Below are 108,028 nucleotides of genomic sequence, written 5' to 3'. Positions count from 1 at the left end.
GTTGAAAGTGAGTGGGGGAGGCTAGAGTATTTAAGATAAGGTAGAGCGTAGCACAAATTGGCGGATGCTCAGGGGGTAGGGGCATTTAATTACGGTCAGGTGAGCATATTTTAATACCTTATTTATGACACTAGCAGGTCACTAATTGGAGTATGGTCCAAGGGGCGGAGCCCCCGGAAGCGCAGGGGTTTTAGGAATTAAAATTACGGTCAGATGAGCATCCAGGGGCCAGCCTTAGGGCACAAGGTGGGATCCAGGGGGCAGAGCCCCCGGAAGCTCAAGGGTATGGGCATTTAATTACAGTCACATGAGCATACTTTCTTTTCTATTTCTTTCTATTTAATTATCTTTAATATACTTTTTCAAAAGTGTGGGGGGGGGGGGGCTGGAGCCCCCAAGCCCGCCGTTCCACAGGACCTGACAAGTATTGTTTCCCTGATCCGTATATAGGACAAGGCCCTGGGGCAGTTAGCCATAATCCGATATTTGGGTCGTTTTCCGGGTCAGAACTAGCCCTTACTATCATTCCAGGATTTTGTTTCAGAACCTGAGACAAAGTTACCCAATCCCTTTAAGTTTCAAAAAGTAGACTTCATTGACCTGTACAAAGGCTTAGGAACCGGGGGGCTCAAATATCACTGAGCCCCGCAAAAATGTTTGCGGGGCTTATAGATATCATTAAGCCCCCCAATTTGTCGGTGGGGCTTAGATATCATTGAGTCCTTAGGGGTTAAGATACCATTGAGCCCCCAATATTTAAGTGGTGCTCAGATATCATTGAGCCGCCCCCGATACTTATTGCGGGGCTCGGATATCATTAACCCCCCCCCCCCCTCCTCCCCAATCATTATATTCTAGGCATGAAACTCATGTATACCTATAATCTACAGGCTTACCATTCAAATATAAACATTTTATAAATATTTATTTGGGGAGGAGGGGGGGCTCAGACATCGGATCTCGCATATCATTGACCCCCAAAAATATATTTGGTGGATCTCAGATATCATTGAGCCGCCCCCGATACTTATTGCGGGACTCTGATATCATTGAGCGCCCGCCCCCATATTTTAATGGGGCTCAGATATCTTTGAGCCACCCCCCCCCCCCCCCCCCCCATATGTTGGTGGGCTCAGATATTACCCAATTGTTTTTTGTGGGGCTCGGATAACATCACGGAGCCCCCCGATATTTGTGTGGGGCTCGGATAACATCACGGAGCCCCCCGATATTTTGTGAGAGGCTCGGATATCATTGAGCCCCCCCCCCCCCCCATATTTTGGCCTGGCTCGGTTATCATTATCATTATAGATTGGTGCACATCATTATGCTCGATCATCCTCTCCTATCTGTTTGTTTTCATTCCTCTTTTAGTCATCCTTTATTTACTACCTATGATAATTTATTTGATAAATACCTATATATGTAAAATAAACCCTGGAGGTTTTAAGTCCAGGGCAGTTCAACACACGCAATCATGAAATAAGGATGTCTTCATCGAAGTGTCTCTGTAGGTTTAGAACCACGCCCTGTGCCTACCCGCTCAGGCCACTCTACATTCAGGGGCGTCGCTAAAGGGGGGGGGGTGTGGGGTTGAAGTCGGTGGGATTTTTGTTATGTCGGTCGGCCAGCAATTTTTTTCCCCTTCGAACTGTGACTTTTTATCGGACAAAGAAACATTTTTGAAAATTCAGACAATGATTTAGAGTCGGTACAATAAATCGTCTTCTTTTTCTAATATTTTAATGAAACGTTGAAGCTCCCGCATTTCGCGCGAGAGGGGGAGAAACTAAATTCAGACAATTAGGGTTAAGAGTAGAGAACGGTACACAACAAATCGTCTTCTTTCTATAATAACTTAATGAAATGTCTAAGCTTCCGCGCTGCGCGTGGGATGGGGAAACTGAATTCAGACAAGGATTAAGAGTCGAGAACGGTACAACAAATCGTCTTCTTTTCATAATAATTTAATGAAACGTCTAAGTTACCGCGCTTCGCGCGGGAGGCCTTTCACCCATCCCCTCCCCCACGCGCGCTCTTTAAGTGATTCGCTTGCTCAATACCGCCCCTCCCTAAAATAAGATCCTAGCTACGCACCTGCGTTTAAATATATAGCTATGATGCTAACTAAGTTGACGAAATAATTTGTATATTTATGTCGTCGACGAAAATGACCATTTGCGCATAACAATTTAGCCTTCGCATGATCATTTTTGCGCTTCTTGCTGCCAGCAAGATAGTTTCCTTCTGCATTTAATTTTGTTGCTGTTATGAGTTCATATTAATATTTTTGTTATCAAACAGGAATAAATAAATGAATATATAAATACATTTTGTACAATACGATTTGTACGATAGTTGTACAATGATGATAGAAGAACCAATGAAAATCGCAACTGATCTTCCCTAATTCTTTTCCCCCTTTTCTTTTCTTCCTCTTTCCCTTCCCTTACATCTCTCTCTCTCTCTCTCATTTAAGTTTGGTGAGGGAGGCAGGGACCTTTCGCCCCCTCCCCCGATCCACATGATGTCGGTGGGATTAATTGCAACTGATCTCTTTTTACCCTTTTCTTTTCTTCTTCCTCTTTTGTGTTCCATTTTAGCTCTCCTCTTTCTCTTTCCCTTCTTTCTCTCTTTTTTTTTTTTTTTTGGCGGGGAGGGGGGGGGGTGGTCGGGGGGGGGGGCAGAGGCAAAGGCCTTTCTCCGCGATCCACATCTTGTGTGCATGAAAATTGCAACTGATATCCCTTCTTTTCTTTTCTTCTTTTGGTTCTTTCCCTTTCCTTCCTTCTCTCTTGTTTTGCGGGGGGGGGGAGGCAACAGCATGGGCGGCAAGGCCCTTTCGACCCCCCGATCTCCTTCTTTTCCCCTTTTTCCTTTCTTCTTCCTTTCCTCTTCTCTCTTCTTTCCCTTTCCCTTCTTTTCTCTCCTTCTCTCTCTCTTTCTCTCTCTTTTTGTTTGCTGAGGGGCCAGGGGAGGGTAGGCGAAGGCCTTTCGCCCCCGATCCACACCGCGTTGGTGGGGAAAAAACACAATTGATCTCCCGTACCTTTCTTTTCTTTCCCTTTTCCTTCTATTCATTTCTCTCTCTTTTAAGTTTGCTGTAGAAGGGGGAGGCAAGGGCCATTTGCCGCCCCCCCCCCCGATCCCCAACTTGTTCGGGGGAAAACTGCATCTGATATCCCCCTTTTTTCTTTCCTTCCTTTTATCTCCTCTTTTCCCTTTTTTCTTTACCTTCTCTTCCTTCTCTCTTTCTTTTTGCTGGGGGGGGGGGGGGGGCAACAGCCTGGGAGGCAAAGGCCTTTCGCCCCCCCCCCCCCGATCACCTTCTTTTCCCCTTTCTTTTCTTCTTCCTCTTCTTCCTTTCCCTTACTCTCCGCTTTACCTTTTCTCTCTCTCTCTCTTCATTTTTTGTTGGCGGTTGGGGGTCAAGGCCCTCTCGCCCCCCCCCCCCCCACCCCCTGGATCCGCGCCGGGAAGACCTGTAGTGTCATCCATAGCTAGCTGGCAAAGCTGAATATGGGTTATCCAGTCGTTTCATTCATTGAGTATAATTATACTTGTATTGACTATGTATACGTGTGGACTAGAGTACGGACAGGTGCGGCAGGCGGACTATTGGTGCGAGACCTCTTCAGCACAGATTGTCCGTCAGACATTTGAGGCGTGCACGGAATGTCCGACACGGACATTCTGCGCGGATAAAATCCGCACCGATCGTCCGCTCTCGATCGATCTCTAATAGTCGGACGATCGGTGCGGGTTACATTCTACGCGGTCCAACCGGTCACACCGCACAGTGGGCCAGGGAGGAACCAAAGTGCGCCAAAACTAAGTTTGGGTGATTTTTTTTTTCCAATTTTTTTCTTGCCCAGTTGAAAGGTAATACATAGAGGAATACCTCAGTGAAATATTTAATTCCGTTATGCACAATAAGGGTATAAATTTACTACTTCAAACAGCAAAATCCTACATATTCACAGTTTTAGTGCAAAAGTGACTTATTTTATAAATCTTTCAATTCAACATGAATTTTTTAAGTTATTGATATGAAATTGCTCTCACATATTCCTGATAGTTCATTTCGTTGAATGAATGGGTTAAAATTAATAGAAACACAATCTTCATGATATATTATAGGGTAATTCACTGAAAAATGGACTAATTATCCATGTTTTTTATAAATCCAGAAGAAATGTTTAGATCTCCGCAGTGTACCGCTTAAATTTTAATACCACCATTTTCTCTGATGTCTAAGCTTTAAGTTGATACCAAATTTGGCTGCCCGATCTTGCCCGTTGTTATGTTAGAGCCGATTTCCCTTGCCACATTGCCCCGAAAAATGTGGGTTTTGGGGGTCCGCGGCTGAATCATGAAGGATTCGTGGTCATAAATCACGGCGCGAGGGGGCGCGTGACACTTATTCTGACACCGCGGACCGAAATAAACACATTTTCGGGGCAATGTTGCAAGGAAAACGGCTCTAACATAATAACGGGCAGAATCGGGCAGCCAAATCTGGTATCAACTTAAAGCTTAGACATCAGAGAAAATGTTGGTAATCAAATTTTAGCGAAAATCCCTGGAAATCCAAACATTTCCTCTGGATTTATAAAAATAAATTCCCAAACATGAGTTTTGGCGCACTTTGGTTCCTCCCTGGCCCACTGTGCACCGGCTGCGTCTTATTTTTTCGTACCACGGCGAGCCCGGATTCCTGTTTTATCATGAATATTCATTACGCAGGGTCGGGGAAAGTCTCGATTCTCTTGAATATTCATATATGTTCGAGGCATGCGCAGCATCGAAAATAGTGTGTAACACGTACGTTGGATTAATGGCATGCCTATAATATGACATAGAAAAGCAATGTCATGGTCATTTAGATAATACAGTCATAAATGCTGTGTTTAATTACTAGTAAATGCCAAAATGTCAGTAGACAAGATATATAGCATATATTTCAAGTAAGAGTCTTTGATAGGCAATTTGTGAGTAGCCTAGCCCTACTTTTCTGAGGTCAAGTTGAATCTAGTTCTTTTTATGAATGGGAAAATAATCAGTTCTAGGTTTGCTTTTTAAATATTACAAGCAGAGGTTGCATTATGGTATTGAATATGTGATACAGTATTATAAACTGTATAAAATAAATAACAAGAATAGGCCTACATACAGACATTTATCAAAAATAAAATACTTGTGTAATGCACTTAAATTATTTCTATTATCGCTCATTTAACTGCATAAGGAAGAAAAGGAAGAAAGAAAAATGGGATTAGAAAGAAGAATAAAAAAGTTAAAAAGTAAAATATATATAAATAATAAATGAATGGAAGAAATAAAGAATACGGAATAGATACCAAGGAAGAAAGAAATAAATTGCAAGAAAATTGAAATGAAAAGAAGACAAAGGAAAAAGGGAAAGGAGCAAGATAATATTGATACCATATCTTCAATCTTTTTTCTTTTACCTGCCTCTTGTTTTTGTTTAGGCCTAGCTACCATTTTTTCCTTTCCTTTCTCTTTATCTCTTAAAAGTTCTCTTTGGTTTCTTTCTTACATTGTTCTATCCTTACTCATATACTGTGCAGAAATGATTTCCTCCTATGGCGTATTTCATCTAGATTATATGTTTGTCACCAGCTGACAAAATAGTGAGGGAAGGGGGGGGGGGGGGGGGGGGACTCGATGATAATTCATCATTTGAAGGTTTACAATGTGATGTCCATGAGTTATATGCACCCACTGAAGAAAATCCATGTATAGGGTTGCTGCAGGAACCCCAGCACCCACAGATCCCATGCATGATGAGACAAACTCGAGAGAAAACTACACATTCAAAGATCAAAGTCACCCTCTCAACACCCAGTATTCTTTCAACCGTTCTGGAATTCGATTAAACGTCCCACGCACAAACCGAGCACGCTTCCGCCAATCCTTCGTACCAAACTCTATCCACATGTTCAACCAATTCGTTAAGAGATAATAATAATAATAATTATAATAATAATAATAATAATAATAATAATAATAATAATAATATTAATAATAATAACAATAGCAATAATGATTATAATTATTTAAATTTATAAACTGTTATCATAAAGCTATTTCAAAGATATTTTTAATCATCTAATCAAGTTTAACAATTTTGGATGGCTTAAACAATTTTGTATTATTTATGTGAAATGACGAGATCTTTTCTGTTCTGAAATTGCTTGCTTAATTGTTCATATGTTCATATTATTGTACTCTGTTTCTCGTATCATTGTAATGCTGGTGGAAAGCATATTTCCACATTGTGGACGAATAAACTCAAATCAATCAATCAATCAATCAATTCTTTCACATACATTAAAAAAAAAAATTAAATCCAAGATCGGTTGAACTCTTTTTGACCCCTCCCCAGGACGTCGATCAACTACATGTATATGCCCCCCCCCCCAAAAAAAAAACCCATCAAACTCTGGCTACGGCCCTGGCGATAATTACCCACTATTCAAATCTGACAGCTGCCCCTTTTTCTTCAACAAATGCCCCTTTTACTTCATAATAAGTGCCACTGTTCCATTTTCATAAGTGCCCCTTGTGATACCTGATAAAAGCGCTTTTATTTTTTTACTTTGACACGCGTCCCCTTACACTTTCTAACAAGTGCCCTTTTACCTTTTGATATGTGCCCCTTTCCCTGTTTAATAGGAGCCCCAACCCTTTCTCATAAATGCCCCTTTGACACATGCCCCCTTTTCCTTTTTTTATAATTCCCCTTTTCTCTCTTTCTCTGTCTTTCGAAAACTATCTTCTGCAAGGTTTGTTCTCTTGACTGAGCAACCTGTTGCAATTCCTTTCTGTCTCACTTTCAGTCGTACTTGTTGCCACTCATTTGCATTCACTCGTTATCAACTACCATCAACCATTCCATATTCACTCCATTACTGTCCACATTTCAATTTCATTCTCTTCACTCTCCCTTTTTGCAGCCTTTCCAGGAGCTTTGCTAGAAGTAGAATATTTTTAATGTAGAGGCCAGAGAAACCGGAAAGTATGTTAATCATTTTATTCAAATATCTAACTTGAAAAAGGGAAAGTGAAACATTGTTTAATTACATTATATTGACATAATTTTGTTTGAGAAATTTGAATTTAACACTGGAAATTGTTAATTGGCATGCCAGCCCCCCCCCACCCCCCCCCCCCCCAAAAAAAAAACACACAACACAAAAGTGGTACTAGGGTTTTTGTTAGGAGGCCCATGTCCTGTATAATTTTTATTTTTAAGAATAGTTTTCTCTTTTTTATTAATTTGACATTGGCATACCGTAAATTTCACCAGGAACCCCCCCCCCCCCCCCATTAACAATCGACACTGCCATTACTTCTACCAACAGTAATGCTATAATTCAAAATTTCACTTTCTAAATCCTTCTAATATAAACATATAATCATATTTGTACACTTTTGCAACCTGTTACATGGACCATGTAGTAACAGCACCTGGAAGAGGATAGCAAGCCCCCCCCCCCCCCCCCCACTCCCTGTTTTCTTAAGTTGGGAAGCATCGAAACATGATTCTATTAAAGCTAGCAGTTTGGATACGAAAGGCAATGAGGATTAGCAGTTTCCATATTTAATGCATTTAGAGTGTTGTCTTTCAAACCTTCTTACATACAATACTTGAAGTAGCAATAATTTCATAATCTACAAAACTTCCCACACAGAAGTCCATAGAGGTAAATGAATTTTAACATGTATAATTATAATCAAAATATATCATTGATTAATTCAATCTTTAATATACACTGATAGACCTTTATCACTCAAATTTGAAGGAGAATCTTTCTGCCCAGTCCTCAGTTTCATCCTATAAGATGGTAGTTGACATTGTTAGAATTTTAACGTTTATTCGTTGAGGATTATTTATCTTTAATTATTTGAAAGTCGACAAGAGGATAAACTTCATTACCTTTATTGAATGTAGTATTCTACAAACATATAATACAAATAACAAATAGATATCATGTAAATATTCCAGTGTAAACCCATCTCTATTGTCCTCTTTCATTATATGAGGGTGGCAACTTTAAGACGTAGTCTCGTGTAGATATCTTCTGCATTCATCACTAAAGTTGTAGCCTAGTTTCCAGAAAAAAAATATAACCCAAGTCTGTTGAATGGAAAAATGAAATAAGATATAAAAAAAATCAACAATGACTAATAACATACACCCTGATACCTGCTCAGAAAAAGGAAGGACTGGAATTCACTTGGGGTTCTAGTGGGCAAACCTAAACTATTTTTTGTACAAGACTAGTTTAAATACTGACCACATCTTAGATTATTATTGATGATGTTATTAAGGACAATAGGCCTGCTGGAGCTCGGATCAGACAAGGTATGAAATAAGTTATACAATGTAAGACAACTCGTGCTCATACCGGTAATTGAATAATACTTGTTTAAGTATGGGACAAAAAATAACCAAACAACTTTGACCAGAGAATGTACTGGAAATAATGCTATTGAAACATACGTAATGTAGACTTATATTTCATCTATATTGACATTTAATTTTTAATTTAAATTACAATTGTGATATTCAGTCAATTATTCTTTTACAAGTCAACTGACAATGAAAAATATCTGTTTCAGATCTATAATTTTCTCCATGACATTTGTTCCACAAAAATTTGTTGGGGGACCTTCATGTATATTAGCACACTTGCTCGTATGAAGTGTAGTAGGCCCGCATCTCTAGATATGATCCAGTCAACATCTGTTCTTTGATCCTCTCCCGAGTTTGCAAACCAGAATGCCTTCACCATCCGCTGTAGAGAAGCATCATCCTACATGAGAGAAAACAAAGTAGGTACTTCAATTAAAAACTGATACTGATGGATACATATCAACCATATAAATACATCCAATAAACAGACTTTTATCAATCTTATTTTGTGTTCTTCTTTATCTTCATTGCTCAAGAAGTGAAAGGACCCCTTACAAAAACAAATGAGGGGTCCTGTGTATACCCTACATGTAGTGCTTACGATGTGCATTTGATATGGCTCTTCTAAACACAGGACCTCCTGTAAATAAGGACAAATTTTCCTTTGTAAACAAAGAAAGAAAAGACATCAATATTTGTATACTAGGTGCAGAACTAGAATAAAATATACCCTCCACTATATATGCTTGCAATGTCAACTTAGTTCCATTTCCTTTTGAGTGAATTAATAAGTGGTCGTTTAATATTTGTGTGCTTAATAACCTGATAACTGTACCTGCATGGGACTTTCTGCTTCATCTTGCAAATATAAGAGATGTTGTAATGTCCTCCTTCCAGCTCTTCAGTTTCAATCTTTTGGAACAAAAAGAAGAAAAAAATCAATACGACAATCAAGGCATCCCTTTCTACTTAACGAAATAAAATAGATCTAGCATAATACAAATTAATAGCTATTTTTTATGTCATGGTTGGCCTTAATTTTAATATGGTGTGGAATCAACATTCCTATTTAATGAACCACAGTACAAAGTAAAACTAAATGGAAGATTTAACTTGTGCATCAAACAGTGGTTTCTATGGCCTATGAACACGAAGTAGTACTAAGTAGAATTAGTTTATTATAACAAGAAGAGGTGGACTACATACCACAGTGCCCTCCCATTTTTTCAAGTACCCTAAAAGTGCCCCTTTTTGCATGGGAAAAGTGCCACTTTTTACATAGGAAAGTGCCCCTTTTACTTTGACAAGCACCCCTTCCCCTCCTAGTCAGTATCTTTTCATCTCTTATAAATGCCCCTTTTATTTTGACACGTCCTCCTTTTCCTTCCTATATAATGCCTTTTTTCCTTATAAGCACCCTTACCCCTTATCATATTGATTACCACTTTTCGTCTTTGATAAGTGCCCCGTTTATTTTTTTCTTTTTAGTAAGAGCCACTTCCCCTTCTCATTACCCTTTTAACAATGATATGTACCCAATTTCCTTTCTTATAAAGAACCTATCCCTTTTTCATAAATGCCCCTTTTCACTGCTTATAAATGCCCCCTATCAAAATCTGATGGGTGCCTCTTTTCCGGCGTCGATAAATGCCCATGTCCTTATCATCCCTGGTGCATGCCTCTTTGTTTAGGTGTAAGAAGTGCCCCATTTTCACCTCTGATAATTAGCCTTTGTACTTTGACACATGCTCCTTTTCTTTTCTGATAAGTGTCTTAACCCTTTCGATAAGTGTCCCCTTTTCCTCTCATCATTAAACGTGTCCCTAATTTCGAGCAACTAAAAGCAATTTCCCACAAAGCTCGCTCGCTACGCTCGCCCATAGTTATAGATGTTATAATTATGTAACTTATCAAAGATCTATTCAGTCTTCCGTTATGAGATTGTGCTTATAACCCCATCAGGATTGGGTTTTCCTCTTTATAAGATGTAATTTTTCGCACTGCGACCTCACAAATCTTAAAATTTTTCCTCGCTCGCAAATGAATTTTTAGACCATCACACCCAACTGCAAAGTATGATACTTAAGCAATATCTTATATGCTGTATGAAGAGAAACAAATATTGAAATCATCCCTGATAATGTAATCACAAAATAGGGGTATATACCAATGTCAAAAAAATTGTATATTTTCCCTCTGAAGGTGCCCTTTTTGCAAGTGCCCTTTTTGTTGGTGCCCCCCCCCCCCCACTTTGGAAGTTGCTCCGCCGCCTCTGCATATAAGTAAACATAATTGTTGACTACCCTAGGGGTCTTCTCTTATACAACGTCCAAAAAAATAGATTTATCAAATGAACTGCACACTTTGGAGAAGAAAAACATCTTTAATAGCTCTAGACTCTAGATCTAGATCTAGAAAAGTTATGACAACTTGACAAGCACACTGGACACACACAACATCTAAACATTAAATAAATGAATCCTATTCCTAGGTCTAGTTTGTTTGTTTTTGAATATTTTTATTAATAAGTTCCAGGCCTACGTCTAAATGAAATATGGTTTGGAGCCGTTTGATTATCCATGGTCACACAATTTTGGTCTAAAAGTTGACACGCACCAATGATGCAACTGAGCGAACGGATGGCACTTATTATATAGAGTCTAGCCAACATAGATCTAGTCCACATCTACTAAAGATATAAACAAGAATTACCCTCTTGGATTATTAAAGAAATCATACTTCATAGATTATTTTAAGGTGTAAAGTTTAATCTAGATTTAAATTCGATGGATGATTGGTGAATAAGATTCACGATGACGATCAAATTTGGAAAAAACCTGATTAGAAAGTTTTATCTTGATGCAGATGAGCACCGAAATTCCCCGGGGTGGGCCTGCCGGAACCCCGGGGCTCTAAAGGGTGACATGACGGCAAACTGCAGTCAAACTACTTCACGACGATGAAAATCAAAGTGCAATTTCAAGAGAGATATTTTCCTAGCCTTTTCCCCGAAAATCTGTTGAGAACAGTCTCAAAATGTAAAGAAATTACAGTAGATCACGAATTACAGCTTTTTCAAATTAATGACTAAATTCTCTTAATCTACTGATATTTCAATCAATTACTCACCCATATGCATTCTCCGTGAACTAAATCTTCTCACTTTGTGCGAGTATAGCGCACGTCGTGCATGCATAGCGCATGGCCTATGGGTCTGCGACAGGTCTGCGACCTCAACACACAGTTCCCACCTCGGTTATATGAATATTCAAGAGAATCGAGACTTTCCCCGACCCTGCGTAATGAATATTCATGATAAAACAGGAATCCGGGCTCGCCGTGGTACGAAAAAATAAGACGCGCACCGGCTGCAGGTTGTGCGTATTATAACTAACACGAAAAAGCCAACATCGGCATTGGCTGGAATAAAACGTATAATGCGCCATCTCGTTTTTTCAACAGCTGGTTAAAATTATCGAATATTAATTGTGGTGCACCACAAAATAATATGAGAAATGGTCATAATATTTCAGCCATCTCTGAACCGATTTTGATCGAACAAAAATTATTTTGTCATTTAAATCGTATGTTCTTTCAAATTTGACGCTCAGTTTTTCATTGTCTCACAAAATATTATTTTGTTTAGCGCCCTCTGCAATAAAACTCAACTATCCCTTTAACACATAATGTCGTCGGAGCATTGTCCGCATCATCCCCATTCCGGACAGACCTAAAGTTAGAAGGACAACTTAATAATGTTCTACCTCTTTTCAGAACTGTGATTCAGTGATTATAATTTATTCGGCACTTTCATTTATCAAACACATCCGTTCATTGAGCCAGTTAAACAAAATAATGATAATAATAATAATACTGCTCTTCCCGCGGGCCGCGCATATTTTTTTTACACAACTGTTTAGCCATTTTCGCGAAAAAAATCCAAGAAGTGCTCTGGTGAAAGAGTCTAGGTCGTCAGCGCACTATTATGTGCAAGCACGTACACCCAGCTATTATAGGGAAGGGAAGATGATAGAAAGGGGAAAACAAGGATAGTGGAGAGGACATGGAGAAGGAAAAACAAGGAAATACATAAGGAAAGAGAAGAGGATAAGTCAAAGGAAGAACATAGAAATACATAATTGAAGAACTAAGAGGATCATAGATCTAGACTAAGGAAAAACAGGAAAATACATAAAGAAGGAGAAAGGGAATCTATCAGATTAAAACAAAGAAATAGATGACGAAGGAGAAAAGGATATAGATTGAATGAGAAACAAAGAAATACATAAAACAAAAGAGAAGAGGTTAGAATAAAGGAGAACAAAAGAAATACATAACGAAGGAGAACTGGGGGTATAGTGAAGGAAAAACAAAGAAATATATAACGAAGGAGAAAAGGAAAAGATTGAAGAGAAAAAAAAATAAATACATGACAAAAGAGAAGAGGATAGATTAAAGGAGAAAATAGAAATACATAATGAAAGAGAAGAGAGGATAGATTTAACCCCAAACAAATAACGAGTATGTACACATGTACAGCTCCAGCAATCCAACAAAACTGCCAATTAGACTCTGTCTCTAGTCGTTTGCACAGTATATTTGACTCAAGTGGCTAAACAGTAAGTTGTGTAAAAAAAATATGCGCCCGCGGGCCCTGTAATTATTATTTCCCCCAGCATGAGCATTGTCAGGTACCCACTAATTCACATCAGCTCGAGATAGCCAAATATCCCGCTATTTTAACTATTCCGATCGCAAGTTATCCAGTTATTCTTCAGTTGCGTCCTCATCAGCCCGAAGTTGCAATTAGCGGGATATTTGGTCGAGATCATCATCCCAAGATATCTTGGACTAGTTTGCAAAATATCCCGCTATTTGTCCGGTGCATCTTCACCAGCCCAAAGACTCGTACTATAATTATGCGCGAACGCTGAGCAAAAATTAATATCTCGAACTAATTTCTCGAGCTCGAGTTTCGAGTTTCGAGGTCGAGTCTCGAGCTGATGAAGACGCGATTTGTAACTTCGGGATTATTTCCCAAATCATAAATAGCGGGCTATTTGGCAATTTTGGCAATCTCGAGCTGATGATGACATACCTTTTGTCAAGGTACGTACCGAGCGAGGAACGAACCAGGGATATATTAGGGACTTTTAGATTCTGCACGACGAGAACGTGGACTGCCCTTTTAAGGCAATGTGACGTCACTGCCAGTGCCTTATTGGACGTCACATTGCCTTAAAAGGGCAGTCCACGTTCTCGTCGTGAATCTAAAAGTCCCTATTTCATCTCTCAATGCATAACAATAAATATATTATAGAAGACTTTTGATTTCAGCTGTTCGCTGCCGAGGAAGAATAGGTCAAACTTAATTAGCCCCACCCCCCCCCCTTCTCTCTCTCTTCTCTCTCATTCTCCGCTTTTCTCTACATGTCGGTCTCTTTCTCTCTCTCTCTCTCTCTCTCTCTCTCTCTCTTTCTCTCTCTCTCTCTCTCTCTCTCTTTCTCTCTCTCTCTCTCTCTCTCTCTGTCTCTCACCCTCTTTATCTCTCTCTCTCTCTCTCTCTCTCTATCTCTCTCTCTCTCTCTGTTCCTCCTCTCTGGCGGCATCTCACTCTCTCTTTCCCATCTCTGTTTCTCCCCTCTGTATATTATATTGATAGTAGTCCAAATAAATGTTTATATTGAAAAACATTGAAACAGTACTTTATTAGAAATTATTACATAAGCTTCAAATTGTAACCATAAGTTATTAAATATAATTATAATGCAATAATCAGTTAATAAGAGACGTAAGGTCCTTACTCTTTTCTTGGCAGATAATGATGTAAATATAATTGAGTAGTCCTACTAAACTTCCGTATGAAGGTAATCATTACATGAGCAACCTAGATAAATTTTAGAAATCAATATTGTTGTAAAAGGTGATCTGATCTGGCCAAACACTACCAAAGTTGGGCATCAAATTGCCAAAAGTTGGTCGGACGCATAATGCCCTCAATAATTATTTTTACCTACACGATAAGAACTTCTATCGAGAAATCAACCTACAAGAACAAAGAAGTAGTGACGCAAGAATGATGGATAAAGTATTATCTACAATTGAAAATTACATAGGCCTAGTTCAACTCCAGCAAGTTTAATATCAATCAAATTTAATTAATTCTTCATTGATCACGATGATCGTGCATGTAAAGCTATTACCAACGAATAAACAATGAACAATATTGTATGATTATATTCATAATAACAGTATTTATATGAAAAGGAGAATGGAGTTAAACGGGGAGAATGGAGGCGGAGTGGGGGCATGGGGAGGGAGAGAGATTAGGAGAGCAGACAAATTTAGTATTATAATAAAGACTATATGGAGAAAAAAAGGCTCTTGAGAGAGAGAACAGAAGATAAATTAATGATCAAAGACTGTGTGAAAAATATTAGACAGATAGAAAGAGAGAGAGAGGGGGGAGAAAGAGAAAGGGAGTGTGCATAACACATGCGTTAATGTTCTCACATTCTGGTTGGTCCGATGTCTATGTTCCATCATCGGACTCACCTCGGCTAAGATCTCCGCAAGTTAAAAATTTATAAGGAAAGTTGAGTTCTGTTGCAGAGGGCGCTACACAAAATATTTTTTTTTGTGAGATAATGAAAAACTGAGTTACAAATTTGAAAGAACATAATATTTCAGTGACAAAATCATCTTTGTTTGATCAAAATCGGTTCAGAGACGGCTGAAATATCCATAAATATAACGATTTCGTACCACCACAAATATTAGATAGGGTCTATTTTGAAAAATTTGAAAAAACCGTTGAAAAAACGAAATAACGGCTTTTACGTTGTATTTCAGCCAATACCGATGTTAGCTTTTTTGTTGGCATTTTCGTGTTGCTTATATTACGCGCAACCAGCCGGCCCATGTATTTTTATTTTTGATTAAATAAATTAACTTAATTTAGATAATTAATGGTCACCATGTTTTTTTTTAACGTGGAGCTGAATTAGTATGAACGTATTGGCTAAATTCACACATTTTGGGGTCTAAAATTACCCGTTCATAGCAAGGAGGTTCTAAAAGGGCACTAGAAATATCATAGATAAGAATAAGAGCAATAACCATGCACTTTGAAGGCATTTGTGGTCTGAAAACAGAACTCAACTATCCCTTTAAAAGAAGTCGTCAAAAATTCTTGCAACGTCTTTCACACTTTTCGGGCGATAATAACCGAACAGTTCGAAATCCGCGCGGTAAGAATCACAAACAGCTTGGAATGTTTCTTCGCTCAGTTGCTGGTAGTATGATGTAACCAATGTTTCGTTATTGCTCACTGTATGGCGGTCGGTATACTCCGATCGAAACCTCATGTTATCGCCGATACCCACGACGCGCTTGAAGTAATCGATATCATCGTCTGACGTTTCTAATTTAACGATGATGTCATAATTATGCTCACATGGTCGGCTGCGGATGTGCTGCGGAGTCCAATGTGGATCATCACTGCCTGTACCGGGTGACACGATGAAGTCCGCGAATTCAGAGAAAGTCACGTGCTTCGTTCGAGACGCGCGCGCATCGCCCTTTCGGGAATCAATAATCATCTTCGGAATGTCCTTGCGATATCTATCGACGTGCTCGATGAATTTATCGCGATAGCCTGAGAGGAATCGGATAAGCGGATGGCGAACCGTGACAATCTTCACGTAATGTGCGAGTCGATACTTGACTTCCGGAGGTCTTTTTGTCAGAGTTGATAGCGCTTTATCCGGCGTGTAGTGAGCTTTCTGTATCTGGGGTGGAAAGTTTATGACCTTGCCCTGACTGTCCGCTAATGCCTTCAAGAATTTCCTCCAGTTCCCTGAGCCACTCTTTAAAAGAATAGAAAAGAATGAGAAAATCGTTATAATGCATACAATAGTCTAAAATAAAGGCGATCCGACATTTCGATCCCACGACAATTACCCCAAGATTGATTTCGCGTAATACAGGTACATGGTTATGATTAGAATAATTTTGTTGGGTTAGGTTTAGGGTTAATTGGAACCAGAGTAATTGAAGTTAATAATTCGGTTAAGGTAGGGGGCCTATAGCAAATCCCCCCCTCCCCCCCCCCCAACTCCGAGAACGGACGGACCCCATGCGTGTTACTAAAATGTCCGTCAAAGGGGTACTTTTCGTGCGACAAAGTCCGGCCAGAAAATTGTTTTTAAAAAAGGGGTGTATTAACTTTTCACCCGGAGATTTCTTTAAAAAGGGGGTCGTTTTTCGTTTTTTTCTCTCATCTCTTTGGACTCCATAGAAATTATTCCGGGGGTACATTGAGCATTTTTCATGATTTAGGGGGGTCTCCAAGGCAGGAAAAGTCCGCGAAAAGCCCGCGAAAGGGGGGTTCGGAAATGTTGGCAGTCCTCAGATAGGGGGTGCTTTCAAAAAGAGGGAACAAGCATATGCGTACCCTAAATAACACTGAGTGGGGGGGGGGGGGGGGGGGAGGAAATTGACGTCAAGCGGTTGTTGCAGGAGCACGTGTCGTATATCCAAAATAAATGACGCAGGTCTCTGTTAAAGGTAATACAAAGTTTTGGTATGGGGTCATGAATCGGGTTCAAATGAACATATTGGAAGCATGCGATCATATACAATGTGCAGTGATCGTTGTCGCGGTTGAAATCGAGTCTAAAGTGATGAAATTGTAAATAATAAGCTTTTTGTGTTTTATAGCTCCCTCCCAAGGTCAAAATATTAATTAAGCCAAGAAACAATTTTTCTTGACTAAAATCGACCGATTAGCAATTCCCGTTTGGAAATTAATGTATATATCACAACTAAATATTCTGAGATTTTCATGGTCGCAGCTATCATTGTACGGCCGTAGGCGCTATTTGAAATTTATAAAAATTTACTGGGAGCACCGGTAAATTTTTATATTCAATTTTTCTCGAAAGCAAAAGTGTTTTAGGGGCAAAATTTTCTAGTGCTTGTAATACATCCACAGGGGCATCCAAATATATCAAAATTGTAAAGAATAACTATCCACCCAATTTTCAAAATTTCCCAAAACTTTGTGATACCTTTAACTGTTTTTGCATTTGGGGCTTACGGGACCATGCCGCAACCCCCCCAAAAAAATAATAATAATTTAAAAAAAATAAAAATCTGTTCCTTCTTTCACTATAATACTCTTAGAGCTTCAGTGGTAGAATGATCCTGTATAACTGATGTAAACGGGTAATATGCCTAAAGTTCGAAGACAACTTTTATCTGACTACCATGAATAATAATAATAGTAATAATAATAATAATAATATTATGTTTTTTATATAGCGCTCAATACATCGACCCCCCCCCCCCCACCACCAATGCAGAGCCATCTATTTATAGGCCAACCCGGAGTTTGGCCAATGTGGTTTTAGTTTGTAACAAGTGACGTAAAATATATTTATTTGTTTTGTGGCAGCTCAAAAATGCAGTATTTGCCATAATTGTGCCTCACTGGAACTGGCCGGTTTGGCCGAACAATCCTAATTCCATGGCTTCTGCCCGACGTTGCCAGAAGGAACCGACCGACACCAAGACAACGACATATGCCGGTCTCAGGAATGTTGCGAGCCCCTAATTTCTTAATGCATTTAGGGGGCAAACCATTGTACACAAAACCACTGCCGTAACGAGCAAAATCTTTATTGAGGGCTTTGCAGAAAGAATGAAGAAACAAAAAAGTGAGAAAAAACCAGGAAAATCATGTAATTTCAGCAACATTTGTAAATCACTGGTATCGAATTAGAAATAAACCACGTTTGAATTTTATTTGAGGGGGGACCAACAAAAAGGGCACCTGCAAAGGGAAATCTCAAAGCGAAAATATACAATTTTTTTCAGGCATTGGTATATACCCCTAGATTGTGATTATATTATTACAATATTAGGGATGATTTCAATATTTGTTTCTCTTTATACATCATATAAGATATTACTTAAGCATCATACTTTGCAGTTGGGTATGCTGATTTGAAAATAAGAAAGGAAAGGGGGCACATGTGAAGATATAAGGTGCGCTTATCCGAGTTAAAAAGGGTAGTTATTAAAAGGGGAAGGGGCACTTCTTACAAAGGAAAAGGGCACTCGTCAAACAAAAGGGGTGCCTCTCAGATTTGAATAGGGCAATTATCAGAGGTGAAAGGGGTGCTTATCAAAAGTTAAGAAAAGGGGCGTTTCGCGTATCTGAATGGATCAATGTTACTAGAGATTATAAAGGGCACTTATGAGAATGGAAAATGGAAACCTGTCGAAGGAAAAGGGTACGTGTCAAAAACAAAGAGCACTTATCAGAGGTGGAAAGGGGAGGGGGCACTTTTACAAATTAGGGGCACTTGTCAAAGTAAAAAGGGCACTTTTCAATGTAAAAGGGACAATTTTCCTATGTAAAAAGGGGCCCTTTTGGGGTACCTGGAAAAGTGGGGGCACTGTGCCCCCCTCCCCCCACCCCGGGAGCACCGCCTTTGTTGAGTGCGTACACGTGACCAGGCATTTATTTTGCCTACTAATTTTAATAATGACCGGTCATTAGTAAATAGCAACATCATGTTATAAAACATAATTTTATAAACCAAATAAGACATCATCTTATAAAAACAAATCATACACATCATTTTATTCAGGCACTAGTAAAATTACCCACACTCGGCACCTTACAAACAGTCCAAACACCCTCGGCTATCGCCTCGGACGTGTTTGGCTGTTCCAAAGGTGTCTTGTGTGGGTAATTCTTACTATAACCACCACATATTGACCAAATCTAAAACAAAAATTAACATGCTGAAATTTAGTTTTTTTAAAAACGCATCAATATTATTAATCATGTATTCCTTTTCTTATTTTCTTACCTTGTAAATGACCGATGCTACAAACTTATACTTGTCGTTCCAAAAGAGAGTGTCGAGGTTTCCTTTGTGAGCGATGACGTCACTCATATCTTTCGGGTTCTCGAGATTGAGTTTGCGCAAGCCCATACGAGCGCATGCCGTGTGGAGGTGGTCTTGTCTGTCAATCATCTTCTCTTTGATTTTTAACATGGAGGGGTCAAGGTTCAACTGCTCCATTTTATTCATCTATAACCAAATTAGGAGAGAGTATGAGTGGGGAGAGAGAGAGCAAGGGAGAGAGAAAGAGATAGAGAGAGAGAGAGAGGGAGAGGGGAAGGGAGAGGGAGATAGATATGGAGAGAGAGAGAGAGAGAGAGAGAGGGGGGCATTAAAAACAATCGATTGGGTGAAGTATGACTGGGTGTACAAAAGCATTAATTACAAAAGCATATTTCCCTTTGAGAGTGGCCCGTTAGTTTGCAGCTAGGCAGGAACGTTTTGTTTACGTATCTGCAAGAAAGATCCAGTAGCACATGTCTGAAATATTTTCTCCTGGCGGCATCGAAGGTGGTACAAAGGAAATGAGCTAGATATGACTCCATCTCTTAAAACTCCTTGGTTTGGCTAAGATCGTTTACAAAATGTACAATATTAGGTTTTAGCCTATAAATGCAGCGTTACCAAAATCATGGTAATGATAATACTTATTGGAAGTGCGATATGGACGTGTATAAGATGATGAAGCGGATCCTAATCGAATGATGGTTGAGAGCGTACACATGACCAGGCATTTATTTTGCCTAACACGTAATTTTACTAATGACCGGTAAAATTTGTTATAAACATATAAAACAGATAATACACATCATTTTGTTCGGGCGTTAGTAAATTTACCCACACTCGGTACCTTCGAAACAGTCCAAACACCTTCGGCTACCGCCTCAGGCGTGTTAGACTGTTCCACAGGTACCTTGTGTGGGTAATTCTTACTAATGCCCTCACTGCTGTGTATTATGTATAATAATAAATGTAAATGCATGAACAGACAGATAAAATTATACCTGATCTCCATTCATTACATTATCGGCGCCAATGACTCCGCCATCGAACGCATCACCATCGACACCATCGACATCCTGAAGAACATCTCCGTCTTCTTCATCCTCGCCGACGTCACTCTCGTTTCCATCGACATCACCATCATCGTCGTCGTAGGAGGCGGCTTCTTTGACGGAGACGTCGTTGCGGTGGGCGACGTCGCCGTTGATCCGGGATGCAACCTGTTTGACCACGCCGGGGAGGTCTACGGGACGCAGCTTTCGGAGCGACGATGAGAACCCTTGGGCCTCTTTGCCGTTTACTAACAAGAAGGAGAAACGAAAGCGTCGTCGGTTGAAAGCCAGAATGGCGTTATCTTTACCTGAAATACTTTTAATTATTGGATATACAAAAAGTTTACAACAACAACAACAATGCAACTCCTGACGTCAACTCCTGACGACGGATAGTCAACCTGTTCGAAACCGTCGAGCCACTCATCCTCTCCAAGCGCTATAGTTCTCCTTAGAACTATAAGCTAAGAAAGATAACAAACAGTCCTTTTCAGGACTACACACCCCCAAGAAAGATTACCGAGTCAGAGTCCTTTTCAGAACTCCTCAACCCTCTCTCTCTCTCTCTCTCTCTCTCTCACTCTCATAATTATGGTGCACCCGCAAGCCTACTGTCTAACAACAATGCAATACCTAATTATTCATACAAAGATTCATGATACAACGATATAATATGTACAATGTACAACATAAAAAATACCGCGGCCCGTGAAGTTGAAATTATAATTTGCTACCTCTTTTCTTGAAATGATTATGAAAATATGATTTATAATAGATAAATTATGTGGCTTTTCTTTTTTTAGGACTTAATAGTTCAATCTACACGGCTCTTTAGATTGCTCAATGAACTTCTGAGAAGATATAAACTTATCTATCAAGAATAGATAATATTCTTACGATCCCTTCATGAAAAAGGGTACACACATATCCCAGTTATAATATGGACGACAGTACAGTTTACAACAAATACCATACAATAAACGATAACTTACATGATTTACAAGATTACATGAGAATACTTTCACTAAAGACATCAACTTACATATTATGTAAGTTGATTAAGATATATACACATTAATACACTTAACGCGTTTCATTCTTATTTCATACCTTTAACAGAAAAGGGAGAGCTCTTTCGTTATGTGTCTGTTATAATTTATTTATTTCTGATTATGTACATCATATATGTATATATATATATATATTTGTATTTGTAAGCGCTATGATACTTATTGTTTTTAGCGTTCCTAAATATTCGATATTATTATTATTATTATCATAAGTTTGGCCGCCCCTATATAATATTCATTTACTGACTCGGAGGCCGCCATTACGTTCAAGCTCTAGCTTAAGATGGCCGTCTCTTGCATTTTTCAATATTGAAATAATTTCAAGCTATCTATTTTTAAAGGTATAATCATTTGATTCATTGATATTTTGATAAAGGTTATACAAACAAACCTGCTTTAGTGACCACCTGTCTACAAAGACCACATTTTTTGTTTCCCTTGGAAATAGTTTCTCATTGAAACATGTACTTAAGGAACCTGTCTACAAAGACCACTTTTTGTGTTTCCCTTGGGCGGTCGCTATAGACAGGTTTGGCTGTATGTGTTTTTAACTTTTGTTAATAATATATAATGTACCTAGTTTGTATAAATTTGTTATTTACTTTTCATTATGCTGAAAATGCAAAAATAAAACCAAACAATCAATCAATACTTTGATATAGAAATAAATTACTTTTGTCGTTGATACTCTGGCCGATCAGGAGAACGGATAGGCACACGATGAGGGTAATGAGGAGGATGATGATGTTTTTGAAGTAACGTCGCAAAAGAGCCATTTTGGACCGGGCGCCTGGAATCTCACCTGTGTAAATCGAGATTTTGAAAGGGACGTATTATAATTATCATCATCGTCGTCTTCATTAGTGCCATCTCTATCATCTATCATTATCATCATCAGCATCATAATTATCTTCATCAATCCATTACTTCATCATAATTTCATCATCATTGTTTTATATATCTTCATCATCATCATCATCATCATCATCATCATCATCATCAACATTTTTGTCAAGATAATAATAATAATAGTAATAATAACAGTAATAATCATCATCATATTAAACTCAACAACTACACCATCATTATCATCATATTCGCCTCCTCATATTTGTCAATTATCGTCATCATCACATTAATTATCATCATTATCATCACTATCGCTATCATCATCATTGTCATCATAACCATCATTTTTATTTTCATATTCATCATAATTATTCATCATATTTTCATTTCTTTACATAGTCATCAACATCCTAATCATCCTCCTCCTTTTCTAGAAAGCTGACTAATTTATAGATCAAAATCATAGATCTATAGGCCCCGTCTTATAAAGAGTCGCAATTGATCCGAATCAATAGCAAGTTTACAGTCTTATGTTTCTTATGTACATACTTAGTTGCGATAAGTTGCGATTAACCGTAACTGTTAAAGACTGCACCTTGCTGTATTATAATGATATTAAACCGAGTTATATCAAATAAATCGCAAGTTAAAAGTTTCCTATAGTTGCGATTAATCGTAATTGTTTATATAATACGGCATCTTGCTGTATTATAATATTATATCAAACTGATTATATTAAAGCAATCGCAAGTTTACAGTCTCCTATACTTTATGAACATAGTTGCGATTGATATCAATCGCATATAAGTTACGCTTAATCGTAACTGTTTATCAGACTGCGCCTTGCTGTATTATATCAAACCGCTTAACTTCAAACTTTGTTGTATAATAATTTCATACCCACTGTGAATTTAATAATATATATACTTGCCTTTGTCGTGTTCCAACGTTATTCAGGGATCCGCAATGCAAGTCTTCATATTAAATCGAGATTCTTTTTTTACACTGTCCGTTCTTCCCGGCACTTCGATAAGATCTAGAGTTGACACGGTTTTAACCTTATTGCGATTTTAGCGGTTATATTGCTGAACTTTTCTTTGAAAAATAAAGATGTCTGCAGGACGAGGTTATGACAGTGTAATGGATTCTAAAAACCGGTGTGAAGACGTTCCCAGACGAAAAAGGCAAGATTTGATATAAACAGATAACGCTGACAAGTTACAGCCTTTCGAATGACTTCCATAAACGTTTATCTTTGTAGGGAGCATGTATGCTGTGATGTATACTGTGTTATAGCGTCCCGCGAAGTTTGTCTATAGTATACCTTTGCTTATCTGCCTATTGTTTGGGTTCCATCATAGCGATCAATGATCGATATGAAGCGATTGTCGATCTCTGAACCACGAGGTCCCGATCAGGCTTATAATAGAATAACTCCGAAGGAGATATTGATCTTTGTGTTCGAGAGGCTATACTTCTTCTTTTTTTTTTAATTCTCTGAACATAATAGAATACAGCGTTACTGATTATGCTTTGAACATAGAATATACGTAAAGAATTATACCACCAGAATATATCAACGTAGTGAATGAGAATGATTCGGGAATTGCAATTTGAATTATGGTTTCAAGGTTTCTTTATTGTTTCCACATGATATAACATAATCAGAAATGTATGCAATATATTCAAATTCAATAACATAATATAACCAAACATTTTACAAATGATTATACAATTATTATTTAAATAAATAATTTAAGATTGGCAAAGTGGTAAAACATAGTGGAGGAGTCTATTAAGCATGCCTTGCATTTTATAGACCCCTTGAGAATAAACAAAAAGCTACAAGTACTCTGTAATGTATACTGCTTAGGTAATCCTACACCCTCCCTCCCCATCCCCCACGCTACGTACAAAACAAAAAGGTTGTCTTTGATGCACAAAGCAATTTACAGATAATGGAAATATTAATGTCAACCTTTCTAGCAGAAAAGAGAGAGAGAGAGAGAGAGAGAGAGAGGGGAAGAGAGAAAGAAAGATAGAGAAAATGGAAGATGAAGCATGAAGGACGGGGAAATTATGATGATATTGTCATTAGCAGCAATAATATAATAATAATAATAATAATAATAATAATAATAATAATAATAATAATAATAATAATAACAATATAGAATAATGAATATTTCAACATAATGATCGTAATTTCAATATAGAATATACATCATGAATAACATCACTAGATATATCTACATCGTGTATGAGTATGGTTCGCGAATTGCAATTTAAATTAAACTAAACAATCAAAATTCTCTAAAAAATTCATCAATATTTAAATCAAATTTGTCAGTTTTGTTTGCAAGTATAATCAGTTGCCTTCCATTTTGTGTAACAATTCCTGACAATGGAAATGAGCAAAGTTCCCCAATACCAGGGTACTAAATGTGTCAAAAGTTTTTGGCAGTCATAAGGTTAAATTCTTTAGGCTATTTTACTCAATTCTTATTTTTAAAAGATGACCGTGATGGGCAAAACACTATTTAAATTGGCCATTAAATTGCCCCAAAGTTGGTCGGGACGTCATATCTTCATGTTGGGTTTTTGTGTGTAAAGACCCATAATTTTACAACTCTAATTTACATGGATACTGATCTAATTGCTTACTTAAAGAAAACAAAATCGTCCTCATTATGCTTCTTCTCTTTTCTTCTTCTCCTTTCCCTCTTCTTCTTTTTTTTCTTCATCTTTTCTCATTCTTCTTCTTCTTCCTTTTTTTCTTCATCTTTTTCTCATTCTTTTTCTTATTATTCTCCTGATCTGTCTCCATCTCCTCCTTCTCCTCCACTCATTCTTCTTGTGATCTGTCGCCTCCTCCTCCTCCACTTTTCTTCTTGTGATCTGTCGCCTCCTCCTCCTCCTCCTCCTCCACTTTTCTTCTTGTGATCTGTCGCCTCCTCCTCCTCCTGCTCCACTTTTCTTCTTGTGATCCGTCTCCATCTCCTCCCCCTCCTCCTCCACTTTTCTTCTTGTGATCTGTCGCCTCCTCCTCCTCCACTTTTCTTCTTGTGATCCGTCTCCTCCTCCTTCTCCTCCTCCTCCTCCTCCACTTTTCTTCTTGTGATCCGTCTCCTCCTCCTCCTCCTCCTCCTCCACTTTTCTTCTTGTGATCCGTCTCCTCCTCCACCTTTCTTCTTGTGATCCGTCTCCTCCTCCACTTTAATTCTTGTGATCTGTCTCCATCTCCTCTTCCTCCACTTTTTTTTCTTGTGATCCGTCTCCTCCTCCTCCTCCTCCACTTTTCTTCTTGTGATCCGTCTCCATCTCCTCTTCCTCCACTTTTTCTTCTTGTGATCCGTCTCCTCCTCGTCCTCCTCCTCCACTTTTCTTCTTGTGATCCGTCTCCTCCTCCACTTTTCTTCTTGTGATCTGTCTCCATCTCCTCTTCCTCCACTTTTTCTTCTTGTGATCCGTCTCCTCCTCCTCCTCCCCCTCCACTTTTCTTCTTGTGATCTGTCGCCTCCTCCTCCTCCTCCACTTTTCTTCTTGTGATCCGTCTCCTCCTCCACTTTTCTTCTTGTGATCCGTCTCCTCCTCCACTTTTCTTCTTGTGATCCGTCTCCTCCTCCACTTTTTTTCTTGTGATCCGTCTCCTCCTCCTCCTCCTCCTCCACTTTTCTTCTTGTGATCCGTCTCCATCTCCTCTTCCTCCACTTTTTCTTCTTGTGATCCGTCTCCTCCTCCTCCTCCTCCTCCTCCACTTTTCTTCTTGTGATCTGTCGCCTCCTCCTCCTCCTCCTCCTCCACTTTTCTTCTTGTGATCTGTCTCTATCTCCTCTTCCTCCACTTGTCATTTCTCTGATCCGCCTCCCTCTCCTCCTCCTTCACTTTTTCTTCTTGTGATCTGTCTCCTCCTCCTCCTCCTCCTCCTCCTCCTCCGTTATCATTCTTCTGATCCGGCCGTCTCCTATTTTTTTGTTCTTGTAATCTTCAACGGGACGAGCCTGTCGCGAAAGACGAATTAAAAAAGAAGAAAGGCAAATTAATACAAGTAGTTGCATCAAAGGACAAGACCTTAAAAGTGTTTTTGTTAAATGATCCAGCGTGTATTTCGTGGCATAACTGTCATCATTTCATCATCATCATCATCTTCATAATCGCCATCATCATTATTATCTTCGTCATCATCTTCATTATCGCCATCATCATTATTATTATCTTCGTCATCTTCGTTATCATCAACATCATCATCTTCTTCTTCAGCTTCATCACCACCTTCAACACAGTCCACCACCACCGTCACCACCATCAAAAGTCATCGTATATATCATTCTAATCATCATAACCGTAAATTATCCTCCTCTTCCTCCTTCTCATCTTTATTTGTCTTTCTAGTTGCTTCTGTTGACATTTTGCGTAGTTTTCTTCTTCTTCTTCTTCTTCCAGTTAAGTGCCGCTTCATGGTGATGAAGATAATCGCACTGGTTTTGTGTGTATATGTGGAGACTTTCACATGTCCTGTCATTCCACATATTAACTTGTTGTTCTTGTTGTGCAGGTGCATATATACATGTGTAAGTAAAAAAAAACATTCCCAGTCTTGTAGACATTACATCTGCATCCCACTCAAGAAGACCTTGAAGGCGTCAAGAGAGTGGTATTGGGCTGGGTCCTGTGGAAGGTTGTTCCAGTCCTTGCAGGTTCTTGGGAAGAAGGAAGAAGCATAGGTCTGACTACTGCAGTTGAATGGCCTAAAACGAGATCCATGTCCTCTTGTTATTGATGTCAGTTCAGTGAGAAAGGACTGCCAGGTAACGTCGACAAGGTTGAAACGGATGCGATACAGCATGGCAAGGCGGCTGTGAAGGCGTCTGGTGAGTAGCAATGGCCAATTCAGGTTTTCAAGCATAGCCGTTACACTGGAGGTTTGATTAAAGTCACCGGTGACGTAGCGAGCACACCTTCGTTGGACCATTTCAATCTTGTTGACATTCCGCTGTGTGTGTAGTTCCCATGCTGTTGCAGCATATTCCACCACTGGTCGGACGTATGTAAAGTATGTGGCCTGCTTGATCCGCCGTCTACAGTGTTTAAAGTTCCGTCGCAAGAAGCCTGTCACAGAATTAGCCTTCTTGACTGTAGTATCAACATGACTATTGAAGTTGAGCTTCTGATCGATGTTGATTCCAAGATACTTGGCGGAACTCACTAATTCCAGGTCGTGCCCGTGGATGTTATACAGGCCTAGGATTTGTTTCCTCTTGTTGGTGACTCTCAGAGTCTGGCACTTGGACGGGTGGAATTCCATCCGCCACTTTCTCTCCCATTCCTGCAGCCTGTCAAGATCTTCCTGAAGATTTGTACAATCTTGGACTGATCTGATGCGTCTATATAGCATGCAGTCATCAGCGAAGAGGCGTATGGTTGAGTGCTTGACACTGTCTGGTAGGTCATTGATGTATATGAGGAAAAGCAGCGGGCCGAGAGCACTACCTTGGGGCACTCCAGATGTAATCTTGGCCTCGTGACTACGCTGGCCCTCCAGTGTGACTTGTTGAGTGCGGCCACTAAGGAAGCTTTCGATCCATTTAAGAGTAGTGCCACGTATACCATAATAGTCAGCTTTGAGGAGGAGTCGTCGGTGAGAGACTTTGTCAAACGCTTTGGCAAAGTCTAACAAGACGCAGTCTATCTGCTCTCTATCATCCAGTCCTTTGGCAAGGTCATTGATGGCAAGGATGAGTTGTGTTTCACACGATCTTCGCTTCCTAAAACCATGTTGTGAGTCTGACAACAGGTTGTGATTGATCAGGTGATGTATGACAGCACAATGCACTATGTGTTCACATAGTTTTGATAAGATTGCTGTCAGTGAGATTGGTCTGTAGTTTGCTGGAGATGACTTACACCCTTTTTTGTGGATAGGAACAACATATGCTTTCTTCCAGTAAGAAGGAATTTCGCCTTGAAGTAGGGAGGCCTCAAAAAGCAAACTAATGGCAGGTGAAATCTGATCAGCTGTCACCTTGAGGAGTCTAGCAGAGATGCCGTCTGGCCCAGTAGCTTTATGTGGCTTCAGTTTCTTCAACAATTTCGCTACACCTGCTCGGCTAACTGATGTATCATCCATGGCTGGATAAGGACTGGGTCCCAGGTCTGGTAGAGCTGTGTCATCATCATCAGTGGTGAACACCGAGGCAAACTGCCTGTTCAGGATACTGGCTTTCTGCTTCGGGTCACAGTGAAGTATGTTGCCTTCCTTCAATGGTGCTACTCCCATGTGATCACAGCGCATGGTTCTCACAAGGGCTCCAAGACGCTTGTTGCAGCCTGGATCATTGTCAATCAAGTCAGCAAGGTACTTGTTGTAGGCTTGTCTACACAACTTTTGTGTGGTCGTCTTTATAGCGTTGTAGCGATGCCAAGCTTTGATTGTTGCTTTTGCATCACTACCACGCATGGATGAGATCCTCTTAGCCTTCCTATAGGCTCTGGCCTTCTTGCGACATATGCGTTTCGTGGCGGTGTTAAACCAACACTGGTTTGGCCGTGTCGAAGTCATCTTGGTTGGCACATGGTCCCTTAGAATTTTATCCAGGGCTTGTTGGATTTCAGCAAAGAGAGTTTCAACTGGAGATGTTGTGTCATGAGAAGCTACAAAGCAGTCTGCCCATGCTTTAGCATCTGTATGAATACCGTCAATGTCTGCCTTCTTCCAGAGGAATATCTCCCTACGGATAGGTTTATTCCTATACGCTCTGACAGACAAATCCATGAATACCACATCGTGGTCACCGAGTCCCGGCATAGGCTCACACTGCCCAACCAACGTTGGGCGATTTGTGATGATGACATCGAGTGTGTTAGATCCTCTTGTTGGGAAGTTGACAATCTGACTAAGTCCTACATCTGCCAGAGTCTGCAGGTATGTCTCACTTAGGGATTTCCTGTATTGATGGGATCTTATCTCTTCTGTCTCCCAGTCTATATCGGGCAAGTTCATGTCTCCTCCGATGCACAACGCTGTGCCAGGATTAGACATGCACAGTTCTCGTATGAACTGGTTCATATTGTCCATATAAGGTTGGTTGGTGTTTGGAGGTCGGTAAACAGCTCCAAAAATAACACTGTTGTTGTTGTTTCTGTTCACGATTTTTGCAGCAACCACTTCAGCTTCACTAGTCACCTGCACCTGATAGCTATCAAGGCTTGAGGAGATGGCGAGCAAAACTCCACCATACCCGTTATTACGATCTTTCCTATACACATTGTAGCCAGGCGGGAAGATTTCTCCTTCACTTATGCTCGGTTTGAGCCATGTTTCACAGCCCATGATTACATCTGGCTTAACTGCATCCACAAGGCACCAAAATTCCTCCCTCTTTGAAACTATGCTCTGGAAGTTAATAGTCAGAGTTTTGAAGCGTAGTTTACCTTGGGGAGACAGGCTCTTCGAAGGAGAGGACGAAGTCTGTGGTGGTCCGGGAGAAGCAGAACTTGAAGTTGAGTAGCTGCTGTCATGTGTTAAGCTTGATGACTCGCTGCTTCTGTTAGTGTCCGATGATCCGGACATTAGTAAAGTGTCAAATAGGTTGGATGAGAACTTAGGCAATCCACAGTTACAGCATTCCCATGGTGTATCACATCTTCCGAGAACAGCCAAGAAACTATTGCCAATGTTTACACAATCAGCATGGAACCAGGTGTCGCATGATTCACACAGTATACTTGCTTTGGCTCCTTTATAAGACGTGCATGCCTTGTGGCATTCACCACATGGAAACTTGGGTTTCCTAGGTCCGGGATTTATTTCCACATCACCACTCAGTAGCAATACTGATATCAGTATGAACACGCACACAAACATGGCTGCAGGGGTTGAGTTACCAGCCAATGCCATGGTGAGACTTAATATTAGAATCTCTACCCCCAATGCAGCACAAAAATGGCAATGTTGTGATGCGCCCGAGATTCATACCTATGGTGCACTAATAGTATCACACACCGACACTAGATTGAGTTACCAGCCAGTGGCATGGTGAGACTAAGCATACAAGATAATGTATTATGATATAAATACATACATACATGTACATGCATGCAGATTCAATGGCAAGCCATGGTATGACTCCAGTACAGCATGAATAGTAACAACTAGTGAACCAGCTTGAATATATATAGGTGGGCACAGTATGTGAAGTCAGTCCAAAAAGCCAAATCAAGTACCACGAAGTAGCTCAAAAATACAGGACAAAAACTACTCCATTCCATCCCAAGAGTATGCTCACAGATGAACTAGTCATGTATAGCATCAATATTCATGCAACAAATCCATTTATACCAGCAAAAAGATGTCAAACAAGATCAAATTTGACTGCACAAAAACAGGACCTGTGTACTGCTCCACACACACATGATCAAAATTGGGCTAGCAGGATATAATCATACTCATCTTCTTACTCTAATATTCCATTTCCGAGACTATAATAGTCAGATTGATCATAACAATTAGTTTTGCCTAAACTAAAGAGAAGGAATAATTTCTAACTTTCAGCATTTTTGCCGAAAAGTCTACTCTGCGAAAAATCAAGTCAACTGATAGAAGTTGAGCGCCAGCTTTAGTCAATAAACCGTAAAACCCTGGTTCACGATTCTAGATCTAGCTAGGTAAACACTGCATGCATGCAATATATGCAGCGCATATAACATAGAACTAGAAATTATCGTACGATTCAACTGGAGCCAACAAAATTGAATGAATGACTTGTTTGTGGACCGTGATAAACACGGTCAATTAAGAGAAATCAGCAAGTTTAGAAGCCGGTATCACATTGGAAGGGGATAATAACAGACTGTGAGTATTAACCATTCCACAGTAACTTTGAGAGTTGAGAAAATGTTGAAACTACACGAATAATGTCTCATTTATGGCTGAGAGCCTGAGAAAGAATTGTGAAAGTGTACGATACGGTATACGGTACCGTAAAGTCTGTGCGGTATCTTGACTTGTCAATTGTTGTGTGTGTTATTGACCTAATTGACTGTTGCACGCTGCAGAGTCATTTATTTGCTATCATGATCATGTTGACTGTAATTTGTAGTTTTCCGGCATTATCCTGAAATAGGAAACCGCCATTTTCTCTGCAGCTCGCAGAGTAGCGCTTCATTGTGTCAACTGTCACATGAAGTGACGTACACGCATTGGTTTCCTTCTCACGCATAGACTCTAGGGCTAGGCTACACATAGTCTAATTCACAAGCTTGTGCATGCAGACGAACGAGTGGTTTCCAAAAAAATGACGTAGCCAATACACAGTTAAGGCCGCCATTTTAATTTGCATGTAAACATGGCGTCATCAATGTTTTCAGATTGGCATGTTTGGCTAATGTTGCGTCACTGCCTGCGCTGCGCTCTCACATATCGACAGATGCACTTTGCATGCTGCATACAATAAAAGTTTGATCTACTTGCAATATTTACCAGTAGGGATGCTGGTCCGAGAAAGGATCGTCCTCATAAAGACAAATCGTGTCCTTAAGAGTAAGGATCGTCCACATTTTTGCGGCAACTTTTTTCTATAGCGCTTTGGGGGTTTCGGGTTCTCGATCCTCGCGGTAGCGAAGCGAAAAATGGAATCCATGTAATAAAATACCCCCAGTTCACCATCTTTTTTTAGGGGTTGTCCATCTTCCAGAGGATTTATCGCTCATAACGTGAAAGTCCCTGTACAAAGTCAATGTGAAATGCATCAAGAAAATCATAGTGGAATCCGTTTTTGTATCGCCAACGTGCGGATCCTTGTTTAACAGTTTATGCGGACGATCCTTGTTCTCGGACCAGCGCCCCTACTGTTTACTCGCAATTTAAAATGACGCCCATGTCTGTGCAAGCGCACTTTTGTATCCGCGAAAGGGTTTATCGTCCAAAAATCTGATTTTTAAGTCTCATCATTTAAGACATGCATGTACAGTGTACATGTACATGTAGGTCTAATAGTTTCTAGAAAAATGACAGTAACGTAAATAGGAGGAACATGAAGAAACCATAAATGTTCTGCACAGCTTTGATCCTTCATTACATTTAATTGCCATTTTTGTGTTTTCAGATTTCATTCATTTAAATTCCACTACATGTTTGTAAAAAGTAGATACTGCCATCATTAGGAACCAACAAATGGCGAATACACAGAAAAATCCATCTGCTCGGAGGAGCTTTTAAACATATTCTGCCTTTAATGCTCTCCTCCATGGCCAAGTAGTCTCAGTGTGCAGCGGAACATATCCCTGAATGAAATACTTGGGTCTAAAACCAGGGAGAGCCTCTCTCCTCATGAAGGCATGTACATATACATTTGGCATCTAGATCTAGAGCATGCACACGCATGACGAGTGCACACACTCAAGATGTTGTACATGGGGCCGTAGACGGGTGTTGCTATGGTACATACCGGTTAAAAAGCAGAGAAAATGAAATGAATATTACCATGCCAACTTTTTTTCTCAGGACTTTTCTTTTGTTCAAGCAGTGACAATATGCACTTCCATGATTTGAGTAAACGAATTCTAGGAAGAGAGTTCTGAAATTTGATTTTGTCTTTTAATGATAAAGATAAAGTTGAGTTCTCGTCATGCGATGCATTGTAAAAGAAATGGTGTGGAATCGATCAGAAAAAGTTAATCATGTAGCATTTGTATTGGTGTGAACTGCAAGGTTCTGGATATATCAAAATAATAAGAAATTTGGTCCAGTCTTGGTAAAGTAACACGCACTGTACGAAGAAAGATGCACATGGGACTACACAAACATGTGGCATCAAAATTGGGCCTCATTGTCAAGCTGTTACTTGTGATACAGTATTTAGAATATGGAGGCATTTGAAGAGCCATGCTTTACTTTGCAGGCAACTTTTTTCTCTAATGTTCTTCCACACCTGTAGTAACAATCAGTGAACAAAAATACATGGGGGCTCGGGGCGAAATAGCCCCCGAAAATCAGAAAAGAGCCCTGTAAATTTGCATAGAGTTCAATGCAAAACAAATTTTAGAATGTTATTTTCATGCAGGCAAGCTTGAAAAGTAGCACCCGAAAAAGAAATATTAATTTTTTCCCTGGACTATGATAACGCTTACAAATTATTTTCACTCTCCCCAGAACTCAACCTTCTCTTTAATTAAGTGTTTGCAAACCACAGTGATCAGTGAAAGTTTTTCCCTACTTTTCTCTTTAGTTTAAGTTCAACTATGGAATGTACATGTACATATCCGGAAAAAAAATGTCTTCTTTATAGGCTAAGGTCTTTACTATAAAAATAATATTTGAAATCATGTTAATGAAATTGGTTGAGTAAATGTTTGCAGAAGATTTGCATTGTTTTAATAATCTTCAGAAGAAAACTATTGCTTACATGTATCTACATTTATTTGGAAGCTATATTTCTACATTTTCATGTAAAAAGGTCTGTATTTGAAGTCTAGAAGCAGACCCTCTACATGACCTTTGCTTTTGACCTCAAAAAGCCTGACTGACTGGTCAGCATTGCTCCATCTTCTCCCTAAAAAAAAAACCATTCACCTCATGCTAGTCTGCAGCTGATGCAGGGACAGACTCTAATTTGACTCTTAACAACAATTCCTAAAGCCTTGCTTTAGCAGAACCTACATCATATGTAGCTCGGGAGACGTGAGTTGGTCAAGCAATGTCCCCAGTCAGCCCTCTGTCTTGGCCTACAGACTGATTCTGGTCGGACTCGAAACCGAGTCAGGGTCTTTTTAGATGGTGAAGTTAAAGGTCGGTCCCGAAATAATCGTATCTGATTGATACACGTTTGTAAAACCCTAATTACACCCATACATTACAGAGTCTATGGCTGTGACAAGAGCAGAGTAAGTCTAGAGTGGTCAAGTATGACATCATCCAAAATCCTTATTTTAGAGTTTCCAAATTTGAACTTAATTTTCCGACAGAGCATAAAAAATAATGTCCAAATGTCGAAAACCAATTGAATATGTTAAGTATTGGCTGAGATATCAATAGTGATCTGTCAGTTTATGACAGGTTCAGTGACCCAATCAAAATTTTATAACAAGTGTCTCTCCAAGTTCCTCGGTCTTGGGCCATCCATTTCAGCGTTTCATACCCTGTTGCTACACATTCTGTAATTACATCGTCTAGAAAGCCTTTACGAGGTCTTCCCTTCTTCTTTCCATGAATACGACCTTCTATGACTCGGAGCAGGACCTTCTATGACTCTGGCTGAGATATGACCATCCAAATAAATAGATTTGGATAGGAAATCACTGTTATTTTGCTCTGGTTGGTAATGTTATGAACCAGAGCAAAATAACAGTGATTTCCGTTACATGAACCAGAGCAAAATAACAGTGATTTCCTATTGAAATCTATTTATTCGGATAGTCATAGCTAATTCTTAACATATTCAATTGTTTTTTCGACATATGGGCATTATTCTTTATTATTATCAAATTGAGAAATTCTAAAAAATAAATTTTCATGATGTCACAGCTTGGGTACTCTAAAGAGGTCAGATGCACTATGCTGTCTGCCTAGTCTCAAAGTGCAGACACTGTTACGCACAACGATGGAAAAAGGTTTGCAACTACAAACTACACTCCACCTTCGTTTAGAAGTCCCGCTGGTTTCTTTGATGTCACAATGCCATATTTGGCTCTCTTGTGCTACCATAGAATCTAGAAATGGAAAACCTCAGAAAAGAGTCACTTTGACATTGAAAATTGTCACTTTATAATACACTTTGTTCTAAACAACTTGTGTAAAATGATGAGGGGCAGCAGAATTCAAGGAAGAGAAGGAGAGGGAAGTGGGAGCTGGAGAAGAGAGAAGAACAAGGAAGGGAAAGGAGGGGAAGAAGAAAGAGGAGAAGAAAGGGAAGGAAAATGTAGAGAAGTAGGAAGAAGCGAGGGAGGAAGACTGGAAGGAGGAGGAGGAGGAGGAAGAGGAGGAGAAGAAGAAGGAGGAGGAGAAGAAGAAGAAGGAGGAGGAAGAGGGGAGAAGGAGGAGGAAAAGAAGAAGGAGAAGAAGGAGGGGGAGAAGGAGGAGGAGAAGGAGAAGAAGGAGAAGGAGGAGGAGGAGAAGAAGAAGGAGGGGGAGAAGGAGGAGGAGGAGAAGAAGAAGGAGAAGGAGGAGAAGAAGGAGGAGGAGGAGGAGGAGGAAAAGGAAGAGGAAGAGGAGGAGTAGGAGGAAGACTGGAGGAGGAGGAGGAGGAGGAGAAGAGGAGGAGGAAGGAGGGGGGGGGGGGGGGGGGGGGGGGGGGAGGAGGATGAGGAGGAGTAGGAAGAAGCGAGGGAGGAAGTCTGGAAGGAAGAGGAGGAGAGAGAGAAAAAGACATGTACATGTAGAATGGTCGAGGAAGGTGGGGGAGGAAAGCATGATAGAAGTAACCATGGCAACAAGTAGGATAGAGCATCTGATGATGATGACTCGATGCTAATATTACTCATAGCGCACACTTTCTCTTACAATCAGCCTCTCTGTCTGTCTGTCTGTCTGTCTGTCTGTCCTTCTGTCTACTTCCAAGATGCAATCAATCTTTTCCAGCTCTGCATCTGTGGTTCACTTGGATCCTATTTTCTGTTTGTTGTTTATGTCAGATTATTTTGGTTGTAACTTGTATGACATGTGCCCTTGTGGTAATTCCTCATGGCTATATCTAGCAGAATTCTTAGCGTGAACCATAGACCAATGGACACGAAACCCTAAATCTTCCTTAAAACCTGATTGCAATGCTAATCCTAACCCTGACAAAATAATGCCTACATGTGTAGCAATAGCTCTGTTTTTTTAAACCCTAAAAGGGCCAGGGCAGAATCGACCCTGCCCCTACTTTGTTTGTACCAAATGTATTTCATTTCGAACAAAGTTTACCAAGGATACTGCATACATGTAGTGTCAAAACTCGCCTATTGTTTTGGACCTTTTAGCTTTCATGGAAATCACATCTAGACCCTCAAGGAACAAGAGTGAGGGTCTCTTCACTAGACTTTCTGAAAATGGGTAATTTTCCCTTCAATGTTTTTATGTGGCCTATAAACTTTAAATTCAGTGTACTGTCTGTATCAATATTGTCCTTTTAGAATCTAGATTCTAACTTCAATGGGATTATGACCTCCATTTCTTGACACACTTTTGTTCTCTTACATAAACACTTTGTTTATATTGAGGGTGTGTTGATCTGTGTTGGTTTTTCTAGGCCCTTTGTGCCTCATGAAATACATCGTAGGTTCAGTTTCGGAGGACAGTCTACCCTAAAAGAAGTAGTCAAGTACATGTGCATGTACCTATAAAATCATTTTTTATTCTTTATGTATTTAAGATTATACATGTACAGGTGTACTTGTACCGTAGGTACAGTAGAACCACACAAATAAAATTCAAACATGGAAGGGGTATGAACTGATGTAGAATGACACGAAGCATAAATTCCCTTTGGGCCGGACTCCCGCCTTATTAAGATTTGTTATCAATCACAACTATGCACATAAGAGATAGGAGACTGCAAACTTGCAATTAATTTGGATCAATCATAACTCTTCATAACACGGGGCCCATGGTGCAGTTTGATCCATATTTTAAAGCATATTTTGGTGCTAATTCAGTGCTCAAAGCTTACTGTTTGACAATTACAGTTGATAACATCTCAGTTATTTATATCCTTAACAAGTTTTGTAATTTTTTAAGTCTGTGAAAAACTGATTTGTCCTGATTTCTGTTTCTTGGGAATGCGACACACACTGTATACGTCATAAAGTATCTAACAAAGGCCTGATCATTCAACCAGTCCACCTTTCATTCTTTAGTTACGCCCTTAAAAACCAACTCATCAAATTTACGAGGGTTATGAATAATTTCATTGTCAATAACTGATGCACATGTCCTGATGTATGTAAATAAACCAGCATCCTGTTTTTTTCCATGTATTGAAGATTACTCTTTATGGACAATATGTGTCAAGTTCTATTTTTACATGTAGATCAATGACAAATAAACAATTAACTCAAGAGTGTATAGTACATTTAGTTTCATTTTTAATGGAACTAATATAGAAAGCAAATCAAATCAACATACATGTACATGTATGGGTTTACCTGTTATTAAGCCATGTGAATGAGGAAGGAAGAGAAGGAGGAAAAGAAGAAAGAAAGAAAGGGAGTGTGGGAGGGAGAGTGAGAGAGAGAGAGAGAGGGAGGAAGGAAGGAAGGGAGAGAGGGAGGAAGGTAGAGAGGGAGAGAGAGAGAGAGAGAGAGAGAGGAAGGAAGGGAGAGAGGGAGGAAGGTAGAGAGGGAGAGAGAGAGAGAGAGAGGAAGGAAGGAAGGGAGAGAGGGAGGAAGGTAGAGAGGGAGAGAGAGAGAGAGAGAGAGAGAGACAGACAGACAGAAAGAAAGAAAGAAGTAAAGAAAGAAAGAAAGAGAGGAAAAGAAGAGGAGGAGTTTTTGTATGGGTTTACCTGTTATTAAACCATGTGAATGAGGAAGGAAGAGAAGGAGGAAAAGAAGAAAGAAAGAAAGGGAGGGAACTCGGAAGGAGGGAGGGAAGGAGAGAGAGAGAGGGAGGAAGGAAGGGAGAGAGAGAGGGAGGAAGGTAGAGAGGGAGAGAGAGAGAGAGAGAGAGAGAAAGACAGACAGAAAGAAAGAAGTAAAGAAAGAAAGAAAGAAAGGAGAAGAAGAGGAGTAGGAGGAGGAGGAAGAGGAGAAAACTTACAGCTGTGATTATTTGCAAGTACCTGTACATTACACCACTTTAATTGGTGATAAAAAAAAACTACCATCCGACCAGTAATCTAATTAACCATCTCATTTAACCAATAATAGTATGAAAGTCAAAATAAAATTGTACCAAATTGAATTAAGTAGAAGACAAGATGACACCAGTAATTCAAATACATGAAGAGCTAAGTGTACACTGTTGGCAGGTCTCTTGTAGAGTTAGAGCACAGACTCTAATTTGACATTTAATACAATTACACTGTACAGTGTCTGCATACTGTTAACAACCCGTTATAAATTTGATGTTTTTGGGGGGTGTGTTTTCTGTAATAAACTCTAGAATGAAAGTTGGACTGGGTGAATTAGGGCCTTTGTTGAATACTAATATGATATAATCTTTAACATCATATTATCAAGAAACATAAATCGGAACTACATGTAATCATTATTTCACATACATGTACTTAGACAAAAAAATGAAAAATTCAGTAAGGGTATGAATAATTTAGTTCTTAACTGTGTAGAGTCCAGCTGCAATACAACCATGTCTACATTAGTTTTATAAAACTAATGTAGACATGGTTGTATTGCAGACCAAACAGCAATTCATCGGTTAATATTCAATATTCCACTACAGTATTATAATAACTGGCCGACCGGTGGGGAACTCTGGGAAAGCCTAAAAGTGTGGCATGCAAGCTGCCATATGTACATGTGTAGGCCTATACCCTTTGGCACCGAAGAATATGAACTGACATCATAATGTGGGCGATCGGCACATAATCGTTTGATATTCTACCACAGTATATAGGCCTGTTTTCATCAGCTCGAGTTTGCCAAATCACCTGCTATTTTCAGACTCGGAATATTATCCAAAGCTCGAAATTGCGTCTTGACCAGGCTCATAGGCTCATCACAAACTAGCTCGGATGGGCGCAAATTAGCCGGCTATTTCCCAAATAGCGGATATTATGGGAACAAGACCAAGATTTCTTGGGATATTTCTCGACTAAATATCCCTCTCATTGCAACTGCGGGCTGATGAAGACCCAAATTAACTGATTAATTTGCGATTGGGATAGTTAAAAAAATAGCGGGTTATTTTGCAAACTGGAGCTGATGAAGACGTAGGCGTTATGGTGACTGGCCAACCAGTGGGGAGTATGGGGAAAGCCTTACAATGTAATTCATGCAATGCATGCTGCCGTATTAAACATGCTCCAATTCTTCCCCATACGTTCTAGGTCGAGCATAAGACATGTTTTTCAAAGCAGTACCTAGTCACAGTATTGATTTTCTATACAGTGTGCCAAACTTTGCTCTAATTATTAGCATTGTGGTTATTGGTATTTTGGAGAGCTTCTGTATGTTTTGTGATGGGTTTTATTATGGGACATTGATCTATCATTTTCCTACAGTATATCCTGTTTTTGCATTTTTGTGCTTTATATCTTCACTAGCGTGTACTTGAAGAAGAAAAATTGAAGCATTTTCCTATACAGTTCCCTGTGACTAGTACGAGTATGAGCTTGTTTATGTGAATGTAATTGTACATGTAAACTGTACATTTGTATCTGATTTAGTTGTATCTTTAAATTGAATATTTGACGACAGTATTCAAGGGTTTGTTGTCAATTCACCATGTCTACTCGCTGGGAAGTATTCATACCTATCGGTATACGGTTATCGTGAGAGTATTGGCAATTTCTATCACACAGGCTTTCGTTATCCTACCAGGTTGCCTATTTCTCTTCTTGATATAGAGTGGCAAAAGTTTCGTTATTGCCTTGCCAAAGGACATAAGTCTTTGTGTCGGGATCGAACCCACGACCTTTGCATTTCAAATTCAGAATTTAAACTACTAGACTACAACTCCTCCACAAGTACAGGTCTCTATGCTATGTCCCCATTTCTCTCCTGGGTACTAAGTGGCAAAAGTAGATTATTGCCTTGCCTAAGGACATCAGTGCCATGTCAGGGATTGAACCCACGACCTGTGCATTTCAAATCCAGTGCTTAAACCACTAGACTACATGTACAACACCTCTACATGTACAGGTCCCTATGCTGTATGTCCCCATTTCTCTCCTGGGTACTGAGTTGTAAAAGTAGATTAATGCCTTGCCTAAGGACATCAGTGCCATGTCAGGGATTGAACCCACGACCTGTGCATTTCAAATCCAGTGCTTAAACCACTAGACTACATGTACAACACCTCTACATGTACAGGTCCCTATGCTGTATGTCCCCATTTCTCTCCTGGGTACTGAGTGGCAAAAGTAGATTAATGCCTTGCGTAAGGATATTAGTGCCATGTCGGGATCGAACCCAAAACCTTTGCATTTCAAATCCCTTGCTTAAAACTACTAAATTACAACACCTCCACATACATGTGCATGTGCATACAAAAATTACAGATACATACATGTACATTTACATGTACAGTGTAATCTTGTATGCCCTATAGCACTGTAGGCCAACTACTGTATATTATATTTCATTACTCATGCACTGTGCACTGTCATGTATGCATCGGCTATGTGTGTTATAAATAGGCTCTGTTTATTTTGGTATGACTGTGCTCAGGGTTGTCTATAGATTGACAAACCTACAGTGTAGCTAACAAAGAGATAGGGATTTCCCCCTTATGACACGCCCACTCTCTCAATGTCACACCCGATAAAGAACAATAGACTGTGGGTGTGAGAATCAATGGCTGCTCTAATTCTCTCTGTCTGGATACACAATTAAACTTAAGTGTTGTCATTAGGTCCCATTTACACAGCCTAAACACCTTTTTGAAAAATAATAGATTTTTTTTTGTACATCTACATGTATGTACAAATGTACACAGGGATTCTATCATTCTTTCTACCAATGCCTCAGAAGTATGTATGTTTTTAATCAATAAACCAGTCCAATCCTGCCAGCAGCTCTTAAACAAAAGTATACTTGGCATTTTAATACATCAATGTACACAATGATTCTGCCAAAACCTCAGAAGTATACATATTTTAGGCCTACTGTCTATTAAAAATTTTGTCTGTTCAGAACCAAAAAGACTTTAACACTATGTTAAAGGGAGTGTAGCTTGTCAAATACTGGTAAACGCCATCTACGTCTTCTTTTAAACAACTGCACATAGGGACACGAATGGACTGCAATTAAGGGTAGTCAGCGACTTTAATCTCAACATGGTCAGCGCTTCTCCTCATGTTTTGGTTTCGTGTATGTCGCACGCACATGAATGCTGCGGTCGCGTCCTTTGTACTGTACATGTAGTCATATTATAAGCGATTGGCCCCCGAGTCAGGCCACGGGAAAGACACATAGTCTTGTCAGGCTACACTCCCTTTAAAGTATATTAGTTAACGGCTTTCTGGCTCCAAATGGACGATTTGTTTGTAGAGCTTCCAAGCTAAGGCCCCCCATAATAAATGGATCTGTGGGTGAATTGTGTGGTACTGTACATCAGCAGATGGATGAATGTGAAAGCTTTTGATGAGTGACGGAGATTTATGGTGTACATACAGTGGCTTTCATATTTTGGGGTGTGTTCCAAGCTGAATTTATCATGGGGATTGGGGACATAACTCTACTAATAATCATGATGATGATTATGAATATAACAAGCAAATGCTGCATTAAACAAAGGAAAAAGGATTAGGTGAAGAAAACATATTTTTGTACTATTTTACAACCATAAGAATGTTAATGAATGAATGGGTCAAAACAAAATACATTGTTTGTACGATATTACAACCATTATACTTGTTCTCTTCATTTAGATAGTAAATATTACAATTGATTGATGTCCTTGATGGCGTAGCGTTTATTGAGGTAGATTTGAAATGGATTGTACATTACATGTACATTACAAGCATGTACAGTAATCAAGAGGCCTGTTTTTATCAGCTGGAGTTTGCCAAATAACCTGCAATCACCATCAGCCCGCAGTTGCAATGAGTGGGATATTTAGTCAAGAAAATATCCCAAGAAATCTTGGTCTTGTTCCACAAATATCCTGCTATTTGGGGAAATAGCAGGCTAATTTGCACCCGTCCGAGCTAGTTTGTGATGTGCGTATCAGTCTGGTGACCTGCAATCTTCTATCCCGATCGCAAATTATCCAGATACTTTGCGTTTCCATCAGCCCTAAGTTGCAATTAGCAGGATCTTTGGTCAAGAAAATTTCCCGAGAAATCTTGGTCTTGTTCTCAAAATATCCTATTTGGGAAATAGCAGGCTTATTTGCACCCGTCCAAGGCTGCGTTCATGCTTGATTTTGAAGGTAGAATGAGCGATCTGAAACGCTCATCGTAAACGCTCATCGTGATCGCAGTTCCACGGTGTACTGTTCATGCTAACTTCTCTGGCTCCTCAAGGCAATTCTCCATGTGTGGCCCTAATTGGTCTTCCAGCTGGATTCGCAAACCTTCACTGTGCATGCTACGTAGACCACTAGAGGTCAGTGCGTTGACTCCATTTAAACGCGTTTACAAATTGTAAACGCATCTTTTTGTGAGTTTACGATCGGCGATCGTGATCGCCGTTTTTCGGTGATTCTACAAAAGTGAGCTAAGACGCAACCGTGTTTTAAACTAAACGCGTAACAGATGCCTGATTCTGGCCAGAAAAAGTGAAGCATGAACACGCCCCAAGCCAGTTTGTGATGTGCGTATCGGTCTGGTGAAAAAGCAATTTCGAACTTCGGGATAATATACTGAGTCTGAAAATAGCGGGTTTTTTGGCAAACTCGAGCTGATGAAGACAGGCTTATTATACCTGACAGGTTCCATTAAAGCCTTTTGAAGCAATCATTCATTTTCAAGGTTGCTTTGATGAATGATTTATAACTTTTCAGCCTTTGCAGTCTCCCAAATGTAATATGCATGACATTTTGGCAGTTCAGGGCTCTTACGATTTATGGCCTGTCATTTCTAGTTTTCTGGAAACGAGAATCTATGCTTCTCTGTTTTCTTAACACTCAAACCTGCTTTCAAAGCGACTACCTGTCTAGAAAGAAGACCTGTCTAGAAAGAAGACCTGTCTAGAAAGACCACATTTTTCATTTCCCTTTAAAAACTTTTCTCATTTAATCATTTGTCCTAAAAAATACAGTACTTTAAAGACCACCTGCCTATAAAGAGCACTTTTCTTGATTTCTTCCTTGAGCGGTCTTTATAAACAGGTTTTCACTATATCATACATGTATGTTTTCTTAGAGTTACAATCATTTATATTTTGGTTGTGTGAAGTGTATTCCTCTCACTAGCGAGAATGTACTGTACATGTATTTGAATGAAATGTTGAGCCTTTCAATTCATATGTATGTTTTTAGACGTGTTAGGAACAGGTGCGCTTCAATAGCGAAAAAAAAATGCATGTGACAGAAATAGAATATTATCTTTGCCTTTGTGTTGAGTTGCCATCTACTCATTGGGTGATCATTATTTGCTATCAAATAAAAACATTTACTGGTTTGTGTGCACTCTTTGGAAATTGGCGTCATTGTAAGTAGGTACTTGTACCGGATGCAATATCATTTTGTAACAATGATAAGGGTGATAAAAGATAAGGATAAAATGGGGCGTTCGCACTCGAGAAAATTAGTTCAAAAGATGTCCATGTTATAAAGAAAAATGGTGTACCTGTACAATCATGTAGAAGCGTAATAAAGAACCGTTGTTTATAGAGAGGAGTGTTCACACGTGTTAGAATATAATGTCAAAGAATGTCTAACTTGATTGTGAAACTAGTAGTTGGGAGGTCATTTAGACCATGTTTATTGTCAGAGCTACAATCATTTGCATTGCTTGAGGGTACAGTGTACATGTAATACTGTAAAAGTAGAAATATTTGTGGTACATTAATTTTTGCGGACTTCGCGCTAAGATCGGCAAGCGCGAATTTTAGAGCTGGCGAAAGTATAAGCATGACTTCTCATACATGTACGTATTTTGAACGGGCTGAATGGCTTGCAACGCGAATTCAAGAACCAGTGAATATGTTTTGAGGTGGCTCTACGCGAAAAATTAATCATGTGAAAATAACAGCGTTTGCAATATACCTGTAACTACTAACAGCTGGTGCGAGTCACATAGGTTTGCAGACAATATACATGTACATGTACGTGTATGTACAATGTACGCCTCTCCCTGTTTAATAAGGCTTGTTCAGATTCACATATGACGCGGTCAACCACCCCAAAAAATGGCCTCGTTTTGTTTTAAACGTTGAAAATGAATGGCAACTGCACACAACAAACGATTTGTGCATATTAACCGACCTCTGTGTTATATTAGATACCTTGATGTGTAGCCTATACTTTAACGTCATCATAAACAAAATAATGCCTTGGTTTATAACCGCCTCATATTTGAACAAGCTTTTAAGGGCACATAACAACTAATAACAGCTGCCGCCAGTTACATCGGTGTAATGTGCACACAGGTGATGGACCCCAATTCTTTGCCAGAGTTTTTAAAGGTAATACAAAGTTTTGGGAAATTTTGAAAATTGGGTAGATAGGGATTCTTTACAATTTTGATGGATGCCCCAGTGGATGTATTAGAAAATTTAGCCCCTAAAACACTTCTGCTTTCGAGAAAAATTGAATATAAAAATGTACAGGTGCTTCCTGTAAATTTTGATAAATTTCAAATAGCGCCTACGGCCGTACAATGGTAGCTGCGACCATGAAAATCTCAGAATGTAGTTTGATATATAATTTCCAAACAGGAATAGCTAATTGGTTCATTTTAGTCAAGAAATATTGTTTCATAGCTTAATTAATATCTTGACCTTGAGAGGGAGCTATACAACATAAAAAGTTTATGATTATTTCATAACTTTAGACTTGATTTCAGCCGCGTCAAGGATCATTGAATATATATTATTATGCTTCCAATATGTTCATTTGAACCAAATTCATGACCCCATATCAAAACTTTGTATTACCTTTATCATGGCTTAAACCTCCTTTTTTTTAAAAGGCATTCAGACTTTATAACATTCATTTATTACTGTACATGTAATATGTATTCAGCCAAGCTACATGTACATGTATGTGTCTTGTTTAAATAGTGATGATTTTTCCTTCAGTTGTCTGTTTACCGAAGCATGAGAACTTTGCTCAATGTTATTGTTCGTCCTTGCTCTTTGTAAGAGTAAAAGCGCTGGGGTTTTTGACTATTAAATACATTGGATTGCAGTGGTGTGAAATGGTACATGAACAGTGTATTTTCTCATTCAACCAAATGTGTGTTGGCAATGATGATTTCATGTCAGTCATCTGTTTACCGAAGCCAAAGAAACCCAAAGAACTTTGCCCAATATTATTGTTTGTTCTCTGTTTTGTGTGTGCTTAGGTTTTGTTTGACATGGAGACGTTGTTTGGTTTTAAGAGAGATTAATTAATCAGTGTAGCCTCTAAGGATTATTGATAAACTGACACATGTACAGTTGACAACTACACTATCCATACCCTTTACCACGTTTTGGAGCTTTATAAGTATGTCGAGTTGGAGTTGAGTTGAGTTTATTGGTTTCACATTACACATGCAGATTCAATACAGATAACAAACTAAACGTATGGGGAAAATGTGTTTGTCCCAATTATGTGTCTTGAGATTTGAGAATGTGACATACTGTACATCAGCACATGCACTTTATACATGTAGCTCACATCTTAAAGGTACTACATGTATGTCCCATTTGCAGGCCAAAAAATGAAAAAGTTAAATTCCAACTGCATTTGAAAGATAATACTAATTTAGAGCTTCCCTAAAAAAGGTGGGGCTTGAAAATGTCTTCAAGTGGGAAAATAACAACTATTCGTTGTCAAATTGACTTTAGGGCTATAGAGCTCAAAAGTAATAGTCTTGATTTTCAGATAATTGTACCGAATGGTCATACGTTTTATGTTGCGCAAAGATTCAATCAGTTTAATCTTGGCCATCACAAGAAGTGGGTTATTGATGTAGACAAATGCTCATGTACCCTTTACAACTCTTTTCATGTATGTTATTACCAAAGAAGAAAAAAAGCCAGTCAGTCACTCAATAGTGTCTGACAGTAGAGTCTAGCAAGTAAATGGGTTTCCTTGCATAATTTGAATATGAGGACACTGCTAACGTTTAAATTTCACAGATAGGACATACATGACATATTTATAATTCCTGCAAAGTTCTACAGAATTTGAGGTTGGCTGCAAAAGGGACATAGTACCTTTAAAGGCACACTGTCCTACTTGTAGCTACTAGCTCCCCCTATATAGAAAACTTCCCCAATCGGTGCCTGTTGGTCCCCCATGATCCTCTTTTTCTTATGTTAAATGAGAGCTGAGTTAATGAGATAGCCACCTGTCACAGTGACCTCGCTGGCTCGCTGGGTGGTCTAATCCCTTCTGGCTGAAGTAGTAAAGCCTGCCTTTAAAGTATTCAACAAAGGTATTAAAGGCACGGATTCAACCAGTACACTTTTCATTCTTGAGCTGTAAAAAATACAAAAAACATATATAAGCTTTAAAATCCTTAAAGGTAGTACAAAGTTTTGGTATGGGGTCATGAATTTGGTTCAAATGAACATAATGGAAGCATATGCGATCCTACAATATTCAGTGATCGTTATCGCAGTTGAAATCGAGTCTAAAGTTAGGAAATTGTAAATAATTAACTCTTTATGTTGTATAGCTCCCTCTCAAGGCCAAGATATTAATTAAGCTATAAAACAATGCTTCTTGACTAAAATCGACCGATTAGCTATTCCCGTCTGGAAATTTTATATCACAATTACATTTTCTGAGATTTTCATGGTCGCAGCAACTATTGTACGGCCGTAGGCGCTATTAGAAATTTAACAAAATTTACTGGGAGCACCGGTAAATATTTATATTCAAGTTTTCTCGAAAGCAGAAGCGTTTTAGGGACTAAATTTTCTAGTGCTTATAATTCATCCACAGGAGCATCCAAATATATCAAAATTGAAAAGAATCACTATCAACCCAATTTTCAAAATGTCCCAAAACTTTGTATTACCTTTAAATTGGCAACACAGAGAGATTTAAAAATCTTTGTTCTTCTATCAAAATTTGACATATTTTCATTTTTCGACTACCTGTACCTTGTTGTCTGTGTATGTCTCATAGAGATTTTACATTTTATTTTAACAATGTAGCAATAGAAGGAAAATGTTATTGTTGTCAATTTGAGGAACAGTATGTGATCAACTCATCCTCAGGCTTCAAAATAAATCCTGTCCTAAAGGGGTTAACTCTACATGTACAGTATGCAACAGTGCCCTTTGGTAAGGCATTAATCCTCATTACCAGGTCCCTCGGAGTGGACCTAAAGCCTCTGGTCCTCTGGTTGCTTACTATAACAAACATTTATGCTTTCTTAGCAGTGAGGTAAAATAACCACCACTAAACTAAAACTAACGCCTCATGGCTCTTTGCATTGGGGAGCACACTTCTGTACCTGGACCCCGTTTCACAAAGCCTTTTTCCAGGGCTGTCAACCCTCCCGCATTTGGAGGGAGTCTCACGCCACCACGCTCATTCTCCCGCCGCCCCAAAAGCTTGTAGCGGGAGACTCCCGCCACCACGCCTTCCTCCCGCTCTCCCTCCAACTATGTACATGTAGAATCTCCCGGTTTATGAAAAATCCTCCCGCCAAACCCACTAAAAAAAAAAATGTGCTCTTACCCCCCCCCCCCCCCCCCCCCCCCCCCCCCACTTATTCAGCAGCTGGCTGAGTCGTTGCGAATTTTTTCCCGCTTTTAAATTCAGCGGCTGGCTGGATTTGGCACTTCATATTTTCTCCAAAAAAAATCTCCCTCCAAGCAGTTTCCCAAATTTGACAGCCCTGCTTTTTCAATGACAAATGACAAAAATCAGTGACAAATCTGTTGATAACCAATCAGAAGCAACTATTTCAGTACATAACAGAAACTGTCATTTGTCGCTGATGACAAGTTTTGTGAAACGCCCCCCAGGTCCCTGTCTGTTCGCATTGTACTGTACGTGGGCAGTCATGAACATTAGTGCTATTATAAGGCCAGACAGTGACAGTACGTCTGTGTGAACCGTGTCCTTGTTGGGTGATTAGCGTGTTGTGGTGTCAAAATAGACCTAGACCGTTATGGTGCAATGCATTACGAGTAATGTTGTGAAGTTGTACTAGATATAAAATTCATTTTCGTTTTGTGGGGGAGGGGGATTGCTACGTCTGTGTATTTTTGCAAGCTTAATACTGCATGCTTCTTATGTACATCATGTATGCAGGGGGAAGAAAGGGATATGAATCCAGGTATATATAAAAATTAAATATTATTATTACATGTACACACATACATGTACATGTACATGTAGGAATAGGAGTGTAATTTACATGTACATTGTCTGTAGTTACAGGTACAGAGAATTATAATGTACATGGACCCACAGTGTATACACATATGTATGGTTGCAGCTGGTCATTCAAAGGCCTATGTGTACATGTATGTGTATTTACACGTACATGTACATCCTATGTTTCCTAATTGATGTATATACAAGAACATGTCCATTTCCAGCTTCATGGCTGCAAAATCGGATGATCAATAAATACACTATTAGTAGCCTACATACTATAGTAGATAATTTGATGACATTGACAACGAGAAAGAACCCTCAATTAATATTCATCTCTCTCTATTTCATCTCACAGATTTCATACTCATAGCATTGATTGACGCAGGGGTCAAGCAGAGGTCAAAGGTCATTCAATGAAGATGGCACAGACGCAGGAGTATGGAACGACATACACTCAGGACAAGGTCACCAAAGCTAAGGTCACGCTAGAAAGCTTCTACTCAAATCTCTGGATGCAGAAAGAAGAAAGACTAACAAGGTAATGTGTTTTTTATAATAAATATATATTGATATGATCATATATATAGTATAATAATGACAGAGAAAATTTAGACCCACTAGCACTCAAGAAAAAGTGAAAAAAGTGGCACTGCGCTAAACTAATGGTCTATAGCATCACTTTAAAGAGAACGTTGAGTTCTGGGAAGCGGTGAAAAATAATTTGTGAGCGTTATCTTTTTTTTTTTATACAAGTGTGGAATAACTTCAGATAAAAAATGTTCCCTGAAAAGCATGGCTCTTCAAATGTCTTAATATTCAAAATATGGCATGTAACATCATCAAAATCTGGACAAATTTGTATGCCACATGTCTGTGTAGTAACCCCATCTTTCTGTGTACAGTGCTCGTAACTTTACAGAGACTGGGCCAAATTTCTTATCATTTTGATGATTCCAGAACCGTGCAGTACACACCAATACTTATGTGCTAGATGATCAACCTTTTCTGATCGATTGCACAACGTTTCTTTCACAATGCAATCGCATGACTAGAACTCAACTTTATGTAAACGATAGAGTTGTAACAGATTTTTTCCCCCGAGAGGGTAGAAAGTGTGGAGGATAGTGTCTTGCAAGGAGGCTAGGTTTGGTGAAGTGCGGACGGATGTTGTGACAGCGGGGTTCTCATTATAGAGCTGGACCTGGCAGGAGGGCGTCAACAGTGTCCTAATTATATGGGACTAGACCAGACCAGGGGCAAAGCTGACGGACAGACTGCCTGACTGTGTACAAAGGGGCTCTCATTGCAGGAATAGACCAGGAAGGGAGTCTTCAACACTGTCCTAAATATGTGGGACTAGACCAGAGGACTCTTCTTCATGATAGACCACATATGTACATGTGTAGTCTATGATTATGAATTAAAGGTGTTTTCCTTACAGAAGTTGACCTGGGGGGTGTTTCACAAAGCCTTTTTTCAATGACAAATGACAAAAATCAGTGACAAATCTGCTGATAACCAATCAGAAGCAGGGATTTCAGTAGCTTATAACAAAAATTGTCATTTGTCACTGATGACAAGTTTTGTGAAACGCCCCCAGGAGACTCTTCTCCAAGATAGAATTCTTGGGTACCGTATTTGTCGGCGATAAGGCCGCACCCCCAACTTTGACATTTCAAAGAGGAAAAAAAAATTTATCATAATTTTCTTGTAGAACACTATTTTTTTTTACAAACTGATACCAAATTCATCAATATTCTTTTAAATTACTGGAAGTTTAGCTAAACAATGATCGCAGGCAGATTTGGTGTACGATATATACCCCTACCACAATGTATGGTGTTAAATGCGAAATTGCATAAAATGGATACAAAATGGCGACTTCTGCGTTTGCGGCAGCTCCGTATCGGTCCCTTCTCTTACTTTTGCAATGCATTGGCACAAACTTAGATCAAGATCTATCAGCAGATGTTGTTTAAGGAAGTTTATATTTGTCTTCATGTCAACAATGCAAGATAAAATTGTCAGTAAGATGTGTGGAAATGTCCTGTACCATAGTTATTGTAGTCCCATATGTACAAATTCGTGCTGTTTTTTCATGGTTTTGACTTGCAATTTTTTTTTTTTTTATTCTTTCGCCGCAAAGGCCGCACCCGACTTTTTGATATTTTCTCTTCCAAAAATATGCGGCCTTTACGCCGACAAGGTATACATGTGAAGAAATTTAGTAAAAATAAAATCCTCCCAAAATATTGGCTTACTGGGGTCTAGGCATACATTATTCACTGCCCCCAGTATAAGAGTTTCTCTGAGCGTGCTTAGGGACTGCATTTTTAAAGGGGCATGTTCCCTGTATTCCAGAGGGCGTTCAAAATACGTACGGGCTGGTGGACAGGCTATAGCTGCCTATTGACACCGACAGAATACGGCTCTTACGCAGATGGCATGTTTTGATAACTACACTGGTGGGAACGTGCCCCTTTAAGGAGGTTAATCAGATCATTTTGTCAGATGAAAGAAGTAGATCAGCACACACACGAATCATAAGGTATGGGAATCACACTCTAACCCAAGGGAAATCTAGTAGACAGTCAAGAAAATTGGACCTGATTTATGCATCCTCGCTGAGATGTTCCCCCCCCCCCCCATTTAGACTACCAAGGTTTGCTGTATACATGTACAAAAAACATGTACATTTAGTTAATATACAAAACGGTGTGTAATGTGTATAGCTGTCAGGATAAGCTGTTCATTAAGTCAAATTTTGTATATATGTAGTCTGAATGTCATGTGAAACAAAACGTAGACTGTACATGTATATGAAACAGATGTCTTTGCTACATTTCAATAAAAAACCATTAAGAATCAGGGTTCACTTCAATTATTAATTGTAATAATGTAATGATGTATAATAGGGAGAGACTTATTGTTAATGGACATTGATGTTTGACCACAAGTCAACTGACCTCTAAATCTTCCAAACAAATTTGATTCTGATAGCTGACAATGGTGATGTCGTGACACATGCGCAGTGCCTTAAAATAATGTCTCACGTAGCAGTCCACTATGTTGACGTGCAAATCTAAAAGTCCCTATTGTTATCCAGTCTCAGTCAGTATGCCCCTTTTGCCATACAACGATTCTTTTAATACACAACGTTTCTGTAAAGTGAATTTTATATTCACTTTGCTGTAGTGTGAACGGGCTAATAGGTGTACATGTGTAGGGCTTCTGAGATTCGATTCTTGTGAACTTCTTAAAATATCACGCACCTACCTCTCTCTCTCTCTCTCTCTCTCTCTCTCTCTCTTGAGCCTCATTTATTATTCAGTAGGACAGAGTTTGAAGAAAGTTTGCTGGTGATGATGGCTAGATGATGGATAATGGGGAGATTGATGAGTGAGGGAGGGAGAGAGTAAGAGAAGAGATGGGAAGAGAGAGAGACAGAGAGAGAGAGAGACAGAAAGAGAGAGAGACAGAGAGAAAGAGAGAGAGAGACAGAGGGGGGAAGAAAATCAGAGGGAGAATGAGATGTAGATGAAGAGAGAGAGAGAGAGAGAGAAAGAGAGAGAGAGAGAGACAGAGGGGGGAAGAGAATCAGAGGGAGAATGAGATGTAGATGAAGAGAGGGGAAGAAAGAGAGAGAGAGACAGACAGACAGAAAGAAAGAGAGAGAGACAGAGGGGGGGGGGGGAGAAGAGAATCAGAGGGAGAATGAGATGTAGAGAGAGAGAAAGAAAGAGATAATGAGTGACATAGGAATTCAGAAAGATAGAGAAGATTAATAGAGAAATGGGAGAGAAAGGGTGCACGGTTTTAATCTATAAATAGATGTTTGCATGAAGAGGAATGAATGATTGAATATAGATAAGTGGAATAGTGAGATTGCTCCTGTCAAAAAAAAAACATCTTGGTGCCCCCCCCCCTCTCTTTTTCCTTTTTTCTCTCTTTTTCGTTCTCTCTCTCAGTGTGTCCACACACAAAACAATTTATCCCGAAACTCTATAACGAAACGTCGTATAAAGAATCATCGTATAAATTTCAGAGTGTCCACACACAAGAAACGTTGTATAAATTCCAGGATGTCCACACACAGAAGAAAGTAATCCTGAAACTCTACAGCGAAATGTTGTATAGGTGCGCAGTTTGCTACAGCGGTCATGAAATGGAAGCGGAAATGAGAGGTCTGGTCTCCTTTCGCTCGAGGTCACGTTAAGCCCCGCCCAGTTAGTTACACTAGTTACACTCCCCCTGTCCACACACAACATTTTCCGTGATTAGGCATGATTAGGCGTGATTCTTTATTGAGTTTCAGTTCGAAACGATGCCCAAACCTGCGTTTCGTTAGACTAGTTTCGTTATACGACGTATCGTTAGTGAGCGTCCACACACACAATTTAATCGTAAAACTATCGCGAAACGGTATCACTATCGCAAAACGGTATAGCTATTCACGGAAAATGTTGTGTGTGGACAGGGGGTATTTCTATCTACTTCTCTCTCCCTCTCTCCATCTCTCTCCATCTCTCTCCATCTCTCTCCATCTCTCTCCATCTCTCTCTTGGTGGCCAGTACAAAGGGTCACCTTTCTGACATTTACCAAGCCCATAATACATCTCGCCCACGAGCCCGTGATTGAGTACTCCCACTCCCGTCCTTTGCACATGCAGATAGATGTCCAGCCATTTAGGGCACACTGGTGTCATGTGGACGTGTGTGGGGTGGGGAGGGGGGGGGGGAGGGGAGAGTACTAGTCCTCCTAGGTGAAAATGCGGTAACAGGCAAGACTGCTGAGTTTCGTTCAAGAGAGTGCAATCATTGTCAAAACTTTTTTGTTGCCTCCCCTCTCTCTTTTCCCCCATGTCCCCCTTTTTTCCTTCTTTTTCCTCTTCTCTCCTCTTCTCTCTCTCTTTATTTTTCTACTCTCTCTTTTTATGCCTCCGCCACCGAAGGTGGTGCCGGAGGCATCATGTTTTCGGGTTGTCCGTCCGTACGTCCGTCCGTACGTCCGTACGTCCGTCCGTACGTCCGTCCGTCCGTCCGTACGTCCGTCCGTCCGTCCCGTTTGACCGTTATCACAATATCTCAAGAACCATTTAAGATTTAAACTTAAAACTCAGGAATAGTATTTATCACCATAGGAAGACGATCTGATTAGATTTTGGAGTACGTAGGTCAAAGGTCACAGGTCACAGAGGTCAACTTATGAAATTCCTTGTATTGAGTTTGTTAGCGCGATATCTCAAGAACCATTTGAGATTTAAACTTCAAACTTAAGGATAGTATGTATCACCATAGGAAGACGATCTGATTAGATTTTGGAGCACGTATGTCAAAGGTCAAGGGTCACAGAGGTCAACTTATGAAATTCCATACATTGAGATTGTTATCATGATATCTCAAGAACCACTGGAGATTTAAACTTCAAACTTAGTGATAGTGTGTATCACTATAGGAAAACAATCTGATTAGATTTTGAAGCACGTATGTCAAAGGTCAAGGGTCACAGAGGTCAACTTATGAAATTCCATACATTGAGATTGTTATCATGATATCTCAAGAACCACTGGAGATTTAAACTTCAAACTTAGTGATAGTGTGTATCACTATAGGAAAACAATCTGATTAGATTTTGGAGCATGTAGGTCAAAGGTCAAGGGTCACAGAGGTCAACTTATGAAATTCCATACATTGAGATTGTTATCATAATATCTCAAGAACCACTAGAGATTTAAACTTCAAACTTAATGATAGTGTGTATCACCATAGGAAGACAATCTGATTAGATTTTGGAGCACGTAGGTCAAAGGTCAAGGGTCACAGAGGTCAACTTATGAAATTCCATACATTGAGATTGTTATCATGATATCTCAAGAACCACTGGAGATTTAAACTCCAAACTTGTTTAAATTGCTCTATTGCGGAGGCATCATTTTCGACTGCGCGCAGTCAAAATTCCATCTAGTTTTCTTCTTCTCTCTCTCTTTTTTTTTTTTCCCCCCTCTTTTTTCTTCTCTCCTCTGTTGTGCTTGTTTGTTGTTTGGTGTTTGGGACAAGTGCCTTTTGTACAAGCTTAAAGTGTTTATCCCACACAATTTCAATTTTGATGACAATTAACATCATTTTCCTTACACATATGAGAGTCAGATATAGTATGCTTCTACCGTTTTCAGAAAACAGTCCCGTGCAGTGCCTGTGAGGTAGGCTAAGGGTGACTGTCCAAAGAGAATTAGTGTTGACATGCATTGATATCCTCAAGGGAGATCCGGTATTAGCCGAAGGTGTAATGGTGTCTCTATTCATAATGTCAAGTGGACGTTAACATTTATAAAGTCATCTATTAATCTTTGCTGTGTGTATAAAATACAGTACAGGCTTCATATGTACAGTTAAAGATAATAATAATAGTGGGTTCTTGTATAGCGCTCATGTCGGTCAGATTTGACCCTCCTGGCGCTCCCGATTATTACCCTGGCTTTAGCACGGCTGCCATAAGCTTGAGTTCTAGGAATGATAGAAAATAAATTCTCACAGAATCCAACAAAACTTACACTGAATGTTTAAGATTACAAATAAGGAAATCAAGACAAGTAGGTCAGACACCATGACATTTTGAGCTTAACACAGGTTACTATGTGCAAATGAGAGTTTTGTTTTTTATTGCAGATGATTTCCTGCAAGTTCTTGTGAGTTTGTTTTTATTTTTCTGGTTCAAACAATCAATCTACTGGAGGATGCACTATCCAAAATGAATTATAGCCATGTTCTCTCGAAATGCAACTCCCATACCAGGGCCCCGTCTTACAAAGAGTTATGATCGATCCAAATCAATCGTAAGTCCTCCAATCAATCGCAAGTTTGCAGTCTCCTATCTCTTATGTACATAGTTACGATTGATATCAATCGCAAATAACTTACGATTGATATCAACTCTTTGTAAGACGGGGCCCAGAGCTCAAGATTAGCTTTAACAACTAGATTATTCACACCCCGTGTAAATTTTATGTTTTTTCTGTAACTCGAGAATGAAAGATGGACTGGTTGAGTACTTGTATTGTAGATGAAAGCTTTACTATGTCTCATTCTCAAAAAACATAAATTGGGCCAAATCAATTTTTCACATACATAACAAATTACAAAACTTGGCATGGTTTGAATAATTTAATTGTTAATTGTATGTCTGTACTGTAAGCCTTCATCTACATAACATGAACATGTAGTATGTGTAGAACACCTAAATTTTACATACTTCATCCTCTTTTTTAATGTGCGAGAAATTTCTCAGTTTGATTTGTACATGTACAGGACATGTATATGTATGTTTTCAATTTATGTGTAAAACTGTTAATGTAACTTTATTGTACATGTGTACATACATATCCAGTCCAATTCTTGCCCCATGGTTCATTTTCATTACTAATACTAAGGCTGTGCACAACAGTGTAATGAGGTACCTGAGTACACTCCTATGCTTACAAGCGAATACTCGAGTATTCGGACGCCTTTTTTTTTTTTTAATTTTAAATTTTTATTTATTTTTTTTTTTTTTTAAATTTTTTTTCTTGCCACCACCATACATACCACTGGAGCAGTATCCCAGTTCTGTCGCCGAAAACGCATGCAATTTTACTTTGAGTTGCAGTTGAAGGCGCCGATTTAATAATAATAATAACAGTGATCAATGCTGTTTTAAAAACCAAGGATGGCAGAATAATCCATTTTCCTCCAAGTCCAAGCAGAAATCCAGACATTTGGTCCCAGTTTCTGAGTGGTGAGTTTGACAGTGCTTGAGTTGGGAAACATTTTTACCGACGGCACCATGCAAGCGGCCGCCGCTCACCCAGGCACGGGTAAGCGTCGGCCTGGACATTTTTTTTTTTTTTTTTGCGGCCGAATATTCGGGTACGAGAAATCGTACCCGAGTAGTTGTCAACCGTGCGGGTACTCGAGCATTCGACTACCCTTCACAGCCTTAACTAATACAGTGCGTCCCAGAAAAAAACGAAACCGAGAATTATTAATGTTTTATCATAACTTAATCGCAATTATAATTAATAAATGACACATACTTATAAAGCTTAGATCCTCCTCTTTCTTTTGATGCAACTCATATGATGCATATTTCATGCATGAGTGATTATAAACAATTTGAAGAGAGGAAACCGAAAAGTTATTTGGCGGGCGGTATCTGAATTTCAAAGAGAAACTAATATTTCTAGAAAGTTTAATTTCTGCCCTTTCATATGACACCTCAATCAGGAAAAATGAGCCAGGACTAACAAAGTTCTGTTTGTTTAAAATAATGCTTGCATTTCCATAATTTGATTGAACGAGTTCATTTTCACTGGCTGCCTGCCATAGCAACAAACAGAGTTGACAAAAGACTTAACTCCGTTTCGTTGACAATCAGTCACGCATCAAGTCTTTCGTCTTCTTTATGCATGGCTGATTGTCAACGAAACAGAGTTTGTGTCATTTATTAATTATAATTGCGATTAAGTTATGATAAAACATTGATAATTCTCAGTTTCGTTTTTTCTGGGACGCACTGTATAACATACATTTTTCTTAACTGTCAATGTTTATTCCTTAGAGTTTATGAATCTTAGAGTACTGGTATACTTCCCTGTTTGACAGTTGAATGTAACCTCCTTCTCTCTCCTCTTCTTTTACAGACAAAAGAAATTAGAAGACGCAATAGCAGGACTACCAGAAGAAGATGTAAGTAGTGACAATAATAATATTCCACGTTATAGCGCTTAATACATCAACAACGTCTCTAAGCGCTTCACAGGTATATATTATTACCCCGGTCGTTCGGATTCAGGCTTTGCCGCACACGATGTATGCACGTTCTCCACTCCCTGGGGAGCATTCCAGCCAGGCGCCATTTTACTACCCATTTAACACCTGGGTAGAGAGTAGCAAATGTAAATTAAAGTCTTGCCAAAGGACATTAGTGCCAGGCTGGGATTAACAGTCTTGTACAGTCTGGCAACACCTCTACAGACTATTCAGTCTAGTTTCTTTTTTTGTTCTATTGCGTCAAGTTAATGAATAATAACATTAAACATTGAGAGCCCAAAGAGCTTTCATTTCTCTACTTGTGAATAAAATATACAGATAGTTCAGACTTGTCTGGCGATTACAGACTAGGTTTTTGTTTGTTATTTGAGGAGCATAGAATAAATCATTATAAAGATCATTAACAGTTTGAGAAATAAACCAATCTTGAGGTACAGCGCAGAATGACATCATCTCTTGAACTATGCAGATAATGCCTTTATACCTCAATCACATGAAAGAAACCTAAATCGGCTAAAGACCTAACAAAAAAAATGTCATTACCCGCTATGGCCAAAAGTCAGTCAGTCTGAAGTAACTTTGGAGATGGTTTGGCAGTGTGATTAAGGACTTTATTGCTAGGGTTATTACAAATGTATCTTATACATGTATACAGTACAACAATTTGAAATTACCATTATTGATTTCTTGAAATTTTTTGCAACAATGCCTTTTCCACTTCTAGATGTATATTTATGCCTCCGTTACGAAGTAGCCGGAGGCATTATGTTTTCGGGTTGTCCGTCCGTCCGTACGTCCGTACGTACGTACGTACGTACGTCTGTACGTACGTACGTCCCGTTCTCGTGATCGCGTTATCTGAAGAACTGGTTGATGGATTCCTGCCAAACTTTGGTCATGTACGTATCTTGTAGAGCCGATGAACTGATTAGATTTTGGGGTTACGAGGTCAAAGATCAAAGGTCACAGGGCTCATTATGTATGCAAAACAAGCTCGTGATCGCGTTATCTGAAGAACTGGTTGATGGATTCCTGCCAAACTTTGGTCATGTATGTATCTTGTAGAGCTGATGAACTGATTAGATTTTGGGGTCACGAGGTCAAAGGTCGAAGGTCACAGGGCTCATTATGTATGCAAAACGAGCTCGTGATCGCGTTATCTGAAGAACTGGTTGATGGATTCCTGCCAAACTTTGGTCATGTATGTATCTTGTAGAGCCGATGAACTGATTAGATTTTGGGGTCACGAGGTCAAAGGTCAAAGGTCACAGGGCTCATTATGTATGCAAAACGAGCTCGTGATCGCGTTATCTGAAGAACCGATTGATGGATTGCTGCCAAACTTAGGTCATGTATGTTACTTGCAAAGCCGAAAAACTGATTAGATTTTGAGGTCACAAGGTCAAAGATCAAAGGCCACAGGGCTCATTATGTATGCAAAATGAGCTTGTGATCGCGTTATCTGAAGAACCGATTGATGGATTGCTGCCAAACTTAGGTCATGTATGTTACTTGCAGAGCCGATGAACTGATTAGATGTAGGGGTCACAAGGTCAAAGGTCAAAGGCCACAGGGCACATTATGTATGCAAAAACAGCTCGTGATCGCGTTATCTCAAGAACCGATTGATGGATTCCTGCCAACTTAGGTCATGTATGTTTCTTGCAGAGCCAATGAACTGAGTAGATTCTTGGTTCATAAGGTCAAAGGTCATGGGCTCATTATGTATGCAAAAATAGCTTGTAATCACAATATTCTGAGAACCTGTTAATGGATTACAATTGAACTTGAATTCGAAAAATTTCTTCTGTTTTGGTTTGTAAAATTGCTCTATGACGGAGGCATCATTTTCGACTGCGCGCAGTCGAAGTTCCATCTAGTTTCTTTATGATCTTGATTTCAAGTTGTTCTTTACTTTTCTTGCTTTTTCTTCTCACAGAAACGGGAGAAGAGAACACAACATGCGCAGAAAGAAACAGAATTCCTCAGATTAAAGAGGTCACGGTTAGGCTGCGATGACTTTGAATCGATAAAGGTCATAGGTCGTGGTGCCTTCGGTGAAGTGAGGCTCGTCCAGAAGAAAGACACCGGTCACATCTATGCCATGAAGATCCTAAGAAAGTGTGACATGCATGAAAAAGAACAGGTTGGTAACCAGTCTACTCCTTGAATTGAAACCAGAAACTTTCAAGAATTATAAATGACAGGGATTTCCTCAGTAAGAATCTTAATTGAATTGCAAAAGTGAAGTGTGGTGTTAGTTATGATTCATCTTTTCTGTGGCATGACAGTTTTAAAAATCGTAACTACTTGTCACATTTGTTAATATTTCATGCATGTGAAAGTTTCTGTTTTTTTAGTAAAGGTAAATAGGCTTTGACAACACTTGCTCAGCAGTCACTTTCCTACTCTTAGTTCTAACTTCAACTAGGGACAAGGTATTATACCTAACCCTTATCCTAAACCTCAAATCCATTAGCAACTCGAACCCCATATCTTTGTCAAAGTAAAGGAAGGAGCAAATAGTGGATCACCAGCAAATGTAAACTCTTTGTGGCCCTGTATTTGACACACAAAATTATTGCAACACAGTATTTTTGATAATCAGAGTTTACCCTAGATCAAAGATTTATGCTTTTATATGAATTCATCAGGAAATCTTTTTGAAATGTTACTTCATAACTTGTTTCATTTCAGTTCATGGATGGTTGTTTATTAACAGAATCAAGATTTGCAGCAATAATGCAGAATTGCTCATGATTTCCAAATAAATACATTCAAAGGTATTTCATAATTTTGTGACTCTCTTCTTCTTCGTCCTGCAGGTTGCGCATGTACGAGCTGAGCGTGATATACTTGTAGAAGCAGATAATCCTTGGGTCGTCAAGATGTATTACTCCTTCCAAGATCCCTACAACTTATACCTCATAATGGAGTTTCTTCCAGGGGGTGAGTTAAGCAAGATGGTCAATTCTGCTTTTTTGTGTAGTATTCTTATACCCTCCTCATAACAGTTTCTTAGAGAGGGTGAACACTAAGATGGTTAACTCTGTTTAGGAAGTGTAGTATTCTCTGCCAAATATACCAAGTACCACTAATGGTATAGTATATACCAAGATGGTTAACTCTGCTTAGGAAGTAAAGTATACCCTGCCAAATATACCAACTACCACTATTGGTATAATATATACCAAGATGCTTAACTCGGTTTAGGAAGTGTAGTGTTCCTATACACTCCTCATAACAGAGTTTCTTCAAGGGGGTAAACACTGCGATAGTCAACTCTGTTTAAGAAGTGTAGTATATATACCCTGCCAAATATACCAAGTACCACTAATTGTATAGTATGTGAGAGGTTTCGGAGCTGGAATCTGATGGACTTGGAAGGTAAGTGATCCCTGAGTGTCAGGATCAAATCGATGACCATGCCTAGATTACAACATTTCTCCTTTGGATTGACATGGACTCACAGACTGAGAGAGGATATAGTGGGATCCTTTGCAGCATCACCTTTGAGCCTAGTAACATGAACTCAGATTTACTTCTGTTCAGTTTGAGGTTATTCTCTGTCACCCAGCTCTGCACATCTGCGCTACACTCTTCCAAGCGTTTGATAACTGAGATCAGATTATCTTCGGAAGGATGAAAGGAGAGAAAAGTTGTGTATCATCGGCATAGAAATGATGTCCGATATTGGGACTGTCGATGAGATTACCCAGTGGCTGAGTGTTACATTCTTCCAAGAGTTTGATAACTGAGATCAGATTATCTTCGGAAGGATGTAAGGAGAGAAAAAGTTGTGTATCATGGACATAGAATGATGTCCGAAATTGGACTGTCGATGAGATTACCCAGAGGCTGAGACCGCTGAGTAGAGACCGAGAATAGAAGAGGTCCACCCACAGAGCCTTGAGGGACTCCATGTGTGACAGGCTTTGGATCAGACTTACGGAAGGATGAAAGGAGAGAAAATGTTGTGTACCATTGGCATAAAAACGATGTCCGACATTGTGACTGTCGATAAGATTACCCAGTGGCTGAGTGTAGACCAAGAACAGAAGAGGTCCACCAACAGAGCCTTGAGGGAATCCATGTGTGACAGGCTTTGGATCAGATTTGACACCATTGATGTGCTGGGAGCAACCACTGAGTTAGAAGCTGAACCAGTCGAAGGCCAATGATCTGACTCCAAATGTGTTTAGTCGATCAATCAATGTAGAACGTTCCTGATAAGGAGGGAGACAATTTATCACTATTCCCTCTTACAATTTCTTTTGTGGCTGAGTGTAGACCGAGAACAGAAGAGGTCCACCCACAGAGCCTTGAGGGACTCAATGTGTGACAGGCTTTGGATCAGATTTGACACCATTGATGTGCTGGGAGCAACCACTGAGTTAGAAGCTGAACCAGTCGAAGGCCAATGATCTGACTCCAAATGTGTTTAGTCGATCAATCAATGTAGAACGTTCCTGATAAGGAGGGAGACAATTTATCACTATTCCCTCTTACAATTTCTTTTGTGGCTGAGTGTAGACCGAGAACAGAAGAGGTCCACCCACAGAGCCTTGAGGGACTCAATGTGTGACAGGCTTTGGATCAGACTTGACGCCATTGATGGAGATGCGCTGGGAGCGACCACTGAGGTAGTAGTTGAACCAGTCGATCTGACTCCAAATGTTTTTAGTCGATCAATCAATGTAGAATGTTACTGATAAAGATGGAGACAAAGAGGGAGCAATGTATCACTATTCCCCTCTTATAATTTCTTTTGTAGGCGACATGATGACGTTGCTAATGAAGAGAGAAACGTTATCAGAGGAAGTGACTCTATTCTACATAGCTGAAACAATAATGGCAATCAACTCTATTCATAAACTCAACTTTATCCATCGGGATATCAAACCAGATAACCTTCTTTTAGATGCAAGGGTAAGTACACTGAATGATAATAGGGACTTTTAGATTTGCACAACGACAACGTGGATTGCTACGATCGACGTCCTTTTAATGCGCTGCCTTGAACGGACGTCACATGTATCAGTCCTCGCAAATCTAAAAGTCCCTAATGATGATGATAATAATAATACAGTGTAAGTCAAAAAAAGTTTACACCTAGAAAATTGCTAATTGTTTTAAAAATTATCTATGAACAGTAAATTATTATACATTTTATGAAAGAGTGTTTTATCCCAAATCATTTGGTATCATTTTTGTGTGGTATGTGTTCACGCTTGGATGAACAGGAGGCATCGTTTGTGTGAGTGCAAAATTCAACTTGCGCCAAAGTAATAAATAATGAATAAATAAAACAACTGGGATTTAGGTATTCGGTCTTTGCACATCCAAAAAACATCCCTTACAAAATTAATCATGCCACACATATCGAATATCGAAAATCAAATATCAACGAACGTGTTGTGCGCGCGTGTGTGTGTCTGTGTGACTTTGCTTCTGCAAAAAGCATTATGCAATGCATTTCATTTGTTACATTCAATTCATTCTCTCTCTCCGCTAATCCAAACATAATACATACTGTAGGCATCACTTTGGCGCAAGTCGATTTTTGCATTCTCGCAAACAATGCCTCCTGTTCATCCAAGCGTGAACACATACCACACAAAAGTGATACCAAATGGTTTGGGATAACACACTCTTTCAAAAGATGTATAATAATTTACTGTTTTACAGTAGGCTTGTGGGTGCACCATGTGAGAGAGAGAAAGAGAAAGGATTGAGGAGTCCTGAAAAGGACTCTGACTCTGTAATCTTTCTTGGGGGTGTGTAGTCCTGAAAAGCACTGTATGACGACGGATAGTCAACCTGTTCGAAACGTCGAGCCACTCATCCTCTCCAAGCGCTTTAGTTCTCCTTAGAACTATAAACTAAGAAAGATCACAAACAGTCCTTTTCAGGACTACACACCCCCAAGAAAGATTACCAACTCAGAGTCCTTTTCAGGACTCCTTAATCCTCTCTCTCTCTCTCTCACATGGTACACCCGCAAGCCTACTTTATATCTACATCACCATGCAAGCCGATACTTACAAGCAGCATCTAATTTACTGTTCAAAGATGATTTTTAAAATGATTAGCAATTTTCTAGGTGTAAACTTTTTTTTGACCCACACGGTATATCTGGATTGCGTCAAGCATTTCATTTCTTTTGTCATTTTAAATTTGCAATTTTTGTTCACTTTCTTGTGTCATTGTATTTTACGTGGATCTCTTTTTGTTCCATCTGTTTGTAATTTGTACATGTTTTTAAAATATGTAAATTCAGTAACGATTCAATCGTAAAGGTTGCGAGTATTGAATATAATAAATCTTTAATCTTGAAATACTATCTCTAAGCACTTTACAGATATTGTTACCTCTATCATTGCATTCGTTTAACACACAAAGTGTGCAGCATTTCCACTCCCTGGGGAGTGTTCCTACCAATTGTGGTCTCCATGCGGGCGTATGCCAATTTCTATCACAAAGGTTTTGTTATCCTACAGGGTCCAATTTTTCTCCAGGGTGTATAGCGGCAAACGTACATCATTGCCTTGCGAGAGGATATTTTTTTTGTGTCAGGGGTCAAACCTTTGCATTTCAAGTCAACTGCTGAAACATCAACCTATTGTACCTAGAAGACTTAATGGGATCGTTTAACAATGTTAAATCTGAGATACAAGGTCCTACATGTTACCAGTGTCTGTGATACACTGTATAGTGTAATATTGAAGCCCTAAACAAATCGCGCTTCAAAATGATCAAGAAGTGCCTCAAAAAAGTAAAAAATCTTTGAGTGACTGCTTTTACCATACTCGTTTTCCCCAATAGACTGTAGTGTTATGAAAACCGTTCAGTGAACGGTTTTCAAAATTTGTAATTCCAATCATTAATATCTTGATAATCAGACAGGCGATCGGCTTGTAAAAGTCATGGAGTTCCTGACTGACCTAAAGGTTTATAATTATCATCGCAGCATGAGCTAAATCAAGGATTATTTTTAAAGGATCTAAGACAAAGTTACCGGATCCCTTTAACTTTTTCTATAAATGATGTTCATTTCTTGATTCTGTCAAATTCAGGGGCACATAAAACTCTCAGATTTTGGTCTTTGTACGGGTCTCAAGAAGTCACACAGAACAGAATTCTACAGAGATTTATCACAAGTCAGACCAAATGACTTTTGTAAGTATCTTTATTTTTACTCATCATTGTATGTGTAAAGATGGTGCAGGACAATGGTGAAAATGGCTGTCAAGTTGCCTTACTTCTGTGTCATAAGTATACACATCATGAATCTGAATACAGTTAACAAAAACGTTATTCAAGCCCCTTTTTTGTGTTGTTCATTACTCAAGAATGAAAGATGGAACGGCTGAATTGTTGAATACTTTCAAATTTAAGCTTTAATTTGCCACATTCTGAAGAAGCATAAATCAGGACTATTCAATTTTTCATATACTTGACAAATGACAAAATGTGGTAAGGGTCTGAATAATTTAGTTAACTGTATATTTCAATAACCCCAAATTCACTATCAGAGGAAATGGCTGCCATGAACAATGCTAAAAAATGTCATGATCAAAATATATCCAATCTCTTCTGAAATATATGAATTATATCTCTAAATAATATTCATTCAGGTCAGCAAAGTTTCCTGCAATGGAAATGGCCATTGTAAACTGTACAATAAGTTCCAAGGCCCAATAGTTTCTGAATAAACAGTATAAGGATAAGGATAAGGATGATGTTGTTATTCTAAACCGAATATAAATACCATCCTATAGTGAACATTGAGGAATAATGAAGAAAAAGTAACATTTAAAGTACCATTTTACTTGTATTTAGCAGATGATCATATTGTTGTCAAGTAATTTTTAGCTTGCACCCAGTAGATAAAGATCCCATGCTTGATCCTGTAATGGGAAAACCAGTCAGAAAATAATATTTGAACAAGCAGGATTTGAACCTGCAATCTACTGCTTGCCGGGCAGCGACTCTACCACCAGACCATCACTGGTTCATGGTACAGTCATGATGAACTAGAAACAAATACCTCGGCTCTTCTGACTCATTCTGACTTGTTAATATGTTCATCGATCTGCCATTATGACAATAGCTTTGTAAAAAGATACTTTACAAAAATTGGAACTTCTCACTGGAAATCTAATATTTAAAGGGATCGTTTAACAATGTTTAATTTGAGATACACGGCCCTACTTGTTACCAGTGTCTGTTATATGGTGTAATATTGTCGCTCTAAAAAAATTGCACTTCAAAATGATCAAGAAGTGCCTCAAAAAAGTAGAAATCTTGGAGTGACCGGTTTTACTATACTCGTTTTCCCCAATCAATTTTTTAAATTCCAATCATAAATATCTTGATAATCAGACAGGTGATCGGCTTGTAAAAGTCACAGGGTTCCTGACTGACCTAAAGGTTTATAATTATCATTGCAGCATGAGCTAAATCTAGAATTTTGTTTCAGAATCTGAGACAAAGTTACCGGATCCCTTTAAAGATGATGATATTCTGTAACTACCACTCTCTTATTACAGGGTCACCCATATGACTAGGAATAGTGACCCATTTTCTTCCTTTTGTTTTTTTCAGCTGCTACTACGTGTAAACCTATGGATTCCAAGAGGCTAGCAGAGAGTTGGAAGAGAAATAGAAGAGCACTGGTAAGCCACAAATCAATCTATCCCTCAGATAGGATGTTAATGCAGGTGTCATTTGTAAGACGCACCTTTTGACCCCCGGGGATGGTGCGTCATGGTTGTGTCATGTTCCCCAAAATCGCGACGCACAGTACCGTCATGGCCGCAAAATGTCCGTCACAATACTGACCCATATGTGCGTCATAGTAAGTCACTTTACCACGTTGCGTCATTTGGTGTGTCAATGGGACCGTCACTTTCTCCAAGCAGAAGTGTTTCTCAAATGTGCGTCATTGGCTAGTCATTTTCATGAAATGGTGTGTCATATGTTTGACTCAAATGTGCGTCGATGGAATGTAATGGTGTGTCACTTTCTGTGACGGAAGGTGTGTCATGGTATCAAAATGTACGACTCACATCGGTACAATGACGCACCATTCCCGGGGGTCAAGAGGTGCGTCTTACAAATGACAAGTGCATAAATGGAGGGTTTGTGTAGAGGAGAGCCACCACCTTTGCACGTTACGAACCCACTGCACTATTCGTATAAGAGAATTCATATGCTTTTCGCCTGCCAGAAACAAGGGACGCCAAATACTTAGTAATAATTAATTGGTCATTTAGCGTTTAAAAATAAGCAAGATCACTCGGTGGTAGAGCAGTGGTCTCGTTACCAGGAGGGCCTGGGTTCAAATCCAAGTGGATATGTTAGGTTTTAAGTCCCTCGGAGAGGACAGGAAAGCCGTTGGTCTCCGGTTGCTTACTTCCAAGGGTACACATGCTTTCTTAGCAGTCAGGTCAAAATAATAATCAAAACCAAACCAAATCTATATATCAGGGAAATACATAAAACTTAGGATCGGGTCTATGATATACAGTGGAATCTTGTTTTAACAAGGTCCTTGGGGCCATGAACATTACTGTGTTATATCAGGGTGAAAAAACAAAAGAATATAAAGAGCTAGGACCATCAAAATCACCTGGTTATAACAGATACCTCGTCATATCGGAGTTCTTTATAATGAGGTTCCACTGTATGCCTACGTATGTTGCACCCAAACCAAGTTCTGTCATCAATGGAATATAGTCACTTTTTCATTAAATATTGTTAGTTTTAGGAGTGCATGGTGATTTTCAGATATATAAATGTGGACGTATAATTCTTTCTTCCTCAAAGGCGTATTCAACCGTAGGCACACCCGACTACATCGCACCGGAGGTGTTCCTCCAGACGGGCTACTCCCACGTTTGTGATTGGTGGTCGCTAGGCGTGGTCATGTACGAGATGCTGATTGGTTACCCGCCGTTCTGCTCGGAGACGCCCCAAGAGACGTACAGGAAAGTCATGCATTGGAGAGAGACGCTGCAGTTCCCGGCCGAGATACCGATATCAAATGAAGCCAAAGGCATGATCCAAAGGTATCTATTGATTTGTTCATTCTTTACATCAATTTGTTTGATCATATATTATGTTATTTATTCATTTATTCCTTTATCCTGTATGGAATCATTCATATGTAAATACCTAGAAATGAACAACCAACAAAGCATTTTGTGATATAAACTGTGATGACCTCCGACCCCTCCACCTCTCTCCCCCTCTTTATCATCATCCCCCTTTCAATCATCCCCCTCTTTCTCCTCCCTCTTTCACTCTGTCTCATTCACTCTCTTTCTCTCTCTCTCTCCCTCCCTCCCTCTCCCTCTCCCCCTTCCTTTTCCTTTCACCCTCCAATCCTTATTCCCTTGCTCCCTCGCTCACTCTTTCTCTCTCTCTCCCCCTCTCCCGCTCTCTGTCCCTCTCTCCCCCTCTCTCTGGTTCTTTCCCTTTCTCTCTCTTCCCCTACATCATCCCTCGCAAGTTCTTTGCTCCCTCACTCTCACTCACTCCCTCTCTCTTTCTCTCTCTCTTTCTCTCTGTTTCTCTCTGTCTCTCCCTTTCTCCCTCTTCCCCTCCATCATCCCTCAAATGTTCTTTGCTCCCTCACTCTCACTCTCTCACTCACTCTCCCTCTCTCACTCTCTCTATCTAGGTTTTGTTGTGAAGCTGACAGGAGGGTCGGTAAGAACGGTGTGGACGAGATCAAGTCACATGCATTCTTTCACGGTGTTGATTGGGAGCACATTAGGGAGAGACCAGCTGCGATACCAACCAACATCAAGAGCTTCGAAGACACCTCAAACTTTGACGCCTTCCCTGAAATCGAACTCAAGCCAAGTATGTACATTTCTGTTTTAAAATCAGGAATTTTGTATGAAACTTGCAATCAGTTAATATTCACAAAGTGTTCATGTGCTTTCAGGTTTTTACAGTTCATCTTTTTATCCATTAGTTTTTTCTCTTAAAGGGAAAGTCCACATTGAAATTAAAGTTGGTTTCAATAGAAGTAGACAAATGTCAGGAACAGATCAGTGAAAGTTTGAGCATATTCTATTAAAGATAAGAAAATGAAAGTTATTGATTTTTAAAGTTGTGATCAATCAAACACAAATTGGCAAAAAAGTGAGAGGAACAGATCAGTGAAAGTTTGAGCAAATTTGATTGAAAATAAGGAAGTTATCTATTTTTAAAGTTGCAATCAATCAAACATGAATTGGTAACTTTGTGACGTATTTTGCAAGGATTAGGATTAGGATTAGTGTGTGTGGCCCAGTCTTTGTAAAGTTGGATTTGGCTAGAAGGATACTGACAGCGACCTAATCATTAAAGGAAAAGACCAGTTTTGGTCATGCGATTGCATTGTGAAGGAAACATTGTGAAGGAAACATTGTGGAATCAATCAGAAAAGGTTGATCATCTAGCATATATGTATTGGTGTGTACTGCAAGCTTCTGGAATTATCAAAATGATAAGAAATTTGGCCCAGTCTTTGTAAAGTTACCTGCACTGTACACAGAAAGATGTATATGGGACTACACGAACATGTGACGTAAAAATCTGTCCTGAATTTTATGTTACATGCCATTTTTATAATATTTACGCATTTGACGAGCCATGCTTTTCAGGGAACATTTTTTATCCGATGTTCTTCCACACTTCCATTATACGTTGATAACGCTCACAAATTATTTTTCACCTTTTCCCAGAAGTCAACCAATTCATGCAAGTCATTGTTTGTATATTTTGTTTTTATCTCTAACAGTTACACCACCACAAGCGACGGGTGAGCACATGAAAGACTGGGTATTCATCAACTACACCTTCAAGAGGTTTGAAGGGTTAACGCAACGAGGGATGGGTCAACGGCAGTCCACCAGCCTCATCAGGTGAAGAGAAGTTACCATGACAACACAAACACCTCCATCCCCTCGTCCCGGCTCAGCTGTCCTCCCATCTTTCTCTGCGCTTTTAAAGGCAGTCCACCAGCCTCATCAGGTGAAGAGAGGTTACCATGACAACACAAACACCTCCATCCCCTCGTCCCGGCTCAGCTGTCCTCCCATCTTTCTCTGCGCTTTTAAAGGCAGTCCACCAGCCTCATCAGGCGAAGAGAAGTTACCATGACAACACAAACACCCCCAACCCCTCGTCCTGGCTCAGCTGTCCTCCCATCTTTCTCCATGCTTTTAAAGGTCACGAGGTCACATGAAAGGTTTCTAATTCAAACCAATGTCTAAACCCTGGACTGAACTATGAGTATGCAAGCATACATCGCCCATTCATTAGACATAAGACCACGTGCATACCCCACATCAGCCTACCGCACACCACACGATCAGACTTGGATTAAATGTAATAAAGAATTTACAAAGGGTATATGATATGAACACTCAGACATGCATATTGTTCAGGATCTTGGTTCTGAACAATTCATTTATTTTGTGTGGAAGCTCCTTAGGAGAAGGAAAGTGAATTGAATTTGAATCATACTTTGATCTTCTACTCACTTTCCTTATTATTATTACAACCCTTTTCCTTGCTGCCAATGGCCTGTACATATACAGGCAGGCATTCATGTGGTCCCATATACTTCTTTTTGTGTTGTGATCATAGGCACCCTTTAACCATCCTTGTTAAAATGTACAAGTACATGTAAGGTGAAATTGTGGTGTAGTGTTTAATACACAAGACTTAAATATAACACTGCATTTACTGAATGGCATATTGATACTATAATTTGTCAAAATCTTTTTGGATGGATGGGTTGACGAGCTGAAACAACTAATCATTATATATCCAACTTTGGAAATGAACTCACAAATTATATTTAGAAATAACAGACATATATCTAAATTAGTATTCATTCGTGTAGCTTGGAAAAAGAATTTATTATTTTAGGCTGACTGTAAAATGAATGTGAAAGTTACAACATCCATTTTTCATGTAAAATTGACTGTTTTATCTCCCCCAGTGTGAATATATATATTCTTGTATATATATATATAATTATCTAGTTATGTAGTGGAGTGCCTTTTGTCTGTAAATATATTCGTCCACATTGTTTTATTTATGGAGTATACAACATTGCTTCTACGCTGACCTATGGTATGAACTAGGGTCAAAGTTCACAGGTCATAGGTCATAAGTGAATGCTGATGTGATATTATTTATTTTTTCAAATCACATAGTTTGCTAATTTACAATGAGCTAGCTTGCAGATGAAAATTATATCGTATGTTGACATTTGACCTGTGATTACTGCTTTGACCTTTGACCCATTGTTGCTATAGGATAATGACCTGGAGGTTGTACCCGAGATAAGCCCTTGCTTTCAAGTCTCGCTCTCCAGTGAAATAGGAATAGTGGGCCAAGGAATGGATTGAAAGAATTTCTGTGGTGTAGACAAGCAGTGGCGTAGCTGCAGGGAGGGGAGGGGGGTGGGGGGCACAGGGGGCTCATTGACAATACTGCCCTCTATGTTCTCTACAACATATTACATAATCTAGGGAGATTTTTAAAATTTATTTTCTTATTTTAAGCATCAACCTTTTACTCGTACATTGTATGTATCTTATTGTCAAATAATGTAGGCCTTCTTGTGAGAAATATAGAATTGTATTTTTTTCTCAATCTAGTGACCCTTTGGATATAGATTATGGACATTTTTTTTGTAAGTATGGAATGAGTTTTCATAAAAATTTACTTCCAGTGTATGCCAGATTCTTTTTTATCATGCATGTAAGCTGGAAAGCCCTTAGCAAACTTTGATATTAACTGAATATACCTGTAGTGAAACCTGTATATAGAGACCACACAAGGAAGACAAGAAAAGAGGTCTTCATAGGCACGTCTTCTTTATGTACAGTTCCCTTAGACATATCGTCCTTGTTTTCACGAAGTGACGGTAGTGAAGTAAATCGTAACGCAAAGTGAATGCAATTTTTTTTCACTACCGTCACTTCGTGAAAACAGCGACGATATGTTCCCATGAGAAACGCTGCTCAAGGGAAACAACAAATGTCTTTATAGACAGGTGGTCACTAAAGCAGGTTTGAGTGTTAGGTTTTACTGCTACACATTTCTACACAAAAGTGTCAAATATCATAACATGTCACAAAAGCTTGTGTAGAGAAGGGTGAAAAAGTTAAAAGCTGATTATTTTTTTTCTGCAATTAAATTGCCAATTTAATGTTTATGATATATAATTGTGTTTTCAAATCCCAAACATCTAAGTGACATTTGTTAGAGCAAGATAAATAGCCTTAATTTAAATTGTTTATTAAATATTCCTATTCTCTGCTCATACGTGCAGGATATTTTGAAGCCTATGAAATAAAATAATCAAACCAAACCACAAAATGTGGACTTGGTTAAAGATTTGTCAGTAATTATGACATACCGGTATACTTGTAGATCTCTGTTAAAGTAGTTATTTTGTCTAACTTTCTTTTAAATGTTCATAATTTCCGTGCAATAGCTTACTGGTTGCATATATTGCAATTGATGTATTTGACATCATACAACACAGTAACAAAAATTATGACACCGTAGTAATAAACACCATTGATAGCTGTGTAGGAATTGAAAAAAATATGTTTTCTTTAGATTAGTATATCTACAGCCTAGAGAGATTTGGACAAACGCGCAGTCACATTTGATTTACGTGGCAATTTAATTGCGCTAAATTAGGTCCATTTATGTGTTTTTGAATACCAAAGTCATACGTTGATTATGATTCTACCTGTAAATGTACCTGTAAATATTCAAGTGCAAGCAATAATAGGACTTCCTAACCATAATATAATAATACTTCATATTAATTATATGTAAGGTACATAATAGCAGAGGTTAGGTTAGCAAGGTTACAGTCGTGAGAATCATTTTTTTCTGGAGAATTCAAAGATATCTGTTTTCAGGGCCTCTCTTTAGTTGAAAATCTTGTGGTTTTGAAAGATATGGATTCTTAGAATTTAAAGCCAACTAAACTAAATGTTCATGATATACTTAGGTGGTGAAAATGATTTGCTTTTCTAATAAAGTGTAAATTTTAACACCAAAGGTGACATGATTCGATAACTCTTCATGTTTTCTATGTTATCTCTAAACAGTCGAGATGAACTGATTATCAGTAAAGAGTAGACCTAATACTCTGATTTTCCAGCGATAGGCCATTTTTGTAATTTAATCAAATTCAATGCACAAATCTTTGTTAATTACCTTGTTAAACATTATATCAATCAAGAAAGATTACTGAGAGTCCTTTTCGGCACTTTTCAATCCTCCCTCTCTCTCACATGGTGCATCCGCAAGCCTACTGTATATTATATCAATCACCATTCAATTGTATTTAAACTGTCAGAATGTGACTTGCATACATTAGTTTACGTAATGTTAGGTATGACAAGCCACAGAGTTTGTTCTACCTAGCAACAATTAATGCAAGTAATTTGTATTCTGAATATTGATATACAATTATTTGTAACATGTTAATGAAACAATTTGAAATGAGGCACTTAATCAAGATTTGTGCATCAAATTATAATTGCATTATGAAAATGGTCTATTGCTTAATAACTATAACTGAAATATTATTTGATTCATTAATTGGTCTTCTAATTTTAGCTCAAATTTGTTATCCAACAAGAGAATTGCTTCACAAAAGTGAGAAATGTTAACAGATGTCTAAAGTGAGTTGTTCACTTCAGCTCAGCTATTAAAAGATTGGAACCAATTATGGCACCTGAATATGGTTTGGAGTTTGTGACAACCATATAAATGCAAGATCATTTTTGTTCGCATTAAATGGTAGTAGCTTTACATTCATAATTCTTAATCTGTAACATGTTCCTACACCATAGTGTTAAACACCCTTTTTGTTATTGATGCCTTTCAATTTCAACAGTTTTGTCATGTATGAATCAAAAGTTTTTACGAAGACTGATGCGTGAGAAACGGTCATCTCTGCATGTGTGTTACCTTACATGGTTGCCTACCAGTATGTATGTCGGGTCGTACAGTTGAAACCACATTTAACACTGTAAAGTCTACCAGTTATATCAGTGTAAGGTGTTGATATTAAACACTTAAGTGTTAATATGTCATTTGTATCAATGTAAAGGTGTTAACATTAAACACTCAAGTGTTAATCAATTATACCATACTAACTTATCTACATATATCTACACTAAAGTGCTAGTGTTACACTTATAGCAATGTAAGAGATCCGTCACCCTACCATACCCTACCCCCGAGTGTATTATTTAACACCAGAGTGTACTCATAACCTTGAAGTGCTATAGAGAGTTCAGTGCTTGATATTCAGTGTTGCATTTCTGAGCCCATACAGAGAAGACAGATAGCATATTAAAGCAAGTGACCTAATGGAGAAACGGATGTGAATTGTATGATATGTATGTATAGCAGATACAATTATTTTTAAGAGTGGTTATTTCAAGAGAGGAGCAATGGTAATTAGTACAATCGTTCATTGACTGTTGGAAGCCGGAAGACCCTCAACTCTCAGTATATAGTAAATGTAGCCTTATATGACTTAATTCCCTTCTGGCGCTCTCAGCAGATGTTCTTTAGAATATTGTAAAGAAAATCATTCTTCTGGACATTTAAAGATGAATCTTGTTTGTTTCAGTTTACATTTTGCGGACATTTTGTTTCATCATGTTTGTTTTAAAGTTCTTTATCATTGAATTGGCCATCTGCTTAAATGCTTAGTCCCATGTCATACATTTCCTTGTCATTACTGGCCTACAGTCTTTATATTCTTCATGTGTGTTATTTGTAAAAAGATATACCATTCTTGGAGGGACAACATCATCATTTTTGTGTTCTTTACTTTACAGATGTAAGAGATGTTTTACGTAACATTGACATCATACTCAGAGAAAAAAATTATATTATTCACTTTCGTTGCGTGTATAAAATGTGTTCATTCGGAGAGTGGGACGCAGAAAGGCTCTTAAAGATATGTCTATCTGGACCATGTACAGAGTTAGATCCTTTCTTGCTCTCACTCAGGAATTGAAAGTTTCCTATGTATAGAGAAAGGCGAGAATGCTGTAGGAGTTGAACAGTCAAACATTCAGTCAAACCTGTATAGAAAGACCGTTCAAGACTGGGAGGCACAAAAGATGGCCTTTATAGGCAGGTGTTCTTTAAAGCCATACTAAACTGACAAACTTTCTCCCCTCGTTGATTAAGTTTCAAGTGTTAAGTATACTTAAGTGTTGATTGTAATAATAATAATAATAATGAATAATAAAACAGTGCTTATAAAGCACTTACCACTGAAGTATCTAAGCGCTATAACAAACAAAACATATTGATAAACAATTACATATTGAACAAAACAAAAAGGAAATGCAAATAAACCTACAAATTGCAATACATATGAAATATACATCAATGTAAACAGCGAAACTTAATCATCAAAAGCAATTTTGAATAAATGTGTCTTAAGACAAATTTTGAATTGGTTAACAGTTTTGGACATTTAAAGGTAGTTTGTTCTAGTGTCCCTCTATAAAGGGACACTAGTTTGTTCCAAAGTTAAGCGCCATCTCATGGTCAAATCGCCAACAGTGCGTAACCCAATACGGTAACTAATTCCCACTTTCCAGACAGGACTCCATACAAGACCTCTAGAGGGGATTTTGCGTTAGTGCTTGTAGTACAGTATGGCTTTAAGGCAGATTTATTTTAACACATGTTCAATGAGAAACATTGTTTCAAGGGGGGAAAAAATTGTTCTTTATAGACGAAAGGTCTTTCTATACAGGTTGTTGCTAAAGCTGGTTTCACTGTATATCATATAATATATGAAGATTACAAAAACATGATGATTACAGCATTTCTTTGAGCTTTTTAAAGATGATATATTGTTTCTTTATTTGAATTGACAGATTGTTGAAAAGCAGATATAGAGGATATTCTAGTGTATGCGGTAGGAGAGGAGAGAATTTAATTAAAACATGAAAATCAATAAACTGGGTTTGTCTTACTTGTGTTTGCTTGTGCTGTTCGTATTTTTGAAATATATTTTCACCACATTTTTTTGTAGAACGTAATTCATATCTTGGTCACTGTGTATGTGAATTGAATGTGTTGTCTATTGACTTGTGTCTGTTGTGACCCACTGTACTTGTGTGTCCAAACTAAAAACTTGACAACATCACATTGGTAGGAGGATGGAACTAACCTTAAAGGTAAAACCAGTTCTGGTCATGTGATTGCATTGTAAAAGAAACATTGTGGAATCGATCAGAAAAGGTTGATCTTCTAGCATTTAAGTATTGGTGTGTACTGCGAGGTTCTGGAATCATCAAAATGATTAGAAATTAAGCCCAGTCTTGGTAAAGTTACAATCGCTGTCCACAAAAAGATGTGGGACTACGCGACACGTGCGCGATATCTATCCGGTCCAGATAGATATAATAATTTACCAAATATATCAATTACTGGTAGTATGTGGTTTTCCGGCAAAATTTGTATCATCACGCATTAGTCAAAACATATTATTTCACATGCTTGGTAATTAGAGTTTCCATTTCATTTTTGAGAAGGGGGCGTTTCCAAAAACTGGTCTATATACCTTTAAAACAATTATTATGACACCAACAATACAAAATAAGGAACAAAAAGTTATCTCCATCTTTTCATTGAGATTAACTAAAAAGTATGATACCCTTGTCAAAACAAGTTTTACATACCGGTAGGCATATCGATGTTGAGCAGTATAACATTTATTTAGATTTACACAACAATAAGCTGGGTAACGAAATATTAAAAGTGAAAGGAAAGTGGTATCAATCAAAGCAACAATTTTGTTTGTTAAATATTCATATTTTAATTGAAAGTATATCGCTGTAATTTGTGTTCACTCATGATAAGAATGATAAGCCTCATGCAAGACACATGGAAGATAAAAGATCCTGATAGAGGTTTCAATTTATTTAACAGGAATTAGAGATGAAGAGAGAGGGAGAGAGAGAGAGAGAGAGAAAGCCAAGTACTCTGACAGAGGATAAAGAGAAGGATGGGAAAGGATAAATATCTTGAAGAGGTCAGTACAAGTATAAAAAGTTAACAAATTCAGAGTAAGAAAATTTAGAAAAATATATATACCCGGTAAATGTATTTATTAATAAAATTGTGTGGGCAACTCAACTCAGTGGACTCGCTGCCACACACTCACACAAATAAATAAAATGAGACAATTTGGTTGCCAAAGTTTCAGTTAGTGTGGCGAGCCATGGTTGCACTAGTTTCCCAAAATACAATTTTTTCAGGGGTCCCAAAATTTGGAATGACATACCGATAGATATTCGACTGAGCCCATCACTAAATAGTTTTAGAAGAAAATTTAAACTGTACTTATTAAGACAATACTCAATAGTGCAATAACCTTTATTCTTAATGTTCATCAGTGTTCATGAAAAGTGTGTGTGGTGTGTATGGGAGAGAGTGTATGTGTGAACGCAAATTATTTCCTTTTTTCTTCCTTTTATAACATATAACAAATTCAAATAATGTACTTCATTTTTTTAAATACAATTACTGGAGACAGACTTTTACATATAAGGCCCGGCCTTCCTGTAGTCTCCAAATACTTTCATTAATTTACATGTTTAGAATGTTTTCCCCTTGTTTCTCATGCCTTCTCTACTTGTGTTATTCTCATGTTATATATTGATACATGTATTATATTTCAACTTTTATATGTTTGGTTTCCTTTGTATATTTTTAATAAAAGTATTGAATAAAGTGACGAAAAAAAAAAAGTTTTGGAAGAGAAATTACCTTTATAAAAAATGAATGACTTTCCTCAAGTTCATCATATATGCATGATTCCGCCCTGGGAGAATAAGACTCGATCTGGCCCATAATATGTGGGCCCATATAGGAGTATAGGCCACAAAAGGCCACTAAATGAATGATAATAACAATGATGTGAAGTACATGGTGACTTATATACTTTAATTCGTCTAGGATATAGGCATATAATATTTGATTATGTGTATAAAGAAATAAAGCTATAGCTGCCCCCCCCCCCCCCCCCCCCCCCCGGTTTTGGCCCTTCAACTATTGTTATGATATAGGACAAGCTCCAGTGAACATACACGGCCATTTAAAAATGGCTATCTGTTCTCGATCGCCTATTGGCCAACACGCCCTTCATGCTTATCGCTCATTGGCCCATTTCAAGCCTATTCACCTAACGTGCGAAATTTGTATTCAGCTAGTGTTTTTGATTCTCCGCGAACGTTACTGCTGCGAAACGTGTTGCGAAGATCGTCGAAAAAGTGGTATGTTATTCCCTATTTTTCCTTTTTTGAAACGAATTTGTGGAAATATAGGTTTATTTATGGGTACGATGTGTCGTGAGATATAGATCTAGATGAATTTGAGGTTATGTTTTAGACAAACTTGTGATGGAGTTTAAGAATAAGAGAGAGATACGGGTGGACAGCGACCACGATTCCTGGCGTGTTTCCCCCGCTCTGCTCCCGTACCGTGTGTTGTGGAGATTCGTGTCTTATCTTGGTCACTGCTGACTGCATGTGAATTGAATCATGAATGTGTTGTCTGTTGACTGGCTTGTTGTGTGTCCAAACTAAAAACTTAACAACATCGCCTTGTTGGGAGGATACAACTTGTGAGTAGCTTGTTGTAATGATTTTTCTTTAGAATTTGTTCTAAAAACATGAAAAAACAGACTGAAGAGAACAGTGATGTGATGAGTGAGTGAACAGTAGGGGCGCTGGTCCGAGAATAAGGATCGTCTTCATAGTCTAAACGAGGATCGTCTTCTTTAACACTGACCGATGCGTCCTCAAAAATAAGGACCGTCTGCATTTTTTGCAGACCTTTCATATTTTTGATCGACGCATTGCCATTGGCGATGCAAAAAATGGATTCTGCAATGCTTTTCTTGATGCAATTTACATTGACTTTGTACAGAGACCTTCACATTATGAGCAATAAATCCTTGGGAAGACGGACAACCCATAAAAGTAGACGGACAACTAGGGTTATTTTCCCCCGGGGAATCCATTTTTGGCATCGCCAGCGGGCCGTTCTGTAACATGAAACCCCCAGAGCGCCGATGAAAAAAAACGTCCTCGAAAATGCAGACGACCCTTATTTTTGAGGTCACATTTTGTCTTCGTTTATGAGGATATCCTTGTTTATGAGGACGATCCTCATTCTCGGACCAGCGCCCCTACTGGTGAACTGTTTGAACTTTGATTGACTTTTTGAATTTGAGCATGTTCATGTTGAGTTTGAATTTGAAGTTTAGTTGGATGTTTGTTGAATTTGAACTGAAGTCAGAACTGTCAAGTCAAGACAGAACATAAGTTTTTACTCTTGACTTTCTTGTCTTGTCAATTATCATGCTTGATTCGATTCATGATTGTCTTGACTGAGCATGCTGAGTAACTCTTTCTTTTTGACTTTTTTGAATACCTTGAATACCAAAGCTTCTGGAAGAAAGCCGTCTCCAGCTGCCAAGCTTCCAGGTCTAACTTTGTTTTGGGCTCAGCTCAGAGTTCTCAGACAAATCTTGGCAAATGGATTTCATTGTAAAATATTGGTTGTGTACTTTGAATAGGTCTAGACTGAATTATTGAATTATCTGGCTGGGATTCCCTAGGGCTAGGGCCTGTACAAGTGGGGTGTCTGAACTTGAAGTTTGAATAATCTCATAAACTAGTAATACTGGTCCAATTGATCTGATTAATTTCTTTAATTGTTTTAAGTTCTAGATATTGTTGAAAATACTGTAAAATTTCATTTACCAAATTTTATGTCAATCCTTGCACTGCCACTGGTAGACAGAAAGTCTCTTATATCAATGGTTGTTCCGCTGAGATTACATCTGGCTCCTCTGACCGCCTCTATATAGGCCCTAGGGGATCTACACAGATCTAAACTGAACTCTGAAGTACGTCCTTTATGGGGACTGTGCGGAAAAATGGTTCGGTTCAGCCGGACCGTACCGCGATGAATGAGATATGCAACAAGTTTTTCACTCTTTACATGTACGTCTTTATAAATTATACTGTAGGACCTACATGTATCCACTTTGGCTGCAATATTACACTGAATCTTTTTTTTTTTAGCTAAAAAATATCCCATAGACCTGTACACCCAGACGCATCTACTGATCATGCTGACTGTCTGTTCATTCATATTTTAGATATCTACAAAGATGTACATGTACATAAGCAATTCCTTAAAGCAACTGTTTTCTGATTTCAGATGTTAAAAAAATGTAGCATCGATAAGAGCAATCTTAATCATTACACCTCTGTTTAGGCAGTTAAATGATTACTTCTAAATTTCTGTCATGACTCATGATAATTCAGATTTCTTTTAGCATTATCACTTTATTCCCTTTTCAAACTGACACATTTATTAAAGAATGAAACAATCATTTTTTACTTCTGTAGATGATCACTGATTTGCTGAGATATTCTTGAAGTCAAGAAAACTGTCATCAGGACTCGTCCAACTCAACAATGGATGATTCAGATGCGGGAAGGGGCACACCGGTGCTCCACTCAGACCCCTGGGTGCAGGCCCACACCCCGACGGTGGACCCCGCCCCGATCATGGACCGCAAGAAGCGGCGCTCGTGGTTCTGCGGGCCGTCCACGCCCGTCAAGGCGACCGCACCCGGCGATGCCAAGAAGAAGCTTCTCGAGGAGCGCAAGGAAGACGAGGAGGTTGCCACTCTGCAGATCACACACTTCACCAAGAAGGTGATGCTGTCCTTTGAGGATGTGAGACTCGGTAGCACCAAGGTCATGACGTTGAGGCTGGAAAACCCTCATGATTACCCGCAGGAAGTGGAGCTGGAAAAATTCCCGTTTCAAAAGGTATGACAAGCATGATGATTTTATTCCACTCCTCATGATGACAGGTCCCAACATTTTTTATTCTAACTGTCAAAAACCCTCCTTTACAAGTTCCAATAAGCCATAACTTTCTCAAGTTCAATACACCAGTTTACGGACATCAGCAATTTTGCAAGCCAGCTATCATACATAATATGCTCTGCTTTCTTTTGCAGGGTTTTTCGGTTGCCGAGACGGTGTGGGAGATTGAGGGCAACCAATCCCTGGACGTCCCTGTCTCGTGGACCCCCAGCGAAGAGAAGAATGTCCGAGAGCTGGTCACTTTCAAGAGCGAGGGGGCTTTCCGCCTTCAGCTGATCATTCTAGGGACTGTCAAGGTCCCCAAGAAAAAGGTGCGCAATAGAATTGTTTTTTAAATTATTTTTAGAAAAGGACTTTTTAAAGGAAAAATGAGGGAAATATGTTTTAAACTTTTGAATACAGGTATGATGTGAAGTGGCAATAAAAACATTAGTTGCAATCATTTCGCTTTTATTTTTTAGGATTAATACTATGGATTAATTTTAGGCAGAAAGATTATGGGAGTCCTTTCATTTGTAAATCTTTTCAGAATTTTATTACAGGTGCTACACTGTATGAATTTACTCCATTAGTTATATAGATGAATTTATCAATATGAATTAGGCCTAATATGAATAAAGAAACATACAGAAGAAAAATATGGCATTTAATTGTGTAGAATAAGATGTTTCTTTGATAGTGTTCTTATTAATTCCCAGTAAAAATGGCTTGTCTTTCCATTTTATTTTCAAGTAATTTATGCTCATAACATAGCTATATGTCCCATTTATCTTTGCAGAAGAATATTAATAGGAGGTCCACTTTCACTGCCCGTAAAGGCCAAGCTATCCAGTCCAGGCGAAGTGTGGCCGTCGCCGGAAACCCACGCCGGGAAACCTTTGTTCAAAAGAAGTCACCAAGATCCCAACCCTATCCTGATGTGGGGAAGGAGAACAGGATTCCTTCCGTCGGAAATAAGTTCGATACCCCAGGAACCAGGAAAGCTCGTGCCAGGTCCGTGGGGACAGTCCTGGAGAAGATCCTGACACCCCGTAAAGTATTGCCTCAGGGGGGAGAGACGGAGAGAGTCATGGTCGGTGATAAGGTATGCACCTTCAGTCCTCAGCTCACGGCCAAGGCGATGATGGAGATTGCAGGAGAGTCGCCCTTTGCTGATGGGAAGATCAAGACGGAACCTCGGAAGGAGACCCTGGTGCTTTGTGATGGCATGTCTCCACTCCTGGCATCGACAGGCAGCCAGAACCTGCTGAAAGCTGCACTTGAAAAGAAAGCGAAACCTCTGCAGGGGTTGTCCAAAGAGCAGACGTCCACAGTGATCAAGAGCTCCTCTCCTGCATCCAGGCTGAGCGATGACGAGAACGGCCTGGAGCCGTTGGAGCTGGCATTTCTGGTACCTGATGAAGCAGAGATTAGCAAGATCTTTGCCACTCCCGCATCATCAGTCTTTGAGCCACTGGCACACTCAGTGGGTGCACGGCTATCGTCCACAAGAATCGATGACAGTGTTTACACTGCCCCTGCTACTGTCCCTGCGCCTTTTTTCCTGACCGAAGAAGAAAAGTCTCCAGAAAAGTCTCCAAGTAGTATAGAGGATGATTCCCTCGAAGATGTGAAGCCTCAAGTTAAAGAGATCCTTGATGATGTTACCCAGGCGCAAGAGGACGACTTACGGCTCACTGATGATTTTCAAGACTTTGATAAAGAGCAGGAAGTAGAGAAAGGTGAACCAGGGCATGAAGATGTAAGAGAGGAATTAGTCATTGAAGAAACAAATCCTGAGGATCCAACCAAATCCGGTGATACAACCTTCTATTCTGATCTTGAGCCTTCGCAGTTGATGATTCCTTCCGATACAGTAGATGATGCAGACGAATCAGTTAAATTTGATGAACTTCCTGAGCCATCGACAGAGCAAGAATCCCTTGACACCCCTGATGAGACAGAGGTACAATTGGCTCCATCACCTGTATCTGAGCCAGTGCAGAAGGTGCAATCTTGGCGCATTTCCCTCGGTGGCTCTGGACCTTCCACGTCACCAAAAGAAGCTCCAATCGTCCAGAAATCAAAGTCCAAACAGGAAGCCTCCTCATGGAGGGTTTCTCTGGGAAGCAGCAAGCGAAGCCCTGGTGCCAGGCCTACAGCTCAGAAACGCCCCATCAGCAGAACATCTTCGAGAACAACCTCTTCTGCTCCATCGTCAAAGCCAGCACCATCTTCAAAAGCAAATGAAGACTTCACCATCCACAAGAGCGCTGTCACCGGCCGCCTCAATGACCGCAAGAGACTAAGCGACCCCATCACCGATCCGGCCCTGCGAAAGAAGAGTCGTCCATCTCCAGAACATAAGGTATCTACCAGAGAGACTCTCAGGTCAAAGGTCGCAGCTGCCAATAAGAGCGGGACTAGTCTCTCAACATCAAGGCAGATCAATCGTACAGTCGCTCTAAGGAAGGCAGCAGCAACTGGCAAGGCTGTGCCAGTCAAGGCTCCTGCTACGTCCAAGGTTAAGGGGAGGCCAAAGGCACCAAAGGCTGTCAGGGGAGTTCCTATGGCTAAACTACAGTTGATCAAGCCCTCACGATCAGGTCAGTAAAAGTCTCCTTTCTTCATTGAGTCCAAAGAGCTGTGGAGGGTATTACCGAAACACTGCTCTATATTTTCTTTTTTTCTTCTTTACTGAAAAGATGGAAACATTCATTATGTAGAGGGAGGTGTTTCACAAAGCCTCTTTTCAATGACAAATGTCAAAAATCTGTGACAAATCTGCTGATAACCAATCATATTTAAAAAAGACAATCATTTCCTGAAGATGAATCCATATCAAGGCCATGGCTACCTTCAAATATATGACAGCATGTATCAATGACATACATGTACATGCGTAAGTGTCGTGTATTGTCTTTAGTTAAATATAAATCAGGAATGTTGTTGATTTTAGAGTGTTGATACATGTAGATAAATCATGTAAAGATCTAAATGTATTCCGTATCTCATTCTTGATTGAGTGAGTCAATTAATTATTTGTGAACAATTAATTAGTAGTAGCCAATCTATGGTCGACTCAACTCTTTCCACTCATTAATAGGTGAGCAATAAGAAATGTACTTTTTGAATATACTTTATTTTATTTTCATCAACAAAAAAATGTATTTTTTATTTAAATTGAAAATTCCATTCACATATTTCTTGAAAATAATCAAGGATAATTCTTGAATGATTAGTTATTTCATGAGAATACCAATTAATATGTATTATACCTGTTTACATGCTTGTGTATTTATCTATTTTGTTTTTGTTGCTTTTTTTTGTGTTATTCTTACCAAACATAACAAAATGGAAGACCACCAACTGGGGGATGTGTGCCACCTTGTAAATATATCAGAAATAAATAAATCAACAATATAATTGTATAATAATAATAATAATTTTCTTCCTTTGATTGATACTGCAGCCTTGCCACGTCATCCACTCCCGTTTGCTGCCAAGAACATCTTCTACGATGAGCGTTGGATGGAGAAGCAGGACAGGGCGTTCACCTGCTGGTTGAACTATGTCCTCACCCCAGACATTGATACACCTAAAGACCCTAATAAGAATGTCAAAAGTAAGTATAGCCAGTAAAAATTTCCAGTATCAGCTGTTATTTTTTTTGTTTTATTTTGTCTTTGTTTTTATATTGAATTGTTGATTTTTGATATTCCTTTCTAGAGTAATGGTAATAAAGTTATATGTTACAACCTCATTAGAAGAAACTCCATGTACTTACCTTGTTATCTTGAAACCTTGTTATATGTCAAAGAACAATTTAAAGATGAAGTTGAGTTCTGGTCATGCGATTGCATTGTGAAAGAAACGGTGTGGAACCGACCAGAAAAGGTTGATCATCTAGCATATAAGAATTTGCGTGTATTGCAAGGTTCTGGAATCATCAAAATGATAAGAAATTTGGCCAAGTCTTGGTAAAGTTACAAACACTGTACACAGAAAGATGTATATGGGACTACACGAACACGTGGCGTAAAAAGCCGGCCCCCCGATTTTTACGATGTTACATGCATATTTAGAATATGAAGGCATATGAAGAGCCATGCTTTTCAGGGAACATGTCTTATCTGATGTTCTTCCACACTTGCATAATAAGAATGAGTAACGCTCACAAATCATTTTTCACCTCTTCCCAGAACTCAACCTTCTCTTTAATACAAAGAACTTAGACTGGTAATAGTAAATGTTGATGTGTATGTTTTAGCAGCATTCTTTGGCAGGGGTTTAAAAAATCATACAGTAGTTCAAAACCCATACTGTAGTAAGTGTAGGTAATGGTAAACTCACATTCTGTGGGTACTTTTCCACCAACCTCTGAAATTCCTCTTGGCTTGGCAGGTTATGAACTCACAGTCTCGTATTGTTCCTCCTTCCACCTCCCTTTTCTCACCCTCAGTTGACGCCCACCTCCTCTGCTTGGAGGGAGCCAGCAAGGTCGGTCCCGCCCCCTCTAGGGAGGACATCTCCCTCAGGGCCTACACTGCCAGGCGTCGCCTCAACCGCCTCCGTCGAGGGGCGTGCATGGTGTTCCAGAGCGAGCCGGTCATCCGCGTCATGCAGAAGCTGGAGGCCGAGGTGGAGAAGGGACGCATCGTGGTGCGCTCGGACAAGATGCTGCACGCTGACCTTGGTAAAAAAGAGCCACTCCATCTCTTCATCCCTTTGAATTAAATATGTCATTTTGAAAGCTCTAGGCCCCGTCTTATAAAGAGTTACGATCGATCCAAATCAATCGTAAGTCCTCCAATCAATCACAAGTTTGCAGTCTCCTATCTCTTATGTACATAGTTGCAATTGATATTACTCGCAAATAAGTTGCGATTAATATCAACTCTTCATAAGACAGAGCCCTACTGTCATATCTTTATTGTCAATATTGCCCTTTTCTTCACATTTTAGAAAAGTAGTTTATTGAAAAATAGCGTGTTTTTTTTTTTTAAAGGTGATGTTTTCCCCTCATCTCATTTGAAGAATGCAAGAGATGTGTATCTTTTTGCTGTCATGTTTTCTTTTCTCGTGGCCTTCTGTCTTCAACTCTCAGAGAGCTTTATTTAGAGCAAACCACAGCTAAAGTGCTCTCAATTTTTACATTTTTCCCCACAATCACAACAGCTTCTAATTTTAATTTCACATCTTGTCATAATTCAGGTATAAAGCAAGAGCTTCTTAATCTCATCCTCTGCTACAATCCCCTTTGGCTGCGCATAGGTTTAGAGGTAAGTTCTTTTTACTCTTTATTACCTAAAATGGTCAGAAATGGCTCTCTCTCTGTTACACCTAATTGGAACGTAAAATGTTAACTTTTAATATTTTTTTTCTTGATTTAAACAAAAAAAAGCTACTTGAATATACTGTAAAGCCAGAAACTTTGTTGTGTATGAAAGTATTCAAGAATTTTGTGAGTGGTTCACATTTACAGAACTTTCTCGCTGTGATCTTTGATGTCGGTAACAATTCACTAAAGTTTCATCTCGCAAAATGTTCCGGTTTTTCAGTATGTCTTATGCAACGTACTGAATCAGTGATTTACAGGCTGGTGTTTGTGTTACGGGTAATTCCATAAATTAGGGACCCACTTTGTGACATTTTTGATGTCCCACTTACATAAGGAACCCACACGTATTTGTGGCTCTGACTAAAGACTTAAATAGTGGAGTGAGATTGTAAAGTGATTTCCAAGCATAAAATTGCATCCTCATACCTAGAATCACTTAACAATCTCACTCCACTATTTAAGTCTTTACTCAGAGCCACAGATACGTGTGGCTTCCTTATGTAAGTGGGACACCAAAAATGTCACAAAGGGGGTCCCTAATTTATGGAATTACCCTATTATATTTAGATATTGATTACTTGACAATATTCTTCCTAAATTGCGCTCTTAAATCTCCAAAACGCTAAATGTAACTGTCCTTTTTTGCGTTCACACCAGACCACCTATGGAGAGCTACTTCCCATTCAGGACAACAGCGATGTCTACGGCATGTCTCGCTTTGTCGTCACCCGTCTCCTAGGCAACCCGGACATTGCCGCTGCCCACGCCCACCCGACCGTGCCAAACCTCTTCGGACCAGGTAGGGTGAACTGGAAATCGAAGCTTGCTTTCGAGTACAGGGACACGTTCCACAAAGCCGTTTTTCAATGACAAAAACTTGTCATTTGTCACTGATGACACGTGTTGTGAAACAGGGCCTGGATGAGTCTGTGAAGTTGATTGGTGAATCAGTTTTCCCATTGGTTAACCTCTTATTCTCATAGGGTTTAATACCGGAACCTGCCTTTTACTGCTGAACACATTTTTCTTATCTTTGGAAAGCTAGTGTGTAGGAATGCCATAGTGGCCATTTTGTTATTTTGCTTATGAAAACAATCCCATCTCCTACTACTGTTAGGCTAGCTGTCTACTCTGGCCCAGTTTGCACTTGAGGAGTCATTGTTTTGCTGTTATCCCATTCTCACGAATGCAAAGAAAAAAACGATTGTATATAATTTACTGTAAAGATACCCAATATTCACATTTCTGTGACGCTACCACGCCTTATTTACACTTAAAAAGGCTTAGATGATGGTGCTGTAGTCTCATTCTCAAATCAGAGCACTATTGCTAATGAAAACAACCCCATCTCCCACCACCCCTAGGTTACCAGGCTGCACTGGCCCAGTTTCCACTCAGTTCCCCTAGATGGAGTCCCAGTCCCAATCCCAATCCCCCTTATCCTCATGAAAGCAAATGCATGTGTTGAAAGATTTGTTGTTCATGAAACCAACCCCATCTCTCACCACCTCAGGTTACCAGGCTGCTCTGGCCCAGTTTACACTGAAGAAGTTCCTGATGCTAGTGTTCTTCCTGGACCGTGCCAAGCTGACCCGACTCATCGACCATGACCCCTGCCTCTTCTGCAAAGATGCTCAGGTCAAGGTAAGCGGAGGAGGATTTTCATTTGAAAAAATTATTATTATTAAAGGGATAGTTTAGTTCTGTTTTCAGACCGCAAATTCCTTCAAAGTGCATGGTTATTGCTCTTATTCTTATCTATGACATTTATAGTGCCCTTTAAGAACCTAAAGTTGCTATGAAGGTAATTTTAGACCCCAAAATGTGTGAAATTTAGCCAATACGATCATACCAATTCAGCTCCACTTTAAAAAAAAACATGGTGACCATTAATTAATTATTTAATTAAAAATAACAATACATGAGCCGGCTAATTGTGGGTAATATAAGCAACACAAAAATGCCAACAAAAAAAGCCAACATCGGCATTGACTGAAATACGACTTAAAAGGCGTTATTTCTGGGTTTTTCAACTGTTTTTTCAAATTTTTCAAAATATCTTATATTTGTGATGGTACACAAGTATTAGAAATTGTTATATTTCAGCCTTCTCTGAACCAATTTTGATCAAACAAAGATGATTTTGTCATTTATATATTATGTTCTTTCAAATTTGACACTCAGTTTTTCATTATCTCGCAAAAAAAATATTTTGTGTAGCGCCCTCTGCAACCTAACTCAACTATCCCTTTAACCTTTATTTCCTTCTCAACAGTACAATATGAAACACAGTGTATATATAAATTATATATGTAATAATGATTTCAACAAAGAGTATACAGTAAATAATTCAGATGACAGAAGGAGGCGAAAACCCGAAAAGCATAGCTTGAGTTGGGAACGCCCATAATAAGTTAACACAGTTACTGAGAGAACATTATAGATATTATTATGAAAGTTTCGCAATGATAGGATAAAGAGAAAGCCAACCTATTACCAAGAGGAAGCAGGAAAGTCGGATAAACATGAAGAAAGTTGTGATTTTTAAAAGTTGTTTGCAATGCAAATTCAGTTGTCTGAATGAGTAATGTCACAATGAAAACCCTAACTGTGATGTAGTTATATATTGAATTGATGACTACATGTAGGTGGGATCTTTATGTTTGTTGGAGGACTGTTTACAATACACTATCAATAGTCAATACTACATGTATATTTTAAAGATAAAAATTGGCTAAGTTAAAACTGGAAATCAAATACATTTTAGTGTACAACAAATGGTAGTTGTCTCCAAATATGTCATAGTGGAATAACAGTTGCCCCTCCCCATACAAATAATTAATGTGTTATCCGTCAATGTAATGTATGCAAGCTTCCAATTTTCTTGTTTGCAGTCAAGTCGAGACGTTCTCCTTGAGTTCTCTCGTCGGTACCTGAAGGGCGAGGGAGACATCACACGTCATCTCAGCTTCCTGGGCTATTCAGTCACTCACGTCCAGCGCCCTCTGGACGAGTTTGACTTTGCCGTCAACAAGCTTTCCGTTGACCTGAGGTGTGGGGTCAGACTTGCGTAAGTTTTTGTTGACAATGATGAGGACATTATCCATCTAATTGCTATAGTTTAAGCTAGAACTAAACTTCTTATCTTAATAAGTATTTGAAATCTTCCTTTTTGCTGCTTTTATTATAATGTACCGACTACCAAAATGCATTTATTTTGCTTGGTATGTTAGAGTTTCCATGTCAATAAACTTCATATGAAAATATGAGCTTAAAATATTAAATGCATTAAAGAGATATTGCGAGTTTAAGAACAGTCTCAATAAACATTAAAATGGCTTGTAAATTGGCTTATTGATGCACCCATACATACTCTCATTTTTTCATACTCCACAACCCCTTTAAAACTAAATCATTATTTTTGTTTAAATATGTATTTTTTGTAGCTATAGGCAAGTAATATTTTAAGGTCATTGGTATCCCCAATAGCAACTTAACCGCCCGAAACCGCCTTTCCTTTTACTCACTGTACCGCCAATCCGTTTTCGTCCGTTTTCAACCCGCTATAGTATCCGTTCTAGGGTCTACCGTTATAATGTTATACGTGCGCAATCCTTACAATGTCTACATTAGGGTTCTGCATAGAAAAATAGCGTATGTTTCATATTGTTCAGAAAAATGTCAAATTGAGAGCAATAGTGCAACATTTTTCAGTGAGAAATAGGCCATTTTTACAAAATCTCTAGTTGCTGTAATGGGTTATTAACGTCATGTCAGCAGTTTTTTCATGAACTTATTTTCTTTCTTTCTTTGACCAGACGTGTGGTGGAGCTGTTGACCCAGAACTGGACGCTGTCCAGAGAGCTTCGCGTACCAGCCATCAGCAGACTGCAGAAGATTCATAACGTAGAGTCGGCTTTCAAGATGCTCAAGGAAAGAGGCATCAACGTGGAAGGTAGCAAACAAGACAGGATTTTAAATTAACAAACAAAAATTATTATAATTTGTTTTGCTACCAATTTACACACAATTGTCAGGTATGCAGAGCTGCCAACCATTACGTTTTACCTGGAATTATTCAATTTTTTCCTCCCAATTACGGTAGTATTTTTTTTCTTCTTTTTTTTAATTAATTTTTTTTTGGAACTCTTTTTTTTTTTTTTTTACATACCGCACGTCAAACAACTGCCCTAAAATGTTGATTTGATCACAAATTCAATAGAAAACTAAGGTTAAAACATACTTGAAGAGAAAAATATTCTTAACAAGAATGAAATGCTGATAATACCAAAATAACAAAAAAATATACCTACTTGTAAACTATAGGTCCTAATATGGAAAAAACAGCATGAGGAATGGACATTTCTGCATTGGAAGTGTGTCCCGCATCGTTGTAAGTTTTTTTTTGGTCGCACAAGGTTGGCAGCTCTGTGATCCTGCCATCTTTTGCTTCTATAAATATTATGTATTTAAAAATTCAATTTTTTTTTTTTGTGGCACAAGGATTAATAGGAAACTTGTGAATCCATGACGTAATTGTACATCTCCTTCGCTTTAAAGGGAGTGGGTATCTTTGTCTCAGATTCTGAAACAAAATCCTGGATTTAGCTCATGCTGCAATGATAATTATAAACCGTTATCGGTTTTGGATTTAACATTGTTAAACGATACCTTTCCATTTCTTTTAGGAGGCGGTCTGAATGAGAGAGTGATCGTAGATGGTCACAGGGAAAAGACTCTTGAGCTGCTCTGGCGTATCATCTTTCATTACCAGGTAAGCTACCTTTATTCAAAATTGCTTTTGATGATTAAAGAGAAGGTTGAGTTCTGGGAAGAGGTGAAAAATAATTTGTGAGCGTTATCATTCTTATTATGCAAGTGTGGAAGAACATCAGATAAGACATGTTCCCCGAAAAGCATGGCTCGTCAAATGCCTTCATATTCTAATTATGTCATGTAACATCGTAAAAATCCAGGGTAGGATTTTTACGCCACGAGTTTGTGTAGTCCCATATACATCTTTCTGTGTACAGTGTTTGTAACTTTACTAAGACTTGGCCAAATTTCTTATCATTTTGATGATTCCAGAACCTTGCTATACACACAAATTCTTATATGCTAGATGATCAACCTTTTCTGGTCGATTCCACACCATTTCTTTCACAATGCAATTGCATGACCAGAACTCAACTTCATCTTTAACTTACTCTGTTCACATTGATTTATATTTCATATGTATTGTAATTTGAAGGTTCATTTGCATTTCTTTATGTTTTGTTTAATATGTAATTGTTTATCATTGAATGAAAAAATGAACTTAAAAAAGCATGATTTATCAATATCACATTCTCTAAATTCCTTATTTGTCCTTTTTGTCTTGCAATCTGCTCAGGTTGGGGTGATGCTGAACGACGAGCACATCCGCGAAGAGATTGCATTCCTCACCAAGAACCGCAAGCTGAAGGAGAAGATCAGCGCCCTGAAGGAGGGGGGCAACCAAGGCCCCTCCCACCCCAGCCTAGACGGCCCCCACCTCTACTTCAAGAGCCCCCAACTCATGCTGCTCATGGACTGGTGCAAGGCAGTCTGCTCCTTCTACGACCTACAGGTATGTCAAGGACTTGATATAATTAATTTGATCTAACATTGGTTGCCTATAAGGCATAGCATTGCATTTAAGATAATGTTCTGGGATGCCAGTTTTCAGGCCCTGGCGATTTATTTTCAGACCATAGTTTAGGTTTTTTTTGTGTACAAAATAGCTTATTGTAGGTGTTTTTCAGGACCTCTGATCAATTCTAACTGGCGTCCCTGAATGTTGATTGTTTTCAAAGCATTGAATAGTCAAGCCCCAAATTATTTGTCTGAATTATTATCTGTTAAATCACATCCATATGCACGTAACTTGCAAAGTACACATGACAAGCTGGTCTAAAGCTAACTCCCACACAAAAAAAACTAACTCTTGCAGATTGCGCTTTCAGTTGCACCGCTACAAAGCTCTGGAATAACCTATCCCTAGACATAAGAAAAGCCTCATCTGTTGCTGAAGACGCACTTGTTTATGATTTAGCAGTATTTTAGCAATAAACCCAATAACACACTCTTTCCATCCACTCACTCTTTTCATTTAGATCGAGAACTTCACCGTGTCCTTCTGCGATGGGCGTGCCCTGTGCCTCTTGATCCACCACTACCACCCCTCCCTGCTCCCCTATGAGAGGATTAACCAGGACACCACCCTCATGCAGTTCCAGAGGGAGGAGCGGGAGGACGATCTCAACTCATCCTGCAATAGCTTCGATGGAACCTGGTCCCACACGTTCTCACCAAGTAGGTCCCAAGCGTTTGTCATTATTTCAATATAACATTCATATTCAATAATAAAATCATTACTTATCAAAACAATAAGAACGAGGTACATGCAATTTGTTGGTCACATATACAGAAAGGATAATCTAGAAAAGAAAAAAACAAACAATATTAAGAGGGAAAATTACGGGAAAGAGGAGCGGGGGAAGGCAAGGCCTTACATATTTACAAAGCCTGAACACATGGGCGCCCAAAAATGAAATCAGCAATATGAAAATTGAAATTATAAACCTCAGCAGGTCAGAGTATATTCAACATGTTTTCTAGTATTGACATATGTGTCATTCACAAAACCATCTTCCATTTTTCACCATTCCCTAGGTACTGGCAAAGAAACCGACCAGGAGAAGCTGCTGGCCAACGAGCGCATGAACTTCAAGCTCCTCTACGAGAAGGTCAACGAGCTGGGCGGGGTCCCAATGATGGTGCGATCGGCGGACATGTCCAACACCATCCCGGACGAGAAGGTGGTGATCACCTACGTCTCGTACCTCTGCGCACGCCTGCTGGACCTGAGGCAGGAGACGAGGGCAGCACGCACCATCCAGCTGGCCTGGAGGGCCCACCACCTCAGGAAGGAACAGAAGATGAGGCTGGTGAGTATTTGATAGTCTCGGTATATTTCGGCTAGGAAAAACATTTCCCCAGTTTCTTTTCCTTGTGTTTGAAGCTCAAAGGGCCAAGTACTGTGCCTTGAGGGAAGCCGCGGTTGTCATGCAGAAGGTTTACAGAGGAGAGGGTCCCATGTTGTTTGATATCTTTACAGTTTAGCAAGATGACTGCTACACGCTTGTTGCCATTTCCATGTTAAAATTTGTACCAAACTTGCTTTTGTCCTTGCTTTACATCTATGTAGACTCAAACATGTTGAGAAAAAAATGTTCTCTTCTATTGGTTTCATGACCTTATTTATAAGAAACAACATTTTTCCCCATGTCAAAGCACAAAAAATAAGATGGGCAGAAAATATGGACTAGGGGAGGAGAAGCCAGATTGTCTTTGTGATATGACCTTGAAGCCCCACTGCACTACTTATAGCTACTTGCACCCTCTATAATGCAAACATTGGCTAAGCGGTGCCCATTGGTCCCCCATGATCCTCTTTTTGTTAATTGAGAGCTGAGTTGATGAGAAAGCCACCTGTCAGTGACCTTGCTGGGTAGTCTAATCCCTCCTGGCCAAACTAGTACAGACAGGATTTAAAAAGAAGAGGAGGGGGTCCCATGTTGTTGGATATTCTTACAGTTTTGCAAGATGGCTGCTACACGCTTGTTGCCATTTCCAACTTAATTTTCGTACCAAACTTGCTTTTGTCCTTGCTTTACATCTATCTAGACTCAAACATATTGCAAAAATGTGATTGCATTGGATTGGATTAGTATTGGATTCATGACCTTATTACAAAAAACCAAAAAAAGAACTTTTATCCCACATCAAAGCCTAAAAAAATATGGATTGGAGAGGATAAGAAGCCAGACTGTCTTTGTTATATGAACTTAGCATAACAATTGTTTTACCAAGTTATACCCCTTCCTATTCTACCCATATATCCTTTACTCCCATTTATAAACCTCCTTCTATATGTAAGTTGTAAATAAATTAGGTTATTCCCCTTCTTGCTGATGCTGATTCTTTTCTGTTAATTACCACGCATATGTTTAGGTCCGAGAGAAAGCGGCAAGCAAGATCCAGTCGGCCTTGAGGGCATTCCTCCTGAAGCGTCGCGGGGAGCGTATCGGTGGAGCAGTCCTTACCATCCAGACAGCCATCAGAGGCTTCCTAGCCAAGCAGACCGCCAAGAGATTACGCCAAGAACTAGCCATCAGGAAGCAAGCCCAGGCTGCCACTGTGATACAGGTGATTATTTCTTTTCAGGGAAAAAATACCAAAAAATTTTTTTTGGGGGGGGCTACTTTTCAAGCTTGCTTGCATGAAAATAACATTCTTTAATAAGTTTTGCATTGAACTCTATGCAAATCTTTGAGGGCTCTTTTATGACTTTTGGGCACTCTTTTTGGCATTTCAGGGGCTAATTTGTCCCGAGCCCCCGTGAATTTTTCCCTGATTTCTTTTCACCATAAAGAGAGTCTGTGATATATTTGTGGTTTCACTTCTGAGGGGTGTTTCACAAAACTTGTCATTAGTGACAAATGACATTTTTTTTGTTATAAGCTACTGATATCCTTGCTTCTGATTGGTTATCAACAGATTTGTCTCTGATTTTTGTAATTTTTCATTGAAAAAAGGCTTTGTGAAACAGGTCCCAGGGGAGCAGCTGAACCCTCTTTGCGTTGGGATTTTTCAACTTTTCTATAATAATATAATATAATGTTTTATGTGCACAACCAGCGAGTGTTATAATTCATGTTATATACCTCACTTAAGAAATCCAGCCATCGGCACGCCTCGGGCAATAGCACAATTCTAACCTTCCCTTGAGCGTATAAAAACAATTATATCCCACATATTAAGAATCTTGCTCTATGATTGGTGAAAAGTAAATCACATGAGGAAAGATAGTTCGCCCATTATTGATGGGAGAAGCAAAAAGTTTGTAACACTGTGTAGATAGTACTACTATCTACATAGTGCAATGCACTTTCATTGAAGATAGAGGTACTATCTACAAAGGGCAACACACTTTCACTGAAGATTATCAAAACGCGCACTAAAACAGGCGTAATTAAGCGCGCATTACCAATGAGCGCAATTAAAGAAAACACATGCGCGCACTTTACCCTCAAGGGGTTGGGTTAAACTTAAACTTTTTTGGTGTGAATTTGGGCCTAGGTGTCTTTTATGTAGATGCATACACGTCCTTTTCTTTTTGTAATTAAATTGTTTTAGATGTGGAATATAAAGCAAATAATCACCTTTTGGTTTTCAGGCAATGGAAAACTATCACTTCCTCGTCGATCAGAATATATACGCTATCTTTCCTCAGCTTCGCTTCGGAAAGATAGCTACATCCAGATCGCCTCGAAGTGATAGTTTGTCCCATCACCTTCACCAACGGTAATTATTTGCTTACTATTTCTCTCAAAGCAGTCATTAATACTATACTGTTACTTCCCTTGCAAGGTATGACAGCTCTAAATTTGGCCGAGTATTCAAATTTCCTCTTTCGATTCCAACTTCAGGCTGCTGTCAAAGGTTTCCTGCTAAGACGAGACGTTTCCCGTCAGCACCGTGCTGCCACCATCATCCAATCAGCTATCAGGGGTCATGTGACGAGGTCGAGGGTCGTTAGGATGCAGCATGCCGCATCAATGATTCAGGGCTGGTATCGCTCGCAGCAAGGCATGAGGACGGCCAGGGAGAGATTCGTCGAACTCAGAAGGGCATCAGTCAGAGTCCAGGCTATGTGGAGAGGAATCCTGGTAGGTTGTTTTGTTTTGTTCATTCTTTCTTTTTTTAAAGCCCCACTGCACTACTAATAGCTACTTGCACCCTCTGTATAGTAAATGATGTATAATCGGTGCCTGTTGGTCTCCCATGATCCCTTTTTCTTATGTTAATGGAGAGCTGATTTGATGAGATAACCACCTGCCATTGACCTTGCAGGGAGGTCTAATCCCTCCTGGCTAAACTATTTTAGACAGGATTTAAAACTCACTGTATATATTGTTCTTTGATTCATTTAGATATGAAATGACGTAATCAATCTTTTGGCAGATTTTATGTATCAAGTTTGATATAGTGGCTTTGCTATATAAATATTAATTTAATAAGAACTTGTTTTATTTTTTTTTTTTATTAATGGAAAGCAGGCACTGTAGATTAGCTGTTCATGTATGCTTGAAGAAATACCTTTGTTCAAATGATAGCACATATCACTTCTTCTTTTCCTTCTCTTCTATTCATATTGTTCAAGTCTGATTTAGTTTAGAAATTCCATTTATGAGCTTTCACAATTTTTTTGTTTTTTTTTTGGTGTTGATACAAAATGATATTTTTTTGATACAGTTTATTAGAAATGTCTGTACCTCATCATTTAAATCCATGCAAAAGATTGCAACTGTCAGCTTAAAAATGGCTGAAATATTTTGAAATATCGCTTACATGTATTTAAAGTTTCTTATCTTTATTCATTACAGGTCCGTAGAATGATTGAGCAAATGAAGGCAGCGCGCACTATCCAGTCGGTCTGGAGAGGTTACCATGCGAGACAGATGTACCTGAGACAACAATCTGCTACTATCATCCTCCAGACTCATTACAGGAGACACTGTGCCGTGGAAGGTTTTAGGAAGCTTAGAGGGACTGTCATCAAGATGCAGGCTCTGTACAGGTCAAAGGTCAAGGGTGAAGCTCAAAGGGCCAAGTACTGCGCCTTGAGGGATGCAGCGGTTGTCATGCAGAAGGTCTACAGAGGAAGGTTGGGTAGGAGAGATGTGCGTAGGATCAGAAGTGCTGTGACAATCCAGGCTGCTTTCAGAGGTCACCAACAGAGGGCGTCTTACATGAGGCTGAAGAACAGCGCTGTTCGAATCCAGGCCCATGTCAAAGGGGTCCAGTCCAGGAGGAGGTACACACAGCTCCGACAGGCTGCAGTGGTTCTGCAGACTCGCTACCGTGGTGTACTGCTAGGCCGCAAGGTATGCAGAGATTACAACGTTACAAGAGGAGCGACCATCACCATCCAATCTGCAGTACGCTGCTACCAGGAGAGACAGCGCTTCATCCAAACCAAACAAAACATTATCACTTTGCAATCTGCTGTACGAAGATATCTAGCACAGAAGAACTACAGGCAGCTTCAGCAGGCTACCAAGGTCATGCAGACAAGATATCGTGCAGTTTTGCTTGGCAGACGGGTTTACAGAGAGTACAACATTTCAAGAGGAGCAGCCATCACTATCCAATCTGCAGCACGCTGCTTCCAGGAGAGACGACGCTTCATCCAAACCAAACAGAACGTCATCATTCTGCAATCTGCTATTAGAGGATATCTAGCACTGAAGAACTACAGACAGGTTCGTCAGGCAGCTGTAGTCATGCAGACAAGATATCGTGCAGTTTTGCTTGGCCGACAGGTTTGCAGAAAGTATAACATTCAAAGAGGAGCAGCAATCACTATCCAGTCTGGAGCACGCTGCTACCAGGAGAGACAGCGCTTCATCCAAACCAAACGCAATATCGTTGTTTTGCAATCTGCTGTACGAGGATACCTAGCACAGAAGAACTACAGGCAGATTCGACAGGCAGCCGTAGTCCTTCAGACAAGATATAGAGAAGTTCTTCTTGGACGGAGGTTGCGTAGTGACTACTGCATTGCTAAGGGTGCAGCCATCACCTTACAGGCTACATGGAAAGGTTACCTTGCCCGAACAGAGTTCTTGCAAAAGAAATCAGCAGCTATCAAACTTCAATCTGCAGTCAGGTGCCGCCTATCCAGGCAAAGGTACATGAAGTTGCAAGAAGCAACAGTTATCCTGCAGAGGCGATTCCGAGCAGTGCTTCAAACAAAACAAGCTATCTTGGACTACTGCTACACCCGCGGTGCCATCATCACACTCCAAGCAGCATTCCGAGGATACCTCCAAAAGAGAGAGTACCAACGAACAAGAGCTGCAGTCATCACCCTACAATCATCTACACGATGTTACCTCGCTCGCAAGGATTTCACCCAAAAGAGGTCTGCAACAATCCTCCTGCAAAGGCGTTTCCGCGCTTTGGTTACTGGGCGCCAACTGCACGCGGACTATCGTTGTCTGAGAGCGGCAGCCATCACTATGCAAGCCAGCTTCAGGTGCCATGTCCAGAGGACGTGGTACCTCAAACAGAGATCCGCAGTCGTCGCTGTCCAGGCTGAAGTCCGCAAGAGATTGGCTAGGAGGCAGTACCTTCAACTCAGAAGTGCAGCCATTGTCCTGCAAACTCGATTCCGTGCACGCATGCTGATGCTACAGCTCACCCAAGACTACAAAGCAAAGCGCAGTTCAGTGATCCTTTTCCAAGCTCTGTACCGTGGACAAGTCCAGCGCAAAATCTTCCTCCGTCAGAAATCAGCTGCAGTGATCATTCAAGCTAGGACTCGTGGATACCTTCAACATCGCAGTTATATGAGGGTGCAACAGGCAGTCCGTACTCTCCAGACTCGTTTTAGGGCTTCGATGATGGGAAGGGCATGCTTAGAAGAGTACTATCTTGCAAGAGGTAGGATTATAACCATCCAAGCATTGTACAGGGGATATGCTGCCCGAAAGATGCTGAATGCCCAGCAGGCAGCTGCAGTGACCATTCAGGCAAACTTTAAGTGCTTAATAGCCAGAAAAAGATATTCTAGCTTAAAACAAGCAGTCAGTGTTCTCCAGACAAGATTACGAGCTCATATTCTTGCAAGGAAAACAAGGGAGTCATTCCAGAAGACCAAAGCTGGCATCATTGCCATCCAGTCTCTTTATAGGGGTTATGCCCAGAGGAAAGAACTTTCAAGACAACACCAGGCAGCTACTCTAGTACAGTCATCTTTTAAGAGATTCATAGCCAGATCTCGGTACTTGCAGCTTCAGCAAGCAACACTTGTACTTCAAACTCGCTACAGAAGCCTTCAGCTTGGTAGAGCAGTTTGCAGGGACTACAATATCAAGCGAAGAGCAGCTATAACTCTTCAAGCCGCATATCGTGGTTGCAGTCAAAGGCAAGTCTTGGCCAAACAGAGACGGGCAGCTGTTCTCATCCAGGCTGCAGTGAGAGCCCATCAGAAACGTAGATTATATGTGTCTCTTCGCAACGCTGCAATGGTCGTCCAGAAGCGGTTCCGTGCCCAGCTGTTGAGTAAGAGGATTTGTATGAAGTATAATATAATGAGAGGTGCTGCTATAACCCTTCAGGCAGCTTATCGTGGACACCTTCAACGCAAGGCTCTTGCCAGGCAATATCTCGCTGCCACTCTGATCCAAGCCACATTTAGAGGTTTCGTCACCAAAAGATGGTATTCATCCGTTTGCAAAGCAGTGGTAGTCCTCCAGACAAGATACCGTGCCCACAAGCTTGCTCAAGCAGTCCAGAAGGAATATCAAATAATGAGAGTTGCTGCCATCACATTGCAAGCTGCCTATCGCGGTCACTACCAGCGCAAGGTCCTGACTCTGCAGCACTCTTCGGCCACTAAGATCCAAGCCTTGTTCAGAGGATTTGTCAGAAGGAAGCGTTACCTGCAAGTGTGCCATGCTGCCAGGGTTCTGCAGAAGCACTTCAGGGCTTTGAGGCTTGGTAAAGAAGTACAGCAGGAGTACTACATGATGGTTGGTGCTATTGTCACCGTACAGGCTGCTTTCAGAGGACTTGTTGCAAGAAGGGCGCTCCACAGACACCATGAAATGGCAACCAAAATCCAAGCATGCTTCAGAGGATACGTCCAGCGCATCCAGTACCAGAAGATTGCCAATGCTGCCCTTGTTCTCCAAAGACGTTTCCGAGCTTTGCGTCTTGGGCAGAGGACTCGTGGAGATTACGTCTTCCAGCGATCATCTGCCATCAAGATCCAGGCATTCTATCGTTGCCAGAGAGAGAGGAAGGCTTTTGTGACCAAGAAGCAATCTGCAGTTAGAATCCAAGCTATGATCCGAGGATACCTTGGGTTTGTCCATGCCAAGAGGTTTAGGCAGGAGAGGACAGTTGCTGCAACTGCAATCCAGAAGCAATGGAGGGCAAATGCTCTCAGGGACCAGCAAGTGAGATGTTACAATATTCAGAGAGGTGCTGCAATCACCATACAGGCTGCGGCGAGGACATTCCTGGTCCGCCAGTCTATCCAGAAGCAGCACAGAGCAGCCACCCGCATTCAGTGCTTCTACAGATGCCACAGAGCCGTTAAAAGCTACAAGAAAACTCTGGATGCCATTCATGTCCTGCAGGATCAGTGGAGGGCACACCTACTTGCCAAGAAATTCCAGGAAGAATACGCCAACCTCAAGAAGGCTACCATAACTGTGCAAGCAGTCTACCGTGGTCTTTGCATTCGCAGGAGAATAGCTCTGGAGCACGCTGCAGCAACAAAGATCGAGGCCACTGTGCGACAGTTCATTGCCAGGAAGCGTTACTTGAGTCTGAAGAAGGCAGCTGTTGTGCTTCAGAGAAGATTCAGGGCCTCAAAATCTTGCCAGGTAGAAACTCTGAAATACCATATCACCAGGGGTGCCTGTATCACACTGCAAGCAGCTGTGAGAGGCTTCTTGACCAGGAAAGCCCTCAAGAACTCCAACAGGGCAGCTACTATCATTCAAAGTGCCTACCGTAGCTTCAGGCAACAACAGAAGTACAACCAAGAGAGGATGGTGATCATCCTGCTTCAGACAAGGATTAGAGCATACCTAGTTGGGAAGAAGGTGTGTCGTGATTACAGTGCCATGAAATCTGCAGCTGTGGTTGTCCAGAGTGTGTACAGAGGCTTGATGGCAAGGCGTTTGGCCGCAAAGCATAGAGCAGCTCGTAGCATACAGTCCATGTTCAGGATGCATCTTAGTAGGCAAATGTACCTGAAACAGCGTAGCTCTGCCATTAAAATCCAGGCTATTTGCAGGATGTACTTGGCAAAGAGATTCTACAAGAAGGTGTACTCTGCTGTCTGTGTGCTTCAGAAGCACACCAGGGGGTATCTTGAAGCAAAGAAGACCAGAAGAGATTACCTGCAGAAGAAGAGTTCTGCCATCATCATTCAATCACACTTTCGGCGCTGCATAGCAGAGAGGAGGTACTCTAAGCACCGCCAAGCTGCCATCTGCGTCCAATCCCACTACAGGCAAATGGTGCAACGCCGACGGTACCAAACCATCAGGGGTGCAGCCCTTGTGATCCAGAGGCGCTACCGGGCCACCATCCTCGCTCGGGTAACCCAGAAGGAGTACCACATGGCCCGCGGTGCAGCTATCACACTTCAGGCGGTGTTCAGAGGGTACATGCAGTGCTGTAGGTATAGGAATATGCGGTGCCATGTGGTCAAGATGCAGGCAAGAGCCAGGGGTGCCATGGCTAGGAGGTGCTTTGCAAACATGGTGCGGGAGAAGGAAGCAGCCATGTGCATCCAACGTCATGTTAGGGGATACCAAACCAGGAAACACCTTAAGGTAAGTCTGTTTTGGGTTATCTTTTTTTTTTTTATCAACGAATAGATTTCTTACGGCTCCAAAATGGAAGAATGGCAAGAATACAAGCAGAGAAAGGGAGAAGAAAGAAAAAAATGACTGTCCTTGTAGCCTAAATCTCTACAATAACTTCATGATATATATCTTTTTGGAAAATTATTTTTAAAACCCTTTAGGGAAGCAAATTTGAGGTTAACATCTACTCTTTCATGTAGTAATACAGTTCCTCTTGTGATATTCTAGAATAACATCATTCTTTTTTAAATAACTCTGAAATGTCTCAGAATGATCTGACGACCATTTGTCCTTCAGATCTCAAATCCTTACGGTTGAAAATCTTCAATAACCATAATTTCTGTTTTTATAGGCCCAACGTCAAGCAAGACTAAAAACACTCCAGGCCTTTGCGGACCGAACCAAGGCCCACCTGTCTGTCATTAGACTCCAGAGGGCCTTCCGTAACTTCCGCCTCCGCATGGCCTTCAAGCAAAAGATGGATGCCATCACTACCCTACAGAACTGGATGAGAGCCAAGCTTCTGCGTCTGCGGTTCCAGAAGCTCCGAGCTGCGGCGCTTGTCCTACAGAGGGCAGCAAAGCGATATCTCGTCAGGAAGAACGTTGCTGCGACCCGGCTTCAGTCCGTTGCTAGGGTCTGGCTTGCCAAGCGACGGGTCCAGAAGATGCACTCAGCTGCACTAAGGATGCAGGTAAGACCCCTTTCTGGATTCATGATAGTGTTAACCAATTTCAGTCACCCCAAATAGGTTATTTAAGATTATGAGCGACATTGCTTTAAAATAATGGCTATAAGTACTGTAACACCGGAAACTTTTGGGACATGAAACCTTGAAGATCTTATGATATGAGAGCAAATTTCAATCTCAGGGCAAAGAAGCTGTCACAAGTCTCAAAACTACATTGTTGTGTCAGATTCTTTCATTCCACAGCATGAAACTTCCCCCAAATACTTGCAAGAATTGACAAACATTTTACACGCTTAAAGGTTTCTTGTTAAACAATCATAATCCTTTCAAGATAATTGTTGTTGTTGTTATGATCACACTGCTTAATATCTCATGGATTGACCTTTGACCCCTGCAGGCTCTGTGGCGAGGTCACCGGGTCAGGTGTAGCATCAAGAGCAAGAAGGTCAGCGCGGCCCGGGCACGATGCCAGCGAGCCAATCGGAACGTCACCGAGGAGAAGAAGCTCTGTAACCGCACCGCCACCGCCTTGGACTACCTCCTGCATTACAGGAGCATGCATCGCATCTTAGAGACGCTCATCAGTCTCGGTGAGTTCATATTAGGTGTAGAGGTGTCCTAGTTGAGTGGTTTAAGCACTTGATTTGAAATGCAAAGGTCGTGGGCTCGATCCTCGACACAGCACTAATGTCCTCAGGTGAGGCATAAATATGCATGTGCCACTCCATACCCAGGAGAGAGAGAGGGAGGGACCTGGTAGGATGCTGAAAGCCTTTGCCATATACCCTCATGGCGACCATATGGTAGGAATACTCCCCAGGGAGTGGAGATGTGTACATTGTGCATGAATGAATCCGATGACCAGGTTAATAATATCTGTAAAACGCTAAGAGATGGTATTTTGTTAAAAGATTCATGGACAAACATGTTCAAAATAACTTACTATTTTTTTCCAGGCTACGACACTGCACTGGTAGTTTGCATAGCTAACATTTAAACAAAAAAGTTATTTTTTCATTTATTTAATTATTTCTGTATTTTTTATGTTTTATGTTTCTCTCAGTATTGATCAGAATTGAACTAAAAAAGAAGTGAATCCAAGGATAAGATTAAGAAAAAGTAGCATTACAATCGCCCAAATTAAGAAAATAATTTGATGTAAGATTTTTTTTTAATGTATTGAAAATTTAAGGTATGTTGCCACTTTTCTTAGCTACCACTTATTCTATAAGCTGACAGTTTTATTGCTAACAGAACTATTCTAGTTACAAGAAGAAAAAAGACATGAATAAGAATGACCCATCCAAGTTCCCCGTTACTAATAAACCCTTGCTTTGTCTTTCAGAGGTCGTGTCTCGCCTGTCGGCTATTTGTTGCCAGCGTCTGGTTGAAGCCGGTGCCGTTCCGGTCCTGTATGCGCTGGTCCGTGGTTGCAATCGCAGCGTGCCCTGCATGGAGATGATTGAGATCATCGTCAAAATTCTTCTGAACATCACCAAGGTAGGTCTTGTTCACACTCCATAAAGGACCGGGGAAAAAAAACTCTGGGGGAAAACCCACATATTTCAATTGTAAATGAATGGTGATTGGGCCTGGAGGGAGAAAAGTAGCTGCATGCTACAAGGTTCCCTTATTGCATACTTGTCTCTGTGTTTTAAAACATGCAGAAATGTAGAGCTCTGTAATCTTATTTTGCTGTAGCATTTTTTCTTCTTCTTTCTTTAGGCTGTTTATGTGAATAAGGCTTTTGAGTCATTCCTTATCATTTTCTTCTTCTTAGATAAACTCCAGTACTGGTAAAAAAAAAAAAAATAATTCTCACAGAATCAAACGAAACTTACACTGAATGTTCAACATTACAAATAAATGACATGTGCCAAACAATTTTGGAAGAAAATGTATACTGGCTGAGTAATGAGCACAGAAAGACAAGGAAATCAAGGTAGTACTAGCCCCGACACCATGTGTGTTGTCCCATATATAGCTTTCTATGTGAGTGCTTGTTACTTTACCAAGACTCGGTCAAATTTATTATGATTTTGATGACTCCAGAACCTTGCAGTGCACACCAATACTTACATGCTACATGATCAACTGTTTCTGATCCTTTCCACACCTTTTCTTTCACAATGCAATCGCATTACCAGTACTAAAGTTTATCTTTATGCAAATACCCCCTCCCCCACCCCCAATCACAATAATAATCACCAAAAAAAAAGGTGATGGTATAGCAAAATGATAAAGGAAGGGATTTGGAAACATATTCCTCTGTCTAAAAATGGATCAAGTCAAATAATGATAATAAACCGTTTTTGTATAGTGTATATCACATTATGATGTAATGTCTCTGTGCCCTTCCAAGAATATTGGATATTTGCAGGCCAAAAAAATTACAAGGTTAAATTCCAACAGCATTTAAAAGTAAATACAAATATAGAACTTCCCTTAAAACAGGGAGGCTTGAAAATGTCTTTAAGTTGGAAAATAACGACGATTAGTTGTCAAATCGACTTAACCCTATTTTAACTGGGCTATTTCAGACCAGGTTTTTACTGGGGGGGGGTCAATTTGACCCCCCCCTAAGATCTCGGCCGTTTCACCGCCGATCGCCGCGAAAATTTGCATGCATGTCAAGTGAAGTGTATAGAATACTATGGTAATTTCAAATTTTTGAAAAATTCACTCATTTGCATATTTATGGTAATTTATGCAAATAAGGTCATCAAATTCACATTTCTGCCCATAAATCATAGATTATTCATGTTTACGTATTCTTTTTCACCACATATATTTATTAGACCATTTGGAATAATAATACAACACAAAAAATTGGAAGAGCCAGGTTATTCCTTATGTTATCTATTGTTTTTATAATTTCTTATGTATTTCATTGTTTTTTTAACTTATGTATTTTATTGTTTTTGTTGTTTTATTTCATTTATAACTACAATTCAACTATTTTGACCCCAAAACAAACATCTAAACTTTAAACAAGACTGAATAACCAATGTTTTATCTATTTTTAGGGAAAATGACTTTTACATATGTTTTGTACACAAATCACGAAAATGAGCGATTTTCGGGCTGACATGCAAAGACAAAAGGTCACGTGACCTTGTAACCGTAGGTCCGATTTTCAAAAAAATTGTTTTAAAAGATGCGTAAGACTCGAAAGTAAAAAGTCATGAAAGGAAAATTTTATATCTGCCGCGGTTTCGGAGTAGTCGCGAAATTTCTACAGGGGGGGGTCAAATTGACCCCCCCCCAGTTAACGTAGGGTTAAGAGCTATAGAGCCAGTAAGTAATAGTCTGATTTTAAGACCATTGTACCAAATGGTCGTACATTTTAAGCTGCACAAAGATTCAATCAGTTTGATTTTGGCCATTACAAGAAGTGGGTTATTGATGTAGACAAATGCACATGTACCCTTTACAGCTCATTTTATGTATGTTATTACCAAAGAAGCCAGTTTGTCACTCAATAGTGTCTGACAGTGAAGTCTAGCAAGTTAACAGGTTTCCTTCATAATTTGAATAGCAGGTCACTGCTAACGTTTAAATTTCACAGATAGGACCTACATGACATATTCATAATTCCTACAAAGCTCTACAGAATTTCATGTTGGCTGCAAAAGGACATAGTATCTTTAATGCACTAATACCCTTAGGTTTGGCATTCAATCATCCTCAATTCAATCTTTTCTCTTCCATCAATCATCCAGCACGATTCTACCCAGCATGCAGTGCTTGACGCGGAGGAAGCAGTCATTACCCTGCTGGACCTTCTTCAGATCTACCGTGAGAAGAATGCCCTCATCTTCTGCAAGACGTGCGTCATTCTCGGAAAGCTGCTTCAAGATGCCACCGAAGCACAGGTGAGTTCTATCATTTGATTCTTTAGAAATGTCTGTTAAATTTGTTTTTCTTTCAGGCTCGAAGAACTAATATGTGAATGTAATTTCATTAAGGCTTGTTTAGATATGTACAATTCGTTTACACATTCCTTGCTGGGTGCTACAGTCTAATTAACTTTAGGACTCGGGGTAAACAAACATCTACTTAGAACTCTTCTGTGATCTAATGTTGTAGGAAGTGATGATGGACGATCCACAGCACTTGTACGGGGCCATTTATCTGTTTCAAACATTCAAAGGCGCCCACTCCTCAAATAGACATGTGTTTTGAGGCCTGACTAGCTCACCATCTTTCATCTACCTTTATAATCCTCCTTTCTCTCTACAGATCATTCTCTCATGCCCCAAGACCAAGGAGAAGATCGCGTCGCTCCACAAGCTTACCTCTCGCAAGCACACCATGGATGAACGCCGTACCAAGACCAAGAAGCTCAACGCTTCTTCCTCCTTCCTCAGTCAGACATTCAACACGAGCTCCATCGCGGCGGCGTCCTTTGCCGCGGGAACACCTCGCAAACGTCGCAAGGTCCTCGCCCTGGCCGGCGCGGAGTGGAACATCGAGGACCCCATGAGGGCGATAGACTTCCTGAAGCTGATGGCCGACAGAGTCTGAAGAAGTCTCGTGCTCGAACTCGAGGCTTGATTTTCCTTCCCCTTCTCTCTTCCAGTACATGTACGTACAGTGTAAATACTCGTTCAAATATGACGCGGCAAAACTACAGCAATTAACAAACAAACAAAATGAAGATTATTTGAAGTGTAATACCATTCAAATTTCTCTTCTTGTAAGACTGAGCTCAGTGAATATGTTTAAAGGGGAAGTCCACCCTGAAATTAAGTTAGTTTTAATAGGAGTAGAAAAATGAGAGAAACAAGTCAGTGAAAGTTTGAGCAAATTCCGATTAAAAATAAGGAAGTTAGGATTTTTGAAGTTGTGATCAATCAAACACAAATTGGCAACTCTATGACGTATCATGCGAGCTCAACTTCCATTTGCTCAGTACTAAAAAAATCTAAAATTTTCATTTTCCCTCAAGAAAAATTCAACCATACATGCACCCTAAATATAATAATTGCAAATATGTTTCTATACTCCCCCTGCAAGGAACAAATATATATTCCGTCATCAATAACAAAGAAAACATGATTTTATGGAATATTATGCACAAAGCAAATGAAGGAGAGCTCGTATAATAAGTCACAGAGTTGCCAATTTGTATTTGATTGATCACAACTTCAATAATTCATAACTTTCTTATTTTCATTCAGAATTTGCTCAAACTTTCACTCACCTGATTTTCTTATTATTCTGCCTCTATCGAAACGAACTTATTTTGGGCGTGGACTTTCCCTTTAAGTACTTTGTTGTGCACAGTTGCCATTCATTTTACATGCATGAAAATGATGACAGCTTTATTTGGGCGGTTTAATTACCCCACCATATCTGGATAAGCCTTAAAATTTGATTTCTTTTTCATGTGGTCAATGAACTCGTTATCTAATTCATGTTTTATATAGACTTCAACCTTGTATCCTTCTTTCTGGGGTAATATATTTCTAAAACTGCAAAATGTAAAGCATCATGTCAAAGTGTATTGACCATTCAATTCAAATCATTATTCAAATATTCAATTCAATCTAACTTTTAATTTAAAAGTGTTGTTTTTCAGAAGTCTATTTACTAGTGTAAAAATTGATATTTTTCCTTTGACTGGAGGTTATTGTATTTACTAAAAAATCAAGATTTCTTTCAGAAAACATTAGTTTCATCACTTTGCGCTTAAGGCCTTGATTAGATAGACATGACGCTGCAAAATGGGAGCCGTCGTTTTATGAAGATGTAAGAAGCTTCACAATCCTCCTGCGTCTTATATTTAACAGTTAGTTGCCCCTCATTTTGTTTGTGGTGGTTTACTGTGTCTCATCTTTTTTTATTCTTTTCCTGCTGATTTGGGAGGAATATTATGCGATTTTGCTTGCTTAAATTTTGAACAAAATGGTTACTTGAAGTCATGAACCTGTGGTATACTCGGTCAAACTTTGTTCAAATGGTGGATAGATGTATCATATATTCTGCTACGGTGGAACCTTGGTATAAAGAGCCCAGATTCTATAAAAAGTTACCTTTTACAACAAGGTGATTTTGCTAGTCCCAGCTCTTTATATGCTCTTGTTTTTTTACCCTGATATAAAAAGGTAATTTTCATGGTCCCTAGGAACTTGTTATAATGAGTTTCAACTGTATAATGTTTTAGATATGATAATTTTGTTTGGTGGGCGGCAGCTGTTCTATTAGAGTCATACAATGTATTCAAATTGCACCTTCTTTGTTAAAAACGAAACATCTGATTCAAAATCAAGTCTTCACAGTGTAGATCAAATTTATGCTTGAAGTTTCCATAT

General features: G+C 39.5%; 3 protein-coding genes and 1 long non-coding RNA gene across 4 annotated transcripts; 2 read left to right on the top strand and 2 right to left on the bottom strand.

Annotated features, from left to right (window-relative positions):
• Positions 1 to 8,805: 8,805 nt before the first annotated feature.
• Positions 8,806 to 11,649, bottom strand: LOC115925407. The gene is made up of 3 exons (XR_004064694.1): positions 11,573 to 11,649; positions 9,279 to 9,355; positions 8,806 to 8,843 (listed from the first exon to the last, which is right to left on the bottom strand). It is a non-coding gene; the product is annotated as an uncharacterized LOC115925407 (long non-coding RNA).
• A 3,783-nt stretch (positions 11,650 to 15,432) lies between these two features.
• On the bottom strand, positions 15,433 to 23,636 carry LOC100890218 (carbohydrate sulfotransferase 14). Its single transcript, XM_003727309.3, has 5 exons — positions 23,268 to 23,636; positions 22,161 to 22,289; positions 20,367 to 20,665; positions 19,327 to 19,551; positions 15,433 to 16,311 (listed from the first exon to the last, which is right to left on the bottom strand). The coding sequence occupies exons 2-5, from the start codon at positions 22,261 to 22,263 to the stop codon at positions 15,613 to 15,615; spliced, it is 1,326 nt and encodes a 441-aa protein (XP_003727357.2). The 5' UTR covers positions 22,264 to 22,289; positions 23,268 to 23,636; the 3' UTR covers positions 15,433 to 15,612.
• Positions 23,637 to 31,045: 7,409 nt separating this feature from the next.
• LOC582923 (serine/threonine-protein kinase tricorner) lies at positions 31,046 to 70,782 on the top strand. The gene is made up of 12 exons (XM_030989160.1): positions 31,046 to 31,187; positions 48,784 to 48,966; positions 57,104 to 57,149; positions 59,173 to 59,379; positions 60,059 to 60,182; positions 62,008 to 62,162; positions 64,310 to 64,412; positions 65,841 to 65,911; positions 67,065 to 67,306; positions 67,921 to 68,105; positions 69,031 to 69,164; positions 69,274 to 70,782. Exons 2-11 carry the CDS (start codon positions 48,842 to 48,844, stop codon positions 69,156 to 69,158), a joined length of 1,386 nt encoding a protein of 461 aa, XP_030845020.1. The 5' UTR covers positions 31,046 to 31,187; positions 48,784 to 48,841; the 3' UTR covers positions 69,159 to 69,164; positions 69,274 to 70,782.
• A 6,725-nt stretch (positions 70,783 to 77,507) lies between these two features.
• On the top strand, positions 77,508 to 106,434 carry LOC582892 (abnormal spindle-like microcephaly-associated protein homolog). The gene is made up of 23 exons (XM_782825.5): positions 77,508 to 77,587; positions 79,736 to 80,164; positions 80,359 to 80,535; positions 81,003 to 82,809; positions 83,676 to 83,828; positions 84,666 to 84,899; positions 85,418 to 85,485; positions 86,202 to 86,343; positions 87,058 to 87,188; positions 88,439 to 88,614; positions 89,363 to 89,499; positions 90,233 to 90,318; positions 90,937 to 91,152; positions 91,679 to 91,877; positions 92,238 to 92,512; positions 93,579 to 93,773; positions 95,057 to 95,296; positions 96,014 to 100,987; positions 101,373 to 101,714; positions 102,109 to 102,301; positions 103,057 to 103,211; positions 105,434 to 105,586; positions 105,954 to 106,434. Exons 2-23 carry the CDS (start codon positions 79,805 to 79,807, stop codon positions 106,236 to 106,238), a joined length of 10,698 nt encoding a protein of 3,565 aa, XP_787918.4. The 5' UTR covers positions 77,508 to 77,587; positions 79,736 to 79,804; the 3' UTR covers positions 106,239 to 106,434.
• The last annotated feature ends 1,594 nt before the right edge of the window (positions 106,435 to 108,028 follow it).

The sequence above is a fragment of the Strongylocentrotus purpuratus genome, unplaced genomic scaffold, assembly GCF_000002235.5.
Source record: "Strongylocentrotus purpuratus isolate Spur 01 unplaced genomic scaffold, Spur_5.0 spur5_scaffold_18, whole genome shotgun sequence".
Taxonomy (NCBI): Eukaryota; Metazoa; Echinodermata; class Echinoidea; order Camarodonta; family Strongylocentrotidae; genus Strongylocentrotus; species Strongylocentrotus purpuratus.
Note: the sequence above shows the minus strand (reverse complement) of the source record. Positions and strands in the feature narration are given on the sequence as shown.

Bases quoted from the DNA above. Each gene is read 5' to 3' on its own strand.
- LOC582923 (XM_030989160.1), top strand. From the start codon at position 48,842: ATGAAGATGGCACAGACGCAGGAGTATGGAACGACATACACTCAGGAC. The intron at 64,413-65,840 runs GTAAGTATCTTT...TGTTTTTTTCAG, and splicing joins AGTCAGACCAAATGACTTTT to CTGCTACTACGTGTAAACCT. The intron at 68,106-69,030 runs GTATGTACATTT...TATCTCTAACAG, and splicing joins TGAAATCGAACTCAAGCCAA to TTACACCACCACAAGCGACG.
- LOC100890218 (XM_003727309.3), bottom strand. From the start codon at position 22,263: ATGGCTCTTTTGCGACGTTACTTCAAAAACATCATCATCCTCCTCATT. The intron at 20,666-22,160 runs GTAATTTATTTC...CCTTCTTGTTAG, and splicing joins CCAGAGTATCAACGACAAAA to TAAACGGCAAAGAGGCCCAA. The intron at 19,552-20,366 runs GTATAATTTTAT...ATTTGGTTATAG, and splicing joins ATGTAATGAATGGAGATCAG to ATGAATAAAATGGAGCAGTT.
- LOC582892 (XM_782825.5), top strand. From the start codon at position 79,805: ATGGATGATTCAGATGCGGGAAGGGGCACACCGGTGCTCCACTCAGAC. The intron at 89,500-90,232 runs GTAGCAAACAAG...CATTTCTTTTAG, and splicing joins AAGAGGCATCAACGTGGAAG to GAGGCGGTCTGAATGAGAGA. The intron at 100,988-101,372 runs GTAAGTCTGTTT...CTGTTTTTATAG, and splicing joins AAACCAGGAAACACCTTAAG to GCCCAACGTCAAGCAAGACT.